Source organism: Antedon bifida, chromosome 7 (genome assembly GCF_963402885.1).
Source record: "Antedon bifida chromosome 7, ecAntBifi1.1, whole genome shotgun sequence".
Lineage (NCBI taxonomy): Eukaryota > Metazoa > Echinodermata > Crinoidea > Comatulida > Antedonidae > Antedon > Antedon bifida.
In genome coordinates, this window is record NC_136232.1 from 9,081,435 (window position 1) to 9,225,613 (window position 144,179).

The 144,179-nt window shown below is 33.7% G+C and overlaps 7 protein-coding genes and 2 non-coding genes across 11 annotated transcripts; 6 read left to right on the top strand and 3 right to left on the bottom strand.

Annotated features, from left to right (window-relative positions):
- Positions 1-1,786: 1,786 nt before the first annotated feature.
- LOC144848888 (midasin-like) lies at positions 1,787-56,939 on the top strand. The gene is made up of 94 exons (XM_078705840.1): positions 1,787-2,041; positions 3,819-4,042; positions 4,156-4,228; positions 7,833-7,969; positions 8,743-8,850; positions 9,410-9,593; positions 9,882-10,091; positions 10,182-10,253; positions 10,407-10,570; positions 10,902-11,016; positions 11,235-11,468; positions 11,594-11,802; positions 11,952-12,164; positions 12,271-12,616; positions 12,886-13,022; positions 13,242-13,346; positions 14,760-14,873; positions 15,498-15,569; positions 15,936-16,011; positions 16,792-17,057; positions 17,683-17,861; positions 17,955-18,046; positions 18,181-18,297; positions 18,510-18,656; positions 18,773-18,917; positions 19,029-19,308; positions 19,514-19,652; positions 19,763-20,032; positions 20,276-20,472; positions 20,565-20,707; positions 20,918-21,124; positions 21,500-21,708; positions 22,338-22,460; positions 22,707-22,901; positions 23,170-23,277; positions 23,477-23,656; positions 23,794-23,901; positions 24,018-24,161; positions 24,424-24,552; positions 24,909-25,071; positions 25,324-25,428; positions 25,512-25,683; positions 25,954-26,070; positions 26,432-26,516; positions 26,807-26,930; positions 27,024-27,172; positions 27,335-27,797; positions 27,906-28,047; positions 28,152-28,273; positions 28,494-28,627; positions 28,883-29,046; positions 36,161-36,492; positions 36,648-36,894; positions 37,902-38,157; positions 38,653-38,864; positions 39,987-40,449; positions 40,573-40,764; positions 41,143-41,463; positions 41,720-41,907; positions 42,169-42,427; positions 43,002-43,281; positions 43,375-43,613; positions 43,974-44,069; positions 44,341-44,435; positions 44,562-44,842; positions 45,005-45,114; positions 45,257-45,361; positions 45,483-45,596; positions 45,755-45,967; positions 46,159-46,255; positions 46,523-46,625; positions 46,774-46,879; positions 47,029-47,144; positions 47,344-47,632; positions 47,849-47,940; positions 48,076-48,269; positions 49,131-49,289; positions 49,567-49,745; positions 49,898-50,059; positions 50,235-50,508; positions 50,793-51,017; positions 51,115-51,224; positions 51,359-51,509; positions 51,634-51,830; positions 51,952-52,143; positions 52,338-52,562; positions 52,960-53,151; positions 53,741-53,864; positions 54,239-54,402; positions 54,622-54,912; positions 55,026-55,099; positions 55,334-55,448; positions 55,608-55,814; positions 55,903-56,939. The coding sequence occupies exons 1-94, from the start codon at positions 1,937-1,939 to the stop codon at positions 56,083-56,085; spliced, it is 16,440 nt and encodes a 5,479-aa protein (XP_078561966.1). The 5' UTR covers positions 1,787-1,936; the 3' UTR covers positions 56,086-56,939.
- Positions 14,249-14,319, top strand: LOC144849270 (small nucleolar RNA SNORD83). The gene has a single exon (XR_013613967.1). It is a non-coding gene; the product is annotated as a small nucleolar RNA SNORD83 (small nucleolar RNA).
- LOC144849269 (small nucleolar RNA SNORD83) lies at positions 17,089-17,161 on the top strand. Its single transcript, XR_013613966.1, has one exon. It is a non-coding gene; the product is annotated as a small nucleolar RNA SNORD83 (small nucleolar RNA).
- A 21,185-nt stretch (positions 56,940-78,124) lies between the features above and the next one.
- LOC144848220 (midasin-like) lies at positions 78,125-79,538 on the top strand. Its single transcript, XM_078704933.1, has 2 exons — positions 78,125-78,307; positions 78,430-79,538. The coding sequence occupies exons 1-2, from the start codon at positions 78,125-78,127 to the stop codon at positions 78,610-78,612; spliced, it is 366 nt and encodes a 121-aa protein (XP_078561059.1). The 3' UTR covers positions 78,613-79,538.
- A 4,739-nt stretch (positions 79,539-84,277) lies between these two features.
- LOC144848889 (uncharacterized) lies at positions 84,278-86,208 on the bottom strand. The gene has a single exon (XM_078705841.1). The coding sequence runs from the start codon at positions 86,126-86,128 to the stop codon at positions 84,278-84,280; it is 1,851 nt and encodes a 616-aa protein (XP_078561967.1). The 5' UTR covers positions 86,129-86,208.
- Positions 86,209-107,049: 20,841 nt separating this feature from the next.
- LOC144848890 (tripartite motif-containing protein 59-like) lies at positions 107,050-108,771 on the bottom strand. Its single transcript, XM_078705842.1, has 2 exons — positions 108,136-108,771; positions 107,050-108,030 (listed from the first exon to the last, which is right to left on the bottom strand). The coding sequence occupies exons 1-2, from the start codon at positions 108,769-108,771 to the stop codon at positions 107,050-107,052; spliced, it is 1,617 nt and encodes a 538-aa protein (XP_078561968.1).
- A 3,106-nt stretch (positions 108,772-111,877) lies between these two features.
- Positions 111,878-117,551, top strand: LOC144849264 (transmembrane emp24 domain-containing protein 5-like). The gene is made up of 5 exons (XM_078706342.1): positions 111,878-112,105; positions 112,761-112,858; positions 113,507-113,576; positions 114,794-114,910; positions 116,082-117,551. Exons 1-5 carry the CDS (start codon positions 111,947-111,949, stop codon positions 116,304-116,306), a joined length of 669 nt encoding a protein of 222 aa, XP_078562468.1. The 5' UTR covers positions 111,878-111,946; the 3' UTR covers positions 116,307-117,551.
- Positions 117,453-130,599, bottom strand: LOC144849263 (L-gulonolactone oxidase-like). Its single transcript, XM_078706341.1, has 11 exons — positions 130,545-130,599; positions 130,331-130,429; positions 126,152-126,277; positions 125,440-125,537; positions 125,186-125,276; positions 120,912-121,097; positions 120,137-120,321; positions 119,415-119,561; positions 119,083-119,247; positions 118,536-118,626; positions 117,453-118,354 (listed from the first exon to the last, which is right to left on the bottom strand). Exons 1-11 carry the CDS (start codon positions 130,575-130,577, stop codon positions 118,208-118,210), a joined length of 1,368 nt encoding a protein of 455 aa, XP_078562467.1. The 5' UTR covers positions 130,578-130,599; the 3' UTR covers positions 117,453-118,207.
- Positions 130,600-131,964: 1,365 nt separating this feature from the next.
- On the top strand, positions 131,965-139,582 carry LOC144847709 (cytochrome b5 reductase 4-like). Of its 3 annotated transcripts, none has more exons than XM_078704204.1 (16): positions 131,965-132,049; positions 132,687-132,943; positions 133,240-133,340; positions 133,482-133,566; positions 133,899-133,943; positions 134,096-134,144; positions 134,591-134,648; positions 135,252-135,345; positions 135,611-135,643; positions 135,771-135,899; positions 136,055-136,195; positions 136,423-136,560; positions 136,820-136,967; positions 137,424-137,510; positions 137,610-137,777; positions 139,101-139,582. In XM_078704204.1, the coding sequence occupies exons 2-16, from the start codon at positions 132,688-132,690 to the stop codon at positions 139,153-139,155; spliced, it is 1,587 nt and encodes a 528-aa protein (XP_078560330.1). In that variant the 5' UTR covers positions 131,965-132,049; position 132,687; the 3' UTR covers positions 139,156-139,582. The 3 variants fall into 3 exon arrangements, with proteins under 3 accessions (XP_078560330.1, XP_078560332.1, XP_078560329.1); XM_078704206.1 differs by lacking the exon at positions 131,965-132,049 and adding an exon at positions 132,350-132,358; XM_078704203.1 differs by lacking the exon at positions 131,965-132,049 and adding an exon at positions 132,410-132,489.
- The last annotated feature ends 4,597 nt before the right edge of the window (positions 139,583-144,179 follow it).

Consider the following 144,179-nt stretch of genomic DNA (forward strand, 5'->3'; position numbering starts at 1 on the left):
GCTTTGTGTAGGTTTACAATAAAAAGCAGTTTACAGTTAGGCCTAGCGATCGAAATCTTCGATTTGTACTTCTCTAACACAAAAAGCCCCAGTCGGATGTATAGAAACATAACTGGGCTGGTTTTACCGATAGTATTTTCTGTAATGTGTAAGATGTGGATTTGACTGACGTTTACTACTAGGCGCATGTCTACAATTTGTGGCGGTGATAAGATGTCTACTATAAAGCATTGTTCCAAAAATATGTAAATACCTAAAGGCTTTAAAACCACGTGATGGATACAAAACATCCTAATGATTGCCAATAACCCATTGTTGGTACATACCCCTTTGGAAACCAATCAAATATTAAACTATCCCGATAGGCACACTGAAATTCCAAACCCAGAATCAACAAACAGTAATCAATATATTTAGGCCTAAAAGTATTATTTCAATTTCGATTGTTAAAAATTGCACAAGAGTTGTTTCTTATGATATAAATTCACAACATAACATCCGCCACCCGTTCAGTCTGTGACGTAATAGCATCAATCCAACGTGCCCTCCATACAAGTGCCCTCAATACATGACTCTGTCCGTATGGATAACGCATAGGCCTCTTTACTCATCATTATCAATTCCTCAAAACGTATCAAACAGCCTAAATTCTACTTTGTAGTTGTTCGTCTAAAACGAATTATTGCGCAGCTGGTGCAAGATACTCGTAGAGAATTTCAAATTAAATCATCATTAATCATGAACAGCTTTCAAGGATATCTGTCTTCACTTTAATTCCTTGTTAATTTTTGTTATAAATATCATGATATATACACTTTGTTTAGGTTTCCCCAGGAAATTTAGTACTTAACTAGGTTTCCGTTCTTTTATAAACAAGACTGATTTGAAATGCAGGCCGTGCGCGTGTAGAGACGTGTTTGTTGGTTCGGGGTTCGTAGAATACCTCCATCCCTTCCGATGGTGAACTAAGCCGGACAACTTTTATATAAAGGAACATCTTTGATTCTTTTCCCATGATGAAAGAAGATCACTGAAATTGTACCAAAATTGTACTTAGACGTATGCCCTATCTAAAACAATATTATCCCAAATAATCTTAATAATTTTCTTCGAAATGTATACGATATTATATGCTAAACTAAATGCTGCATATCCAAAACTTCTCCAATAATGTAGATTTTGCGTTTTTCATAAAGAAAAAATATTAAATAGTTATAAAACAGTTTATTTTACCAACCCATTGTGCAAAAAAAAAACATAGGACGTGTGTCGATATAGAGGGCGGTATAACTCTTTTTCTTGTTTACTACACAGTATTTTCTTTATAAGGATAACATTTTTCTTCTCGGTACTGAAAAAATATTGAGGTAGTACTAGTAGATAGATCGAATAATAAAAAAAATAAAAATAAAAAATAATAAAATAAAAATGTATTTATTTGGAAGCTACGCTTTTGAATATTGGCGCAAATGTAGTGGTAGGTAGTGTTGCGGTTTTAATTGGCAATTTGAATGATTTAAAAAAAATTGACATTTCAAGTTGCGCAAGAAAATGTGTTGCACAATTTGATACCTTTAAAAATACTTATATTTACAACAAAACTTTTAAACTAAAGTATGTACAAAATATTAACAAGTACAGTGCAGCAGTCAGTAATAAACTTATTTCTCCACCACAAAGTACTGCGCAAGATGTCAACGTTGAGGGCTCTAAACTTCCGCCACTCCACTCTCTCTCCGCGACCCACGTGCCCTCGACTAGAATTACAAGATTTTTGAGTTGGGTGGTGTTTGAGCTACACATATATTTCACACATTTTTATAGTTTATAGCGATGCTTTTGTTGCTTGCGTAGGTGTAAGTGACGTTTAAGTGTTCATAGGAATGCATCGTAGTAAATTATAGTGTTATTTGTTGTTGTAAATAAAAAACTAGAGATGGAAAATCTTCTGGTCGATGTCAGTGTGGCAGTGGACCGCGTGGTGTGCAAGCATGCTAGTGAATTCGACTCTCGGCCGATGAAACAAATCCTCGCGAAACAGGTATTTGAGCCTAAAGGGTTTCTCTTTATTTCTTACATATTCTAAAGATAAATTTTTATTTTTTAAACATCTTCGTATGTATATAAGTATGTTATAAAATTAGTGACTAGGCTAGTTACTAACGAAATAATATTTAATTATTTAAACTTTAGAAGAACTTGTTGAACATGTGCTTTTTTGGGAGTGTTGAATTCGCCGTTCGGGGATTTCGCAATGCGCCCTCATTATTCGGTGACGTTGACTTAGAATGTTGTATTCTGGGAAATTTAAAACCACTAAAATTGTGACACTTATAATTTAGAAAAAGACTTATTGTTGTAGTAACGCAGATTTAACATTATCATGTGACAAAAAAAAAGTTGACGCAAACAAAAAGGCAAAGCGAAGGATTTTAATTTGAAATATTTTTACTTTAAACTATGTGCGTAGATAGTATTCCTGCCAACTTTCGCGCATAATATGTGAGTCTTGCGCATGAGGAATGATTTTTATGCTTCGCACATACATGGCTATTTCTCTTGCATCAATAAAAATATTCAGAGAAAACATTATTTTGAAATTAAATTGTCTAATTTTGGAGGAAAAATAGGACTACACATTGTTTAATTTCAGCAAAGTAGCCAGGAAAGCCAAACTCAATTCAGCCAAAAAATTTAACATAGACGGCATATTGTGCGATTATTTGTGGTTATAACATAGAGGCCGCTATATACAAATTAAATTGAATGTCTCGTGCATTCACTGAAAAAGTTGGCAGGTATAAGATAGCAATAGGATTTTTCTACCAAAATAAATCTAGTTAAATTTAAAAAAAAAACCGAATTTAAAATAAATGCATTAAAAAGATTTATATACAATCATGATAAAGCTGGAGAGGTTATCGTTAAAATGGCACTACAAAACTATGACTAGCTAATAGAATTACAAAACACTGGGAGTTGTTAGTAAAAATGTTTAAAATACCATTTGTGTAATATAAACAGACATTGATGGATGAGATATTAAAAAGGAAATTAGTGCCTCAAGTATTAGCAATGTTTCTAAAGTAGATTAGGTGCCAGCCTAAATTTTAAAGTTTATTTTAGGCTTTTAGCTTAGTTTTAATCAAGCATCCACTCAAGAAGCCTCTTCAGGGTGGAACTTGGCAACTTGCCAGGAAAAGGTTAGAGAATAGCTATACACAAGGTCACTGGGTGATAGTGTACACAGATTATGGTGTTGTATAGTTTCTTCATATATAGATTAAAGTGTAACTTTGCCTTACAAGTGCTTAATATAATATGCGCCTAACATAATAGGGGCCTAACATAGGGTATATTCTTTAGTAAGGTGCTTCCGTTTTTATCCTCTTTTGTACACTTTTTATCCTCTTTTATGCCTAAGTTGTTACTTATATTTATGCTTGCCTAAGTTATAAAATATGTTTTATTGTTTGTATTTTTTAATCAACTTTCTATAGCTGAATGTCTATGTTTCTGTCTTCCTTTGTTTACTGTTGGGCTAGTAAAAAAACTGTTGTCTGGTGCTTGGTGAGCTAGTGAAATTGAGTATCAAGTTCCCACCATAATTTATCACAAATAGTACACCTAAACTATAATTGATAGTGCTTGGTGCGCTAGTGAAATTGAGTATCAAGTTCCCACCATAATTTATCACAAATAGTACACCTAAACTATAATTGATATAGTTCCAGGTAGCAACATAGGCAATGAAATTGAGCAATATAAAATAAAATGTAAACATAAATATAATATGAATTTAAATTATTTAAATACAGGTGTGGAGTAGTAATGACCGATATAAAGTTTTATTAACACTTTCCAATCTAATCGTAAATCCCAAATGCTGCCTAACAATTGCTGAACACTGCCGACCAATCATGCTCGACCTTCTACATAGAGCAGCAGATAAAGTCATAAAACAAGAGTTTTCATTGGTCGATCATGAGTACCTGTGCATCAGTATTGGTCAACTTTTACCTATTCATCCAGATACCTTTCAGTAAGTCTTGAATTTGTTTTTGAAAATATTGAGATAAAAAATTGTTGAAATAAGTTAATTTCTGTCGTTTTTATTTTCAATTTGTTTTTTACTTGTTTGTTTTTTATTAATAGATTTGCCTGCAAGTATTTTGATGTGGCGCCCTCGCCATTTGAAAGACTACTTTTTCCAGATAAACTTCAAACAGTAAGTGATTTATTTATCCACCATTTTGTCTTCTAATTGTCATATTATATATAAAAAGACCTGTTGGAAGACCGAAGAAAATATGGACAAAAATGATACAAGATGATTTGAAAACGGTACTAAATAACACTGGGCCACACACACTCGGCTTAGATAGGAATAAATGGCACAAAATAGTAGAAAAATATAATATAGAGAGTATATGTAGAGTAAATAATATAAAATAATTAAGCTAATTTTAACATTGCTTGCTAATTTTATTTTTGTATGAAATATTTTTTAATTTTTTTAAATGGAATTTTGCATTATCAATGAAAAAAAAACTTTATTACTTATTAGAATACTAACCAAGTTGAAATATACATGAATACTTGTTTGGCCACTTTCACTCTTCCATGTACTCGGCCATAAAGTCGTTTGATACCTGAAATTGTTTGTTTTCAATTAGTAACTTAAGATTTATCAATGAAACTTTAAACAGCATAGCAACGGCTTTCTGTCTACAGTGAGAGTATCATAATACGTTTGATGTCATTGCATTTCCTTGTTATAAATGCTTAAACATTACCTACGAGACGTAATATAATTTAGGGCCTGTTTCTGCTGAGCAGAAATAATCGATTATTAACCGTTTATTTTTTTAATCGATTATTTTTGGGCAGCAGAAACGGCGCAAAATAAAATAACCGATTAAAAATAACCGATTAAAAACACTCAATCCATTGCGTGTTTTAATCGATTATTTCTTGTTTTAACCGATTATTGCGGAGCAGTTTTGAGCTGCAACACAAATAGCGATTATTGACCCCACTTTGACCTCTAGAGTATGGCAAACTCATTCACGTCACAAAGCATGCTGTTTATTTGCGCGATATCAACGACGACGATCAGCAAAACAACGATCGCGATGTAGACCGAATAACAATCAAATGTTAAACATTTGATTTTTATTATTTTGTGGGGGAGAATTATACCGAGAGATTCCAGGATTCTGTGTTACAAGTACAACCTTACATCCCACCAGTCCAGGCTAACGATGTTTTACATGTCCTTTTGTAGGCCTGTTGTCTGTTTCGGTAGAAATATATAGCCTATAGTAGGCCTAGCAGGCCGAAGGTAGAACCAACGAACGGCGAAACGAACTTTTCTCACCGACGTGTCTTTATTAATATAACATCATTATTCTGTTGTATGTGGTACGGTAGTAGGCCTAGATGTTTTACAAATAATATAGCTTTACGTAAGAGTAATTTTTAATCCTACATGTGAGAGTTTAACGCAGCGATAGGATGTAAACAAACCAACTCTCATCGGCCTTTCATAACTTGAATGCGCTGTGGGGGGAATGATGACGTGATTTTAAAAACCGATTACCTGAATAACCGATTAAAGTCGTAGCAATTTTCAATTGCAACGCGATTATTTTTGTGGTTTGCGGTGACTGGAAAAAATCGATTATTTTGATTTTTTCAGCAGAAACAGACCCTTTGTTACATTTGTGATGCATCACCAAGAAAATGTGATTTCCTCCGACACTTGTGAAGTCGTCTTGGGTTAGAAATTAAGTTGCCTATTTTTCTCAGTGTTGTAGAATGTTGATTCCTTGTTCCAAATACTTAAACATTACCTACGAGACGTAATGCAGTTTAGTTACATTTGTGATGCATCACCAACAAAATGTGATTTCCTCCGACACTTGTGAAGTCGTCTTGGGTTAGAAATTAAGTTGCCTATTTTTCTAAGGGTTGTGGAATGTTGATTCCTTGTTCTAAATGCTTATAGTTTAGTTACATTTGTGATGCATCACCAACAAAATGTGATTTCCTCCGACACTTGTGAAGTCGTCTTGGGTTAGAAATTAAGTTGCCTATTTTTCTAAGGGTTGTGGAATGTTGATTCCTTGTTCTAAATGCTTAAACATTACCTATGAGACGTAATATAGTTTAGTTACATTTGTGATGCATCACCAACAAAATGTGATTTTCTCCCGACACTTGTGAAGTTGTCTTGGGTTAGAAATTAAGTTGCTTATTTTTCTAAGGGTTGTGGAATGTTGACCGGCCAAGACCTGGCATCTATTAGCATACCGCTGCTTGGGTTGCTTGGATATGGCCGTTCCATCATCATTCCATGCTGAGTCCTAATAAAATCAAAATTGTTTATTCCTAAGAATTATTTAATTATTGTATGCACAATCGGTATTGCTAAACTGCGTACGTTGGTATAAAACCCATCGAAAACATAATTAATAATAATACGACTGCTTAATAATTCAGTAAATGGTTTTCGAATTCATTGCAGATGTTTTAGTTGTAAAAATTAACAACTCACTTGATAAGCCAGTCATGTGGTTCTCATTAAATTTAAATGGGAGGTGATATCCACTTGTATTAAATTGGAATGTTTTCAAAAATATGATATGCAGAATATTTTCTAGTAACTAGAAACTATGGCTTACAGGTTTTATTGTTCCTAGGGGTGTCTGGTTTAGATAATTTAAAATCTGATCATAGTTAATGTGAAAATTGTCAGGAAATTCATTTTATTGGCAAAGAGACATTGATGTCTTTTCCAATTGATTCCGAACAGATTTTTTTTTTTTACTCTATAGTTTTTTTTCCTCTATAGTTTTTTTTCCAATTAGAAAGGATTATAGATATAGATATTAATATTTAATTAGGTCGACTAGCTATTCTTGTTGAGTCTTGTTTTAAATAAAAAAATATTGAGCCAAAAGCAAATTACTGAAAAATGACAATGCTGTGGGTATCAGTGGCTGGATCTCAATGGAGATACAAAAAAAATAAGCACTGAAAAAAATGACAATGCTGTGGGTATCAGTGGCTGGAGATACAAAAAAAATAAGCACTGAAAAAAATGACAATGCTGTGGGTATCAGTGGCTGGATCTCAATGGAGATACAAATAAAATAAGCAATGAAAAAATTACAATGCTGTGGGTATCAGTGGCTAGATCTCAATGGAGATACAAAAAAAATAAGCACTGAAAAAATGACAATGCTGTGGGTATCAGTGGCTAGATCTTAATAGAGATACAAATAAAATAAGCACTGAAAAAATGACAATGCTGTGGGTATCAGTGGCTGGATCTCAATGGAGATACAAATAAAATAAGCAATGAAAAAATGACAATGCTGTGGGTATTAGTGGCTGGATCTCAATGGAGATACAAAATAAAATAAGCAAAAAGCTAAATTAAAATAGCCAGAAAAGTTAGCAGAGCTTTCGGGCAACACTAGCCCTTCATCAGTGCAAGTGAGAGTACTTGGACTAAGTAGATATACCGTAAAGCAGACAAGCATTGTCTGAGTGGAATAAAAGGAGACACAAGCTGGTGAATAGAGGGTGGAGAGAGTAAGAGTACAAAACAAAGAAGATAGCTTCAAAAACAAATGGTGGTTAATATCGTAACTTAAATTTAGGTAGTGAAATAAAAAAAATATTGTATACAATATAAAATATGGTATAACTCTATTATAAAGAGTAAACTCACTAATAAAAGGAAGATTTTGCTGTGGGTGTCTAGACTAAACATAACATTGTGTGTTGTATTGTTTGTAATAAATCACCATCTTTTTTAACAGGATAGTGGTGCAAGCCTATTAGATGTAGTGAAGACTTCCTGGCTGGTATTAAATCATATGAGCAACATGGTTGAGGATAAGTGGGATTGGAGTGTATTCATTCACCTTATAAAACATGATAATTTAGATATTAGATGGTGAGTTAGTTATATAAATTGCTATTTAAGTTAGGTTTCCACTTGCGACGCAACATAACACAACCTACGCAACATAAGAAAATGCCCTTCCAATAATTGTGTTTGCCCCCGCCTGTGTGAAATCAACCCTGCGATGTTTGCAGCACTGTTGTGTTGTCAGTTCCCACTTGTGATTACGTAATACAGCACTTCACATCAATACGTCGCTGTGTTATATTGCTAGTGAGAACCATGCTTTAGTAACTTGTTTAGTACCTTAATTCATATACATGTACTATTTTAAATTGTTCAAAATGATTTATCATATAAAGATTGTATTTTTTGGAAACTAGACAGATTTATGTTGAAATCAAATCCATTTAAACTCAATAAATCTTATACTTTGTAACACTGTAAATGGGCCATATCAGATTACTATGTTCTTTGTATTTCATATACTTATACATGATATAATGCATCATTGGGTTACTACAGTACTAAGGTGTATGTGCACACAGAGATACATTCGTACATAATAATATTGAAACATTGTATCCAAATAATGTTGTGTGTATATCATTGCTTATGAGTATCCATTAATCTTTTGTATTTGATTAATGACCCTTTTCGATTTACATCCCAACCTGACCTACATTCTACTAGTTCATTTTACGACCAGCTTGTTGTTTTTACTTTGTATAAAGAAACCTCTGTATAACCCCTATTACTGTTGAAAGGTCTTGCTCTCTACTTATAAACTTACTTTATGAAAGTGTTTCTTGTTTCATTTTAAGGCATGCTGCTCATATTGTCACAACGGTTCTACTTATGGTGGAAAATGTGAAGATTATATTCTTTGAAAATGTGTTCACTCCTGAACAAATGCGTGATTTAACTTTAAGGTTAGTACTTGTAAATTAGAATCATGGTCTTATGCTCTGTCTACAGTATCAAACTAGTGTGATGTGCCCCAATATGGTAGTGATATGCTTAAATATGGTAGTGATATGACATCATCGTGTCCATGTATGTGCATGTGTATCACATTTTTTGTCACATAAAGTTTGATAGTGCTGACAGAGCTTTAGGATAGTATAGATAGAGCTTGTATGAATTGCAGGTAACTGCTACTTCCTGTGGAACGTTTAGGAAAATTTTTCTTACTTAAATTCCCATTTAAAAAATTGCTATATGATGTTAACAAGATTGATGACTTACTTTGATTACTACTTATCTTATCACCTCTTGACTGATAGCAATCATTTCTATCAAGCCACACCTACTTATGTGAAGCCACACCCACTTGTGTGAAGCTACACCCATTTTTTTGACTGGCCAAGTATACTTTTGCAAAATATAGCTAAACATTTTGTACCTGTGTCGATCATTTAATAGACTAAGAACAACGCACCCATTTTACAAAATTTGCATATTTGACACAATTATTTATTACATTTTCAGATATGGTATGAATGAATCTGTTAAGACACTGTCTGTACACACAGATCATCATGCTAGTAAACCTGTGGAGGGTACAGGTCAACAAATGTATACTCGAGGTCAAGTTACCAATACAGATATTGTCCAATCAGTGGTGTCCGTCTGTGATATCCTGTTGGATGTAGTTGAGCAACCAAATTTACAGGTAACTGCTGGTAATTTCTATGGAACCATTAATATACTTAAATTCCCATATTTATTTATGATAATAAATTGCCATATGATGTTAATAAGATTGATGACTTAACTTGATTACTACTTATCTTATCACCTCTTGACTGATGGCAAACAATCTATCAAGCCACGCCTATTTATGTGAAGCCACACCCATTTTTGACTGGCAATGTTTACTTTTACTATCCACATTCATTTCTGTTAAGTTACGATTGCTTTAACTCTACTACATTCATTACTATAATCATGTCAAATTTAGACCAGAAAGAAACCACTAATTGCAGTCGCTTCCACAATGAAGAACTTGCGCAGCCTCGTCTTAGCCGTGTCTTCTTCAAGCCCAGTCCTGCTTGAAGGCCCTGTAGGCTGTGGTAAAACATCATTGGTAGAGTACCTGGCTGAGATGACAGGAAGATGCACTGGTAACAACCTTCTTAGAGTGCAGCTAGGAGATCAGACAGATAGTAAGGTATGAAATATCTATTTTATTGGAAAGTTTACGCATTAAAAATATTATTGTTGTTGGTATGTTATTAACCACCTAATTTATTTTCTGCAGGCACTTTTAGGAACATATTGCTGTACAGACATTCCCGGAGAGTTTAAATGGATCGCAGGACCACTAACGCAGGTAAGCTAAATTTGTTGTGGTTAGGGAAGACGATACCACATTACAATAAATGTGCACAAATGACCTCCGTACAAAGTTATGAATGACCTCTGTAATTCACAAGTGCCAATTATCCAATGATTTAAGATTAATAGTCCTGGTGCTGTTTTTCAGGCTGCTACCTTAGGACATTGGATTCTCTTGGAGGATATTGACTATGCTCCCATGGATGTTATATCAACCCTGTTACCGCTGTTGGAGAGTAGATCACTAAGCCTATCAGGCCACGGTACCACCTTGAAAGCTGCTCCGGGTTTCCAACTTTTTGCCACTCAGAGGTAACAACATTGTATATTAAAATTATTATATTATAAAAATACAGTAATATTAATTCTTATTGCTTTTTGTTTTAGTAGTGTGAAAGAAGTCATTACCTCCCCTCCCCCATAAAGCTATCAATCAATCTGTGTTTTACCAAACAGTTATTAAGGAAGAAATGTTGCATCTGGACAGCATATGTATAATCACTAACAGTGTTAATAGCAAAAGTTGATTGCTTTTAAATTAATCAAATGTGTTACACATCCATTAAAGAAACGGCTTGTTAATTGGCTGATATTTATTTATTCTAAACAAACGAGTTAAGAAGCACTTTGAATTTCTACACAGGCTGGTGAACAGTGGCAGTGGTTTTGTACGACAGCAGCATAGCGATTCATCCATGCTGGATAGAATGTGGACTAGAATACAGGTAGCGCCACTATCAACCCAAGAACTACATCAGGTGGGCTTTTAAAAAACATTTATGGGAAATATTACATATTTTATTGTGTGCGAAAGCAAGGAAAAATATTAGTAAAGTTAAGGGTAAAGTAAGGTTGAGAATGTTGTTCATATAAAGTTTGCGGTATACCACGTATATATAGTTCTGAAAAGAAATTTTAAGAATGTTATGCTACAACCGCCATCTTTAGTAAAAAAAATTGGTTTTAATATTTTTAGGTCGTAATAGCATTGTATCCAAAACTGAACAATGTGACGGACAAGCTCCTAGAAATCTATGGCTTAATATCATCAGGGGGACATCACGGTGAAGGGGACGCATCTGACGAAATGGAACGTCTTAACTTAAGCGGCCGTTTGTTGTCGACGAGAGATTTGATTAAGTGGTGCGACCGAATCGTAAAAGACTATGAACACGGTCAATCTAAGACTGCAAATATGATATTTCTGGAGGTAAAGTTTTAAATATTATATTTACTTTAAAAATGAAAACGCACGCTGTCGCATACAATAATTACAGTTATATAGTCAGAATTTGTTTTTTTTTGGTTGGTTTTTCATTGGTCTTTTTTTTCCAGGCTTTGGATTGTTTTTGTGCTTCGTTATCTAAACCGTCAAAAAGAGGAAAGTTGGCCGAAATCATTGGAGCGAAGTTGAATATTTCAAAAGAAAAATCCAGTTTCTTTATGACTAATTACAAACCGTCATTTACAGTGGAGGAGAATTTGTGCATTGTGGGAAGGACAAAACTTGCCCGAATTCAGCACGATAGGATACAGTATCAACGGTAAGCTGTCGGAGGATTTGAACACAGGAGCTAAAAAGCACAACCGTTGTGCCACCATTCTAGACAAGTTATGGTCAATATTATACATTTTTGTTAAAACTTGTATTAAATTGTATTGAGTGTTAAAACCGATTTTGTTATCCTTGCAGAGCTGCAACTGCCAATTTCGCATTCACACGCCACACGAGCGTTCTGCTTGAACGGGTCGCAGTTTGTATCAACAACAACGAACCGGTATTGCTGGTTGGGGAAACTGGTACAGGGAAGACATCGTCTGTACAGTACCTAGCTGACCTCACAAACCACAGGTTAAAGGTCATCAATATGAACCAACAGAGTGACAGTGCTGATTTACTTGGAGGGTAAATAGATTTTTATAAATATTATATTGAAGACTCTGAGTAATAAAACAAGTATTTAAAAAAGGTGAAAACTGTACTTACAATTTTAAGAAATGTTATTTTGCAGGTATAAACCCATAGATATAAAACAACTTATCACGCCAATCCGCCAGCAGTTTGAGGAGAACTTTGTGAAGATGTTCTCCCGCACTCACAATGAGAAGTTCCTTGGGCACATACAAACGTGTTACACCACCGGTCGCTGGTCAACTTTGCTCAAGTTGATGCTTCACAGTCAGCAGGCTTCCGTGAAGAGGTTTGAGACCAGTAAAGCCGAGAAATCTGCAGATATAGGAAAGACAGAGGACTCGCAAACTACGGAGCAGTTTTGGAGAGATTTGGGAGAGCGTATACAGCAACTGCTGATACAGATTAAACATTCAGAAAATATGCTTGCTTTTTCCTTTGTAGAAGTAAGTATTTTGACCAACTGTGTATGATGATGTTTTACACAAGGATATTTCACAGCACATTTACTCTTTTTGTAAAGCACTGTCTACACTATCAAACTATGTGACAAAAAAATGTGATGTGCCCATAATGGACATGATGATGTCGTAGCACTACCATATTTAAGTATATCACCACCAAATTTGGGCAAATCACACTTTTTTTATCCAACTAGTTTGATATGTAGACGGAGCTTTATTCACCAAGCTACTTTTTTTTTCTTCTTGCTTAGGGAACATTGGTAAAAGCGCTGACCAACGGAGATTGGGTCCTGCTTGATGAGATCAACTTGGCAACTGCAGAGACGCTGGAGTGTTTGAGTGGGTTGCTGGAGAGTACATCTGGATCTGTGGTCTTGATGGAAAGAGGGTAAGAGTAACCTAAGTTCTGACCTATTTTTGTTGTTGAGAATTACAATTATGTGTTGATTAAAATTGTGTATAGGATGAACATTTTTTTGACTGAAAACAAATTGTTGAGCAGTAAACGTTCTGATACCACATTTATTATTTGTTAATTTGTATATTTTGGAATAAAATTGTTGTACTTATAAAATAATATAAATAATGTGTGTTTTTTTTTATTTAGCGATTCAACTCCAGTTGTTCGTCACAAGGATTTTCGTCTCTTTTCTTGCATGAACCCAGCAACAGATGTTGGCAAGAAAGAACTACCAATTGGAATACGAAACAGGTAGATATTAATATATATTTTTTTTTCTCTTTCGTGGGGTCACCCACATTTATTCATTCCTTTTACAAATATATATTATATAACATACATACATTTTTATAAAAATATAAAACAATAAAATTCAATATAGTAGCTAAAAAGGCACTATATCTATACATGTACATAAAATTGATGGAGTAAAAGTATGCTTTAAAAACGTACATTTTATGTTTATTGCAAGTTATAGTAAAAGTACGACTATTTATCATTTAAATTTACTTTATATTAAGAAATGTATTAAAAAGTAGCTGTTTCTTTTATTATATCTTAAATCAGTACTCACAATTTGTATGTTTCTTTATTTCTTTTGACCTTATATTACATCCATTACAAATATATACACCCATACAAACATTAATAGACCTATTTACCATAGTTTAACATAGTTATTATAAACACATTATATGCTCCTTTTTATGTTTTGGCCTTGTATAACATTTGTTTCATTCCACTATTTCTAAACCTTAGTTCTGTTCCTACTATGTTGGCCATTTACATTGTTTGTTTACTTATATGTTTGACCGTGTGTTTCAGTCTATGTTTTACCCTAATACATTTATTTCTATCATGTATTAGTTTTAGTATAGGCCTAGGTGTTTGTTAGTTTTATAATGTATTGCTTTATTAATATATTTTAAAAGTTTAAAGCTCTGTCTACAATAACAAAAAAAACTAGTTCGACAAAGAAAGTGTGATGTGCCCAAATATGGTAGTGATATGACATCATCATGTCCATATATATTTTTTTGTCAAAAAGTTTGATAGTGTAGACAGAGATCAAAACAACAATAATACTGATGATTGAAATATAATCTGTTTTTATAAAAAGTTGTGGAATTTATTTTTTTTAAATGTAGCAGCCTACCACATGATGTTTTATAGATAGATGAAATTAATTTGATTACTTGTTATCTATCACCCTTGACTGATGGTATAGTAAAAAAGGTAAAGTCAAAACCTAAGCTAATGCTAACGGCTGTGGTGCCCATCTCCATTTCCTTAGCGTTTGGGCCAGACTCCACTAAGTGTGTATGTTTGTGGGGGGTACGCCACTCCTCCCGCACAAACAAGTCTGATTTACCTTCCCAGTACTTTTTACATACCGTTACCCATTTCTATCACCTGGGTGGGGAGGAACAATGTGGATAAAGAATCTTGCTCAAGGACTCAACACTGCAGTGATCGGGCCGGGCATGAACCGGCAACCTCTTGATTGCAAGTCCAGTGCTCTAACCACTGCGCCATAGTGCTGATGGTATAAATAGATTAGAACAACTTTATTTAGCCTCATCAGAAACTATTCAAACAATAAAAATAACTGGATCTAACTGATATTTGTCATTTACTTAATATTCTTGTAACTTTTGTTTGTAGGTTCTCAGAGTTTTTTGTTGATGAGCTAGAAAATGATTCGGACCTGAGAATTCTTGTGAATAGCTACTTAAGTGGACTGAATGCATCGGCCAAACAGCTTGATGGTATTGTGAGGTAAGCTATTAGGGAGGTTTCACAATCTTACGAATACGATAACGAAAACGGATAAGTCACGCACACGTATTCGTTTTTCGTAAGCCAGTAAAAATCTGTTTCGCATGGCAACGAAATATTGAGGGCGCCGTCCAAAATATGACTGCGGTAAATTTGAGCGAAGCGCAGGTACGTGTTACTTGGTGCTTGGCTGCCTAGGCCTAGCGTAACATCAAAGCGAGCGAGGACTTTAAAAACTGCTATTTATCAAAATTGACCTGGAATTTTAGTAAATTACTTTAGTAAATTACTTTCAATAAAAGTATAATTATATTATAATCATTAATCATTCCTGAATCAAATGCAAAATGTGCAAAATAGATCAAAAACTATACTCGTTTTGTAGTTACAAATATGACTGGTGATATTCGTCAACACGAATACGCTTTACGAATATGAAATGGGGATCAGCTCAAAGGTTTCACAAATGTGTGACGTATCCGTTTTCGTTATTGTATTCGTAAGGTTGCGAAACCTCCCTAATAATGAAATCTTGGTTATAGTAATTTAAAGGCTGCAGGGTTCAAAAAGTGCTTTGTGAATTGTTGTGCAAGTTTCACTAATTTTGCTTTTATTTCTGTTTAGATTTTACCAAGTCATTCGTTTAGAAGCTGAACAAAAGCTTACAGATGGCACAGGTCATCGTCCTCATTACAGGTAATATTCAGGTCTTAACTTGCTACAAAAAGGACACTGAGCTCTCCCTGCCAAGATAGGAACTCGTAACAGTCCTTTGATCTTATGTCTGGCTGCGACAAATACCAACATTACTGTACTATGTACATATTCTACGCGCCACTTGGTGTCTGTTAAGGGACATGTCGCAGCCACAGATAAACCCTTTGATCTCTGGAGCTCAGCATCCTGTTAGATTGTCTTGCTATATTCTTGAAATAGTTCACTTGCTATGTTGGGGGTTCATGCAGGAGCCAAGTGGTGCTTACTACGTAAAGGCACTTGTACCAATATTGTATCTTACTTAATCTTAACTAATTTAGTATTTTGTTTATACTTGTTCTACAGTTTAAGAACCTTGTGTCGGGCGTTAAGGTTAGCTGCCAGTAATCCTTACGGAAATCTTCTACGTTCCTTATACGAGGTAAGATTCCATATATATATATTTTAAAAAAAAATTGCATTTTGAATAGTTTAATAATTTTATGATAAAAGCTTTTAATATGTATATCATTAATTCTAAACCGCCCGGTGATATACTGAAATTTAATTAATTAATTTGAAACGATAAAGATGAGGAAATCTGAGAGAATGAGAAAAAGTCGCCCCAACCGAGACTCGAACTTGGACCGTCTGCTTGATATGCAGTTGTCCTAACCATTAGACCACTGGGGCTTTCATGGTATTGTTCAAACTCGATTGGATAGCGACTCTTTAATATTCTCGGCGCGGTACGGCAGAACAGCACTAGTCCTCAGTTGTACGCACGCGCACCAGTATTTTTGTGTATTTTGTTGTAATCTTCTGAATTTGTATAGTATATCTATTTTTTATATTTCATGCCAGTTTCAAATGTATTTCCATTAAATAATATCAGTTTATCAGTATAATTGATTGGATACCACTAATGGTATTCAATTCAAAATATAATTTATTTTCTTCCTATAAGATTTAAACAACAATAGAATGATCGAATTACATTTTTTTTTATATTAAAATTTGTTTGGTGTGCTTGAAAATGATGACAAACATTCGCGCTTCGTATGAAATGTTATGATTATAACAACAATATTTCTTCACTAATCTTCTGATTCAAGCATACAAAATAACATTTAAAAAAGATCCTTGACAAACACAAGAGGTTAACCAATTATGGAAAAGGAATTGAACCTTTTAAATATGTAACTTATCTCTCTTACTCTAGAGTTTCTGTCTCAGTTTCCTGACTCAACTAGACAGGGGGTCACACCCTAACGTGGAACAGCTGATTATTAAACATGTGATTGGTAAAGGAAATGTGCGTGGTATGTTAAAACAACCGATCCCACCCCCTGTATCTGGTCAGTGCAATAAGATAGAAGGCTATTGGATAAGGCTGGGCGACGTAGAACCTCTGGTGTCTGAAGACTATGTTTTGACGGCGTCTGTGAGGGCGAATCTGCACGATATATCTAGGATCGTATCGGCAGGGTAAGAAATAAAGGTTGTTTTAGAAACATTTACCACATGATGTTTTATAGATAGATGAAAATCTTTTATGATTACTCTTTATCTATCACCCATGACTGATGGTAAATTGTATGTCTTCTAGTATTGCTATTTTCATGCTTGTATTGCCTACTATTTGTATGCTATGTTGGACACTTGTCAATAAAGAATAATAATAAGGCTGGATGCGATATAATGCTTAGAAAAAGCTAGGAAGGGCCTTCGAATGTAACAAAAAATGCAATTACGCCATAGCCTTCAAACAAAGTCACAACATTGCTTAAGTCTACTACATACTCTAAGATTAAGCAATACATTGCTTAAGTCTACTACATACTCTAAGACTAAGCAATACATTGCTTAAGTCTACTACATACTCTTAAGATTAAGCAATACATTGCTTAAGTCTACTACATACTCTAAGACTAAGCAATACATTGCTTAAGTCTACTACATACTCTAAGATTAAGCAATACATTGCTTAAGTCTACTACATACTCTAAGACTAAGCAATACATTGCTTAAGTCTACTACATACTCTTAAGACTAAGCAATACATGCATAATGCTACTACATTTTAATGGTAGTTTTCTCATTTTTTCCTTAGGAGTTTTCCAGTTTTAATTCAAGGAGAGACGTCTGTAGGTAAAACCAGTTTGATCCAATGGTTAGCAAAAGCTACCGGTAACAGATGTGTACGAGTAAATAATCACGAACACACAGATCTCCAAGAGTATGTTGGTTTCTATGCCGCAGACGAAACGGGCAAACTGATTTTTAAAGAAGGTATGTTTGTATACAATTGTTAAGTATAGTTTAATCCATATGTCATGGTAATTTGATTTAACATTTTATTTCACTTTTTGTACTTTATTTCAGGTGTTCTAGTTGAATGTATGAGAAAGGGGTATTGGATTATTCTGGACGAGCTTAATCTAGCGCCCTCTGATGTTCTAGAGGCATTGAATCGTGTAAGCAATCAAATTATCAGATACTAAGACAACAGTCATAGATAGTGCAAAAGGTCACACAAGAGCATTGACACCACTGATAATATAGCATTTTTCCCATAGAATTTTTACCTTGTTTTTTTGTTTTGAATTAGTTGTTGGATGACAATCGAGAACTGTACATACCAGAAACACAAGACACTGTTCAAGCGCACCCACAATTCATGTTGTTTGCTACCCAGAATCCCGCTGGCCAATATGGTGGTCGCAAGGTACAGTCAAATTATACTTTACCATTTTGTTATTTTAACTTGGATATGATGACAACCATTCGCGCTTCGAATGATATTTAATGATTATAACGTCAATATTTTCTTCACTAATCTACTGATCCAAGACATTTTACAATAAAATACAGTTTTATATATATAAAAGTATATTATTTTATTACAAAAATTCACAAATATTTGGTGGTCAATTATAGGTGTTGTCGAGAGCGTTTCGCAACCGTTTTGTTGAGCTTCATTTTGATGAAATTCCCAGTCGTGAGTTGCAGCAAATTCTTCATGATCGATGTGCGTTACCAAAGTCATACTGTATGAGGCTTGTAGCTGTTATGTTAGAATTACAGGTACATGCATTATTACTGCTAAACTTCGTACATACAGGCTGCCTTCACATTAGATGCTTTATAACTTTGTGTTGCTTGCTATTTAGTTCTCTAACTATTGCCTTATTTGTTTTTAGACACGCCGTAAGAGCTCAGGAGTGTTCGCTGGTAAACATGGATACATCACGTTAAGAGATTTGTTCCGGTGGGCTGAGCGATATAGGAAAGCAAGCGCGGATGATTCAGGCTTCCGTGATTGGGATCAACATCTTGCAGACAATGGTAAGTAACCCATATGTGTATTAAAAAACTTATGCAGCTTACTCAATGTGGTTTAGACCTAATTTAACACCAAAAGAAAAGTATTGAATGTTTGCATCTTTTATGTTTTAGGGTACATGTTGCTGGCTGGTAGAGTACGTCGTCCAGAAGAAAGGCTAGTTATCCAAGAAGTTATCGAAAAGCACATGAAACGTAAAGTCGTGCCAGCTAACCTGTACACGTTGTCCGAGAATACTTCAAGCGTAACGCGGTCTGTGTTGGAACAAGTAACAAAACAAACGCCAGAAGGGTTTTCACACCTTGTGTGGACTTACAGTATGAGACGGCTTGCGGTGTTGGTGGGACAGGCGCTGGAATTTGATGAACCTGTGCTGTTAGTGGGAGAGACTGGGTAAGATATGACAACATTCAGTTTGTAAGAGACAATGTCTTATTGTATGCAATCTTGTAGATAAGAATTTGTGGCATTTCAGAATTACGTTTGAATTCTGGATAACCTCTATGTACAGTTTAAATGCATATATATAATATACAAAATTATTCTGATTAATGATAAATACTGTGTACTTAAAAATGAATTGTTTGCTTCATTTCAGATGCGGAAAGACCACAATTTGCCAGCTGTTTGCTGCCCTCTCACAGCAGTCACTTTATACCGTCAACTGCCACCTGCACACTGAATCATCCGATTTTCTTGGAGGTCTGCGACCTGTTAGGCATCATGACGAAACAGATGTAAGTAGTTGTAATAAGTAGTTTAAACATCACACTTTTATCGTAACTAGATTGTTGATTTAGAATCCAAGTCATTTCTCCCATTATTAAATCATATTTTATCTTTGTAGGAAAGTAAGAAAAAACTATTCGAATGGCGAGATGGGCCTTTAGTACTGGCCATGAGAGAGGGCGCTGCTTTTCTAATTGACGAGATATCATTAGCCGATGATTCGGTTCTAGAACGTTTAAACAGTGTTCTGGAAATTGAAAGGTCTCTGTTGTTGGCTGAGAAAGGCAGTGGTGAAAAGTTTACAGATGAGACAGAGTTGATTAAAGCTGACAAGAGATTCCATGTGTTTGCAACAATGAACCCTGGAGGTGATTTTGGCAAGAAAGAGGTAAAATAATCGTTACATTTAATGTTGAATTAACTTTATTGGTTGCATACATCTTGGAAATGATGATTGGATATTCGCGCTTCGTATGAAATTCAATGATTTTAATATCCTTCATATTTCTTCACTACTTTTTCTGATCCAAGATTGTCCTAAATAAATAAAATATCACAGTAAAATTGGTTGATTCTTCACAATTGCATGATATGTAAACATATTCAAAATGTTTTCTTTTTATACTTGAAGCTTTCACCAGCCTTGAGAAATCGATTTACTGAAATCTGGTGCCCTCAACCAAAGGACCGTAATGATCTTGTCCAAATCATTGAGCACAACATCAGTGATGGAGTTCAGCTTGGCAACCAGGAAGATGGAGCAAGCGGAATTGGGAAAGGGATTATGACGTTCTTGGACTGGTTCACAAACACAGAAGCGGGGAAAAAGTAAGAGAAACTTTGATTTGCAAAATGTATTTTAATTTTCAAATAGTAAATGAACTTATTAACATAATCATGTTGTGTTGTATTGTTTTTAGGTGTACAGTTAGTATACGTGACATCTTATCATGGGTCAATTTTGTCAATGTAAGCTGCAATACAGGGACTGCAAGGCCTTTAGAAGCTCCAGATGCCTTCATTCATGGAGCATGCTTGGTGTTTTTAGACAGCCTAGGATCTGGTAAGTTAACAAGGATTTGCTGATGTTAAGACATCGAGTAAATGTATTTGTAATTCTTTGCCATTCTTTCTAGAATGAATTGCTTTTTCTCGACTGCAGCTATTTGCAACTTTGTGCCAATTGTAAATGTTTTTAATAATGTGATTTAATTTGTGTCAAACAAAATAGTATAATAACTAGTCTAGTATAACTACTTTGCTTAATTTATAGGTACTAGCCTAGGGAGTGCAGTTTCTCTGAATGAATCTTATAATACATCGCTGGTATTTCTTCAAAATGTGGTAGAGAAGCTATCTGGGTACCATGTGGATATTTCGAGCTTGCTGATTGGTCCACAGATGACTGGAGGTCAGCTTAGAAATCCAATTACAGAAACTGTAGATATGTTTGGGATTGAACCATTCTACATTCCCAAAGGTATGTATTTAAACCATGAATTTCTAGAAAATGTATAATATTAATACAATGGTATTTGTGCTGTGTACATTAAAATGTACAGTATATACTCTCACAATACCGGACTCTCTGAAAACTGGAAACTCTCCAAACCAGATTTTTCTTGAGGTCCAAACGATCCCAAATTTATTTTTACCATTAAAAACATGTCAAAATCATGTTACAAGAGTTGTCGAAACAATATAGATTACCTCGAAAGTAGGAAGCCTTTTGCCATTTTTCTCCTGACTGAAAAAACATTTGGAATAACATACTTTCCAGTAAACCAAACATATTTGGCCACCACAAGGCTGTCTGGTATAGGGAGGGTTGACAGTATTTTATTTTAAATTCTAGGTTCTTTGATGATAGACGGAAGCACCAGTAGCTATGCCTTGCATGCACCAACCACATCTCTGAATGCTGAGAGAGTCTTGAGAGCCTTGCAGCTGCCTAAGGCCATTCTTCTGGAAGGGTCTCCAGGTGTTGGCAAGACCAGTTTGGTGTCTGCGTTAGCAAGAGCATCGGGACATCAGTTGGTCCGCATCAATTTATCGGAACAGACAGTAAGTTATATTTCTGTGGCCATATTCACCATTCACACATAGGTAAAGGGAAACACTACACTTAACAAAACTCTCCTATCTAAGTGAATACAATTTAAGAGAAATACTTAAAGATGTATTGTCCCCCAAAAACATGAAAAATGAAGATTAATTAAATACGAATTTGAATAGGTTATTTTGTAGTTTTAATGAAGTTAATCACTTCCGTAGAAAAAAATGAAAACAATCATGTTTTCCCTTATAAAATGACAAAATAAATGGTTAAATTCAACCAAAAATCCATTGGCTGGCAGCCAATTTGACTATTTTTTGCTTTAAATTACAGTTTTTTCAGGTAAATAATTTTTTTTCGATCTAATTTTTGGTAAAAGTGGATAATTATTATGTGTAATTAAAATGGCATATTAAAAAAAACAATTTAATAATTATTTTTTCAGGGGGAACGATACATCTTTAAATATTTATTTATTGAATTTATTTATTGAGTTGAGTGAGATATCTCCCTTAAATATATTGAGTGTGATTGGTGAATATGGCCACTTGTATTTATGTGTGTGGAATGACACTTCTATAGTTCTAATATATATATATATATTTTAAATATTAATTCTGTCATCATTTGTGTTTAGGACGTTACAGATTTATTTGGTGCTGATCTGCCGGTGGAAGGTGGCGAGGGCGGTCAGTTTGCGTGGCGTGATGGTCCCCTACTTAGCGCACTCAAGTCCGGACATTGGATTGTCCTGGATGAAGTAAGTTATCTGATATTAATTAACATTTTGATAAATATTTCTTGGATAGGATGATATAAATAAGCTGAAATTCATTAAGTTTATTCTTGCTGAATTGTGTGGTTTTTGGTTTAGTTTCTGATCCGAGAGAAAAATAATAAAACATTTATGTTTAAATATTGTAGCGTTATCCCTCAAATGATTCTCTATTCACTTTCCTTTAAAATTAATTGTATAATAAATGTTTTGTTAATCTTTTACTTATAGTTGAATTTAGCATCACAGTCAATCCTGGAAGGCTTAAATGCCTGTCTTGATCACAGAGCAGAAGTTGTGGTTCCAGAGCTTGGCATGTCGTTCAGTGTTAGACCAGAGACCAGGCTGTTTGCCTGTCAGAATCCACTCGTGCAGGGTGGTGGACGTAAAGGACTGCCAAGGTCATTTCTTAACAGATTTACCCAGGTAAGAAGAGTTGTGTATTTTAAAATTGTTGAAGGCGTTTGTAAAGTGTTTTTGATAAATTGTAACAACCAAAACATTATAAAACCTCTGTCTACACTATCAAACTAGTGATATGCCCAAATATGGTAGTGATATGACATCATCATGTCCATATATGGGCACATCACATTTTTTCGTCGCATAAAGTTTGATAGTGTAGACAGAGCTTAATACTTTGTGGATATTTTAATTGTTTTGTTTTACTATAATTTTTTTTTTAAATTTTCAGGTGTACATTGAACCTTTGACCTCCATGGATTTGCTCTTCATATCCTCTACCATGTATCCACAAATACCAACAGATTGTTTGGAGAAGATGGTGGAATTCAGTAATTTGGTAAGTTTCATTTCTCTCTGTATTTATAAAAATGATGATAAAGTCAAACTGAAATTCAATTTATTTGATTTGTGTGGTTTGGTTTAGTTTCTGATACAAATAAAGCAAGCATTACTTACAAAATTGTGTTTAATTCTGTTTTATGAGCATTGATAATGATTATTTAATGATTATTTTGATTTTGACCTTTTTTAAACAGATTTACCAGCAGACCATGGTAGATCGTGAGTGGGGTCAACGTGGCGGGCCATGGGAGTTCAATCTTCGTGATCTGTTTCGTTGGTGTGACCTCATGGCTAAAGATCATGTATACAATCCAGGCCAACATATCTCGCTTATTTACTCGGATAGGCTACGAACATCTGACGACAGAATAAAGGTATGATTTTAAAAAATAATTATAAATACAATCAAAAAGAACAGTTTCTCAATTCGTGGCATTAACAGTTTCCATAAAAATTTTGTAAGAGTTTTAAAATGCATGTCTTTTAAAAGTATTTATTATTACGTTATTAGGTTAAAAAGCTTTTTGAGGAAGTGTTTGTGATTGGGTCTGAAAAACATGGCCACACCTACTTTTATGAATATTCAAGAAAGTTTCACATTACACCAAACACTGTACAGGTAAGGTTAGAGACAAATTTGTTATGCATCTGTCATGCTTGAGTAAGTGAAAAATGGAAAATGTATGATCTTTGGTTTATTTTATACTTTTATAACTACAATGTGTTATTTCTTAGGTTGGTAATTCCATTCTACCAAGAGGATCTACTGGACAACAACCAGTTAACTCTTTGACATCTCCAGTATTTCTTCTGCATCATGGTATGGATGCCCTTGAAGGAGTCATGAAATGTGTACAGATGAACTGGATGGCCATTCTGGTAAGAAAAGCTCTTCTGCAACTCTCTTACAATTGTATACTATTGCAATTGCTTAGTAAGCATCAAACTTTATGAGACAAATAAATGCCCATATATAGACATGATGATGTCATATCACTACCATATTTAAGCATATCACTACTATATTTAAGCCTATCACAGCCATATTCCAGCACATCACACTTTTTTGTCACATAAAGTTTAATAATGTAGACAGAGCCTTATAAACTATTAATGTGTGCGATCCCTTATATTCCACCAGGTTGGACCAAAGTCAAGTGGTAAGACATCATTGGTTCAGAGTATAGCAAGACTAACCGGGAACAAGCTGCAATTACTGGCTATGAACAGTGCTATGGACACAACAGAGCTATTAGGAGGATTTGAACAGGTATGTTTATACTATATGTACACCTTAACTAAAGCTTTGTTCACACTGGCTTTATTTAACTAAAGCTTTGTTCGCACTAATTTTATTTAAATAACGCCAGTGCGAACAAGGCTATTTAACTACAGCCTTGGTCGCACTGGCTTTATTTAACTAAAGCCTTGTTTGCACTGGCTTTTCTTTCTTCATTTTTAACAGTATATGGGCCCATTCAGGCTTAGTTATTTACACGAGTAAGTTGGTTTCATAGGACAGTTATTACTAAGTGATGGGTATGAAACCAACCTAACCAGGTAAATAACTAACCTGTACTTTAACCTGATTAACAAATATTACAATTTCTTTCTTGCGTCTTGCAGACTGATTACAATCGTCATTGGGATGAAGTTTACACTAATGTGAAGACGGTTGTACATGCTGCAGTACGATCTTTACTGGTCTTAAAGAAAAATCAACAAGTAGAGAGAATGTCACATCAGTTGTTAAGTACTTGGTATGATATACAATCATCCAACAAAAAAGGCAAGTTTGCTTGAAGGAATGACTATGCAAAGGAATGACTATGCATAAGAATGACTATGCATAAAAGGTTTCAGAATGTAAAGAAATAAATGAAAATGTGTGGGATATTAGGCTTGTTTGGCCCCAGAACTATAAGTTTTTGTTTGTTACTTTAAAGACAATATTGGTTTAATTTGGAATCCATGTATACCCAGTGTAGACCAAGCTTTTGTCACTTGTTTCAATGTATATATATTTTATATTTCTATATAGAGTTGGCAAAAGGTCAGTTGTCGGTAAACCGTCTCTTAGCTTTAGAGAACGTCTTGTTGATGACAAAGAACATGTCGAGCAGTTTAAACATACACTTTACCTCAGGTAAGTCAAACAAACAAATATGACTTTCTTATCATTTCACACATAATTTAGTATGTTAAATTATCAATTATATTTTTAAACAGAGGCGGATTTTTCGGACCTGTTCAGCAATATTAATCATTTGAAGAGTAAATTCCAGCAAGCTGAGGGGTCAATGATGTCTGGTGGTGGAAAATTTGAGTGGATTGATGGAGTTTTGGTGAAATCGCTGATCCTAGGAGATTGGTTGCTTATAGATAATGTCAACTTCTGTAGGTGAGTCCTGTAGGAATGATAGTCTGTAATAGACCTTATGGTATATACGTAATCTACCTGTTTGGTCTCTACACTATCAAACTTGATGTGACAAAAAAATGTGATGTGATATATGGACATGATGATGTCATAGTACTACTATATTTGTGCAAATCACTTCCATATTTAGGCAAATCACATTTTTTGTCCACATAAAGTTCGATATTGTAGATGGAGCTTAAAATGCAACCCAACAATTTTTAATTGGATATATTTTGTTTATTTTATTAGCCCATCTGTTCTTGATCGTCTCAATGGCTTACTGGAACCAAATGGTGTGCTGAGCATCAGTGAAAGAGGAGTAATTGATGGCCAGGTTCCCACCATCAAACCACATCCAAACTTCAGGTATGTACCCCTAAATTTCTTAAACACAACATACGTTATTTAGTCTATAAGCTGCTATTGTGCTGTAAATTTGACCACATGTTCTTGTGTTTATTGTGGCATTCTTTAGATGAGACATTATGTTGTAGGTCATGTGTTTATAAAACCAATCCAATTTCAATCTACACAATTACACATTGTCGTGTACACTGTTTATGGCCAAAGTCTGTCGTGAACAATGTCAATTAGTTTTACATTCATCTGAATGACTGTTAAAGCACCATTGATCAAGAGCTTCTCTTGTCCAGTGCCCAACTTGACCAGAGGAAAGGCATGTACATAATAAACTAATAATACTATTTATTGTTAATCAATTTTTTAGGTTGTTTCTTGCAATGGACCCAAAGCATGGCGAGATATCGAGAGCCATGAGAAATAGAGGCGTTGAGATATACATGTTAGGTGAGGTGAGTGTTATCAATATGGTTCACATTGTATTTTCAATACAGATTAATACCAAGTTGAAGGGAAATAGGGGGCACAAAATATGTACAGTTTTCTAATATATGATACAGTCGACTCTCCCAATACCGGACACCTGTGGGCTGGCCTAATATGTCTGGTACTCGGAATGTGTTTTTAATGGTAAAAATGAATTTGGTCCTCAAGAAATGTTTGGTTTGGGGAGAGTTTCGGGTTTTTAGAGAGGCCGGTATTGGGAGAGTTGACTGTATTTGGAACTTTTCTTTGGTTGCAGAACGAAGGAGGCGAGTATACAAAAGCAGACTTGGTCACCATGCTACACGGAATTGGAATGACAGATGTGAAACTAGTGGAATTTCTGATCTCTACACATTCTGAAATGATTATCAAGGCGTCTGGTAAGTTAGCTGTCAAAATCTTTCCTTGCAAAATACCATGAAACAAAGAAACAGGTTGAAATTTACAAAAATCAATAATATTTTTTCTTGTAGGCTTTGTAGTGTACACAGTACTTGATTTGCTACATGCTGCTGCCCTCATTGTCCAGCAAGTTGACAGAGGATTAGGCTTGAATGCAGCTGTTCGTAATGCTTGTGTCGAGGTGTATGCACAGAGCCAGCTTTTGAATGCTAACAAACAGGTAGATATTATCTAGTTGGACGTTTGTACCCATACTTGAAATGAAGACATGATGATGGAATTTAATATGACAAACCCATACATATTAAATCTCCAAATATATTGATTGTTTGATATAGCAGTAGAATTTATATATTTAAATATTTTTTGTTTTTTCCTACAGAACTCGCTTTTCATTCTTGAAGACTGTTTTGAACAATTGAGTGTGCTCATGGACGACACATCCAGTGCAACCACCATTCAGTCGCTTCTTAGTGTTCAAGAACTTAGCCTGAACTCGAGGCTTGGTATGATTAACATGCAATCTATGGCTCTTAGAACCATAATAAATAAGTTGTCTAACAATGGAGAGAACTCGGAAGAATGGCACCTCTTGCATCCAGCCATTCTAGTATTCTTGGAGCAGATAACTATCAATGATTGGCACCTGCGAAGCGATTGGCTGACATCTTTTTGGAATGCACATAAAGCTTTGTCAGATAGAGCTGTGATGGACTCACCAGAATGCCCAGATGTCGTACGATGTATGCCAGCAATGGCATCAGAATGTCTCCAGAGAATGCTTAGCAGTCCACTTGTGGAGAAGCAAATACAACAGATGATAAAACTACAACAATTCTACACAGGTAACAATTTTTCAAAATATTTATTTTCAAATTTATTTAAAAAAAACAGAAATTAATAGTTTTTCATACATTAAACAAATATTTAATTCAATTTGTTTATATTTTTAGATATGGAAGATTTAGCGCTGGACTTAAACTGGCTTCCACATCAATTACAAATGCTAAAGACAAAGATAAAACAAGATGAGACTGAATCCATGCAGATGACAAGAAGCGATTCTGAAGAGATAGACCTTACAATTTTTAATAGGTAATGCATAGCTTTCTCCTTGTACTAAATCATGTGCTTTTATTAGAGTTTCAAGTTTTTAGAAAGTAATATCAGAAAATAATGTTAAGCTTTTTATTACATAGGTTCAATGTATTGATGTTAAGAAGTCTAAAGCATTATGTCGAAGAAGCCAGCTTTGAGGGTGTCCGCAATCGAACACAAGCACCACATACCCCTCTACAGTTCTCGTATGCTTTACACAAAGGTAGGTTTTTATATTAAAATAAGCAAAGTGACTGGTGTAGCTGAATAGGGGCGGCATAGCTTTTATATTCTTTTATATACAAGCTATGTATTTCTGCATAAAGGAATTTCTGATATTGTAGACATCATGATGGAGCACTCAAATGCACTATGGAATTCATTCTTTTCCATGAACATATGAAGAAAATTAAGAATAACAATGTTTTTTTTTTAAATTTCAGGTTTCCTGTCTGTGGATAACTTGCCACATCCATCGTTTGCACATCTATATCCTTTACTACAGGCCTGGGATGCCTACGTAGAGGCAAGGCTTATGGACACCACACATGCTCTTACAGAAGACCAGTTAGATGAGGTGGGTAGTTTTAGAAAGAGTTGTTAGTATATCCCATCATGCACCACACTTCCAGGCGGGCCAACAACCTGTTTGTGTTTTTTAACCTCTTAATTTAGGCATATTTGTACTACTTTAAAAATGGTTGTGTTTTGAGAAATAGGTTCTCAAGATGACCTGTATAAAAATAGTACATTCTGATAAATTGCGGATAATGGATTTTTAACATCTTGAGGATAAATAAATTTAATAATTAAATTATTTTTCTTTTGTTAGGTTCTTGTTGCTGAGGAATGGAGAAACAGATTTTGGCAATGTAGTAACCAGATTTTAACAACCAATGATTCGAGTTGTTTAGAAAAGTTATCATTGCATTGGAGTTGGATGTTAAGAAAAACATTCAGGACTGTACCATTCATGTTGCAGGGGTCTAATCCAAGGTAGGTTCAATTATATTTTTTAAACGTGTGTGCATTAGTTTATATAGTTATATATTATTTTTTAATTGCCATCTTCTTAGGCTTACAAAATGCTGTGTTGGCTATTGGAATACGGATAACTGATAGTAATGTAAATATGACGCTCTCTGACCGAGAAATAAGCTTTAAACTTCTTGAGATGTGCATAGTCTATTTCGTGAGATCCCTACCTGTATAGCCTCTACATATGCCATTATTTCCAATATGGACACCCCTTGAAAAAAAAATGGAATTGTTGGTTACCAGTGGACAATTGTGATGGACGTAGTAGGGCCAAAATGTTGCCTTTTCACAAGTGGAATGTTTATTTTAAGGCCCTCTTACTTGTTTACTTAAATTATTTTTAGATTCTTCAAGCAAAGCTTATGAGAGCTCTTCATTTATAGGCTCACAAAAATGTTTCCCAAGTTAAAAGCTTATTTCAAGGCCCTCCTTACTTGCTTACCTAAAATATAAAGATTCTTCAAGTCCCCTCATTTATAGGCTTACCAACATTCTTTAAAATGGATTATACAGTTATTTATTTAAGTTTATACTAATAATTGAAATAACATAAATTGGTAGAAAGTTCCAATCATTGAATGTATGACAAATGATTGTCTGAAAAGTTATGTTGTAAAAACTGTAGGGCAGATTTTGATGACCTTGTGATAACAGAATTGATAATACAACGAAAAGTTCTTCTGGGAGATTCTGATGAAGCGACTAAGTACCGGTACTGTTTATTTTACAGTTTTTGCAACCACCCCACATTTATGACTTCAACCAAAGACTACCGCCACCTTGATTTTCTCTAAAGCTCTGTCTCAACTATCAAACTTTATGTGACAAAAAAAATGTGATGTGCCCATATATAGACATGATAATGTCATATCATTACCATATTTAAGCATATCACTACCATATGGGCACATCACACTTTTTTTTGTCGTCACATAAAGTTTGATAGTGTAGACAGAGCTTTATAACTTGAATCAAACATTACAGAATGTTTGATTGTTGCAACTTAACCCTGATGAAAAGCTTTGTAATTAAGGGATGTATTGTGTTGCTATTTGTCTATTGTTCTTTGTTAATAGTGCATGATGTAAGGCAGGACTGATGTAAGGGCATTTTACACTTGTTAATGAATACACATTCTACAGTTTATTCAGGGTCATTTTACTTCCTTTGTTAAGTAATGCAAATATTTATAATCTTTTTTAAACATTGGAAACTTGGAATCCAAATACACCCTTTTATCCAAACAAGAAATAGCAACATGTTGTATGGTGTGTAATAGTATTTTTAACACTTTGTTTCGATTTATATATTTTTCCACAAAAAAATGTGAATATAGGAAGATCTATATCCTATTGAAGATGTATTGTCCCCAAAAACATGAAAATAAAGATTAACTAGAATTTAATTCGTCACTTTGACGAATTATAGGTGATCATTTTTATCATTTTACTGAAATTAATTTTTTTTTAAACATGCACGTACGTTAACATACGATCGGAAAATGTTGATGTATGCCATCCTATTATATGCTTATAGTGCTGAGTTGTGCCTATGCCAAATACAATATGTACAGTATATACTGTATATCTATATACAGTGTAGCATAGGTGAAATTACGGGACACACATGTTCTAATTTTTTGGCATGATGACGTTATCAAACTAAATTTTAAGATGACAATTTCGAAAGATAATTAATTGAGCAAAAAAATATAAGATTTGGAAAAAAATTTGGCACGTAGAAGCGCTGTGCGCGCTCTTTGAATTGTGTATAACTTTGACGAAAAATATGAAAAAACTACTTTTTCACTTCAACTGGCCATATGTTAACGTCACAACATCCGATAGGCTTAATTTTTATATGAATTAATATCTACATTTCATCAGCTTTCATAATAAATTATAATCATCAAGGTAACCTTCAATTCTGAAGAGCTGTAAGATATTCAAATTTACTGCGAAGGTGAAATTACACGGCCTACGTTATTCAAGTTTTTACGCGTGATGACGTCATTAAAATAAAAATAGTGTCAACTCATGATAAAGATAATTAATTAAGCAAGCACATACTGAAATTTGTGCGAAATTCGAGCACACATAACCAAGATGCGCTCTGTTGAATGTAATAATCTACACAAAAAGATAACAAATCCTAATTTTTAAATTCAAGTGGCCATTTGATGACGTCAAAACATTTTGTACGTAAAATGTGTACATGAATTCATATCTACAACTCAATGGCTTCCAGAATAAGTTAAAAAAATCGGGGGTCATCTTGCATTCTGAAGAATTATTTTCATTTTAAAAAAGACCTATTTTTCACCATTTTCAGAACTTTTGTAAAATTAATGTGCGCATTTTGTCATTTTTAACGTGCTCGTATAGCGTTATTTTAAGTCGGAACTGACTCAAATTTGGTGAATGTACTAAGGATGGTGAGTAGAATGAGATTTGTAAAAAAAAATCATATTTTTTTTGCTTTTTAAGTATCGCGCGCGCAAAAACGCATTTTTGCGCAGTAATTTTTTGAAACATGCAAATGGCCTAATTCATGCTCTAAATTGATCAAAACTTAATTTTGAGCGTTTTAAATTTTTAACGCGCGATTTCACGCGCATGACCCTACGTGCGCGTGCGTTTTTATTTGCTAATATTTTTACCCTTGATCTGAAGTTTACGTGTAGTGAATTTCATTAATATGTGATAATGAATTATGGAGATATGATTGATAATGTGATTTCGCAAAATGGCGTTTAAATGTCGTCACGGATGAGTGATGACGCTGGAAAGCTTATTAGGATTAAGTTATATTATTTGAAAGATATTCTGAAATTTTGGTAATCATTGACATTAAACTTTTTGAGATAATTGTTACACAAAATAGTGTACAGAAACAATAAAAAGAAAAAAAATAATAAAGATTTTATACAATAACAATAGGTGATCATTTAGAATTCTAAATGATCACCTAATAAAATCAGACCTTAAATTGGCAATTTGGCAGGTTTTTTTTTATTCACTTCTTCTGTAAAAAAAAAATTATTATTTCACTTATAAAACGACAAAAGAAACTAATTTTAGTCGAAAATTACATTTTTTTTCTGGTAAATAATTTTTTTTCTGATCCAGTTTTTGGTCAAAGAGAAGAACTATTAAATGACACTAAAATGGCATATTCAACAAAAAATGTGAAAAAAAGGGGAACAATTTATCTTTAATATTTCATTTTTGACATCACAAATGATATGAAATAAAAATATAAAATCTTACCATGACACTTTCAATTTGTTCAAACCTGAATTCTTTCAAACCTCACCCAAAATACGTTTAATTTTACCTTGAATTTATCTTTTTTTATGCACCTGATGATTGATGAGATATTTGTTTATCTGACTACAGTTTATGTTATAAAATTATAAATTTCAATTTTTAAGTAGCGTCTTTATTTGAATATTCCTTTTTTATTGCACACTTTTCATAAATGACCTGGTTTAAGAATGTTCCATAATATATTATTAATCCAAAGACAAATTTCTGGGAAAAAATGAGAATGTTGTAGAGATATCAGTGGCTAGATCTCAATGTTGATACAAATAAGAGGAAAAAAACAAGCTATAGTAAACATATTTTGGTGTACTTCCTCTGTAAATTACATTTTGATTTTTTCTAACAATTTTGCTTTTTACATTGTCAATATATTATAGTTTGGCACTGAAAGTATTATTCAAGAAAAAAAAAAAATAGCCAGAAAGTGCCAAGCGATAGTAAAACATTGTGAAAAGGCCTGCATTTTTGTGTAATTTCACTGTAAATTACGTTTTGATTTGTCTCTTAATAATTTATTGAAAATACACTTTTGTAACAGCGTTCGTGAACATGAAAGTGCGTTCTCTTAAACTACAAAGAATATTTACTAAAAACCAATGTCTAATAATTTTGCTTTTTCCACATTCAGAGATAAAAGACAGAATAATTAAATCCCAAAACAGGAAGTGTAAAATGTGTGTAAATAAACAAAAGCTAAAAGCTAAGTTGCTTTCAAATCTGAAACAATTGTTTATTTGTTATGTAAACAATAACTCCCTTTTAAGTTGTTAATTCCATATAAGTTATTATGAACAGTGAATTGTTGCTTTCCTGTTGATTCTATTGGAATCAACTTCAGAATAAGAAATAATAATATTAAAATATTTAGCTTGCTTGCTTGCTATAAATGACTACAGTTAAAACAAAATAATTGGTGTTTCACCATAGTAAGCAGAAAAAATTCAATTTGAAGTAAAACACATTGATTTTGAGATATCAGCGAATTGTCTTTGTGTTAAAGATGAGTGCTAGTCAAATATACAGCTAACTAACCCGATGGGTTTACTAAACAATGAGTACTAGGCTAAAATATATAGGTAACTATCCCAGTGGGCTAGTAAGTAAACATTTAGCACTAGGCCAGGTACTACAATTAATTGTCCACATATAAAACATAGTGGGCTAGTAAAATACATCAAACGGCCTATGACATAAAACATGACAAGAAAACAAAAAGAATTCTCACATTTCAAGAGCTAACAATTTGTTATTTTGAAAAGATATTGACTGAATGGTTATATTCCAAGGATATTGCAGGCCACACCTTGTAATAGTAATAATTTATTGGCAATGCACTCTTTTTTTTATATCAGTGGCACACTTCAAATGTGAAGGTGCGTCCAAAGAAACAACACAAAATACTATTTGGGAACAGTGTCATAAATATTCCATTAATAAAGACATCGCTATCTTTTACTGTATATACATATATCTTGTATCATCACAAAGGTCACAAAAATAAGGCTTGTTTTGTAGATACAGTTTTGGAAATGTGATTTATTTTCCATTACGAAACAATATTAATTTAGAGTCTGAAATAAATAGACAGGTATACAATTTAATAAATGATAAAAGAGTAGTATTTGAGCTTCACTGACAATAGTAAACAGTGTGATTATAAACCTATTTCAGTACCAAAGCAAATACTACGCCATATATAGTATTCATTCAATTGTGGGTGTAATTCATTTTTTTCCTTAAATAGAATTTAGTGTTGATATTTTGTGTTTAATGCAATAATAGGTTGCCATGGGAAATGTAATCAAATTTCATTTAAACACATGCATAAACATTCAATTATCTTTTGGAACATTCATTCTTTCTTTAAAACATTTCATTCATTTTGTCAAAATCTTTAACATTATACAAGAAAAAATACAAGAGAAAATACAAGAGAACAAATTATAAGAGAAAATGAATATAGTGGAATATAACAAGAGATGTTAGTGTGACACCCTATTTTATTTAGTTTGTATATTTATACATATGAGAAAAAAATGTTGGGACACCCCCACCAAAGAGGGAAAAAGAAAATACAAGAACATGATTACAAGCAATACAATAGAAATGGGAGTTTAAATAGTATAAAAACTTAATTTAAGCATAAAAACATTTTAAGATAAAAGATTAAAAAATACATATACATAATATTTGTGCCTAAGAGAATAAATATATTATAAATCTTGGTTCTTGTGTATATAAAAAGCGTTTTCTTTTCTATTGCCAATTATGGGATGAGAAAGGTCAAATACTCTTTGTTAGCTTGCTGATCGTCTTTAAGATATGGTAATAAAATGTTATATACATACTTTATTATTTGCATACTCTTCACATATCAACATTTCAAGCGATTAATAATTTGATTTCAAATGGAGGTAGCTTTTATTTAAAAAAAAAAAAAAGATTACTAACTATTGTAGAATATTGTTCTTATGATAAATTAAAATAAAAGTGCGATAAATTTGGAGATTTTTACCCAAAAAATAACCCAAAATATGTAAGAGCCACATTTTAATAACAGTATGCTTGAAAAGTGGATATGATCTAAAAATAAGATATTAAAAAAAATATTATAATATAAAATATCAACTATTTTATTTATTGTTTATTTCTCATTTTAAAAAGCTATAGGTATATTTTAGAGAGAAGGAAATTTGTTTAGAATTAAATATGTTAAAACATAAGGCTTCATTGTTAATAGAAATTAACTATTTATTCCAGTCCATATGTAAGCTGATCTGAATTTAATTAAGCTAATTGTTAATGCAACCCTATCACATTCCAAGAAGTAGTATGTTCTTTATTAACTATTATGTAACCAAGGCTAGGCTTGCTCATTTGCATATGAATGGTGCAATCTGATTGGCCAGTGTAAGCTTACAATATCAGTCAACTTGAGCACAAGGGAGGCATTCAGTTGGTTGGTTTCATGTGAAGAGGTTCTAGTGTTGCAGATTAGGTATTTGCATTGGAATGTAGGCTAGGCCATGGCTGATAAGATGAAGGCTTAGTAGCACACTACTACAGGGATTGTGATTTCAAAGGGCAACAGGTATTCCTAGGCCTGCAGTTGAATTTAGTTGGGCTTGCTTGCTTCTTTTATTGTACTTGTACACTGTCTGCTAGTGTTAGGCCTTGCTTGTTTAGTATAACTATATCTAACTACTGTACCTTTTCAACTTAATTGAAGGCTTTAGACATTTTGTATTTTAACTTTCTTTAACTTGTTTTTTTGTAGCTTACTAAAGTAGATTGTGTGTGGTATTGTGGTGTATATTTATTTATACCTTATTCCTTTAATTCAATCGCTTATATTTCCAACCTGTTCACTAGTAGTTTCAACTAAGCAACAGGTATTTTTTCAAGCTAGACTGAAATCCTAGGACATTGCTCTTGTTTGCCTCGGGCTGTTATTCTTGGGTCAGGTCACAGCCTTGGTAATTACTGTTGAATGCTTAGCTTTTGAATAGCTAAAGAATGTAGTGATTTATAGCTACTTAAAACTACTTTAATTTCATGCCACTTTACTTTATAATAAGTTTTCCTTGGCTTGTATTTTTTTTTCACCAGGTTCCCATCTTGTTTCCACATTGGAATAAATGATATTTTATAAAATATATATAAAATATAAAAATAAAAAAAAGGCTGAGATCATACTCAAAATAAGAGGCTTTTATTTATTCAACAATTTAATTTTCTTTTAATAGGTTACCCAAGGAATTTGAAGTTATCGCAAGTCGTATCCACCAACAAATCGGTCATGAAGATGAAAGTTCCCGCAACTTCGTCAGCCTATGGCACGCATTCGGACATGTTGTTCCGTATCGTTCTACTCGAGTTGCTGAATCGGCGCAGCGTCTTGGTTTACTCGTCAAGTGTATGGACCTACAGCATTTGTCGAGGAATGTGCACGCCAGTTCGGGGAGAAAGACTTTCGATGCGTGCATGGCGTTTCTCATACAAGATCATGGTAGTACATTCAGCAAAGTGGTTGAATTGTTACATGAAGTTGAGCAGTTGAATCAAAGCCAGATAAATGGTAAATATCAAATAATAACCAATATATCTTTATTACTATCTTTCGTTTAGGAAATCATAAAAATCTATCGTTCTCCTTAAAACACAACACAAAAATGTGGGTAAAGGAATTAACTGGTTTATAAAGTTCATTTAAATTTCAAACTTATTTTACAGATGATATTCTTGATGAACTTGACCAATTAGAAGCGCACCTGGTTAACCTTTCTCTGTATGAAAGACCACCAGAAGCTATGGCAGTAGATATCCCTATGGAAGTGGAAAGACCAGATATTACAGACGTGAATGGCAGAATGGAAGCAATTGTGGAGCTTTTGCCAATTACTCAGCATCTTGCGAATATAGCTGAGCAGTATTTGCTGTGTGGTGTATTTGATGAGGTTATCACAGGTGTACCTGCTAAGTTAGTGTCTTTGATTTATGGCTTTGGCCTTAAGATACCTCTTGGGGGTTCCCTGTTACAGTTTCCTTGCCCTTGTTTTTTCATTTTTGTTTATAACATTTACATACATATGGTATGTGATTTACCTTTTTAAGCTCTCTTTCTACACTATCAAACTTTATGTGAAAAATATGTGATGTGATATCACTACCATATTTGGGCACATACTTTTTTGATAATGTAGACAGAGCTTAGGAATCATTGGTATCGCCCTCAACAGTACTGTTCTCTGAATTATCCTTTCATCTAGCATCAACTATCCTTAAGATCATGCAATTGAAGAATGAAAGCTGTGCTCAACAAGTCTTGTCTATTGAGTTGCAGGTCATGATGGGTGCCAGTACTGAAATGTCTAATAAGTATTGCACTTTTCATGGCCTGTGACTTATAGGCTGCTCTTCTATGGATCAACTAGATCTACTGCTGCTAGTTCTGGAGGTCATGTCTTTTGCCAATACTAATTAGACAAGTATTGCACTGGACCTGGCCTTCAGAATTATGGCTACAATCAACTAATGCTACAGTTATGCTGAGTTGTTTAAAGAATTAGGGCTACAATCAACTAATGCTGCAGTTATGCTGAGTGGTTTAAAGAATTAGGGCTACAATCAACTAATGCTACAGTTGTGCTGAGTGGTCTTCAGAATTGATTGCAGAGGGTGGAATACAGTGAACTGGCTAAGCAGTTCTTTAGGTCTTGAGGGGTGCAAATCTGCTGGTATTATAGCCTAGAATTGCACTTCTCCCGGCCTAGAGAATCCAGTCGTTGCATCAAATTCCACAGTAGCAGATTATTCATATGAAGCGGACGAAGTCATAGAAACAAATGAAGCAAAAATCTATTGATAAAATAAAAACCTTGATCAATTATTAAATCTAAACATGGTCATTGCTTAAATTGCGCAATTCCTAACATTTTTTATAGCCACTTTATACACTCAATATAATTTATTGCACTTTATATTTAGGGATGACGGTGAACTTCAATGTCTACTCAACTACAATACTGAACCCGGCCTAACCACACCAACCCAGCAAATGCTACTACAATACATATGCACAGCAGACCGGGATTACACTCTGCTTGCTCCAAGTATCTCACAAGCCTACATGCAGTCTACCCAGATTGCAATCTGGCAGGCATCTACCACCCAAGTTGATATGTGGTTGTCATGGAGATTAGGGGAAAATGGGGATGAAATGGCAGAGGAATTGTGGTTTAAAGTAAATATATGAATTTTGTTTATAATTAAATCCAATAAATTATAATTTACTTGCATATTTTTTGACTGCAGAAGAGGCAGAATGAGGGTTTTAAAATAATCCCCTTTTTAGTTTTGATTTCATTGACTTGTAATCATTAACTGGTAACTATAATAAATATTGACCAATTTATACAACACTAGAAAAACAAAACAGAGAGCTACTATTTAATACTACCGTAAATCTTCCAATAATAATCCACTACTCTAATGGTAACCCATGTGGGTTACTATTAGAGTCACAATAATGCATGTTGATCTCGGGAGTGGGGAAGATTGAGTGTTTTTGAGTTTATAAAACCAAGTTCAACCAAATTATTTTGCTATGAGTTGCAAGTAACCCCCCTTCTAATAGTAACCCACCCTAAAAAACAATCAATTAATCAGAAATAATTTCACCCAAAATTCACAAAAGTACAGTATTACGATGTAAATTACCCAAATTAATTAATTTTAGGGGAGAAGCCTTTTGCATTCACCAATCCTGTCTAGCTGCTTATTTAAATTACTTGGACCTGAACAGTTTACCAGTGCTGCCAACATGGCTGACAAATCAATTGGGACTGTATCTCTATGGAAGTATCAAGAAAAGACTCAACAACTGATGACCATAAAGAGTCTCTTATGGGAGTGCTCTGGGATGATGTCTTCTGGTGAGAGACAGCAGAGGTAACATACTTATTTGTGGCTTACAAATACTAATAAAGTATTTTTCGTATTGGGTGGTGAGCTCGTTGGTTGTCGAAATCGCGTATCAATGGAATGGTTATTTCTGTAATTTTATATATGACCTTGAAAACTTGCCATGAACTGAATGTTATGTAATAGTTTATTTTTATCAAGAAAACTAATCAAACCAGAAATAATGGTATACTTGTATTTTGTAATTGATATTTTGTTGTTTACTCTTATTTTTCCCTGATAAGGTTGTTAAGAATAGGCTATTTTTAAACAATGGTGATGGTATAACATTTTGAAGCTTCCTTTACATGCCTTGGCCGAATTGATTGTTCTGACCCCTGACATACGACATACTTTATTATCTCCATAAGAAGAAATTACAGTAGATTGCAAAACAACAAGATTATACATATACATACAAAAAAAGATCAGACCACCCCACAAGTTACCTTTTATGATCTTCATTAAAGAAAACAATACCCTTACCTACAAAAGAATCACTGTATCTGTTGCTGATAAAAGCAGGAACTCTCATAGGTCCACTTCTGGGGATATAATGCCTGACAATCACATCATAGAGAGGATGAGTATCATCAGTCATTATATGACAAAACAAATTTGTAATCCTGACTCTAAAAAGAGAGTCAACAGAAGGCGAACAGACACCAGTGATTCTGCTAACTTTTCTAATAAGACGTTCTATTAATTCCACAGATAACTGACGTAATAAAGATGATTATTTTGTTACAAACATTAAAAGCGCTCATTTTTTAAAGACGGTACATACTATATTGTATAAGCATGTAGCATCAATTTTATTTTATTTTTGGGGCCCTTGAAAATACAATACAAACAGTACAAAAATACATAAATATTAAAATATAATACAAGAATGAAGTTTCAACATGCTAATGTATGTACAAGCAAAATTCAAAAAGAGTCACACAAAACTTATTAAATTTAGGACATGGATCTCCATGGTTAAGATATTGTTCAATACGTAGGATTAAAAGGGGTAGATGGCCATTCATTTCATTATATTACCTTCTGTGTTTATTTATTATCTGCCACTTTATCAAAATATGTGTACATATTGCCATTTACTTTCAGTTCTGTTGCTCTACGATCATTCTCTCTCCACCTCTGTCACCTTCTCATTGCTCTGAGGTCATTTGTGAAGGAGGAAGCAGTCGAGAAGTACCACCAACTCTTGGATGACGTCACTGCAATTCCGTCGACACCAGATGTTGAAAGGTCATTCAATGGATCTCTTGAAGATATTTTTAATTCTGCAGAAGGAAGTGCAATGATAAAACTTGACAGAAAAATTGACAGTAAACTGCCGGAAAGGTGTCTTACATTGATGTCAAAATGTTTGGACATTTTGTTGGAAATGTCTTCTGGAGTGGAGACTCCGACAAAAGAGGGTGTAGCTGAATATTTGGTGCAGGCATGGAAACGTGGTTCTGGTTTTCTGCATCTCGGAACATTGCAAACCATTCTTCTGTCGCCTTGTGGGCCAGTTGACCCCGCTGAGAAGCACACTGTGAAGCTAAATCATTTAAAAAAAGAGGTACTGTAAATGAGTCATGTCAATTTTGAAAATACAAATTAACATTGGTAGCATTTAAAACAACTGAACAGTTGAAATTAGGAGTACCCAAAACAATTGTCATGATTTGTTTTTATTTTCTAGGCCTTGGAAATTGAAAGGGAATTATATGTGAGAGGGCTGCAGGAGCAGTTAGCCACTGGTAGAACCCTAGATGAGAGTGATATTGACAGGCAGCATCCTAGGCTACGATTTCTCTACAAACGGTTAAACACTCTGAAACAGTTGATAGAGAAACTAGCTCAAAACACAGCAGCAAGGCCTGAAAGGTCACAGGTTAGGTCACATACCACTTTGCTTTTTAATTGGCTGAATTAAATCTTAGTTGGATAATTACAATGCTAAATCAAATTATATTTAAATTAAACTGTTATTTCCAAGAGCCTCAAGAAAAAAAACCATAATTATTATTAATATAATAATAGTTTTCCCAGCATACAGAAGATAATCTGGTTATTTTGTGAACTGCACTATTTTTCATTGTAAATGTTGAGTGTAATCACTGACATAAAATGGTCTTTTCTTGTAAAGAAAGTTTTACACAATAGCAGCATGTAATTTATCATCAAAGTGTCTAATTATATCCTGGACCTTAATTTGAGTAAAATATGTAATTTAAATAAAGTATGTTAATTATAATGATCTTTTTTTCAGTATAATGATCTTATACAAGAGATAAACCATTACAAGTCCAGTATTGGTTCAGAGCAGACTATAGAGGGCTTGCATTCTGATCTTCGTACAGCTTTTCATAACACTTCAACCAACATTAATTCTTTGTTAAGACGAGGCAGAGCTTGGCTTCATTCTCAGCACCAGTTTATTGCCAAGTTAGAAGACTCCTACCCCCTTTACAGAGACCTAATTCAACCGTTTTTAGCAGGTGTTGTGCATTTAGTATACGGGATGCAACTGATGGTTGAGACGGTGGAACGGCTGTACAGAAGACTATCACTAACAATGAATAATTATCTGGTAAATGAATTTGACCTCTGTTTGACCTCCTGACGTCATTGTCAAAATCGCAGGCCTAAACTGAGCTTAAAGTTTACATCTCTTCTCTGTCTTGGGAAATAAATTATTTTAGGAGATGCTTGCATTTCTAATCACGTCTATGTAAATCTTGGAATATCACTTTTATGTTTCAAGATCTGCTTCTAGCACTTCATTTGCAATCCGTTCTTTTAGGAAATTGTCACGTGCATTAATAAAATGATATATTATTTGTTAGGATACCAACTGTTTGGAAACCTTACTGCAAAGCCTAGCTTGTTTTCCTATGCCTACCGATCTTCACCTAACCAGATGTAGCAGGGCCGAATTCCTGTGTAAAGAAACAACAATGCAGACTTTACTGAGTCTAGCCAGAGAAAGTAACGCAAAACACCTGATTGATACTAAGAGTGGCTATAAGAACAGGTATATTGTATGAGTCATTACCATTATTTGAAGTGGGTAGAATGTAGTCCAATCCTATGCCTAAATAACACCCAGATTATTTCAACCTAAAAGATAATAAATTAACAAATGTTCAGTTTGCCATTTATTATTCTGTTTAGTTCTTATATTACATTGTTTTTTCATAACCTTTCATTACGTGCACTTAAATCTGTGCAATGGAACGAATGTGAGTTGGCTATATACAATACTGTACAAGTTGAATATTTATTTAATCTACAGGTTATTGAAGATTATTCTGCTGCATCTTAAGAATCATACACTTTCATCTGGTTATTTGTCACCCTCTGTTATGGAGCTTCTTTCAGCCATTCTATCAAGGTTTGTCAATCTCTGGCAAGAGGCTGAGGAAGCTGCCAAGAAAGAAGCAGAAGATGAAGCCAGTTTGTTCCGGTTCAAACCCAGAGTTCATTGTGAAGACATCACAGACGAAGAGCAGGAAGAATTGGAGATAAAACAGACGTTTCCATTGTTTGATCAGGTAAGAATCTTTCTTATTTCGGCACACTTCCAACAGTGAATTTAAACACAAATAACACAAGAAGTAACAAACTTCTGCTTAGATAGTAGCAGTGCTTTTGGCATTAACATTTGGAGAAAGTTAAACATTATGTTAAAAGGCCAATATTGGTGTATTACATGCTTGACAGGATGGGGAAAAAGCACATGCTTGGTCATAGCTACAACCATAATGGTAGTCACAACTAGAACTATACTGTAATGGTACAGTAGCCTGAGGTAGAACCATTATGGTACCCTGAGGTAGAACCATTATGGTACCCTAAAGTAGAACCATAATGGTAGCTTGAAGTAGAACCATAATGGTAGCCTGAGGTAGAACCATAATGGTACCTTGAGGTAGAACCATAATGGTAGCCTGAGGTAGAACCATAATAATACCTTGAGGTAGAGCCATTATGGTACACTGAGGTAGAACCATTATGGTACCTTGAGGTAGAACCATTATGGTAGCTTGAGGTAGAACCATAATGGTAGCCTGATGTAGATCCATAATGGTATGCAATGGTAGTCTTTATTTGTTTTTCCATTCACAGGATTTCGCAGATCTTACAGAACAACCAACACTAGAATCTAAACCAAAGACCACAGACGTTAAAGACCCAAAATCAGCAAATGACAACAACAGCAGCAACCTGACACAATCTGAGATGTATCAATTAACACAGATCCATCAAAGTTTGTTCTGCAAATCAACTGACACTCATTGGCTAAAGGCATCGTGTGGCGTAATCAACGGGTCAGATTATTTGGAAGTGTTTCGTCATAGTTACCAACTCTCTACTTGTCTGTTTGACGGCCAGATTGATTTACTAGGTAGGCTAAGTTTAGCGATCATTTTAAAGGTTTGTGCTTGTAGCTATCTTGATTGATGCCATTTCATTTAGTTATTACATATATTTGTTGTAGATCCAACTATAGATGCAAAACTCTTTGGGTCTCACCTATTTCAAAATGGACTAGTCCTAGCAGAAATCAACTCAGAAGCACCAGTTGAGAAGATGACAAAGACTGGTACAAAACCATTTGATATATACCATGATGCTTATGTGTCCGAAGTCGTCCAGTGTAGACCAATCCTGGACAAGTTAACAGTGCGTATCAAAGAGCTGTTGGATGAATGGCCGGATCATCCCATTCTTAAACAGGTATTTTCTAAGAGCTAGTATCAACTAAATGTGTTACTTATTATGATACCAAAATCCATTATAAGTATGTTTTTACAAATATATACTACATTTACTTGCATATCACTTACATAAATATTCCCAATGTTATAATAATAATAATATCGTGGATTTATATAGTGCCTAATGTTGTGAAACATCTAAGCGCTGAACATTATTACCCCAGTCATTTTTTGGGATCAAACACGTATGGAAACATACTCCCATAATGCAGCTAGTAATCAGCGCAAAGTTTTGTCTTGATCAAACCGGGTTCCCATTTATACACCTGAAATTTAGTTCAATGAAGATACTTTAATCAAAATTAATTATTTCTTGTAGTTGATATTGGTTATAAGACGAATTCTGTCATTTCCTGTAACGTCACCGTTAATGAAATTTGCATCTGGACTGGAACTTTTATTAGAAAAAGCTCAGGTAAGAATGGAAAGATTGTACCAGGAACTTTGTGTTTGACTTGTATATAAATAATATTAACTATAAAAAAAATACAGTCAACTCTCCCAATACCACTCCCAATAGACTCTCTACACACTGAAATCTCTCCCAATACAAGACTTTACTTGAGTCCAAAAGGTCCCAAATTCTTTTGTTTCCATTAAAAGTAAATTCTGGTACCAGCCTTTCCAGAAAACTAGGTAAGGAACCATATAAAAATTGTTTTGAAGATTTTTAATTTTCATTTCAGGAATGGGAAAGAAATGCAAGTAAATCTGTATCATTACAAGATCACCTGGAGAGCATCACACACATGATCATACAATGGCGAAAACTAGAATTAAAGTATGGGCACAAATGATAGTATTATATTAAACGTTTTGGGGTAGAAACAGTGTTTGCTTACTTACTTTATATAACTTTTCTCTCAATGTTTTTTTATTTGAATTATTTTACCGTTCTTAAATATAGATCGTGGGAGTCCTGTCTAGAAACTGTAACTTACAACGCATCAGAGATGTCTTCCAAATGGTGGTTTCATCTTTACCAACTCATTCAGTCATTCTTGTCCCCTGGCTTGGATGACCTTTCAACTGATCAGGAAGTTCCAAAGCCTTCTGGGATACAAGATGTTGTAAGAACTCTTCAGCAGTTCATGGAAGCAGCAACTATTGGAGATTTTGAGTCTAGGTTGAACATGTTGCTGGCGTTCCATTGTCAAGTTGTTCATCATTCCAATTCGGATAGAAGAGGTTAGTGATTACATGGCATATTCCAATGTTTACCCAAATAGTCACTAATATCATTGACAAGAAACAAATTTAAGTTTACTATATTGTACTTTTGTCATGATCCGATGAGGAATTAATATGAATTGGGCGCACTTTTCTTTATTTGATTTGTTTATATTTAAGTTGAAGTAATGAATGCCCTTTGGAATGTCTACAAGTTCTATCAGCAATTCTCAGTAGCTGTACAAACTGAAGTAGAGAAACAAAAGAAATCAATTGAGAAAGAATTAAAGGTAAAGTGTATGAATTTGGAAAGTAAAATTAATTGTACATATTTGACTTGGATAAATATATTTATACTATTCATAAATTAAACTGTAAACGAACCCCCTTTTTACATCTGAGTGAGCAAAATGTGTGTTACTTTTTTCACAGGATTTTGTCAAGATTGCAAAATGGAATGACATCAACTTCTGGGCAATGAAGGAGGCTGTAGCTAAAACACACAAAACATTGCACAAATTTAGCAAAAAATTCCAGGTGAATATGCAAATGAATTAATCCTTTTTTGAGACACATTTTTTTGGGCATTATTTTAAATTAAATATAGTTCAGCTTTCTCTTACATTTACTGATTAAACTTGTTGACTTTGTTTTACAGATGTCCCTAAACAGTCTTGCTAGATCAGCATTTTCTGATGAAAATATTCCAAAAGAAGTGGAGACAACAACTATGACGACCAAAGCAAATTACATCTCACCCGAAAATCTGAAGGTAATTTGAATTAAAGAATATTGACCAATAGCAGGGCATGATTTGGGTTATTTTCTAGCTATTAACCAATTAGTGTGAATGAATTAACTGTACTATAATATGCTAAAATCAAACTATATTTTCTTCTGAACACAATAATTTTGATTCTCTATCACCAGGTATACTTCAATCTGCCGTATCAAGATCATTTACATACAGGTGACCAGCCTAGTTTACAGAGTAGGCTCCCGTTCCTATTTACACGCATGAGTAAGCTTTGTAAACGCATCTTCTGTGAGTCTCCATACAAACAACTGACTGCATCATTAGAAGAGTTCACCACTTCTGTTGTAACCACAGTACATGATCTCCAGGCCCTAGATGTTACCAAGGTTAGTTTTTAGCCCTTACAGTTTTAAGGATGAGAGGTCTGACATCAACATCCTTCTTATTGAGAACGCTGTCAACAAAATATGAATTCTATAATTGGATTGGATTCAAGATGAACCTTCTATGTGGACGTGATCTCGCATATATTTTATTTTGGTCCGGTATATTATTATTACTCACTTCTTATTTTTAGCATGAAGACAAAGAAAAACAAAAGTCTGAAGCTAAGCACATCAACTTAAGAAAGAGGAAGGCTTTAGCTACACTTTTTAAGGAGTTTACCAGAGCAGGTAATTATTTATTTATTTATTGTCTGCTATTTTCAAGATTTCGGTTTCTTTTCTAGATTGTAAGAAACCGTTTTCATGGCAAAATGAATGTTAGAGCTATTAGATAAATTTCCAGACTTTAGTAATATACCTGAAGATGTTCTTATTGGCATTTCTTATACTGTTATTAAGGTTTTGTGCAAAGGAGTTTGATTATGCTTCCTTTCTAAATGTATATACCAAGACTTCTAAAACAACTAACTTTATTACATTTCTGTTTTTTAAAAGGCCTGTCATACCGTAAAGGTCTGACCCTCTGTGAGAAGCTCAAGACTGATGCTACCATGGAAACCTCTGCAATTGACTTGGCTGTTGCCCTCAAAGAAGACAAGTAAGAATTTTAAAATAAATTATATTGTTTATTCCCAAATGTTTTGTTACAATGTTTGTTAATTTAATAATTTGTGTGCTCCACTCTTTGTGCCATCTATTATGAGTGAGTTACTCTGTCTGTACTTGAATATGTTTTCATTTTGTAGTGAATCAGATTGCACTGTTAGTCTGTGGCAAGGATGCGACTATTACTTCTACAGATGCATCGCAAGAAAGGCAACTTTATTCACTGCGATGGACACGCCGTCAAAAGTAAGACAAACATCACTCTACGTTTAATTTTAATAAGTTTAACTCTCTACATAAATAGAGCACAATAGGTAGTTCACAGTTACAGTAGTATTATTTCTTGCACATTGTTTTGACTCTTGTATAAAATAAAACTAAATTTAATTTTACAGGAGCTTGGCATAGGTAACATTGATAGGTGTCGTGGTTTCTCGGAGCACATATTCTCAATTGTCACAAAACAACGTCAACAGATAGCGGAAGTGACTGCAGACTTTGATCACATTAGGCAAGTTATGCTCCGACTCACTCGGTTATTACTTGTGTAGTTAATATATTTTTTTTTTTCCTAGAGCTTGGAACTTCATTCTGTCTGTCTTTATCATATTGATTTATCTTTATCTCCATTGAAGTCCAGCCACTGATACCCACAGCATACCCATAATAATTATATATAATAATTTGCCTTTGGATTCATTTATAATCAGGTATTTATGTCAGCAACTTCAAAGGATAGGTACTCCAACCGATGCTGGTTTTAACCCAAGTCTACCAGACCAGACTGTTGCATCACATCACATATTTTCCCTCCAAAATCTACTCTGCCAAGCTGATGAAACATTCATCCAGATTGAAATGTTACTTGACTTCTGCCCTCTTATGAATGCTGTTGATGTAGAATTTGTCCGTATTCCATTCCCACGTGAGAAACTGTCCGCAATGAGTAGAGCAAGGAAAGGTGATTACACCTGGGCAAGGATTATGAGTTCTATAAAGGTAAATATGAAGAGAAAATAACAAGTCAAACAAACAAACAAAAACAAAAAAAAGTCTTGGCAAACCTTTACTTTTAATACTGTCAGATAAAAACTATTTAAAATTTAAGGAAGGAAGAAAGAGTTGTTAGGTTTTCATAAGTATTAACAAAAAAACCAACATCATCATTCTGTTTCTCTGGACTCTTTTGACCTTTGACTAATAAATTGTTTTCAGGAATTGAGGGAACGAGTTAATTCAATGAAGAAGGTGATCAATCCAATTTCTAAGATGCTGCACCAAGAAGACGGACACTATATTATAACGTGGTAAGTATGTTATCTGTATAATCCAAACAACTTTTCTAGTGCATATTATCTTCATTAAATATATAATATAGTAATAATAATTAAACTGTTTGTCAGTGACTTCTCAATGACTGTCGATTCTTTTTTGATACTTAGGCATGATGTCCAGATATTTCAAAGCATAGTCACTACGCTGAAGGCCCTATCACCTGAGCTGTCTGATGTACTAGCTGCTTTCACCCTTCCTGACACCCAAGAAGAGTCCCCTCTGATGTCTTCCTTATCCTGCCTAAAGAATGCTATTGATAACATTGAGGAAGTATTGGAAACAGAGGACATGAACAAATCAAGTGAATATTACATATTATATTATTGATTATTGATTATTATTGATCTTATTAATATACTGTGGTTTATTGATATGTGGTTTCTTGACAACTGAAGAAGTCAAGCTGACAGCTAGACAAAACTGTCTTGCAAACCTAAGTTTACACGTGACTATGTGGCGTAGGTTTTTTTTATATATCTATATATATATATAAATCCAAAGGCAAATTACTGAAAAAAATGACAATGCTGTGGGTATCAGTGGCTGGATCTCAATGGAGATACAAAAAAAAAAAGCGAAATGCTAAATCAAAACGATAAAGTAAAAAGCCAGAAAAGTTAGCAGAGCTTTCGGGCAACACTAGCCCTTCATCAGTGCAAGTGAGGGAATATATATATATTTGTTATATTTATAATAATGTACACTAATTTGTTACTGAGCTATGGAGAATTTTTTTTTTCCGAAATAAAAGATGAATGAATAAATGAATGAATTACTGGTTTACTATCAAGGAACTACATATCAATATACTATCGAAACCAGAAGAAATGTTTTCACTATTGTGGTTTTGTAATATCTTTTGGTAGTCTAATCGATTGTATTTAAAGGGAAATCAGAGTTTAAAGTTAATATTAAGAAAGGTTGAGCATCCAGTAAGCAGACATCCTTGAAACAGGCGTTTGGATGAATCTCTGTTATGAGATGTTTCCACAAATTGAAGTTTAACTGTAATACAATTATTTGTATCCAAATGAATTATAACACCACTTGTTTTTTGGTAGTGGTGAAAGTGGCATTGTAAAATAAGCTATTATTCTTCAGAACATTTGTGATTGTATGGTAATTCTTTTGGTCACGAATGCGATTACACTTTGTACTATAGGTCATAATAATGAAGAGAGTGAGAATATGAATGATGCATTTCAACACTCAGCAGAAGGTCTTCTCAGTCAAGTCCTGTTGACTGTCCAAAATCTCCAGAAGATGTCTACTGCAAATATAAATGCTGAACAAAAACAGGATGATGAAGAATCAAAAGAAGGTACAATACACAATTTTCCAATATGTATTTTTAGGCCTGTATTAATGAAATTATTGCCCATATTTGTAAAATTTAGTTAAGTATAATTTATGTTAAAAGGGGCTGGACTTGATTAGTGTTCACACTATTTTCTAGTTCATTCCTTATGTTTTAAAATGTAATATTATATATCATTGTAAAACAAAATATTATTTGGAAAATAAGTTAAAGTTGAACTAGTTATTACTGTGGTTCAAAATTAAATTTCTTTTCTGAAATATATAATTTGATTTATCAGATTTAAATGAAGAGAATGCACCTGAGCTGGTTGAAAATCATGTTAAACTATTGACCAATGGGCTTGCAGATAGCAAACAGTGTATGGAAAGTGAAAACATTAAAAAGGCTTTGAAAACAGTCGTAACAGATTTGGTTCATATGCATACAAACAACATTGACAGTGAAGTAAATAGATTGGTAAGTATTCAATTCAATATTTATATTGGAAAAAGTCCATTTTCACAATAAAATTAATAATACAAATAACTATAGTTGACTCGATTACTATATTTGTAGTTTAGATAAATTTTGATATTACAGTTTACGAAATGTTATTGCTCATTTTACAGGATACCAGCAACTGTGTAGCTGTTTTACTAAGACTGGTACCCATAATGCATCAGTATTTGCAACTCGTTAAGTACTACCTGCACCAAATGGTGTCTGCACACCGTACCACCAGTAAGCTGCTCTCCATACTGCTTGGTGTATTTACAGAGTTGGCAACTAAGGTTGGTATTCTTACAGAACATATTTCCCATTGAAAATAAGTTGCCAACTTATTGGGTTATCCTGATATTCGTTTAAACTATTTGTTTTTTACTTGTAGTGGAAATAAAATCAATCAATCTATGGCATTTAACTCTTGAAGAGATTTAGAAAAACAAAATAAATTTATCTTTGCAGGGATTTTGCATACCACCTGAGTTTAGTGATGAAATCGGTGAGGGTGGAGCTACAGAGTTTGATGACATAGAAGGAGGGGGCATCGGAGCTGGTGAAGGTGTAAAAGATGTCAGTGACCAAATTGAAAATGAGGACCAAGTCCAAGACACGAAAAAAGCAGGTGATAAGGATGAAGAAGATGATATTCAAAACCAACCAGACTTGGAAGATGAAGAGCATGGCATCGAGATGTCAGAGGATTTTGAAGGAAAATTACATGATGTAGATAAACAAGGTATACATTTTTTTTTTTTCTATGAAAAAAAAATTCTACTCTTACGTAGGAAGATGGTTTGAACAAGTACGTACGTCTTCAGATCACTTGTTAATACCACTGTGTAACTGTCGTTCATACCTCTAGACCACAAGCAAGTACTGCAATGATGTCTTATTGTAATAACTGATATTTAACCGATACATCTGTCTCAAGTTAATTTGTCAACCTTTTTCTAATTGTTAATGGATAAGAGTTGAATTGTATTTATTTTTACTGTAATATTATTTAATTATTTTTTACAGAAGTTGACGAGTCTGGTAACGAAAGTGAAGGTGACGACGAGAATAAACTTGACAAGCAGATGGGAGATCTTGGCAATGAAGAGACTGATAAGCTTGATGAACGTATATGGGGTGATGACGAGGATGAGGAAGATGAAGAGAAGGATAAAGAAAAGAAGGATGAGTATGGAGATGGTGCTGGAGAAGAACAGCAATCGGAACTGGTGGCTAAAGATGATAATCAAGGTACTTTATAAAGCCCATGTAAAACTTGACAAGATTTCTCTTTGCTTTTTCAAAAGATAATATTTGTACTAGTTACTTTACTGTGATTTATTTCTAGGTGATGATTCAGAAGATAAACAACAAAATAAGGAAACTAAGGAAGAAACTAAGGATGGAGAAGATGAAAAAGAAAACCCAAATCCTAACAATCTAGAACCAATGGATGAGGTAAGCCAAAAAAAAATTAATTGTTAATATATTATGCTACAGTTTAACCTCTAATTAACCCATAATTTGACACACCTTGAGTGTGGACTTTATCCTTTATTTTTATTGATTATTTGTTTTTGACTTTATTTTAGGAAGAATACAATGATGATGTAGATCCAAAGCAAGCCAATGACCCTCCACCAGAGGTCACACCAGATGATCTTGACCTTCCAGATGATCTGGATCTTGACCAAATGAAAGATGGAGATGGGAGTGATGAAGAGAAGGAAGGTGAAGACAACGGTAAGTGGATTTCCAGTCAAGTATCTCCTGCCTTTAGTCATTTTAAATTACAGTTCTTATAAAAGAAAATGAATGTTTAATAATAATTTTAATAAATAATTGTTTTGTGTTTAAAATGTTTCAGAGGCAAATCCATTAGATATTGAACCAGAAATTCCTGATAATAAAAACAACAATCTGGAAGATGGTGATGAAGAGAATATGGATGAAGGTGAAAACAATGGAGATGACAACAATGATCAAAAAGATGATGAAGAGATGAAAGACCTTGAAGATCAAGAGGAAGGACCAAACGATGGCGGAAAAGGTGTAGAGGATCAGGTGAAATATTTTTTATTGGAATTGTAATTCAGTTTCTTCCAAAGTTTGTATCGGCTTATTGGGATTCAAAATAAACACAGTGATTGATTGTTTAGTGTATTGATTATTTTTTATTTATCAGGAAAATGAAGAAGAATCATCTGCTGAAGATGACCCAACATCAGAGTCTGTTCCAGATCAGTCCCACAATACTGAGCAAATGCCAGAAGCTGCCGAACAACTTGGAAAATCACATGAGGAAACGGATCAAGTGAACAAGGATACTGGTGGAGAAGATGAGGCGGGTAAATCAGAGGAGAAAGAAAAAGAAGAGGTAAGGTTGGATTGACGAATATGTGATTTAATCTGTCCAGGCCAAAACAATATGAATTTTCTAATACACTGTATTTATATACGCAAATGGCTATATACACTAATGGTTGTTATATAAACTAATGGTTTGTTATAATACACTAATGGCTATATAAACTAAAGGCTATATACACTAATAGCTATTTACACAAACAGGAGCATGGAACTGGATCATCACAAGCTGAACAATCTGAAGGGCACGAAGGGGATAAATTATCGCAGGTTACAAAGCAAGATAAACAAGAAAAGAAGGACCGCCATCGGAAGCGACCCAGTCAATCAGATTCAGATCGTACGTTGGGTTCAACAGAAGAGAAAACACACAAACGTCTAAAAACAATTGATGAGACAAAAGATGACAAGAATAGAACTGATGAAAAGGTATTTTTAATTCTCAAGTCTTTACACAAAGGTCGTACATAGCCCTGAGAAGAGACGCAAGCTACAAGCTTTGTACTTCATGTTTGGTTACACAATGGCTCATGAATTATTAGGAGATAGGATGCAGTTGCAACTTCAGCCTGAGCCACAAAATCCACTGTTCCTTCCTCTCCATTATAGGGCCACTAAAGGCCGTGTTTTCGCAGCCGAAACAAAATTATTGGTTAATTTGTTAACCAATCAGAAACTTAATTAAGGTGCGCATGATCAGTCATTACCAAACAACCAGGTGCCCAATCATGACTTAACAATTTGTCCTTCAGGTCAAAGGTTAACAATTATCGCATTTAAACAACAAATATGAGAAAATAATACAACAATGTTTTAAAATCCATAGCAATCTGAAGAAGCAGATATCTTTGAACATGTGAAAGAAGCAACCAATCAGGATGTCCAAACCTTGGATGCTGCAACCAATGAACAGCAAGCTGAACAGCCCTCCCTTAATGCAGATAATGAGGATAGTGATATTGACGACATGGAGACTGATGATAATGTGTTACCACATCAGGACGAAGAAGATGACAAGGTAATGATAATCTAAATCAAAATATTGATCCATCTAAGCGTGGTTCCCACTAGCGATGCAATGCAACACAAACTATGCAACAAAAGAAAATTCCCTCCAAAAATTGTGTTGCCCCATCTGCACGTGAAATAAACCTGCTTAGTTGCCGTAGTCTTTGACCTGTTTCATCCCGGCTACTTGACTTCGCGCTATAATATGTTTCTCCCGTGTTCTTGCATTGTTTTGTCTAAAATCAAGCTGATTTGATTTCTCAATGTTTGCAGAACTGTTGCATTGTCGGTTCCCACTAGTGATTATACAATTGTAATAGTAATCATTGTTGCGTTGTGTTCTAATGGGAACCATGCTTAACTAATGTGAAAACTAAAGTGTCATAATGTAGTGGTGCTTTAATTATAAGGCAAATCTCAATAGAGTCGAGAATTGATCCACAATTCTGGAATTGCTAAGCTGACTACTAAGCAGCAGTTTCAAGTAGTTTATATTTTTTGTATTGTTTTAGAAATTTGAAAAAGACAAAGTACTATTAAATTTTATAACACAGGTGCAAAATAATTTTAATATTTTAGTTTTTTTTTTGTTGTGATAGGAAATAGAAAAGATGGATACAGTTCCACCATCAAAGCTAAAGAATCAACAGAACAATAAAGAAGTAGCAGAATTAGATGATGTATTACCCAATGATGAAGAAGTAAAAGAAAATTTAAAAGAAGGTAAAGATAATTTTGAGAACATTTAGAGGAAAAATGTAATGAGGTTTTCAATTTTTTAAGAAGAGGTCAAATGTCAGTATGTGAATTGAAAGTTGTTGAGTAGCCTCTGTTCCACCATATAGTTGTCACTTGATTGATGTTGGTTGTATATTAGACTTGCTCCAAGTCTGTAGTTATTGTCTTTTTTATGTTAGTCCACCCGTCGGCTTTTTAATTTTTGTCTTTTTTTTTAGATTATAAGTATGAAACACCATATGTGCCAAAATATTCATATTTTTACTAATATTATTTTGAAACTTCATCTAGAACCTAGACTAGTTGTATGTTTGTGTGAGCGTGATAAAGAGGACTTTATTTTGTTTTGAATTCTTTAGAAATCAGTGAAAATAATGCACTGACTCAGTCAACATTTCATACGACCTTTGACCTACTGGATTCCATGCACATACAACCTTTGAACCCAGAAGATGTTGAGAGGCTTCGAAAAGAGTTGGAGGAACAACTGGTGGTGATGCAGCACAAAGGAACTATGGAAGAGGTTTGTATGGATTTTTTTTTATCTACAATTTTTAGCTATTTTTAACGTACAGGTTTTTATACTTAACTTTTGAGTATTTGATATTTTATATGTGGGTATTTGTATGTTTTATCAAGGGCCCTTAATGACCAATTCCTTTACATGAACTGGATAGGCCACCCTCATTAAAGATGGTTGTAAATAAATAAATAAAACATTGCATAAATTTATATTTTCTAGGAGAGACAGGCCCAAGAAGCATGGCATAAGTATGTGTCCCTCACGTCCAGCCTAGCCCGCGACTTATGTGAACAACTTAGACTTGTGCTTGAACCAACCCAAGCTTCCAAACTCAGAGGAGATTTCCGAAGCGGCAAGCGTTTAAACATGCGTAAAGTGATACCGTATATTGCTAGCCATTTCCGTAAGGATAAAATCTGGTTACGACGGAGCAAGCCCAGTAAACGTCAGTATCAGATCATGTTGGCTGTGGATGACTCATCAAGTATGGATGATAACCACTCCAAACAGGTGCAGTATTATGTTTAAATACATTTAAATACCCAAAAAGCAGACTTTTATTGATTGATAACAATGAAACAATGAAGCTATGCTTCAATGACTTTAATTTGTTCCTTTTTTAGCTTGCTTTTGAGTCTTTAGCTGTCATCAGTAACGCCCTCACATGGTTAGAAGTTGGAGAATTCTCAGTTTGCAGGTGAGTAAGCAGAAATAGAGGAAGACAAAGAGTTAGATGGCGAGATGAAATAGACAAGTATTGGGGTACAGTGCAATGGCAGGGAGCAGCTAGAGATCGTTTACTATGGCAGAAACATGCTGAGGCTAATGATGATGATGATGAAGCAAGCAAATTCAACTTTACCATATATTTAAAACAAGTGTATATATATAGGTGGTGCTATTACTCTAGTTTTAATGGGTTTTTTTTCAGTTTTGGTGAAAGTGTTCAGTTGCTCCATCCATTTCATGAACAGTTCACCGACCAATCAGGCGCTAGGATTCTACAACGGTTTACATTCTCGCAGAAGAAGACTAAGATTGGGCAGGTATGTCACACACCAAAAATAGGAATACATAATACATAATTTAAAGACTGTATTAATACTACTAACTTAATGATTACATCCCCAAGTTGCTAGCAGAAATGTTGGCATTTATTTCCTGTTTACAACCCCTGACATCATAATTGTAACTTATTTTCCCAGCTACTAGCGTATATATCATCATTAATGACGTCCGCCCAATACAGATTGCGAGGATCATCATCCGGCACGTCGCAGCTCCTATTGGTCGTCAGTGACGGCCGTGGGCTTTTCTTAGAAGGGATGGAAGCGGTCAGATCTGCAGTTCGTCAAGCAAGAGATTGGAACATTTTTCTTGTCTTTGTAATCTTAGACAATCCAAAGAATAAAGTGAGTTTTTTTTTCTAATTTACATACTTTTTAACAGCATTTTATTATATTTTGTGTAAAAAATAATAATTTTGTTTCTTTTTTGTAGGATTCCATCTTAGACATCCGTGTGCCATTATTCAAAGGTCCAGGAGAAATGCCAGAGATTCGTTCGTACATGGAACACTTTCCTTTTCCTTTTTATATTGTATTGCGCGACATTAGTGCACTTCCAGAAACGCTAAGCGATGCTCTGCGGCAATGGTTTGAACTTGTTACTGCTGGGGAATAACAAATGAATGATACTGCAGTACACCACTCATTACTGCAGTATGTCTTATTAGAAACTTTGAGTGACGCTCTGCGGCAATGGTTTGAACTTGTTACTGCTGGCGAATAACAAATCTACTACTGCAGTACACCACTCATTACTGCAGTATGTCTTATTAGAAACGTTAAGTGACGCTCTGCAGCAATGGTTTGAACTGTTACTGCTGGTGATTAACAAATATGCTACTGCAGTACACCACTCATTACTGCAGTATGTCTTATTAGAAACGTTAAGTGACACTCATCGGCAATGGTTTGAACTTGTTACTTCTGGGGAATAACAACATACTACTGCAGTACACCACTCATTACTGCAGTATGTCTTATTAGAAACGTTAAGTGACGCTCATCGACAATGGTTTGAACTTGTTACTGCTGGCGAATAACAAATGGATAGTGCTGCAGTACACCACTCATTACTGCAATATGGATTTTAAGTAAATTTAAGAAGGATTTTACATTCCAGATTGATGAAACAAAGAGAAGATTACAAGTGGAAATATTTATTGTCCAAGTTGGTAGTAATTTTAAAAGGCAAAATGTCAAATTGTTTGACTATATGGTTTTGTAATGACTGACTGAACTAACTGAATTAATATTTGATTAACTTTTGAAGAGAATATTTAAAATAATGATGAACTGGAAGAAAAAACTGTCCTGCAGTACAATTGCATTTGTCAACTTGCACAACAGCTTCATCTTGTATTTTTACTTCAACATACTTAAACATGACAACAAAAAATATATCTACAAATGATAATTTATTATATTATAAATTGTGATGTTGGTGCTAATAAAAACTAAGTTGTAAATTGAGTTTTTAGCCTTTATTTTAATTTATTACACTGAAACCAAAGCATTATTTGCACGCTCCAGGAATATACAAATAAGATGGATGCAATCATCGTAATTTTAACCACTTTTTTTTCTCTATTTTCAGTACTGTAACATTATTTGATCCTATAGATGACACTTAAGTTTTCTCTTTCTGGGTAAAATGTGGCATTTTTTTTCATTTGCACTTGACTTGAGATTGGTATTATACAGTTTATATATATATATATCTGACATTTTTCTTTTTACATTTTACAGTATACAGTAGGTAACAAAGGCCTGCATCATGTTTTCTCATAAGATATTCTCATTTGTCACCTAGCAACAGATTAGAGACGTTACTGTTCACATTAGGTAAGGTGTTTTATAGAAAATACTAGAATTTATTTTTAAATTATTGCTAAATTAAACTACTATGTACACATTGTCTCAGTTGTATTTGTGATTCATTAGGAATTACATGCAATATACAAAATATATATAATGATAATTAAAGGATAAATACATTTTAATAATTTATGCTTAAACAAATGTTAATGGAAATGTTATATACATGTAATTTATATACATGGGAAGAGTCGTTTGTTCAATTATAATAATTAAACATTTGTTGGTGTTGTCACCGTAATTTGCTATAGCAACTATACATGGGTTATATGAAAAATATGTAATGTAATAAATATACACATTGAATGATAAGATAAAGAATTAAAATACTAAAGATATTAATTATGAATTAGGCAAAAATGGATCACATTTAGATATGTACAAAATTTATAATTTGATTTAATAACTTGAATATTTCAGTTTATATAGGAGATACTTTATATAATTAATTTATATACATAGGGAAGAGTAGACTTGCTTTTAATAATTAAACATATTGATTGTGTTGCCACCATAATTTGCTACAGCAACCATACATGGGTTATGAGAGATGATACATAACTGCTGTGGTGACATAATTCCATCTTCTTGTTTATCAATTCTTTTGATAAAATGTCCATCACTCCTGAATAGTTGTAGTTTGTGGGGACTTCCTATGATGATGTTATCATCTTCATCAACTACAACTCCACATGGCAACATCACCTTACCATCTTCATCTCCTTTATTGATGAGTACTTTCGGTGACTTGTCCTTGTCATCATACAATAATACTTGACTGAGTCCTACATCTGCTACAAGTAATTTACCAGTTTTTGTAAGTGTAACATCAGAGTAACCATGAAAAAATCCTGTCTTTTGTGTTTCTATCTTCTTCAACAGCTGACCATTAATTATGTTAAACACGTACACACATGTAATCATCAAATCTGCTACATATATAACATTAGTTGCCTCATCTATGTGAATACCCCATGGATTCTTCAATACACCCTTACCAAATGATTTGATCACATGACCATTCATATCGCATACTTGAATGCATATATTACCTTGATCACTGATTGCTATGTTGCCACTCTTCATTCTGTACATTCTGTTAACTCTCACACCTTCTGGTAGTGTAATCTTGCTTTCACATTCTCCTGATTGGTTGTACTTGTGAATTTCATTTGTGAAAAATGAAACCAGCAAATTATCATCATACTTTGCTAATCCATAAGGCACATCCTTGACTTTGATAAGAAGTGGTTTGAATACAACATTTCTAGGCAAATCTTCAATAGGAAGTGGTTTGAATACAACATTCCCAATGTCATTTTCTTTCAATAAATCAATTGGATGTTTGTTTCTGATAAAGTTGATTTGTCTTGTAGTACTGACTTGCTTGATTTCTTCAGACTTAGTAATTTCATCCATCATTTTATTTAATACAATCTCACTTGATTTCATAGCAGTTGCTGTCTCACTATTTAGTAACTGATTAAGGGAACTCATATGTGTGTTTAATTCAGCGTTTATTTCTGTTAATTTTGTAATTTGTACGTCATTAACTTTCTTTTCATTTTCATAATTTGCTTCAACTTTTTTCTTCATTTCATCTGCTTTTTTCTGGATTATTAAAAACATTTCTTGAACTTGGTTATCAATATCTGTGAGACTTGCCTCTTTACTTTCTTCTAGTTCTTTAGAATTCTTTGTGACTATTTTGAGTACATTTTCTATTTTTTGTATCGATTCATTGGCAGCTTTCTTTAAGTCTTCTGATGTTTTCTTAAACGTATTAAATGCTGTAACAATGTTGATTAGTTCATGTTTTCCATCTCCTGCGGCATGTTCCATTTCAGTGCATTCTATGCATATTGGTACTTTACATTTTGTACAATACATTTTCAATGGTTGAGCATGAGAGGCACACAGAGAGGCACTGCCTTTAGCCTCATCTTTCTCTTCATGTTGTTTGACAGTTTCCAAGAGGTTGTTAAGAAATGGATTTGGTGCAAGGTTTTTAAGTCCTCCTACGGGAATAGGATACTCTTTGCGACAAATAGGGCATGTTAGCTTGCCATGATTGGTTTGAACCCAATTCTCCAAACACTTCAGACAGAAACTATGATGGCAGCTAAGTGATTTTGGATTTTCTATTCTTTCATTACAGATAGAACATTCTAGTTCTTTCTCATCTATAGACACATTTACATTCTTGCTGGCCATCCTGCAAGAGCAATTGTCAAAAAGTGATTTTGTTTATTCAGCTATTATACTGTATATTGTTCAAAGCATTACATTTTGAAATTATACTTTTATATTTTATTAAAACAAATTACTTATGACTATTCTACTTGAAAGTAAAAATCTTACTACAATTTACGCTACTACTGTGTATAGCTAGACATTGCAAAGTGCAAGTAAGTGCTGTGAGCAGATCTATGACCTATAATGCCTAGCATAATGTAGTTTAGATGATGCAGGATCCCTCCTAAAGACACAAACAGATCTATGACCTATAATGCCTAGCATAATGTAGTTTTGATAATGCAGGATCCCTCCTAAAGACACAAACAGATCTATGACCTATAATGCCTAGCATAATGTAGTTTTGATAATGCAGGATCCCTCCTAAAGACACAAACAGATCTATGACCTATAATGCATAGCATAATGTAGTTTTGATGATGCAGGATCCCTCCTAAAGACACAAACAGATCTATGACCTATAATGCATAGCATAATGTAGTTTTGATGATGCAGGATCCCTCCTAAAGACACAAACAGATCTATGACCTATAATGTCTAGCATAATGTAGTTTTGATGATGCAGGATCCCTCCTAAAGACACAAACAGATCTATGACCTATAATGCCTAGCATAATGTAGTTTTGATGATGCAGGCCCCCCTACTAAAGACACAAACCGAATGTCTATATTAGAATGCTGCTCATTGGACAGCACATTTTTTTCTTAATATTAGTAAAACGATAAATAATTTTCACATATGGCGTTTTATACGTGTACTTCTTGAGCTTGTAAACTCTGTCTGGAGAAACACGTACAAGTCATGTGGTTTGAGATCAAGAATTCTTGGTGCATATGATTATCTGGTTGACTAATTTCAGCCGCATGTGATTGGCTACTCACTATAAAATATATTAAAGACCCCTTTCCTACGTTTTTTTAGATCTAATTTAAGATCACAAACTATATTTAATGTAAAAATAATACTATATGGTCCTATTGCGATAACTTTTTTCGTCTTTAAATGGTTACAAATGTGAAAAATAAGTTGATTCTAGTAATTATAGCGGCCCGCTATAAATCCCAAAAAGCATTGCGCGCGGATTGATATTTTTGTTTTTCATCTTCTGTAATTCACCCACTTTTCGATTGATCATGAGGCCAAAACAAATGGAAGACTCCTAACTTTTCAGCGAAAATACCGGGTTTTCCCCAATTTGCATCAACGGAGTCTGGCAAAAATAGAAAGACAATTAATGCAGCAACTATACAACGTCAGGCTAGGTATATAGCTATAAGCGTACGATGTTCGTACGTTACGTTAGGGCGCGTTTATACAACACGCTATTACACGCATATTCAACACGCCTACGAGAAGTGTGTTGTATAACACCGAAGAGATTCCGTGTAATGAGATTTTAATTGCAAAAAAGGCTACTTGGCTGAATCCTAAAATGTTGTGGATTCCCGGTTGCTGTTGGCGTGTTGGAAGTGTCCTCAGGGTATTGTATTGACCTCTCGTTAAATATAAGTATGTGCTGTGAAAATGTTGACCAAATCTAGTAGATAATTGTGCTTTTTTTGCATATTTTAACTGATTTAGCACTTAACATTAACGCTAATTAATGTTGGCATAATTTGGCAAAATGTAGTTTTATCCTAATTCTAAAACATTTTTTTTTTAATTTCAAAAGCAGATTTAAAAAATCAATAACTGAATAAACTAAATTTTAACGAAATCATCCGTTTTATTAAAATCCTTAATAAACTAATATTAATTGATAATGCATGCGAGTATATATACAACTTAGGATTATGAACTACGGTATAACACGGTATTACGATTTAATGTATAACTGCAAGGTTTTTGTGGGGTTGACCTCGGCCCGTGCAACACGCTAAAAATTAAAGACATGTTCAAATTTAGGGTGTTGTATAAACACAGCCTTAGACCTAAAACACTTAGCCTAGCTAGGCTAGGCCTAAAGACTGTCCACTAGAGGTCATTCGCCGCGAGCTACTTAGGTAGTGCATTGTTTCTCACTTTTTATCATAATTTACCATAAAACGTACATTTAAGACAAGGATTGACCTGGTTTAATGTTTTTAAAGTAATATATATGTATTATTTTTACAAAACGTCACAAATTGTAGGAAAGGGGTCTTTAATATATATTCAGCAACTAAGATAATGTGCATGCATTATGTTACGTTTAGATGATGTAGAGACACACATGTTTACTTTTGGTACTCGAACTCGAAGCGAAGTGATGATGTGATGATGAAAGTTTCTGAAGGCTAGAAATTATTTTACATGCCTAGTAGTCTGGTAAACATTTGATGGGATTTTTCCCAGAAACATGAAAACTCGTCTTGATATAATAGGCTAGCTTCTCCGCAAATCAAACATTGAATGGATTATTATTATGCGGAGATAATTTGATTCATTCCCACCCAACCAGACCCTGCCCTGTGTGGTAGCTATGTGCCGGTGGTATGTACCTATTTATTGGTGTTTATTTGGCAGGTCATATGAGTATGAGGCCTAGGCTTAGATTTGATAATGTAATTAACAAAAAAACTTGCACTCACACACTCCCACAAGCAAAACACACAGGCCTATAATAATACCTGTCACAATATATTTCAACAGTTGTTATTTCAGTCTCAATCATACTTAAATACTCTTTTTTAAAACCAAATGACATCCATTTGATCATTGGTTGATTCAAAATCCACATTTACATACCACCCGCCCCATTTAGCGACATATGGATGGTATGATAACCTACGTCATTCTTATCTGATGTTTGCGGTCTGCAAAGCGATTTGTATACGTGTATCAGAAGTCTTTTTAGATCTTTTTAGGCCAATCCTTGTAGACAAACAATGAACTTTTGGATCTGATAGACAATGAATTTTGACAGGGAGTCCAGAATATAAATGCTGTTTATGTAGCAATTAGTAGCTTTATTTTTTTTTATTTTCACCTTTTGTATCCGCCAGCATTTACCCTAGAAAAAATATCATAAGCAGCATATAATGTAATCCTACAATCAATAGAATCAAAACACTGGAAATTTGGTCCAAGCGTAGGGCAATCAATATCACCTTAATGGATAGCTTTTACAGAAGGCAAGTTAAGCACCTGGCTGTCTAATCAAATTCTAAGTTTATCCTAGTGTGTATTCAATTAAATTTAATCATTTTAATCGTAATCATAATTAATACTTTGAACATCTTAAGTAGTCCAAGTTCAACATAGACCTGGCTAACATAGGCTGAGTATGAGAATACTGCTAGAAAAATAATTCACTATTTTTTGTTGTATTTGAAAATACCAAGTGTTACAATTTATGCTACATACCTACTTCCTTTACTCTTTGCCATTGCGTTTATCTACAATATTTAATGAATAGCATTATTGGAAAAATAAGCAGTGCTCATTCTTTGACATACAGTACACTCTTTAAACTAAATTAAGTAATTAAAGCATTTTAGTAAATTATTAATGTTAAATACCTTGTATTTTCAGCTAAATGTTTGAGGAAGTATAAACCAAAAGTTTCCAGCAATTGAATAAAGTTAGTTAGTCTACACTCTGTATGGTGAATTTTATTTAAAAATCAATGATGCAGAACAGGCATTGAAAGTATATAAAGCCATTTATTCCGACTGATTTATTTATTTGTACTCAGTATAGGGACGTTGTCCTATAGACCTCACATAAATAGTAGCAGGGTTTTTCCAAACATTAATTTTTGGTTTATGCCATTATTATTTGTATGTAATGTTGTTGTATGACATTTATTAGAAGGGGTTTATATGAGGAAGGTATACTGTAATATACATAAAAGAAGATTACATTTATAGAAAAATCAAACCAAAATACTAATCTAATAATGATACTACAGAAAACATGAAATTACAATAAATGTGTTTACAAACCATTAGAAAACAACAAATCTCAGTATTATTAATTTCAATATTTTGTGACAGTTTTTTTTCATAGTTCAAACAAATTGTGATTTTTGTACCATTGTTGCCTTGGTCTACACTATCAAACTGTATGTGACAAAAAAAATGTGCCCATATATTGACATGATGATGTTATATCACTACCATATTAGGCATATCACTACCATATATTTTAATAGTGTAGACAGAATTTTAAATCAGATTTATAAAATAATAGATTGATAATAATATTCTGAAATTATGAATTGCATACAAATAGATTCTACTTGATTTAATTAATAACTTAATTGATTGAAAGACAATTTGTGTCTTTAATAAATGTCAATACATTAATTGTATATACTGTGGAAGAGTTTTGCTTGTGTAATTTTAATAATATATTATTTTGATTGTGCTGTCACCATAACATGATACAGCAATCATACGTGGGTTATGAGAGATAATACATAACTGGTCTGCCACAGTAATTCCATCTTCTTGTTGATCAATTCTTTTAATAAAATGTCCATCGCTCCTGAATAGTTGTATTTTGTCTCTAGTTGCTATGATGATGTTGTCATCCTCATCAACTACAATTCCACCTGGCATTATCACCATATTATAATCCCTCTCATTGATAAATATTTTCAGTGACTTGTCTTTATCATATAGTAGTACTTGACGCCTTCCTGCATCTGCTACAAGTACTTTCTTAGTTTTTGTAAGTGTAACATCCGAGTATTCAGTATATGATTTGTCTTTTGGTTCTATCTCCTCCAACTTCTTACCACTATTGATGTCAAACATGAACACACATCCAATGTCCGGATCTGCTACATATATAACATTAGTTGCTTCATCTATGTGAATACCACATGGAGTTATAAATACACCCTTACCAATGGATTTGAGCACAAGACGATTCGTATCACATATTTGAATGCATTTATTACCTTGATCACTGAATGCTATGTTGCCATTCTTCATTCTGTACATACATTTAACCATCACACTTTTTGGTAGTGTAATCTTGCTTGTACATTCTCCTGATTGGTTGTACTTGTAAATTTCATTTGTCCAACAGGAAACCAGCAAGCAATCATCATCGCACTTTGCTACTCCTGTAGGCTTACCCTGTACTTTGATAGTAAATGGTTTGATTGTGACTTTTCCAAAGTCATTTTTTTTCAGTGAATCAATTGAATGTTTGTTTCTGATGAAGTTAATTTGTCTACAGCCATTCTGTTTGATCTCTTCAGAATTATTAATTGTATCCATCATTTTATTTAATACAATCTCACTTGATTTCATAGCAGTTGCTGGCTCACTCATTAATAACTTCTTTAGGAAACTCAAGTTTGTATTTAATTCAAAATTTATTGTTCCTAAATTTTTTATTTGTACGTCATTAACTTTCTTTGCATTCTTATAAATCATTTCAACTTTTTTCTTCATTCCATCCGCTTTTTTCTGGATTATTTTTACCATTTCTTTAACTTGGTTATCAATATCTGTGAGACTTGCCTCTTTACTTTCTTCTAGTTTGTTAGCATTTTTTCAACTACTTTGAGTAAATTTTCTGTTTTTTTAATAGATTCACTGGCAGCTTTCTTCAATTCTTCTGCGATTTCCTTAAATGTATTAAATGCTGTTCCAATGTCAATCAGTTCATGTTTTCCATCAGCTGTGTGTTGCATTACAGCACATTGTATGCATATTGGTACTTTACATTTTGTACAATACATCTCTAATGGTTTAGCATGAGAGGGGCACAGCGGTGGATTTAACAATGAAAACTGTTGTTGTGTCATAGATTGAACTTCCTCTGCAGCAAGTAATGTATGAGTAGCTGTTATTGGCAACATTTTGTGATGATTACTACATGTCAAACACATGTAATGTCTGCACTCTTTACAGTAATTTGTTACCTGTTCTTTTGATTCACAAATGCATTGAACCTCATCTTTCTTTTTTTCAAGTTTTATGGTTTCCAAGAGGTTGTTAAGAAATGTATTTGGTGCAAGTTTTTGAAGCCCTCCTTCTGGAATGGGATACTCTTTGCGACAAATAGGGCATGTTAGCTTGCCACGATTGGTACAAACGCAATTCTCTAAACATTTGAGGCAGAAACTATGAAGGCAGCTAAGTGATTTTGCGTCTTCTAGTCTTCCATTACAAATAGAACATTCTAGTACTTTGTCATATATATCTCCAAGTAAACTTAAATCCTTGCTAGCCATCCTGCAATAGTAATTTTGATGAAAGTACTAGAATAACCTTATCCTTTGCAGCACTTAAAATGTTGTCCAGGTTTTAGGTAATAATGATACTTTTTACCAATAAATATGGGTGTGATCTTCAACTGTATAGACAGACAATTTCAAAATAAGTATTAAATCAACTAAATGTAAGCACTAAAGTACAGTTGGTTTTTCCACTTGTATCATGTGACCATAACTAGACTAGTTGGGATGTGTTCAAAATCAGTGATGCACACTATACTGAACACAATCATATATCCATGTAATTCTCACATTTTAAGAGATTGTCTTATGTATGTATTTTTAATTCACTACACAACAATAGTGCATTGCAACAGTCAGCTGTCACATGTATTATCTTATATACTATAAAAAACTTGTACAGATGCTAATTCAACACAAAGTGTACTTTTTGAAGGCACCACAGCTCTTGCTGTTTGGGAAACACATTTTGGGATCCATCATGTGTTGTACTACGTTATCAAAGGCATTTGATATAAAATGTACTGTACAACTATTCGCGCATTAGCCTAGGATTGTAAGATTTTTTTTATCTTTAAACTTCCAACTTGACATTCATTTATTTTGTAAAGTGTATGGGTGATATAGATAATTCATACTCATTTTGTTGTCTTTCTTAACAATGATAATCTCAAAAAGATGTCAGACTTGTCCATAATCATTCCAGTGATCTGATTGATTAATAGTCATTTCTGTCATCGAATTAATAATGATGCTTTAATCATAATACGTGTAACATTTCTGTTGTCAAATCAGGAACTATCACAACTATAAGATAACAAACTGAATGGGTTTCTTTTACAAATCATTTTATTTATTAAGCTCAGATGTTTACAAACAAATCACTTTTTATAAGAAAATAAATCTACATAAAAACCCCTCTAATTAGATACCACTATTTAATGTTTAAATTTATTTATTCAGGTATAATAACACAATTTACAAAAAAACAGACAAAGTCTGAAAATATTGTAGTACAAAGATTGAAACATTAAAAATGATGGATCAAAAATAGACAAATTCACAGTAGAACTACACATACAATTCAAACATACAAAAACGGCATATAAAAAAACCCATTAAAATATAACATTACAAGATTATTTGGATTAGTTTTATAAAATGACCCAATCATGTACAGAGCGCCCTCTATTTAAATACCGTGGCAATTATTATTATTATAAAATAAACACAGATTATTCAAGACCAGGTCATTACAATATGTTATGCTTTACCTTTTCTCCTAATGTAACATTTTATCAAATCACATGTATATAAAATAAAAAACAGATTATTGTGTATTTGTAATTATTTAAAACATTCATTACTTATGAACACAAATTATTCAAAACTACACTAGGCTACTTACCAACTTACAGATTATTTTTAAATTGTAAATTTTTATACGAACCTAATGGTTTTGTGTGTAATTTTATGAAATAAACTGTAAATTAAATACTAAATAGCCCAAATGTTGTGTTTGATCAAAATACACATTGAATGATTAGATTATTCATTAAAAATACTAAAGATATTAATTATACTTTTTCAGTAATTATGAATTATAGGCAAAAATGGATCACATTTAGATATGTACAAAATTTATAATTTTATTTAATAATTTGAATATTTCAATTTATATAGGAAATACTTTATATAATTAATTTATATACATGGGGAAGAGTAGCGCCAACTTGGTAATAATATAGACAATACTCACACAGATAATACAACTGAATAACCGATACTTGAGGTATAACAATAATGTAACTTTATTAACAAAGCAAACAGTAAACATTCGTATGTAAAACAACAACAACGAGATGGCTCATATGGAGCGCCGTACGTGACATAACAGCCAAACTGGCGTGACTACCTTTTTTCCTTTTCTCAAAAAAAAACCAAAGTCAACAACAAAAACGGCAAATCGGGACAAACTGTGAATCATATATAAAAAATTGAAAAACGAGCTTTCATCGGGTAGACTGCCCTCCAGCTTGGGGATTATTCTGCCCCACAATACTTATCAGAAGTCACTTGTCAAGTACAAAATCGTTAAGATGAGTGGGTAAGCGATGACTGCGAGTAGATCGTCTGGGTTCTATCACTGGTGGTGGAATAACGACTTTATGAAGGTCAGTGAGAGGGCGGACATCATCAGAAGCAGCAGGAGTTAAGAACTCTGAGTCGGTACCGGTAGGCAATGGATCAACCTGGTAAGCGTGATCGGCTGGGGTTGACAGCTCAATAGGTATGTTTGTACGCGGTGGCTCAGGAATTTGATAATCGTCATCGCTGTTCGAGTCCTCTTGGTAATAATGTTGCGATCGAGGAGATGGTGACGAGGGAACCTTGTAGCATTCAGTACGCTTGACTTTGTACGCCGTACTACGTAACTGAGAACCGATAAATTTGCGGATATTGCACCAAGTGTTATCAACCGACGTTACGAGATAACGATGACGGGCCTTTGACTTGTTGCGATCGGCTAAGACATACACAAGATCACCAACATCAATATCGGAGCTTGCTGGAAAACGGCCCGTTGGAGCCTTTGATCTTTCACTATGTGCATGATTGGCTAAACGACGTTTGTGCTGTGAGATAATTAATAGACTGTCAGACAGAGGAATTTGGTCGTTAGTAAATTGGTCGCGTTGTGTCCACATCTCCCTAGAAGAGAGACCACATGAGCGTAGTCGAGAGTTTAAGCAAGCCATAGTAATTTTGAGCATAGTTGGGGTGACTAATCCACCAGTGGGTTCTTGTGTAAGAAGTTCGTCTTCCACTTCACGTACGGCCTTTTCGGCGATTGGGTTCTTATTTGGGTTTTTGGTTCTTCCTAGCTCAATCATTATTCTGTGGTGCGCTAACAACTTATCGCTGACCAACGAAGCAAATCCAGGAGCAGGGTCGGTGCGAATTACAGCGTGTGGGCCGTCAAGAGGCCTGAGCTCAATACAAAGGCGGATTAAACCGTCTCGTAGACTGTCGTGACGTTCGCTGTCGATAATGCACGCGACTGTAAATGATGTTACACACTCTCGCATCACTAGAATAAGTTGTCGTTCACGCTTAATTACATCAGCAGCGAAGGTGGTACCAACTGCATCGGGTGGGTCTCCGGTGGACTGCGGGATAACGGTATGTGGAATAGAGCGAAGGGCAGCGCAGTGGTGACATCTTGCTGAGATACGCTCCACAGAGGCATCCATGTCGAGAGCGAAGAAATATCTGCGAACGATCGTTTTAAGCTGATGGCACGAAGGGTGGTCAAAACGCAGATGAAGTGCTGTGAGAAGGCCCTCGAGGACATCACGAGGAACAACAATACATTCGCGTACGGGTGCGAGTGGCTCATCCCTACGAACGACCAAAAGACCATCCTTGGCTATGGTAGAAAACCGTAGAAGGCGCTTGACATCTTTAATGTTTGTGATTTTTTTGTGGGGGCGAGTACCCTGAGAAAGGTGAGCGTGAGTGCGTCGTAGGACCGAACATTCAGACTGGATGGCCAGCCAAGCAGGACGACTAGTGAAAGGTAGCTTTGTGGAGCCAGATATAACGTCTTTAATGTTCACTTGGAAAACAACAGAGTCTTCGGTTTGTTGGACAAAAGAGCAGATTTGGCAAGAAGGAGCGTCACAAGGTTGTGCGTTCCTGCTCCCGAAGTCAGACGGCATATTTGCGGAACCTGCGAGGTGGTGAACAGATGCGTGATAGCGGCTAACAGTGGATAAGAAGGTTGAAACCCGAGGACTCACAGAGAATTCACCTCTGCACAACTTTTCGTAGGCTTGGACACACGGCTTACTGTCTGTCAAAATGTGTGCCTGATGTGCGGATTGTATGATAAATGGACTAAAGTGTTTTGTGGATGCGGCAATTGAAAGAGCTTCGACTTCACATGGTAACCAGGTCATTTGTCGTCCGCGTAGTTTAGCGCTATAAAAACCAGCGAGTAATGGTTTGCTGTCACGGGAGACATACAAGGTGGAAGCTATGCCATATTTCTTGACGGCACCATCAGTAACAATCCACAATTGGTCACTTGCTCGTGGGATGGCAATCGTGTGCGGTGAGTTAAGGATAGATTGCGCACTTGCGAAACTAGCGAGCAATTCGTCAGACCAGTCTATCTTCTCTTGGGATTGTCGTCCAGCGACAGCAGCTTCAAGAGGTGACAAAATAGGTGCACATCGCGGGAGAACGCGAGATAGCATCTTAAATGCGCCAATGAACGATCGTAATCCGGTCACGGTGACTGGTCTCGGGCAGCTAGATAATGTTGAAATGCGATGAGAGCTAGCTCGGAGTGTCCCTTGGCTCCATATCCACCCAAGAATGTTAGTAGTCTTAGGACAGATAACGGTTTTGGTAGCGGATAAATGTAGTCCTGAGTTGGATAGTGCATGAAGGATTCTTCTCCATACGTTCAAGACCTCTTCAACTGTATTACCGCCGCAGTAAAGATCATCAGCGAGTTTTGTAGCTGAACCTTCTTCTAAAAAATCACCCACTACTCTGCTTAGAAGTTCTTCCAATGCGGTCTCTGACCCCGGCATGCCCATTGCGCAACGGGTATATACCCGGACACCGTGAAATGGAGTGACGATTCCGCAATATTTCATGGACGGTTTTGAAAGTGGAATTTGGTAAAAAGCGTTGGTGAGATCCGTTGTTATAATGTATTTCCACTGTCCGATTTTAAGAAGAGTGGAGTCGACGTCAGGCATGAGTGACGGTTGTGGTTTGCTGTACCTGCCGACATCGGCAAAGGATGTCACTAATCTGGAACCGCCGTTGGGTTTCTTCACGAGGAATGACGGATTGAGATATTCTACAGCAACTCCAACATCTTCTGGACGGGCAAAAACTCGAGTTCGTCGAATTTGTGTTGTAGTTCGAGGAGCTTGTCTCTTGCATACTGAGGAAGACGACCTTTGCGTTGTGGGGGTTGGACTGGTCCCATATTTACGGTGGCAAAAAACGGGCCTACAGCACCATTATAACCTTTAAAGGAAGGGTTGAAAATGTCATCATACTCCTTGTGGAGGCTAGTAAATTGTTCGAGTATGTTGCGAGGTAGAATGCTATCCGGATCCAGCTTAATGCTATCAGAGAAGCAAGTGTGAACTGTTGTAGTGTTAAGCTTTGGTGGTTTAATCGGGGATGATGAAGTGTCAGGAAGGTTAGGTGTAAACACAGGGCTAGCTTGGCAAAACTGTTCATGGCGTGAAAGCACTTTGGGTTCGTCTGACAGGTTAGGAATGCGAATTCGTCCGGCAACGCACGATATGATACGTGGTTCAGGCCAAACATGAGATGGCAAAGATGTTTTCGAGATTGGTGCATCAATGCGAGGTTCAATAGCAACAGTGTCTATGTCGGTGAGGTCATTTGGGAGTGAAAGTTCAATGTAACTACCTGGCCATATCACAGTGCGTGTTGAAGGAGCACGGAGAACATGAGCGCGTCGGATCGAGTGGCGTTCGGACGAAGTGGTAGGCAAGGAGCCATAGATGTATGTTGTGCCATCGGCCATAACTACTTGACGCTTAGCGGGGCGGATAGAAATATCATTCTGTTCCATGAACGGTGTACCAGCGAGTAGCTCAACGTCGAGGTCCTTAACGACGAGGCCATTGAAAGTCAAGGGGTTGTAGTTGTTTGTAACTTGCTATGATGATGTTATCATCTTCATCAACTACAATTCCACATGGGTACATCACCTTACAATCTTCATCTCCTTTATTGATGAGTACTTTCAGTGACTTGTCCTTGTCATCATACAATAATACTTGATTCTGTCCAAAATCTGCTACAAGTACTTTACCAGTTTTTGTAAGTGTAACATCAGCGTAACCAGTGTGAAATCCTTCCTTTTGTGTTCCTATCTTCTTCAACAGCTGACCATTAATTATGTTAAACACGTACACACATGTAATGTGCCAATCTGCTACATATATAACATTAGTTGCCTCATCTATGTGAATACCACATGGATTCATCAATATACCCTTACCAATGGATTTGATCACATGACCATTCATATCACATACTTGAATGCATTTATTACCAACATCACTGAATGCTATGTTGCCATTCTTCATTCTGTACATTCTGTTAACTCTCACACCTTTTGGTAGTGTAATCTTGCTTGTACATTTTCCTGATTGGTAGAACTTGTGAATTTCATTTGTGTTAATTGAAACCAGCAAATCATCATCACACTTTGCTACTCCTGTAGGCTTACCCTTTACTTTAATAGGAAGTGGTTTGATTGTGACTTATGTCATTTTTTTTCAGTGAATCAATTGAATGTTTGTGTCTGATGAAGTTAATTTGTCTACAGCCATTCTGTTTGATCTCTTCATAATTATTAATTGTATCCATCATTTTATTTAATACAATCTCACTTGATTTCATAGCAGTTGCTGGCTCACTCGTTAATAACTTCTTTAGGAAACTCAAGTTTGTATTTAATTCAGAATTTATTGTTTCTAAATTTTTCATTTGTACGTCATTAACTTTCTTTGCATTCTTATAAATCATTTCAAATTTTTCTTCATTTCATCTGCTTTTTTCTGGATTATTTTCAAACACATGTAATGTCTGCACTCTTTACAGTAATTTGTTACCTGTTCTGTTGATTTACAAATGCATTGAACCTCATCTTTCTTTTTTTCAAGTTTTATGGTTTCCAAGAGGTTGTTAAGAAATGTATTTGGTGCAAGTTTTTGAAGCCCTCCTTCTGGAATGGGATGTCACGTGGTTTGCGACAAGGGCATGTTAGCTTGCCACGATTGGTACAAACCCAATTCTCCAAACACTTGAGGCAGAAACTATGAAGGCAGCCAAGTGATTTTGGGTCTTCTAGTCTTCCATTACAGATAGAGCATTCTAGTACTTTCTCATCTATATATGAAGGTATTTGTTAAGATAATAACGAAATCATAAAGTTACTGCGAACATGATTTTAAGCAAAAAATGTAAAAACAATGCATTAACTAAAGAGAATCGCTGTACAAACTAAACGGGCATGCGTAGAGCGTGGATGGAGCGCACAGCCAGAACTATTCCGAAATTGCTGTTTTTGTTGTTTAAAATCATGTTCGCAGTAACTTTATAATTTTATTATTATTTTAACAAAAACCTTCAAACAAATTGATTGTATTGATATTAAATTCACTAGTTAAAGCCTTTTGAACGTTATACATTTTTAAAACAAAAGACTCAACTCCATACTCCACATAAGAATAGTTGGACACAAACATGGCTTCTAATCCATTCAAAGTCTCAACTCTTTATATATATGGCTCTGGACCCAATCAAGTCAGAGCGCCCTCTGTTACTTGTTCTATTTATAAAATGATTGCAGCTTATTCAAGACTACACTAGGCCATTACAATCTGCTTTACATTTTCTCTTAACATAATATTTTATCAAAATCATGTGTATATAAAATAAAAAAACAGATTATTGATTATTTGTATTATTTAACACATTCATTTACTTACGAACTTACATATTAGTTTTTAATTGTAAGCTTTGTATAAGAACCTAATGGTTTTGTTTGTTATTTAAAACATTAAATAAACTAAATATCCCAAATGTTGTGTTTGATAAAAATACACATTGAATGATTAGATTAAGCATTAAAAATACTAAAGATATTAATTATACCTTTTCAGTAATTATGAATTATAGGCAAAAATGGATCACATTTAGATATGTACAAAATTTATAATTTTATTTAATAATTTGCGGAATATTTCAATTTATATAGGAAATACTTTATATAATTAATTTAAATACATGGGGAAGAGTAGACTTGCTTTTAATAATTAAACATTTTGATTGTTTTGTCACCCCGATTTGCTACAGCAACCATACGTGGGTTATGAGAAATGATACATAACTGCTGTGGTGAACAAATTCTATCTTCTTGTTGATCAATTCTTTTGATAAATTGTCCATCACTAGTGAATAGTTGTATTTTGTTGTAACTTGCTATGATAATGTTATCATCCTCATCAACTACAACTCCAAGTGGCATCCACACCTTACCATCTTCATCTCCTTCATTGATGAGTACTTTCATTGACTTGTCCTTGTCATCATACAATAATACTTGATGCTGTCCGTCATCTGCTACAAGTACTTTACCAGTTTTTGTAAGTGCAACATCATAGTATCTATGTTCTTCATGTTGTGTTTCTGTCTTCTTTAACTGCTTACCACTATTAATGTTAAACATGAACACACATCTATTTCCTGTATCTGCTACATATACAACATTAGTTGCCTCATCTATGTGAATACCACATGGATTTTTCAATACACCCTTACCAATGGATTTGCTCACACGACCATTCATATCACATACTTTAATGCATTTATTACCAACATCAATGAATGCTATCTTACCATTCTTCATTTTGTACATTCTGTTAACTTCCACACCTTTTGGTAGTGTAATCTTGCTTGTACATTCTCCTGATTGGTTGTACTTGTGAATTTCATTTTTGTTAATTGAAACCAGCAAGCAATCATCACACTTTGCTACTCCTGTAGGCTTACCCTTTACTTTGATAGGAAGTGGTTTGATTGTGACTTTTCCAAAGTCATTTTTTTTCAGTGAATCAATTGAATGTTTGTTTCTGATAAAGTTAATTTTTTGTCTAGTTGTACTGACTTGCTTGATTTCATCAGATTTATTAATTTCATCCATCATTTTATTTAATACAATCTCACTTGATTTCAGAGCAGCTGCTGTCTCACTCTTTAGTAACTGATTTAAGGAACTCATATTTGTGTTTAATTCAGCGTTGATTTTTGTTAATTTTGTAATTTGTAAGTCATTAACTTTCTTTTCATTTTCATAATTTGCTTGAACTTTTTTCTTCATTTCATCTGCTTTTTTCTGGATTGTTAAAAACATTTCTTGAACTTGGGTATCAATATCTGTGAGGCTTGCCTCTTTACTTTCTTTTAGTTCTTTAGCATTCTTTGTGACTATTTTGAGTAAATTTTCTATTTTTTGTATCGATTCATTGGCAGCTTTCTTTAAGTCTTCTGATGTTTCCTTAAACGTATTAAATGCTGTTACAATGTTAATTAGTTCATGTTTTCCATCCCCTGCAATGTGCTCCAATTTAGTGCATTCTACGCATATTGGTACTTTACATTTGGTACAATACATTTTCAATGGTTGAGCATGAGAGGGGCACAGAGAGGCAGTGCCTTTAACCTTCCTTTTCTGTTCGTGTTGTTTCACAGTTTCCAAGAGGTTGTTAAGAATTGGATTTGGGGCAAGTTTTTGAAGCCCTCCTACTGGAATGGGATACTCTTTGCGACAAATAGGGCATGTTAGCTTGCCATGATTGGTTTGAACCCAATTCTCCAAACACTTCAGGCAGAAACTATGATGGCAGCTAAGTGATTTTGGGTCGTCTAGCCTTCCATTACAGATAGAACATTCTAGTACTTTATCATCTATATCTCCAAGTAAACTAATGTCGTTGCTAGCCATCCTGCAATATTAATTTGTAATCAACATAAATTATTCAATCTAACATAGTAATAAGGATAGTAATGGTTTTAGCTATACAAACAAACAATATTTGGTAGGAATAACAGTCTATTCTTTATTGTTGATATTCATTTATTTAGGTCAAATTTCCAATATCAAATTCATCTACATTCTTATGAATTTTTTCTTTTAATGGAATTAGATTTGATTTTAACCCTTTGAAATAGTCCAACACAAAGTTGCCTAACATATAAATTATAATTTGAAACTGCCAAAGACCTATATTATTGTAAATAATAAATATTAAAAAGTCACCTTTTGATAAATGGTTGTACTTAAAGACCCCTTCCCTGCAATTTTGGACGTTTTTTGGAAAATAATACATATATATATCACTTTAAAAACATTAAACCATGTCATTCCTTGTCTTAAATGTACGTTTTATGGTAAATTATGATAAAAAGTGAGAAACAATGCACTACCTAAGTAGCTGGCGGCGATCGACCTCTCGTGGACGGTCTTAGGCCTAGCCTAGCTAGGCTTAGTTTTGTAGGCCTAGCTAGTAAACATCAGTAACGTACGAACATCGTACGCTAGCTATATACCTAGCCTGACGTTGTATAGTTGCTGCATTAATTGTCTTTCTATTTTTGCCAGACTCCGTTGATACAAATTGGGGAAAACCCAGTATTTTCGCTGAAAAGTTAGGAGTCTTCCATTTGTTTTGGCCTCACGATCGATCGAAAAGTGGGCGAATTACAGGTGAAAAACAAAAATATCAATCCGCGCGCAATGCATTTTGGGATTTATAGCGGGCCGCTATAATTATTAGAATCGACTTATTTTTCACATTTTTAACCGTTTAAAGACGAAAAAAGTTATCGCAATAGGACCATATAGTATTATTTTTACATTAAATATAGTTTGTGATCTTAAATTAGATCTAAAAAACGTAGGGAAGGGGGCTTTAAGCTTCTTATTACGTGCTGACGTGGTTATTGAAAAGTAAGAAATATTAAAAAAATTACCTTGATGAAGCTTTCCTAATGTTTGCAGACGTGGTTGTTGAAAAATGAAAAGTAAGAAAGATTCCCAAAAGGTGCTGACGTGGTCGTTCCAAAATGACTAGTAAGGGAGTTTTACCTTTATGAGACCTCTGTTATTTAGTAATTTATCTGTAAAAGTTAAAATTTAACAATCTCTACAAATATTACACATTGAAATTGTATTTGCTATCAAACAATATAATCACCGATTTATCTATTCAATGTTTACCACTGTACAGACCTACTGTATACTCACCAAAAAGGCAGCAGGGTTTTTCCAACCATTTATTCTGATTTTGGTTACGTACCTTGTCAATTATCATGTGTCATCGCTTATAAATATTTTGACATTTATAGATTAATAATGCATGTGTATATGTTTATCACAATGTTCAGCATTTTACATGAAATGATAACCTTTAATATTTACAGTATTTTTACACTTGTTTTGCATCATTTTCGTTAATAAGTTTAAAATTAATAATTATTGTGTCACAGTTCAAATGTTGTGTGATCTTTGTATCTTTGCCACTCTCCTCACAATGTAAATGTTCTGGAGAACAGATAAGCATTTACATCTGACTATAAAATAATTCATAACTAATAATGATGGGGAGGACAACGGTAATCATCAACGGATCATTGAAAAAACAACCTGAAACTCAAAACAAACAAAATCATCAACATATTTTTTTATCCCTTTTTAATGTAAAATTATGGCCAATGGATTTTTCAAAAAACAATAGAAAGAAAATTAAAGTTTGCGATAATATTTCTAACTAGAGGGTACTCCGAGAGTACAAACCTTTTTATTAGTTCTAAGTGTAAATATGTTAACTGCACACTACAAAGTTGTGGATGACAGTGTGGTGTAATGGTTATGTATCCAGCCTCTCACAGTTGAGATCGCTGGTTCAAGTCCCACTGAGGTTTTTTTTTTTAATTATTTTTTTATTTCTTTTTTTTTAGTTTTTTGTGGACCTTGATCTTTGACCCTGACCCTTCAAAATTTAACCACAATTATATGATGTGTCATTGATCATTGTGGCTAAGATTGGTGAGAATCGGATAAAAACTGTGGTCTCTAGGCAGTAAAATAGTTTTTTGTTAGTTGTAACCTTGACCTATGACCTTTTCCCCTCAAATTCGAACTCGTCCGAGCTTTTGGGGCATAGATCATTGTTGCCAAATTTGGTGAGAATCGGATAAAAACTGTGGCCTCCAGGCTGTTCACAGACACACACACAAACGCACACACACACACAAACACACACACAAACATACAGGGGTGAAAACATAACCTCCTTGGCTGAGGTAATAATATAGACATGTACACATTTGCCTTTTGTCTGTTATGATGAGGACCAGGTTTGACCGTTATAAATATAGCCTCATAGATTAAAACAAATAAACAAAATATGGACATGTTTATGCGCTAATATTGAACATTCATTCATGAACAGTTCACCGACCAATCAGGCGCTAGGATTCTCCAACGGTTTACATTCTCACAGAAGAAGACTAAGATTGGGCAGGAATGTCACAAACCAAAAATGGGAATACATAATACAAATTTTAAAGACTGTATTAATATTACTAATTTAATGATTACATCCCCAAGTTGCTAGCAGAAATGTTGGCATTTTATTTCATGCTTACAACCCCTGACCTTATCAGCATAATTGTAACTTATTTTCCCAGCTACTAGTGTATATATCATCATTAATGACGTCTGCACAATACAGATTACGAGGATCATCAGCCGGCACGTCGCAGCTCCTATTGGTCGTTAGTGACGGCCGTGGACTTTTCTTAGAAGGGATGGAAGCGGTCAGATCTGCAGTCCGTCAAGCACGAGATGCGAACATTTTTCTTGTCTTTGTTATCTTAGACAATCCAAAGGATAAAGTGAGTTTTTTTTTTTCATAATACGCGTTGAAACAGAAAATGTTTTTTCTAATTTACATACTTTTTAACAACATTTTATTATATTTTGTGTAAAAAATAATAATTTTGTTTCTTTTTTGTAGGATTCCATCTTAGACATCCGTGTGCCATTATTCAAAGGTCCAGGAGAAATGCCAGAGATTCGTTCGTACATGGAACATTTTCCTTTTCCGTTTTATATTGTATTACGTGACATTAGTGCACTTCCAGAAACACTAAGCGATGCTCTGCGGCAATGGTTTGAATTTGTTACTGCTGGGGAATAACAAATATACTACTGCAGTACACCACTCATTACTGCAGTAAGTCTTATTAAAAACGCTAAGCGATGCTCTGCGGCAATGGTTTGAACTTGTTGCTGCTGGAGAATAACAAATGATACTACTGCTGTACACCACTCATTACTGCAGTATATCTTATCAGAAACGTTAAGTGACGCTCTGCGGCAATGGTTTGAACTTGTTACTGCTGGGGAATAACAAATGATACTACTGCTGTACACCACTCATTACTGCAGTATATCTTATCAGAAACGTTAAGTGACGCTCTGCGGCAATGGTTTGAACTTGTTACTGCTGGCGAATAACAAATATACTACTGCAGTACACCACTCGTTACTGCAGTATGTCTTATTAGAAAGGTTGAGTGACGCTCTGCAGCAATGGTTTGAACTTGTTACTGCTGGGGAATAACAATTGATACTACTGAAGTACACCACTCATTACTGCAGTATGTATTATTAAAAACGCTAAGCGATGCTCTTCGGCAATTATTTGAACTCGTTACTGCTGGGGAATAAAAAATATACTACTGCAGTACGGTTTATCAGATTTTAAGTAAATTTAAGGATTTTACATTCCAGAAAGATAAACAAAGAGAAGATTACATGTGGAAATATTTATTGGCCAAGTTGGTAGTAATTGTGAAAAGCAAGATGTTAAATTGTTTTTTGATACAACAATTGCTTCATGGTATAACTGAATTAATATTTGATTAACTTTTGAAGAGAATATTTGAAATAATGATGAACTGGAAGAAAACACTGTCAAGCAGTACAATTGCATTTTTCAACCTGCACAACAACTTCATTTTGTATTTTTACTTTTAATATGCCAACAAAAAATATATTTACAAATGATAATTTATTATATTATAAATTGTTGGTGCTAATAAAAACTAAGTTGTAAATTGAGTTTTTAGCCTTTATATTAATTTATTACACCAAAGCATTATTTGCACGCTCCATGAATATACAAATAAGATGAATGTAATCATCATAATTTTGACTACTTTTTTTTCCCTATTTTCAGTACTGTAACATTATTTGATGTTTTAGATGTATGTATAAATTTCTGATTCTGAGTAAAATGTGGCATTTTTTTTTCATTTGCACTTAACTCGAGATTGTTATTATACAGTATAAATATATATATATATTTTTGACATTTTTTTTTTCATTTTACAGTATACAGTAGGTAACAAAGGCCTGCATTGTGTTTTCTCATAAGATATTCTCACTTGTCACCTAGCAACAGATGAAAGACGTTACTGTTCACATTAGGTAAGGTGTTTTCTAGAAAATACCAGAATTTATTTTTAAATTATTGCTAAATTAAACTACTATGTACATACTGTCTTAGTATTATTCATTAATTAGGAATTACATGCAATATAGAAAAAAATATATATAATGATAATTAAAGGATAAATACATTTTAATAATTTTAATTTATGCTTACACAAATTTAATGGAAATATTATAGTATACATATATATATGTAATTTATATAGATGGGAAGAGTCGTTTGTTCAATTTTATTAATTAAACATATTGATTGTGCTGTCACCTTAATTTGCTACAGCAACCATACATGGGTTATATGAAAAAATATGTAATGTAATAATATAAAAATACACATTAAATGATTAGATTAAGCATTAAAAATACTAAAGATATTAATTATATTTTTTCAGTAATTAGAAATTATAGGCAAAAATGGATCACATTTAGATATGTACAAAATTTATAATTTTATTTAATAATTTAAATATTTCAATTTATATAGGAAATACTTTATATAATTAATTTATATACATAGGGAAGAGTAGTCTTGCTTTTAATAATAAAACAATTTGATTGTGCTGTCATCCCGATTTGCTACAGCAACCATACATGGGTTATGAGAAATGATACATAACTTTGGTGAGCTAATTCCATCTTCTTGTTTATCAATTCTTTTGATGAAATGTCCATCACTAGTGAATATATTGTATTTTGTTGTAACTTGCTATGATAATGTTATCATCCTCATCAACTACAACTCCACTTGGAAACATCACCTTACCATCTTCATCTCCTTCATTGATGAGTACTTTCAGTGACTGGTCCTTGTCATCATACAATAATACTTGACTGAGTCCTACATCTGCTACAAGTAATTTACCAGTTTTTGTAAGTGTAACATCAGAGTATCCCCTATAACGTCTTTCCTTTTGTGTTCCTATCTTCTTCAACAGCTTACCATTAATTATGTCAAACACGTACACACAGGTAATGTGCCAATCTGCTACATATATAACATTAGTTGCCTCATCTATGTGAATACCCCATGGATTCATCAATACACCCTTACCAATGGATTTGATCACATGACCATTCATATCGCATACTTGAATGCATTCATTACCTGGATCACTGAATGCTATGTTGCCATTCTTCATTCTGTACATTCTGTTAACCATCACAACTTTTGGTAGTGTAATCTTGCTTTCACATTCTCCTGATTGGTTGTACTTGTGAATTTCATTTGTGAGAAATGAAACCAGGAAGCAATCATCACACTTTACTACTCCATAAGGCTCACCTTCTACTTTGATAGTAAGTGGTTTGAATACAACATTTCTAGGCAAATCTTCAATAGGAAGTGATTTGAATACAACATTCCCAATGTCATTTTCTTTCAATAAATCAATTGAATGTTTGTTTCTGATAAAGATAGTCTGTCTAGTAGTACTGTCTTGCTTGATTTCTTCAGATTTATTAATTTCATCCATCAATTTATTTAATACAATCTCACTTGATTTCATAGCTATTGCTGTCTCACTCATTAGTAACTGATTTAGGGAACTCATATGTGTGTTTAATTCAGCGTTTATTTCTGTTAATTTTGTAATTTGTACGTCATTAACTTTCTTTTCATTTTCATAATTTGCTTGAACTTTTTTCTTCATTTCATCTGCTTTTTTCTGGATTATTAAAAACATTTCTTGAACTTGGTTATCAATATCTGTGAGACTTGCATCTTTACTTTCTTCTAGTTCTTTAGCATTCTTTGTGACTATTTTGAGTACATTTTCTATTTTTTGTATTGATTTATTGGCAGCTTTCTTTAAGTCTTCTGAGGTTTCCTTAAACGTATTAAATGCTGTTACAATGTTAATTAGTTCATGTTTTCCATCTCCTGCAGCATGTTCCATTGCAGTGCATTCTATGCATATTGGTACTTTACATTTTGTGCAATACATTTCTAATGGTTTAGCATGAGAGGCGCACAGAGAGGCAGTGCCTTTATCCTTCCTTTTCTGTTCCTGTTGTTTGACAGTTTCCAAGAGGTTGTTAAGAAATGGATTTGGTGCAAGATTTTTAAGTCCTCCTACTGGAATAGGATACTCTTTGCGACAAATAGGGCATGTTAGCTTGCCATGATTGGTTTGAACCCAATTCTCCAAACATTTCAGACAGAAACTATGAATGCAGCTAAGTGATTTTGGATTTTCTATTCTTTCATTACAAATAGAACATTCTAGTTCTTTCTCATCTATAAACACATTTACATTCTTGCTGGCCATCCTGCAAGAGCAATTGTCAAAAAGTGATTTTGTTTATTCAGCTATTATACTGTATATTGTTCAAAGCAATACATTTTGAAATTATAATTTTATATTTTATTAAAACAAATTACTTATGACTTGAAAGTAAAATCTTACTACAATTACACTACTACTGTGTATAGCTAGAAATTGCAAAGTTCAAACAAGTGGTGCAAGCAGATCTATGACCTATAATGCCTAGCATAATGTAGTTTTGATGATACAGGACCCTCTCCTAAAGACACAAACCCAATGTCTATATTAGGACCCTGCTCATTGGATAGCACATAGTCTGCGTTCCATACAGATTTTTTACTTAATATTAGTAAAAACGATAAATAATTTTCACATATGGCGTTTCATACGTGTACTACTTTAGCTTGTAAACGCTGTCTGGGAAAACACGTACAAGTCATGTGCATACGATTGTCCAGTTGACATGTGATTGGCTACTCACTATAAAATATATTAATATATATTCAAAACTAAGATAATGTGCATGCACTATTTTACGTTTAGATGATGTAGAGACACACGTGTGTACTTTTGGTACTCGAACTCGAAGCGAAGTGATGATGTTATGATGAAAGTTTGTTTTGTAGACAAACAATGAACTTTCGGATCTGACAGAAAATGAATTTTGACAGGCGGTCCAGATTATAAATGCTGTTTATGCAGCAATTAGTAGCTTTATTTTTTTTTCTTTTCACTTTTTGTATCCGCCAGCATTTACTCTAGAAAAAATATCATAAGCAGCATATAATGTAGTCCTACAATCAATAGAATCAAAACACTGGAAATTTGGTCCAAGCGTAGGGCAATCAATATCACCTTAATGGGTAGCTTTTCCAGAAGGCAAGTTAAGCACCTGGCTGTCTAATCAAATTCTAAGTTTATTCTAGTGTGTATTCAATTAAATTTAATCATTTTAATCGTAATCATAATTAATACTTTAAACATCTTAAGTAGTCCAAGTTCAACATAGACCTGGCTAACATAGGCTGAGTATGAGAATACTGCAAGAAAAATAATTAACTATTTTTTGTTGTATTTGAAAATACCAAGTGTTACAATTTATGCTACATACCTACTTCCTTTACTCTTTGCCATTGTGTTTATCTACAATATTTAATGAATAGCATTATTGGAAAAATAAGCAGTGCTCATTCTTTGACATACAGTACACTCTTTAAACTAAATTAAGTAATTAAAGCATTTTAGTAAATTATTAATGTTAAATACCTTGTATTTTCAGCTAACTGTTTGAGGAAGTATAAACCAAAAGTTTCCAGCAATTGAATAAAGTTAGTTAGTCTACACTCTGTATGGTGAATTTTATTTAAAAATCAATGATGCAGAACAGGCATTGAAAGTATATAAAGCCATTTATTCCGACTGATTTATTTATTTGTACTCAGTATAGGGACGTTGTCCTATAGACCTCACATAAATAGTAGCAGGGTTTTTCCAAACATTAATTTTTGGTTTATGCCATTATTATTTGTATGTAATGTTGTATGACATTTATTAGAAGGGGTTTATATGAGGAAGGTATACTGTAATATACATAAAAGAAGATTACATTTATAGAAAAATCAAACCAAAATACTAATCTAATAATGATACTACAGAAAACATGAAATTACAATAAATGTGTTTACAAACCATTAGAAAACAACAAATCTCAGTATTATTAATTTCAATATTTTGTGATAGTTTTTTTTCATAGTTCAAACAAATTGTGATTTTTGTACCATTGTTGCCTTGGTCTACACTATCAAACTTTATGTGACAAAAAAAATGTGCCCATATATTGACATGATGATGTTATATCACTACCATATTAGGCATATCACTACCATATATTTTAATAGTGTAGACAGAATTTTAAATCAAATTTATAAAATAATAGATTGATAATAATATTCTGAAATTATGAATTGCATACAAATAGATTCTACTTGATTTAATTAATAACTTAATTGATTGAAAGACAATTTGTGTCTTTAATAAATGTCAATACAATTGTATATACTGTGGAAGAGTTTTGCTTGTGTAATTTTAATAATATATTATTTTGATTGTGCTGTCACCATAACATGATACAGCAATCATACGTGGGTTATGAGAGATAATACATAACTGGTCTGCCACAGTAATTCCATCTTCTTGTTGATCAATTCTTTTGATAAAATGTCCATCGCTCCTGAATAGTTGTATTTTGTCTCTAGTTGCTATGATGATGTTGTCATCCTCATCAACTACAATTCCACCTGGCATTATCACCATATTATAATCCCTCTCATTGATAAATATTTTCAGTGACTTGTCTTTATCATATAGTAGTACTTGACGCCTTCCTGCATCTGCTACAAGTACTTTCTTAGTTTTTGTAAGTGTAACATCCGAGTATTCAGTATATGATTTGTCTTTTGGTTCTATCTCCTCCAACTTCTTACCACTATTGATGTCAAACATGAACACACATCCAATGTCCGGATCTGCTACATATATAACATTAGTTGCTTCATCTATGTGAATACCACATGGAGTTATAAATACACCCTTACCAATGGATTTGAGCACAAGACGATTCGTATCACATATTTGAATGCATTTATTACCTTGATCACTGAATGCTATGTTGCCATTCTTCATTCTGTACATACATTTAACCATCACACCTTTTGGTAGTGTAATCTTGCTTATACATTCTCCTGCTTGGTTGTACTTGTAAATTTCATTTGTCCAACAGGAAACCAGCAAGCAATCATCATCACACTTTGCTACTCCTGTAGGCTTACCCTGTACTTTGATAGTAAGTGGTTTGATCGTGACTTTTCCAAATTCATTTTTTTTCAGTGAATCAATTGAATGTTTGTTTCTGATGAAGTTAATTTGTCTACAGCCATTCTTCTTGATCTCTTCAGAATTATTAATTGTATCCATCATTTTATTTAATACAATCTCACTTGATTTCATAGCAGTTGCTGGCTCACTCTTTAGTAACTGATTTAGGAAACTCAAGTTTGTATTTAATTCAGAATTTATTGTTCCTAAATTTTTCATTTGTACGTCATTACCTTTCTTTGCATTCTTATAAATCATTTCAACCTTTTTCTTCATTCCATCTGCTTTTTTCTGGATTATTTTTACCATTTCTTTAACTTGGTTATCAATATCTCTAAGGCTTCCATCTTTACTTTCTTCTAGTTTGTTAGCATTTTTTTCAACTACTTTGAGTAAATTTTCTGTTTTTTTAATAGATTCACTGGCAGCTTTCTTCAATTCTTCTGCGATTTCCTTAAACGTATTAAATGCTGTTCCAATGTCAATCAGTTCATGTTTTCCATCAGCTGTGTGTTGCATTACAGCACATTGTATGCATATTGGTACTTTACATTTTGTACAATACATCTCTAATGGTTTAGCATGAAAGGGGCACAGCGGTGGATTTAACAATGAAAACTGTTGTTGTGTCATAGATTGAACTTCCTCTGCAGCAAGTAATGTATGAGTAGCTGTTATTGGCAACATTTTGTGATGATTACTACATGTCAAACACATGTAATGTCTGCACTCTTTACAGTAATTTGTTACCTGTTCTGTTGATTCACAAATGCATTGAACCTCATCTTTCTTTTTTTCAAGTTTTATGGTTTCCAAGAGGTTGTTAAGAAATGTATTTGGTGCAAGTTGTTGAAGCCCTCCTTCTGGAATGAGATGTGGTTTGCGACAAATAGGGCATGTTAGCTTTCCACGATTAGTACAAACCCAATTCTCCAAACACTTGAGGCAGAAACTATGAAGGCAGCCAAGTGATTTTGGGTCTTCTAGCCTTCCATTACAGATAGAACATTCTAGTACTTTCTCATCTATATATCCAAGTGAACTTAAATCATTGCTAGCCATCTTGCAATAGTAATTTGATCAATAACCTTATCCTTTGCAGCAGTTAAAATTTTGTCCAGGTTTCAGATAATAATGATACTTTTTACCAATAAATATGGGTGTGATCTTCAACTGTATAGACGGACAATTTCAAAATAGGTATTAAATAACTAAATGTAAGGACTAAAGTACAGTTGGTTTTTCCACTTGTATCATGTGACCATAACTAGACTAGTTGGGATGTGTTCAAAATCAGTGATGCACACTACACTGAACAAAAGCATATCCATGTAATTCTCACATTTTAAGAGATTGTATTTTGTATGTATTGTCAAATATTAATAGGAAGATTAAACGAGACTTACCTGTAAGTTGAAGTTTGATCACTATTTTATGAATATGTGAGTGAGGTGTAAACTGAGATCCCGACGCGCACGCGCACCCTCATACTTTAAATCAAACATGTCCAGAGTAATAATTTGCAGCGATAAGTATATATATGATAACCTGCATTGTTCTATAATAATAATTGTTTTACTTGGGGTGGGTTGAGGCGGGCAGTTTACACCTCACTCACATATTCATAAAATAGTGATCAAACTTCAACTTACAGGTAAGTCTCGTTTAATCTTCCTATTTTATTTCATATACGTTCGCTGTAAACTGAGATGTTTAAAGCCAACTCTGGAAACATGTTTGAACTGTAAACCAAATAATTGACGGAAATGTTAGTTTCAATAAAACAACTTTATTTCCAAAAGTCTACATTCATTCATAAGGATGTTTGCCTAACGGGCAACTTAAATATGACAACTATCGTGTTGTATTAATAATAAAGCATTTATTTTGCTTATAATCAATAGTCCAACGTTTTAGGATTCTCACCCTAAAAACATCAATTAGAAAACTAAACAACAATATTAAACTGGTTCAAAATGCAAACAGGGGCTATTTGTAGTAGCCAACGACAAACACAACCAATATTAATGAGTTGATGAATCAACTTTTCTCAACAGTGCCTGTTGAAATGACGGATTTTCTACAAATTTTATAGGCTTATTATAATATCTGTTTAGTGTATGTTCGTTTCTCCACCCAGCTGTTTTCATTATTAAGTCAACCGGGACATTCCTTAATTTTGCTGATGAAGATGCAGCCGCTCGGACCGAATGGGCTTTAAATTTTGTTGTATCTACTCCTGCTTCTGATAAACCTGTCCTTATCCATCGAGCAATTGTGTCTTTTGATGCCTCGGCATACGGTTTCTTATGACATATAAAAAATCTGTCCTTATTTTCCCTTAAATTACTAGTTTTTTCCCTGTACTTTAGAATTGTTCTGACCGGACATAGGGCAGGGTCTTCACTTTTGTGGAAAACCACCAGTTGACCTGTATTGTTTGGTCTGCTAGTTTTTAGTAATGTACAAATGTAAAAGGTGATTGCTTCATTCTCGATATTCATATTTGAAAATTTGAAATTATATAAGGTTTGAAGCCTACTTGAGGACAATAATGCTAATAACAATGCTACTTTTATGGTAAATTCTTTAAGCGATAATGTATCGTCGTTAATTGTTCGCCTCAGATAGTCTGTAACTAAGCGAACATCCCAAATTTGTGCATATTTTGGAGTCGGTGGGTTAAAATTGAATAACCCTTTCATAAATCTTTTCAGTTCAATAGACTCCTTCATGTTTATATCTACGATTTCGAGAAAGTTTACAATTGCGCTTTTCGCCATACTGATAGTACTATAGCCTAAGCCCTCGTCCTTCAGCTTTATCAAGAAATCGAGGACGTGACCGGTGTTTAGCTGTTGCCATGTGATTCCTCTGATTTCACAAAAGTCTATAAATTTTGTTAGCTGTGAGTTATATTGCTTCCACGTTGACCGTCTCCAGGATTGCAGAATGACGTCTGCTGCAGTATTGCTTATTCCTTTGTTGTAGAGTTCCGCCCTGATAGCCTGCAGGCAAAAAGGTTAAGTCTGTTATAAAGGGGATGACAATCATCTGAACCATGTAATGTTAAGGCATGTTTGGTATTCTTAAACCTCAGTGGTTCCCCAACCATCATTGATAGTAATTTAGGATACCAATACTGTGTTGGCCAGTTTGGGACCACCATGATAACTATGGCATTATCTGTCAATATTTTTTGCAAACATCTACCTATAAGGCAGAACGGCGGGAAAGCATAGAGCTTGGCAGAGGACCAATTTTGTAGAAATGCATCAATACCAATTGAATCTGGGTCCGGTTTCCATGATATATATTTCGGAAGCTGTGCATTGTGCCTAGAAGCGAATAGGTCTATATCCAGTTCGCCGAATGTTTTAGTGATTTTTATAAACAATTCTTTGTTAAGCATCCATTCTGTCTCATCTTTAAACTGACGAGACTTTGCATCAGCTATTATATTATCTCTACCTGGGATGTATTCTGCACTTATCCAAAAATTGTTCTCAATGCACCAAGACCAGATGGCTTTTGAAATTTTATTGCACGCAATTGATTTTGCGCCGCCCATGTTGTTTATGTAAGCTACTGCCGTGGTATTATCAACCTTCAACCTTATGTGCTTAGCTTTTCTCTCACGGGACAATGCTTTAAGGCCGAAAAAAGCAGCCAGCAATTCTAAGTAATTAATATTTAGTGCCCCTGTAGCATATGCAATGTCTAGGTCTTTGTTTATCCACCTTCCCCCTGTGTGGGTATGTCCATCAGTGGCACCCCAGCCTAGACCACTAGCGTCTGTCTCAATTGTTAGGTCGGGGTACCCATGATATATCAATTTATATGCGTCTTTGACATTATTTTGCCACCAAAGAATATCGTCCCGTCCATTGACGGAAATACTAATAGGCCTATCGTAATGGCCTTTATTTATTTTTAGAGCTAGTATTTTCTCCTTCTCTAGTGCCCTATAATGAAGCTTTCCATACTCTACAGCAGGTAGTGTTGCTATAATTTTGCCTAAAAATTGCGCAACTTCCCTAATGGTAGTATGACTTGTGAATGTAAGTATGTGTTTACTTTGAACTCTAATTTCCTCCTTCTTGTGATATGGAAGGGAAACCGTCATACTTATAGAATTTATTTCAAATCCCAAGAAGGTTATGATCTGCGTAGGATTCATTACTGATTTTTCTCTATTAATGATAAAACCCAATGAGGCTAGAAGTTCACTAGTTTCCCTGGCGGTACCGCCGGCCAAGTCTTCTGACTGGTTTATACACAAAATGTCATCAATGTAAACCAACAGAATATGCCCTCTGCTGCGCAAAAACGCAATTGGGGGCTTCAATAATTTCGTTAAAAGTCTAGGCCCTGAGCTAAGCCCATTAGGCAATACGACAAACTTATACAGGTTGTCTTTCCAAACAAATTTTAAATATTTAGTGTCCGACTCTGCTATGGGTACAGTAAAATATGCATCTTTGAGGTCGACTGACGTCATATATATACACCTGGTGAAATTAGTGTCAATGCATTTCCAAACATTTCCATTTTGAAATGTTTGTATGTCACATATTCATTTAATTTAGAGAGGTCTAATATCATTCTGAACCCTCCATCTTTCTTTGGCCTTGTAAAAATATTTGATACAAACTGGTCATGTTCATACATGGCTGGTTTGACCACCCCTTTTGATATCAATTTAACTATTTGATCATCAATAGCCTCCATATCCATGTTGCTGAGTTTGTATGGATGAGGTATTTTTCCTTTTAGGTGGTAGGGTATGGCTTTATCAAACTCTATTTTATATCCTGAAACCGCATTTAGGATGTATGGATCCGAAGTATATTTTTTCCACCTATGTATATATGACCTGAGTCGACCTCCTACTATGTCAAGGTTATTATGTTTGTTAACCTTATTGTTAGGAGAAATACTTATATTATCAATCGACTCATACCTCTTCGGCTGTTGTTTTAGGTCCTTTTTCCCCTGATAAAATTTGGTCTGGTTGTAGTTGTTTGTTGACCATTTGTGTCGCCGGGTTTGACCTAAAAAAGGTTTGCCATTTCTATTGTATGGCTGGTATCTGTAGTTGTTGGACCTGGTCTTTGGTTGGTACGACTTAAAATTAAATAAGCCTGCCGTAGCCTTCCTTTCCTCATCCAGTTTTTTAACTGTAGTACTCAGGTCACAAAATAAATACTCTGTAGGCTTAATGCTGGGTTTACATAAATGAGTATATTTGGCATTTATTTCCGGTTTCAACATCTCCTTATGAAGTGCAAGTAACTCGAAGTTCGCATTGGCAAGTAGGCCGATTGTGTCCTGTGCTATCTCCGATGACTCATTTCCATCAACTAATTTAGCAAGGGCGGTAATTCCCTTTATCAAAGGTTTTTGTACCTTTTGAAATTTTAGATCGTTAGACCGTGCCCTTGGTGTAATGGAATCCCAAATAGTTGGATTGACCTTTGGCACCATTAGGGCCTCTAGATTTTCCGGTATAGGATAGCTTTTGATCAGCTCGGTCATTACACTCTCACATATGCGAGTGCAATAAGTATGTTAGCGTGTCAGCATACTCTTGGCTGACTGCTGGTGCCAATTCGTTAGAAACAGCAAATCTTGCTGCAAAACCCGGAGGAAGGGGGCCTTTGACCTTACTATTACTATTAGTGGCTGGCCGCTCAGGATTTTCATCCTTCTTGGATAGTTGTGTACCTGTTACTTCCCCCTCCTCCAGGTCAGACACATCACGTTCGTACTGATGATGCCTATCGTAAATGTTACTCGTGAGGCTAACCACCGAGCTACTGTCATCATATATTCATTGTTGTGACATTGTGATGACATTTGTGTCATCAACTGAGATAAAAGGTCGTGCGTTGACTCATTTATTTGTTGAGCAGCCTTCGTCTCTTTAACCTGCTGCTCAACCAACCGCTCAAGGTTTTCAACCCTAGCCTCATAGTTCAGGCCTACTCCGACCTGTTGATTTAGGCTGCAGCACGTTAGTGCATGATGGCCCGGCGATAGCAACGGCATCGCTGTTGCTATGCGTATTACCTTCTTTAGGAGGCCTAGTAATAGTACAGCTAGACCCCGCCTTCCTGGCCTTTTTGGTGGGCTTAGCCACCGTATGCTGTACAAGTGGAGTTGTAGCTGCAAATGTTACATTTCCAGCAGAAATCTCCAGCACATCTTCTTGTATTGCAAGTGATTTTTGTTCCATGATCGTTCGGGTGCACGCCGTCTCCAAACGATGGCGCCGATATGAGGGTGCGCGTGCGCGTCGGGATCTCAGTTTACAGCGAACGTATATGAAATAAAATAACAGTTGGTGGATGTTATGGTAATTCACTACACAACAAAAGTACATTTCAACAGAGTCAGCTGTCGCATGTATTATCTATACTATAAAAAACTTGTACTGATGCTAATTCAACACAATAGTGTACTTCTTGAAGGCGCGACATCTATTTCTGTTTTGGATAGACATTTGAGATCCATCATGTGTTGTACGTGTAACCCTATGATTTTTATGAATATATTTTACCATTTATTTCTTTCTTATATCTTTCTGTTTGATTTTATTCATTTGAATGTATCTGTTTTTACAATGTATATAAATATAGTTTATAGGTCAGTAGAAAAGAATGCAGCTTAATTGCAACAAAGGTTACCCCAAGTGGGTCAAAGTGACCACTGTTTGGGAAGTAAGGAATGTGTTTTGCCAAGTTGCTAGGCAACTAAGGTGATTATACCTCATTTCTGATGATTATACCTCACTTCCACTTGTGCCTGCTCACAAGAAACATCTATACATTTTTAACAACTTTAAAGGAAGTCACTTTTTCATATTTTGGCTCTTTTCTTAGGTAAGAACTATCAATTATATTATTTTATGTTTAACAAATGTGTTAATATAACTTAATTTGAGATTTAAGCTTATGAAGATTAGGTTTATGCATTATGTTTGCATTGGCTCAATGCTTTAGATTAGTTATGTGATACTTAACTTTGATTATATTTTATAACTTTTGTGATACCATTTGCAATTGCGCTTGGTAATTTATGTTACTGTAAAGTAAGGTTCTGCAATCACACATTGTTCTCTCCCGTTTTAAGTTAAAGGGTCTTGAAGTGATTTACTTGCTTTTGCTAATACTTTTAATTTTATGAGTGTATCAGGACGATTCTGGTAAATGTGGGTCATTTACTAGATGGCAGTACACTCTTGGTATTGATTGACCTAGAGACAATTGGAGTGTGATTGTAGAATTGATACTATTGTATTATACACTTATTTTTGATTTCCGCTTTATATGCGACATTTATTTTTATACATTTAATTACCTTTTAGTTTATAATTTAGTTTATTGAATGGATGCATTAACCATCCTGAGTTTATAATAGTCAGGTTAATATGTTGATAGACACACGTTTGAATAGCTATTGCTATTATCCATTGCGTTGCAATGTAGTTATATTGGTATCAAGTATTAGCATACTTACCAAACGAAGTACCTCTAACTATATAATGTAACTATTGTTTTAATGAATAGTGTGAATAATCATATACCAATCAGTGTTAATCGAACCTGATGGTATTGACAGATTATATTTTATTTTGTTTAATTGTCTATCATAGCCTAGGTTATTTTGCAAACATTGTGGTATTGTAATTATGTACCAAATGATATTTGATTTAAATTGTTTTATAGTTATATAGTATATGTATATATTTTCTCTTTTCTTAGATGAGAAAACACTACTTTTGAAATTTACGAATCATTATTGCAATTATTACACCATTGGTCGGAACATTTCGTTGATAACATTTACTCTACTGTGGAACCTTTCAAGTCGGAATTGTTTCAACTGAAGACTCAATTTTAATATAAACTTTTAGTTTTGTGGACACTTTAATGTTTTATCTTGAGAACAAATAATATTGGTTTTATGTAAATTCCGACAAGCTGATGTCAAAGGAATAAATCTACATTTTTAATTTATAAGGCGTTTTCCTTGATTTGATTATTTAATACTTCTTGGAAATTTTAGTTTCTTGCTAGAAACTCGGGTTACATACGTTATCAAAGGCATATGATATAAAATGTACTGTACAACTATTTTAGCATTAGTCAGTCTATAGCCTATGATTGTAAGACTTTTAAATATGAACTGACTTTTAGTCTTTAACTTTAAACTTTCAACTCAACATTCATTTATTTTGTATTAGATAATTCATACTCATTTTGTTGTCTTTCATAACAATGAAAATCTCAAAAAGATGTCAGACTTGTCCATAATTATTACAGTGATCTGAGTGGTTAACAGTCATTTCTGTCGTCAAATCAAAATTGTTTTAATGATAATAGTCGCATGTAACATTTATGTTGTCAAATCAGGAACTATTACAACTGTAAGATAACAAACTGAATGGATTTCTTTTACAAATCATTTTATTTATTAAGCTCAGATGTGTACAAACAAATCACTTTTCATAAAAGATAAATGAATTCAAAATCCCTCCAATTAGATACCAATAGGTTCATTTTCTTCGGCATCCGTTTCTCTATGGAACGCGTTGCCTATTGAAATCCGTCAGGCTACTTCCACCAGTGTCTTCAAATCTCTCCTCAAAACCCACCTTTTTAATTTGTAATTTTTCTAAATTTTCTGTCTTTGTAAAGCGCATTGAGGCTTTCAGCATAATGCGCTATATCAAGTAGGCCTACCAGTTATTATTATTATTATTAGATGACCAAATACAGAGCCATATATATAAAGAGTTACGACATTGAAAATTAGAAGCCATTTTTGTGTCAAAGAATTCACACGCTGAGGGCGCGCGCGCCTCTTTTGTAAAGCGTTTTCCTATAGTTCATGCATTATTTTTAGATTTTTTTGTCTATGAAATAACGTTTATATTCCGTTTTTATTTTAGTAATTAATTTTATTAATGGTATTAATTTGGTAACATATATATATTGTGTCTATAATAACAAAAGAATAAATGCTAGGGCCTACATGCAAGTCAGGATACATCAAAGCATGAACCAATACAAAAAACACACAAATTCACCCCTCTTTTTATACAGTATATGGCTCTCTGTGTGTTTTTGACACAAACTTTCAGAGACTCGTTCATCATTTCATTTGTAATAATTTGCCTTTATTATTTTAATATTGTTCATACCCTATTCAATATATTAACAAATATATCCACGACACTATATTATTTTATTTAGTCATCAAAGCATGCATTATGAATTGAAAATATTACATAATTGTTATTAATAGGACGTAGTTATGGGATGTTTCGTTCCAAAATCAATCAATCGAACTTTGTAATGTACTAGCGCACGCGCGCGCAATATTCTTTGCCGCAAGTACTTCTGTACGCTGTGCACATCGATATTTCACCGTAAAATATAAGAAAAAGTTTAAAGTATTTTCTTGCTCCTATACTTTACATGCATTAACGGAGACAAGTTTGACACAAATTGATCTGCATATCACGTGACTATAATCCAATGTCGTAACTCTTTATATATATGGCTCTGACCAAATAAAGTACAGAGCGCCCTCTATTTAAATACTATGCCAATTACTCAAGACTAGGCCATTACAACATGTGCTTTACATTTTATCAAATCACCTGTATATAAAATAAAAAACAGATTATTGATTTGTATTATTTAACACAGTCATTACTTATGAACTTAGAGATTATTTTTTAATTGTAAGCTTTGTATAAGAACCTAATGGTTTTGTGTGTAATTTTATGAAAAACATTAAAGATGTATTGTCCCCCAAAAACATGAAAAATGAAAATCAGACTTTGAATAGGTTATTTTTGTAGTTTTAATAAAGTTAATCACTTCCGAAGAAAAAAATAATGTTTTCACTTATAAAGTAACATAATAAATGGTTAAATTCAACCAAAAATCCATTGGCTGGCAGCCAATTTGACCATTTTTTGCTTTAAATTCCAATTTTTTCAGGTAAATAATTTTTTTTCGATCCAATTTTTGGTCGAAGTAAATAACTATTATGTGACATTAAAATGGCATATTCAACAAAATAAAAAAATAATTTTTCAGGGGGACAATACATCTTTAAATAAAACTAAATAACTCAAATGTTTTGTTTCATAAAAATACACATTGAATGATTAGATTAAGCATTAAAGATACTTAAGATATTATTTATAATTTTTATAGTAATTATGAATTCGTTAAAAATGGATTCCATTCAGGCGTGTACAAAATTTGATTTAATATTTGAATATTTCAATTTATATACGAAATACTTTATATATTTAATTTGTATATATTTTTTGTATACACAGAAGAGTCTTGCTTTTAATAATTAAACATTTTGATTGTTCTGCCATCCCAATTTGCTACAGCAACCATATGAGGGTTATATGAAAAGATACATAACTGATGTGGATCACTAATTCCATCTTCTTGTTGATCAATTCTTTTGATAAAATGTCCATCACTACTGAATAGTTGTAGTTTGTCTTGACTTGCTATGATGATGTTATCATCATCATCAACTACAATACTAAGTGGCCATATCATCTTACCATCTTCATCTCCTTCATGGATGAGTATTTTCAGTGACTTGACCTTGTCATCATACAATAATACTTGGTTGTCTTCTGCATCTGTTACAAGTACTTTACCAGTTTTTGTAAGTGTAACATCAGAGTGATAAAAATCTGTTATTATCTTCTTCAACAGCTTACCATTAATTATGTCAAACATAAACACACATTTCATGTCCCAATCTGCTACATATATAACATTAGTTGATTCATCTATGTGAAAACCCCATGGATCCTTTATTGTTCGCCTAAATACACCCTTACCAATGGATCTGATCACATGACCATTCATATCACATTCTTTAATGCATTTATTACCGTCATCACTGAATGCTATGTTGCCATTCTTCATTTTGCACATGTTGTAAACTTTCACGCCTTCTGGTAGTGTAATCTTACTTATACATTCTCCTGATTGTTTGTACTTGTAAATTTCATTTGAGAGAAATGAAACCAGCAAGCAATCATCATCACACTTTGCTATTCCTGTAGGTGTACCCTCTACGTTGATAGTAAGTGGTGTGAATACAACATTACCAATGTCATTTTCTTTCAATAAATCAATTGAATGTTTGTTTCTGATAAAGTTAATCTGTCTAGTAGTATTGACTTGCTTGATTTCATCAGATTTATTAATTTCATCCATTAGTGTATTTAATACAATCTCACTTGATTGCATAGCAGTTGCTGGCTCACTCACTAGTAACTGATTTAGGGAACTTACAATTGTGTTTAATTCAGCATTGATTTTTGTTAAATTTGTAATTTGTACGTCACTAACATTCTTTTCATTTTTATAATTTGCTTCAACTTTTTTCTTCATTTCATCTGCTTTTTTCTGGATTTCTGTGAGAGTAGCCTCTTTACTTTCTTCTAGTTCTTTAGCATTCTTTGTGACTACTTTAAGTACATTTTCTGTTTTTGTTATGGATTCATTGGCAGCTTTCTTCAAGTCTTCTGAGGTTTCCTTGAACGTATTAAATGCTGTTACAATGTTAATTAGTTCATGTTTTCCATCTCCTGCAATATGCTCCATTTCAGTGCATTCTATGCATATTGGTACTTTACATTTTGTACAATACATTTTCAATGGTTGATCATGAGAGGTGCACAGTGAGGCAGTGCTTTTATCCTTCCTTCTCTGTTTGTGGTGTTTGACAGTTTCCAAGAGGTTGTTAAGAAATGGATTTGGTGCAAGATTTTTAAGCCCTCCTTCTGGTATGGGATACTCTTTGCGACAAATAGGGCATGTTAGCTTGCCCTGATTGGTTTGAACCCATTCTTCCAAACATTTCAGACAGAAACTATGAATGCAGCTAAGTGATTTTGGATTTTCTATTCTTTCATTACAGATAGAACATTCTAGTTCTTTCTCATCTATAGACACATTTACGTTGTTGCTAGCCATCCTGTAAGAATAATGTGTGTTTTGTTTATGTAGAACACAATAGTATAGCAATAGTTTTTTGTTACTAAAATATACAGGAAAACACCCAAGTTTAGACCCCCTCCAAGAGGCCAAAAAAAGAAAAAGAAAACAATGTATTATCTAAGCCTATGAGGTTCTTCAATATATGTGTGCATATCACAACCAATGCATGCTTATTTATACGATTGAGGAATTAGTTTTTATACCATAGTTTTAACTAAACTAATTTCTAATATGCAGTCGTATATTGCACTGAAGCCCTTATTTGACAGAAATTTGTATTTGTGTACAAATTCTGGTACATTAGTCTTAATTTTCCCCAAAATGTCCTACTTTGTTGTCAATTGTTTACTTCAAAACAAGTTAGCTAAGGAAGTGAATAATGTTATTGAAATTGCAACTTCAAAGTCTGATTTTATTAATCTTCTTTTTTGATGTTTTAACGATTTTATAAAATTTTGTTCAGCTGCAATTGTAAATAATATATAATTTAAAAATTACCTTGATGAAGCTTTCCTAATGTTTACTGACGTGGTTGTTGAAAAATGTGAAGTGAGAAAGATTCCCAATAGCTGCTGACGTGGTCGTTCCAAAATGACTAGTAAGGGAGTTTTACCATCATGAGACCTATGTTATTTAGTAAGTGCTATCGGTAAAAGTTAAAATTTAACAATCTCTACAAATATTACACATTGAAATTGTATTTGCTAACAAACAACATAATCACTGATTTATCTATTCAATGTTTACCACTGTACAGACCTAGTATACACTCACCAAAAAGGCAGCAGGGTTTTTTCAACCATTTATTCTGATTTTGGTTATACGTACCTTGTCAATTATCATGTGTGGGATCGCTTATAAATATTTTGAAATTTATAGATTAATAACACATGTGTATATGTTTATCACAATGTACAGCATTTTACGTGAAATGATAACCTTTAATTTTCGTTAATATATTTAAAATTAATAATTATTGTGTCACAGTTCAAGTTGTGTGATCGTTGTATTTTTGCTGCTCTCCTTTACAATCACAATGTAAATTTCAGAAGAAATTACAGATAACCATTGACACATGACTATAAAATAATTCATCTCTATTATTTATGTGTGAGCAACTTCAAAGAATCTACAAAACATTTTTTTGACCAAACACATCAGATTGAAATGTTTCTTGACTGCTGCCCTCTTATGAATGCTGTTGATGTAGAATCTGTCCGTATTCCATTCCCACGTGAGAAACTGTCCGCAATGAGTAGAGCAAAGAAAGGCGATTACACATGGGCAAGGATTATGAGTTCTATAAAGGTAAATAATTTAAAGATGTATTGTCACCCAAAATCATGAACAATAAAAATGTTTAAAATCAGACTTTGAATAGGCCATTTTACAGTTATAATGAAGTTATTCACTTCAATAGGAAAAAAAATAATGATTTAACTTATAAAATGACAAAATAAACAGTAAAAAAAACCTCATTTTTGCTTTAAATTACAGTTTTTTCAGGTAAATATCCAATTTTTGGTCAAAGTAGATAACAATCATGTGACATTAAAATGGCATATTCAACAAACAAATTATTTTTTTCAGGGGGACAATATATTTTTAAATGAAATTTGTGCACTTCAATTTAAGTATAGTCACCAAAATAAATAACATACAAACTTTATTTATAGAGTTGAGATCATTTCACTAATGATCGTAAAATTAAAACAGTGGAGTTAAAGGGTAAGGGGTTCACAATTGAGAAATTTCAAGCCAACAGCAACCTTGAACCTCGACATGTATGCTACAGGTTGGTTTTTGAACGTGGATCAGTTGACATTGCGTTTCATTTCAAGCCAACAGCAACCTGGAACCTTGACATGTATGCTACAGGTTGATTTTAGAACGTGGATCAGTTGACATTGCATTGCATTTCAAGCCAACAGCAACCTGGAACCTTGACATGTATGCTACAGGTTGGTTTTGGAACGTGGATCAGTTGACATTGCGTTGCATTTCAAGCCAATAGCAACCTTGAACCTTGACATGTATGCTACAGGTTGATTTTAGAACGTGGATCAGTTGACATTGCGTTGCATTTTTGCGATCTGGTTCAACAAGCTGAAGGACTAATGATAGGGGGAATTTTTGCAGGTTACAAAGCAATAAAAACAAAGATAAAAAGGATTGACATCTAAAGCAACCCAGCTAATCAGAAAACACACAAGCAAATATCTTTGAGCATGTGAGAGAAGCAACCAATCAGGATGATCAAACTCTGTATGCTGCAACCAATGAGCAGCAAGCTGAACAGCCCGTCCTCAATGTGGAGTGATAGTAAATCAAATATCTTTTTGTTTATTCCGATACGAATACATAGAAAATCTTCTTCCCTGGACAGAAAATATCAAATTGTATACAATTTTTTTTCTCTATTTTCAGTACTGTAACATTATTTGATGCTCACACCAGATGACATTTTTAAATTTTCTGTTTCTGGGTAAAATGTGACAATTTTCTTCTTCTCTTGTGCACTGACTTGAAATTGAGATATACATTATTATATTATACAATATATATTTTTTTTACATTTTATAGTATACAGTAGGTAACAAAGGCCCGGATTGTGTTTTCTCATAAAATATTCTCACTTGTCACCTAGCAGCATTAACAGATAGAAGAAGTTACTGTTCACATTAGGTAAGATATGTTCTGGCTAATAGATACTAGTTTTAAAGAAATGTTATTGTCCATGTAGTTAAAATATTTTATTTTAAATTTTAGATGTGCTTCAACAGACAATGGTTTTTGACCGCAGCCTACCAGATCATGACAAGAATTCTAAAGGTAACTTTGATGTACAGGGGTGGATCCAGGATTTTTATATATTGATATAAAAAAGTAAATTTTCAAAATAAGATTTCATTTTAGATGTCAAATGGGGTAGCATTTGTGCTCCCCATTTGATAGTTAAAATGAAATTTTACTTGTCAAATGGGGCAGTACTCGCCCAAAGCGTAACCCGTGGATCTGCCGCTGATATAAATGGCAATTTATGTGTTTTTCAATTCATATGCGTACTTCTTGAAGGCTCGACGGCTCTTGCTGTTTTGGGTAGACATTTGGGATCCATCATGTGTTGTACTACGTTATCAAATGTTTACGATATAAAATGTACTGTACAACTATTCTCGCATTAGCCTATGATTGAAAGATTTTTTTTAGTCTTTGACTTTAAACTTCCAACTCGACATTCATTTATTTTGTAAAGTGTATGGGTGATATAGATAATTCATACTCATTTTGTTGTCTTACAATGTCTGTCAATGATAATCTCAAAAAGATGTCAGTCCATAATCATTCCAGTGATCTGATTGGTTAACGTTCATTTCTGACGTCAAATTAAAATTGCTTTAATGATAGTCACATGTAACATTTCTGTTGTCAATTCAGGAACTATCACAACTGTAAGATAACAAACTGAATGGGTTTCTTTTACAAATCATTTTATTTATTAAGCTCAGATGTGTACAAACAAATCACTCTAATTAGATATGACTATTGTTTACATTTATTTATTCAGATAATATTCAGATAATATAACAAAATTTACAAAAAGCATAAAAGTCTGAAAATATTGTAGTACAAAGATTGAATCATTAAAAATGACAAATTCACAGCAGAACTACACATAAAATTTAAACATACAAAGGTTATTTTGATTAGTTTATAAAATGACCCAATCAGAGCCATATATATAAAGAGTTACAGCATTGCGTTCACAGATTTTAGAAAGTCATGTGGGGTGCACGCCGGCCATCTTTGTGTCCAACTATGCCTATGTAGACTATGGAGTCGAGTCATTTGCTTAAAAAATGTATAACATTCACAAGCCTTTAAATATCGAATTTAACATCAAAACAATCAATTTGTTTAAAGGTTTTTGTTAAGATAATAACGAAATCATAAAGTTACTGCGAACATGATTTTAAACAACAAAATGTAAAAACAATACATTAACTATAGAGAATCGCTGTACAAACTAAATGCGCATGCGTAGAGCGTGCATGGAGGGCACAGCAAGAACTGTTCCGAAATTGCTGTTTTTGTTGTTGAATACACAGTAATTTCAGTGTAAAAAAACTGGCGATTTCAAATGTACGTACCGCAGGACTATAATACATTGTCAACCAAAATTAGCACCATGGGAATTACTTCCGAAAGAGAAACTTACCACAAAATAAGTCAAAATTTTTTTTTTTGGACTCATTTAAAGAAACCCAATTTGTGTTTTGTATGTAACATTAGGGTTGAGGGATGGGAAAGAGGATAGGTACAAGGAAGAACAATTTTTAAATATATTCTTTATCCACTCAGTAACGAAATATTGTTTTCATGTTTTATAGGCCTATAAATAATATACCTCTAAATACAGTAAAACATTTGCGATTTAGTACTTTGTTAAAACTGTCACTGTCATTGTCGATTGAAATATTAAAGTACATAACGATACACTACTACGACGTTTATCTTTTTTGTAATTATTAATTAATAAAAATGTTGAGAAGCAACTGTCAGTAATAAAGTTTATTTGTATATTATGTGTTTATATATCTAACAGTAGAGCCTATCCACAATCACAGTAATAAAGTTTATTTGTATATATTTTTTTACATCTAACAGTACGCACATTCACAGTAAGAAATGTTCGATTCAAATGTCGACCAATAGGTATTTGCAGTATTGTCAATTGTAATTTAAAACATTAAATAAACTAAATAGCCCAAATGTTGTGTTTGATAAAAATACAAATTGAATGATTAGATTAAGCATTAAAAATACTAAAGATATTAATTATACTTTTTCAGTAATTATGAATTATAGGCAAAAATGGATCACAGATATGTACAAAATTTATAATTTTATTTAATAATTTGAATATTTCAATTTATATAGGAAATACTTTATATAATTAATTTACATACATGGGGAAGAGTAGATCACTAATTTCATCTTCTTGTTTATCAATTCTTTTGATAAAATGTCCATTACTACTGAATAGTTGTAGTTGTTTGTAACTTGCTATGATGATGTTATCATCCTCATCAACTACAACTTCATGTGGCATCCACACCTTACCATCTTTATTATCGATGACGAGTACTTTCATTGACTTGTCCTTGTCATCATACAATAATATTTGATTCTGTCCAACATCTGCTACAAGTACTTTTTTTTAAAGTGTAACATCAACGTATGTACTTCCTTCCTTTTGTGTTTCTATCTTCTTCAACTGCTTACCACTATTAATGTCAAACAGCACACATCTATTTCCTCCATCTGCTACATATATAACATTAGTTGCCTTATCTATGTGAATACCACATGGATATTTCAATACACCCTTACCAATGGATTTGATCACATGACCATTCATATCACATACTTGAATGCATTTATTACCAATATCACTGAATGCTATGTTGCCATTCTTCATTCTGTACATTCTGTTAATCATCACATCTTTTGGTAGTGTAATCTTGCTTATACATTCTCCTGATTGGTTGTACTTGTAAATTTCATTTGTCACAAATGAAACCTCTACTTTGATAGGAAGTGGTTTGAATACAACATTCCCAATGTCATTTTCTTTCAATAAATCAATTGGATGTTTGTTTCTGATAAAGTTGATTTGTCTTGTAGTACTGACTTGCTTGATTTCTTCAGACTTAGTAATTTCATCCATCATTTTATTTAATACAATCTCACTTGATTTCATAGCAGTTGCTGTCTCACTCTTTAGAAACTGATTTAGGGAACTCATATTTGTGTTTAATTCAGCGTTGATTTTTGTTAATTTTGTAATTTGTACGTCATTAACTTTCTTTTCATTTTCATAATTTGCTTCAACTTTTTTCTTCATTTCATCTGCTTTTTTCTGGATTATTAAAAACATTTCTTGAACTTGGTTATCAATATCTGTGAGACTTGCATCTTTACTTTCTTCTAGTTCTTTAGCATTCTTTGTGACTATTTTGAGTACATTTTCTATTTTTTGTATCGATTCATTGGCAGCTTTCTTTAAGTCTTCTGATGTTTCCTTAAACGTATTAAATGCTGTAACAATGTTAATTAGTTCATGTTTTCCATCTCCTGCGGCATGTTCCATTTCAGTGCATTCTACACATATTGGTACTTTACATTTTGTGCAATACATCTCTAATGGTTTAGCATGAGAGGCACACAGAGAGGCAGTGCCTTTAGCCCCATCTTTCTCTTCATGTTGTTTGATGGTTTCCAAGAGGTTGTTAAGAATTGTATTTGGGGCAAGTTTTTCAAGCCCTCCTACTGGAATAGGATACTCTTTGCGACAAATAGGGCATGTTAGCTTGCCATGATTGGTTTGAACCCAATTCTCCAAACACTTCAGACGGAAACTATGAAGGCAGCTAAGTGATTTTGGGTCTTCTAGTCTTCCATTACAGATAGAACATTCTAGTACTTTATCATCTATATCTCCAAGTAAACTAATGTCGTTGCTAGCCATCCTGCAATATTAATTTGTAATCAATATAAATTATTCAATCTAACAATTCTTTATTGTTGATATTCATTTATTTAGGTCAAATTTCCAATATCAAATTCATCTACATTCTTGTAAATGATTTCTTTTAATGGAGTTAGATTGGATTTGAACCCTTTGAAATAGTCCAATACTAAGGTTGCTTAGCATATAAATTATAATTTGAAACTGCCAAAGACAATATTAAAAATTCACCTTTTGATAAATGGTTGTACTTAAGCTTCTTATGACGTGCTGATGTGGTTATTAAAAAGTAAGAAAGATTCCAATAGTTGCTGACGTAGTTAATCATAGGACCTGTTATTTAGTATTCGGTAAAAAAAAAAGTTAAAATTTAACAATCTCTACATTGAAATTGTATTTTCTATAAGACAATTTGTCTTAAAATCACTGATTTATCTATTCAATGTTTACCAGAGACCTAGTATAGACTCACCAAAAAGGCAGCAGGTGTTTTTCAACCATTTATTCTTTTTTGACCCTTTACGATGTCCCTCCTAGCCACACCCATCACATTAACGCGCTAGACTATCATTTCCATACATTAATATGTTCGTAGATAATTGCCACAGGCATAAAATTGGTTAACTTTCCAGCTAGGCTGACCCCTCTGGGCTCCTGACAATGAAATTGATCGCACGACAGTCCAATTGATACACATTAATATGGGTCACAGTGCATTTCGGCCGCCAATCATTTCGGCCGCCGGTTATGGAACGACCAAATTGAAATAGCCAGAAATAACTACAGTATTACAGTGAAAAAAATAACTTTACCAAGTCTATGGAACGCCACAGAGAACTATGGTCATTTAAACCAGAGATCAGTTGTGCTATGGGCTAAATACATTTTGATTTTGCCGTAGATTTAAAGTTATATTACGGTATTTTACCGTCTGAATATTTTGGTCAAAATGAATATTGATTTTTTATTTTCTCTCGGAAGATGCGTGTGCTTTGTAAAAATGTGTTTCTTTATGAATATAATAAATGTAAAACATACGAATAAAAGTGTTTTTGACTGGCACATAAAAATACTTCAGCATCACCTGTTATTATTAAAAAAATATTATTAATATTCACTGTAGTGATGGCAATGTGCACGCCATAAATATCGCTGCTGTTTCTGGAATTGAAGACCGCCGATTCGGCTTAATAATACAGTATTTAGTAAAATATTAACATTTTAACACACATGGCGGCCGAAATGAACAATACATATTTTGTCCTTTTTGGCGTTTCATGAATTTGGCAATTCCATAACCAGCGGCCGAAATGTCTGGCGGCCGAAATGATCAGACACCTTAATAAAAGATCATTATTCAACTACCATCTTCATCTTCCAATCTATAATATGCCGAACATCATTTGAATATAGACCTAGGCCTAGTCACATACACTAATATATAATGAAACATCGTATACTCTATCCGTATACCCTCTAACCAATATTTCAATCTTTCTATCGACTAAACCCGAAGTACAGTATAAGCCTAGTCGTATCTCGGGACCATTCTATAGTCGCCAAAATGTAGGCTTACTTCATCAAGGCTTCCATGAATGGATGAATATAGTTGTTGCTGGGAGCAGGAACGCTAGGTAGACCAAACCATGAATATGGATTAACCAAACTCAGTACGATCATTCTGGAAATTCCCTCACAATATATTCAAACGCTGAGAGCGCTCTACTCCATGGAGAGATCATTTTTTTTTGCATGTCCGTATTTTGATTTCACACTTGTTTTTTAAAGATGTAATACGGTGTGAATACAACTTACAGAGATCTTCTTTTTTTTGCATTTAAATATGTTGCTGTATGTTTATTATCTATAATGTTTGCCTATTGTTTATTATCTAAATGTATCAATAAATTACAAAAGATATTTATTTTCTTACATTTTCCCCATTGTGTACTATTGCTGTTTTACTTATTCGCCAGTTTCTAAATGTTTTTCTAATGTATTTATAATGGACAAATAATATATCAGTATCAGTATATTTAGTGTGGTTGGTGAAGCGACAGTACTATGTAAAGAAAAATGTAATAAGTAAAATAAATATTTCTAACCAAATGAACCACTAAACAAAAAAATGCTGTCGCAACGTATCATACAACCGGTAACCTGTTTCTTCCGAAGCTGTCCGTTCTTCAATGATTAAAGTTTTTTATTTTCTTTTGTTAATGGAGACTCATGGCAGGGATAATGCAAACATTTAGAATCGAGATGTCGACAATCTGTTGAAAATCGTCATCTACAGGCCTGTGCGAAAGAAGGTTGGTGGTTGGTGGTTAAGCCCGATAAAAATTCACCATCATCAATAAAGGTTTATAGAGAATATCACTTTTTGTATTCATCACGGGTGCTTGAAAACAAAAGTCAGTTTCTTTTTTTTACTTTGATGATGATGAAGACAATTTAGTGGTTGCCGGAACTGGAACTTATGTCTTTTGACAATGTCGGTAATACCGATATGAATAAATGTGAATACTATCGTTACTAATCACATTGCAACCGTAAACAAATCGGCAAATTGTAATTTTTGCGCAAATTATGTTTTATTTCAATCTTGAATAGCTTTGTCTTGTGAACGTTGACATAATGGCTCGAAAAAAATTTAAGATTATTCGGAATTAACAATACACGCAGTTATCATTAAATGAAACAGATTTCATCCATCATTTTATTTAATACACTCTCACTTGATTTCATAGCAGTTGCTGGCTCATTCATTAATAACTTCTTTAGGAAACTCAAGTTTGTATTTAATTCAGAATTTATTGTTCCTAAATTTTTCATTTGTACGTCATTAACTTTCTTTGCATTCTTATAAATCATTTCAACTTTTGTCTTCATTTCATCTGCTTTTTTCTGGATTATTTTTACCATTTCTTTAACTTGGTTATCAATATCTCTAAGGCTTGCATCTTTACTTTCTTCTAATTTTATTGCATTTTTTTCAACTACTTTGAATAAATGTTCTGTTTTTCTAATGGATTCACTGGCAGCTTTATTTATTACTTACAAACTTATACAGATTATTTTTAAATTGTAAGCTTTTTATACAAACCTAATGGTTTTGTGTGTAATTTTATGAAATACACTCTAAATTAAAAAAACTAAATAGCCCAAATGTTGTGTTTGATAAAAATACACATTTAATGATTAGATTAAGCATTAAAAACACAAAAGATATTAATTATATTTTTTTCATTTATTATGAATTAGGAAAAAATGGATCATATTCAGATATGTACAAAATTTATAATTTGATTTAATAAATTAAATATTTCAATTTATATAGGAAATACTTTATATAATTAATTTATATACATGGGGGAAGAGTAGTCTTGCTTTTAATAATTAAACATATTGATTGTGTTGTTACTGTAATGTGCTACAGCAACCATACATGGGTTATGAGAAATGATACATAACTGCTGTGGTGAACTAATTCCATCTTCTTGTTTATCAATTCTTTTGATAAAATGTCCATCACTACTGAATAGTTGTAGTTTGTTGTTACTTGCTACGATGATGTTATCATTCTCATCAACTACTACATCCCATGGCATCATCACCTCACCATCTTCATCTCCTTCATTGATGAGTACTTTCAGTGACTTGTCTTTGTCATCATACGATAATACTTGGTTGTCTACTGCATCTGCAACAAGTAGTTGACCAGTTTTTGTAAGTGCAACATCAGAGTAGTATCCTCCTAAGAATCCCCTTTGTTTTTCTTTTATCTTGCCACTATTAAGATCAAACAGCACACATCCTTTGTTCCAATCTGCTACATATATATGATTAGTTGCCTCATCTAGGTGAATACCACGTGGATCCATCAATACACCCTTACCAATGGATTTGATCACATGACCATTCATATCACATACTTGAATGCATTTATTACCAAGATCACTGAATGCTATGTTGCCATTCTTCATTTTGTACATTCTGTTAACCATCACACCTTCTGATAGTGTAATCTTGCTTATACATTCTCCTGCTTGGTTGTACTTGTGAATTTCATTTCTGATAAATGAAACCAGGAAGCAATCATCAAACTTTGCTAATCCATAAGGCTCACCCTCTACTTTGATAAGAAGTGGTTTGAATACAATATTTCTAGGCATATCTTCAAGTGATTTGAGTACAACATTCCCAATGTCATTTTCTTTCAATAAATCAATTGGATGTTTGTTTCTGATAAAGTTAATTTGTCTTGTAGTACTGATTTGCTTGATTTGTTCTGATTTATTAATTTCATCCATCAATTTATTTAATACAATCTCATATGATTTCATAGCTATTGCTGTCTCACTCTTTAGTAACTGATTTAGGGAACTCATATTTGTGTTTAATTCAGCATTGATTTTTGTTAAATTTGTAATTTGTAAGTCATTAACTTTCTTTTCATTTTCATAATTTTCTTGAACTTTTTTCTTCATTTCATCTGCTTTTTTCTGGATTATTAAAAACATTTCTTGAACTTGGTTATCAATATCTGTGAGACTTGCATCTTTACTTTCTTCTAGTTCTTTAGCATTCTTTGTGACTATTTTGAGTACATTTTCTATTTTTTCTATCGATTCATTGGCAGCTTTCTTTAAGTCTTCTGATGTTTCCTTAAACGTATTAAATGCTGTAACAATGTTAATTAGTTCATGTTTTCCATCCCCAGCAATGTGCTCAAATTCAGTGCATTCTATGCATATTGGTACTTTACATTTTGTACAATACATTTTCAATGGTTGATCATGAGAGGCACACAGAGAGGCAGTGCCTTTAGCCTTATTTTTCTCTTCATGTTGTTTGATGGTTTCCAAGAGGTTGTTAAGAATTGTATTTGGGGCAAGTTTTTCAAGACCTCCTACTGGAATAGGATACTCTTTGCGACAAATAGGGCATGTTAGCTTGCCATGATTGGTTTGAACCCAATTCTCCAAACATTTCAGACAGAAACTATGATGACAGCTAAGTGATTTTGGGTCTTCTAGTCTTTCATTACAAATAGAACATTCTAGTACTTTATCATCTATATCCCCAATTATACTTGTATTCTTACTAGCCATCCTGCAATAGCATAAATTATTCAAATTAATAGAGAGAGAGATAGTAATGGTTTTTGTTTTAACAGTCTATTCTTTATTGTTGATATTCATTTATTTGGGTAAAATTAAAATTCATCTACATTCTTATAAATTATTTCTTTTAATGGAGTTAGATTGGATTTAAACCCTTTGAAATAGTCCAACACAAAGTTGCTTAACATATAAATTATAATTTGAAACTGCTAAAGACCTATATTATTGTAAATAATAAATATTAAAAAGTCACCTTTTGATAAATGGTTGTACTTAAGATTCTTATTATGTGCTGACGTGGTCAATGAAAAGTAAGAAAGATTCCCACAAGGTGCTGACGTGGTTATTGAAATGGAAGAAAGATTCCAATAGGTGAGACGTCATTAATCATGGGACCTGTTTTAGTGTTCGGTAAAAAAAAAGTTAAAATTTAACAATCTCTACATTTAAATTGTATTTGCTATAAGACAATTTGTCTTAAAATAACTGATTTATCTATTCAATGTTTACCAGACCTAGGCCTAACACCAAAAAGGCAGCAGGGTTTTTCCAACCAATTTATTCTTTTTTTACCCTTTACGATGTCCCTCCTATTATAGGCTAGGCAATCTATCTAAAAAAAAGTGAAGCAAATTGCAAACAGAGACATATTTTTCCTTTTTAAATGGTCACATATGATGAGGAGATCAAAATTTGAGCATCACACCTCTGTCATTCATCCCGATGATATGCAAATTAGCTTAAATATGCAAATTAGGATGAAATTACAGGGTTGACATATCTCAAAAACTACTACGGTAGTCCGAAAGAGTTGGTTTTTTCACTAATTTATTCAAAATGTATATATTTATATTTGCTCTAATAAAACATTTTACGAAAAAATGACTGGAAGTACAACATTTGACCCTCGACCCCATTTCTCAATGTTTGCATACACAATGTGACTAAAATGTCTGTAGAGACTTCGTTCTGCCCTCAAATGACTCGGATACAGGTTTCTAATAGCCAACATAGGACTGTTTAGTAAATCTCAAAATCACACCTGTATCACTCACCTCCGAAGTATGAAAATTATTAGTACAAGTTACATGAAATATGCAAATTAGGGGGTGAAATTACAGATTCCTGTATATCAAAAACCACTAAGGCTAGAGAGTTGATTATTTCAAAAACTTGTTCAGAATGTACATATTTATATTTGCTCTAATGAAACATTTTACGAAAAAATGACCAGAAATACAAAAATTGACCCTCGACCCCATTTATCAATGTTTGCATACACAATGTGACTAAAATGTCTGTAGAGACTTTGTTTTGGACTCAAATGACTCAGATACAGGTTTCCTATCGTCGGCATAGGACCGCTTTGTAATTCCCAAAATCACGCCTTTGTCACGCATTTTGAAATTATGCTAATTAGTAGTACAAAATTACATGAAATATGCAAATGGGGGTGAAATTACAGTCTTCCCATATCTCTCAAACTATTAATGCTAGAGAGTTGATATTTTCAAAGGCTTATTCAGAATGTACATATTTATATTCGCTCTAATAAAACATTTTACGAGAAAATTATCGAAAGTATGACATTTGACCCTCGACCCTATTTCTCAATATTTGCATATAATGCAACTAAAATGTATGTACAGACCTTGTTTTGGCCTCAATTGACTTGGATACAGGTTTTTATATAGCCAGTATAGGACCGTTTAGTAATTCCAAAAGTCAAGCACCTCGAAAGTATGCAAATTCGTAGTACAAGTTATATGAAATATTCAAATTACAGTGAATTACCATATCTCGAAAAACCCTAATGACCGATAGTTGTACTTGGAGGTTAGTGATACAGGTGTGATTTTGAGATTTACTTAACAATCCTATGTTGACTATTAAAAACTTGTATCTGAGCCATTTGAGGGCAGAACAAAGTATCTACAGACATTTTAATTTTATTATAATATGCAATATTGAGAATGGGGTCGAGGGTCAAATGTCATACTTCCGGTCATTTTTTTTGTAAAATGTTTCATTGGAGCAAATAGAAATATGTACATTCTGAATACGGCTGTGAAAAATCTGTAATTTTTCACCCTTTATTTGCATATTTTATTCAACTTGTACTACCAATTTGCATACTTTTGAGGTGTGTGATTTTGGGAATTACAAAGTGGTCCTATGCTGGCTATTAGGAACCTATATCGGGGTCATTTGATGGCAAAATAAAGTATCTACAGACATTTTAGCCACATTGTGTATGCAAACATTGATAAATGGGGTCGAGGGTCAAATATTGTACTTCCGGTAATTTTTTCGTAAAATGTTTCATTAGAGCAAATATAAATATATACATTTTGAAAAAATCAGTGAAAAAATCAACTCTCTCGAACTAGTAGTTTTTGAGATTGTATAACCCTGTAATTTCACCCTAATTTGCATATTTAAGCTAATTTACAGGTGTGTGTGTACAGAGGTGTGATGCTCAAATTTTGATCTCCTCATCATATGTGACCATTTAAAAAAGAAAAATCTCTGTTTGCAATTTGTTTTACTCAAAATGATAGATTGCCTAGCCTACTAATAGCCACACCCATCAAATTAACGCACCACATCATTTCCATACATTAATATGTTCGTAGATAATTGCCACAGGCATAAAATTGGTTAACTTTCCAGCTAGGCTGACCCTTCTGGGCTCCTGACAATGAAATTTATCACATGACAGTCCAATTGATACACATTAATAAAAGATCAATATCCAACTACCATCTTCATCTTCATCTTCCTATCTATAATAATATGCGGAACATCATTTGAATATAGACCTATAGTAGGCCCCAGTCACATATCTACTTTAATAATAATATACATCGTCTATCCGTATACTCTCTAACTAATATTTCAACTAAACGACTAAAGCCGAAGTACAGTATAGTATACATTCTATAGTCACCACCAGGTAGGCTTACTTCATCACTTCTGGATGACTAGTTGGGAGCTAGCAGGAACGCTCGGTAGACCAAACCATGGATTAATATGGATTAACCAAACGCAGTACGACGGGTAGTTTCTTGTGTGAACGCATGGTGAAAATCGTCGCTCGAGTTTCGACAATGTTTGTTGACCGAGTGTGAATGCCACGTATCGTTGTCGGTGTGTTCTCAAGATGAATGAAAAATTACCATTATTTGGCCTAGTTGTTAGCTTTTTATTTCAAATATGTTTAAGTGTTGAAATTGACATGACTGTTTTGGTACCTGCTGGTAGACGAGAGTGTTTTTATCAGCCCATAAAAGCGAAACAAACTTTAGATTTCGAGTTCCAGGTAGGTACGGTATGTTTAGGCCATGTACCCCATGCTGAATTTGAAGTGCCGGTGAGTCAGCAGAAGGCATTTTTCTGGCTCAGTGCTGAATCGCAAATAGGCCTAGCTTCGTTGGGGAGTGACACTGAGAACATGATCCAGGAAGTAATTTAGTGTAATAAAGCGTGTGTAATAAGTAGCTATTCTAGAATTAAACTGAATTAAGGATTATTTTACAAGCTAATATAATTAATAAATAGGCTAGGCCTAGGCCTCTCTCTAGCCTAGCCCTACTAACTAACTAGGCCTAGGCCGCCGTAGGCCTAGCCTATCTAAAGTATATGGCTTAGGCTAGGCTATATAGGCCCAGCCCTTACAAAAAAGTTCTATAGAACATTTTATAGAGCTCTATGGTATTCTATAGAGGTACACAATTTTGGCCTAGGCTAGGCCTAGTGTCTGTTTTCTATAGGTTTATAGAATTTATATAGGCCCCTAGAATTTATTTTATTTATGAATTTATATATGTGAATAATACATTGTCTCACCATTATTGAAGGATCATAGAATAAATTTGATTGATAATTACGTTTTTATTTTGCCAATAACAATAATACCATTTACATTTTTTTTTTTCATCGCTTAAAAAAATTTAAATATTTTTCATTTTTCATAGGTCATCGAAGGTGGTGATTTAGACATCAACTTTATTTTAAGGTCACCAAGTAACAAAGCGGTTGCCACGGAGGCAAGGAAAGCAGAGGGCATTTACACGTAAGTTAAAAATAAATGTAAAAAACGAATATTCATATGGTATAATAATTCTACAATAAACTATAAAAATAACAAAATTTAGGAATTGAGCATAGCCATTTATGGGGAGGCAGACATTTCACTCAATACAATATACACAGCTGCACACAGAGCCACCAACATTTCTGACAATTTCATTGTACATGCGCTGTGTTTGGTTATAGAATTAATATAACTGGCACTACTTAATAGAGACCTTCAAGATTCTTAAAGGTGTCAGGGATATAAACCCAGAAGACTTCTTCACCATCTCTTGTAACAACAGAACTCTTGGTCACAGTGTGAAGCTTTCTCGTCCTAAACTTAAAGCAAATCTCTTGTGCAGAAATAACTTTTTTTTAATCAGCATAATTACTTAATTGGAATGCCCTGCCCGAGTCAGTTATTCAATCCCCCTCGGTCAACACATTTAAGTCGAGACTTGACATTTTTAAAACTAGACATGGAAGCAAATAGGCACTAGCCTGAACTATTCCATCAAACATTAAGTGTAAACGTACCAGATGAATATTATTATACACTACAAATAAAAAATGTTTTCTTCGCCAAAATTATTTTGCTATTTTAAATTTATTTTTTGTTGATTTTAAATTGTTTTGATGATTGCAGGAGGACAACGCAAGAAACTGGCGATTACTTATTTTGTTTTGATAATACTTTTAGCAGAATATCTTCCAAGGTAAGTAAGTGTACAAGGTCATTCACACATTTGGCCTCACCAAATTCTGTCAAACCAACAAATTGGGACCATCAAGCCTAAATGCTTTTAATTCAGTCAAAAAATGTATTGAAAACAGTTCCCTCTGGTTCTGATTAGTATTGAGATAAAGTTTAGTAATAGTAAACCAGTAAAATAAGATAGCTGTCGGGACAGTTTTGTCAAGCTGTCAGCTAGACTTCGTCAGTCGCATCGTAACACACAACAACCAAAGTGTAGCTGTAATGAACTTTATTTAAAAAAAATGTATTGGCTTTTTTTTTTACCTTAAGGATGTATTGTCCCTTGAAACACAAAAAAATGAAGGTCAAAATATTCTAAATTTAAATTGGCCACATCAAAGTAATATTAAAGTTATTCACTTTAAGTCGAAAATTCGAGCTAAAAGCAACAAGTTTACGTAATTAACAGGTAAATTAGTTTAACTACATTTCGTCTGGAAAATCGTCGCGATCGAAAGTAAACAAGGATTTAAAACCACGAGTTCGCATTATGCATATGCTAATTAGGATTGTTTACAACTCGTCACGGTTGAGAAGGTATTTTCACACAGATCGTGAGGAAGTTTTATGATTATGCATACAGAGTAGCCAAACAAGCGCGTTTCATTATGGGGTATGTTTTGATCGAAAACTTTGACTGGAAGTCAGAGTTATTTTTTTAACAAAAAAACGTCTGTATTTCACTTAAATGATTTTTTTTTCGACAAATTTTTGGTGATAGTTAATAACTATTATGATACTTCAAAATGACCCACCTTTTTTCGAAATCTGTTATTTTTTATTTTTTTGGAATTAGTCAAAGGGACAATACATCTTTAAAGAAACAGACTTGACTAAAATTGCAAAAGCCTTCTAATAACAGTTTTTAAATAAATTAGAAAATTTTTAAAATGAACTTTCCCAATTTTAGAAGATAATTTTTGTTGAGACACTTTAGGTAACAAAAAATGTGATGTGTCTATATATATGATTTAGGCAGAGCTTAAAGATTACAACTCTCGGTTCCCACTAGGTCACAATGCAGACAAATATAAGCTTAGAAGCGCAAGCAATTTGGCCAATCATGACACAGTAGATTACCAGAAAGTAATTTCGAGCCAGCCTGGTGCCAGCCAGTTTTGGCAATTTCTGTCATGCTCTTTGTTACTACAAATCATAATTATATTATTTTTGTAGACTGTTTTCTTTGATCTTGCGTTGGATTATGATAGTGAAGATGAACTAGTACATCCAAAGGCTCAATGGTTTGATGCGGGCACTGAGGTACTTGACGTCCGTATAGAAGACATGCAGGTGAGTACATAATAGCCTCATCCAAAGGCTCAATGGTTTGATGCGAGCACTGAGGTACTTGACGTCCGTATAGAAGACATGCAGGTGAGTACATAATAGCCTCATCCAAAGGCTCAATGGTTTGATGCGGGCACTGAGGTACTAGACGTCCGTATAGAAGACATGCAGGTGAGTAAATATTAGCCTCATCCAAAGGCTCAATGGTTTGATGCGAGCACTGAGGTGCTTGACGTCCGTATAGAAGACATGCAGGTGAGTACATAATAGCCTCATCCAAAGGCTCAATGGTTTGATGTGGGCACTGAGGTACTAGACGTCCGTATAGAAGACATGCAGGTGAGTACATAATAGCCTCATCCAAAGGCTCAATGGTTTGATGCGGGCACTGAGGTACTTGACGTCCGTATAGAAGACATGCAGGTGAGTACATAATAGCCTCATCCAAAGGCTCAATGGTTTGATGTGGGCACTGAGGTACTTGACGTCCGTATAGAAGACATGCAGGTGAGTACATAATAGCCTCATCCAAAGGCTCAATGGTTTGATGTGGGCACTGAGGTACTAGACGTCCGTATAGAAGACATGCAGGTGAGTACATAATAGCCTCATCCAAAGGCTCAATGGTTTGATGCAGGCACTGAGGTACTTGACGTCCGTATAGAAGACATGCAGGTGAGTACATAATAGCCTCATACAAAGGCTCAATGGTTTGATGTGGGCACTGAGGTACTTGACGTCCGTATAGAAGACATGCAGGTGAGTACATAATAGCCTCATCCAAAGGCTCAATGGTTTGATGCAGGCACTGAGGTACTTGACGTCCGTATAGAAGACATGCAGGTGAGTACATAATAGCCTCATACAAAGGCTCAATGGTTTGATGATGCGGGCACTGAGTGAGCCTCAAACCCTTACTGATGTTATGGCTATGTAATTACGGTTCCTCTGTCTTAACCGCTCGGCCACTCACTCGTTTTTTCCGCGTTGCCACTCACTCAATTATATTCCCAGTTTCTCACTCCTTAGGACGATCAAAGTATATTGAACGAAATGTTGATTATATACAAAATGCAAACTTTATATTAACATTGATTTCTGGTGCTATAAATTGTAACCTCTAATAACGTAATAAATAATATAATATTTGTTAAATTGTATTTGTTTTTTGTAGACGTCTTTAGACATCGTACAAGATAACGTAAAAAAAGCCCAACAGCACCAACGAGTATGGCGCAACGTTGAGTTCCGTGATAGGTATATTGCTGAGAGAAACTATGAACGTGTATCGTTTTGGTCTTTAGTATCCACCATTGTGATGATGTCCACGTTCATTGTCCAGGTTGTAATGATTCGATACTTATTTAGCGATACTAGATCAACTACGTCCAAAACATGAGTATCATTCTTATAAGTAGTTCACACAATTTGACACCAAAAAGCTCGAGTAACTTACTTAGTGATAGCCGTCCACTAAATTTCTTCCCTGAAAACTATTTTGATTTCATTTTTAACAAAGGCTGAAAAAGCAATAAGTGGTGTATATCGCAAATATCTATGGAACCTCCTTCTCTTGTTTTGTAGCCGTTAGGTCCGTTTCCCACAGTGCCTTATTGGACAGGTGACCCCATTGGACAAACATTAGGTAAACATCTGTAATGTTAAAATTATGGACAATTTGGACATTTATAATTATACACTTTTTACCTTTTTTGTAATTTAGAAAAAAAAAATAGTATTTCACCATTTCCTTTACATCTTCATCACTTGGACACTAAACATTTATCTTTTATATTGCATATTAAATTGATTATAAACAACAAGATAATTTAACTTATATTTTTACACTTATCTTTAAAATATAATTTATTAGTTTTCAATGTGGACACTGACAATCTTATAATTGATAATTGAATTGATTGATCTTTTCACTAATTAAATACAGTTTAAGTTACAAAACAGGGTGTGTATAAGGGTTGCTTCAATACAGATGAGGAAACCACGCCCATCATTTTGGGGTTACATTTTATAAATGAACCACGGAGATGGAATAAATTTTGCAAAAGTAGGAAAGGAATCAAAGGATTGACAATTAATTATAGAGAAGTACCCCTGTTAAGGTATGTTTACACTATCAAACGTTATGTCACAAAAAATGTGATGTGCCCATATATGGACATGATGATGTCATATCACTACCATATTTGAACATATCAACACCATATTTGAGCATATCACACTTTTTTTGTCAAACTAGTTTGATAGTGTTTAGTATATCAATTTTGTTGTTTGTTTACAAAATTCATATTAGCAATATGTTAGTTGCCATAAGGTTTTAAAAACCATGACAACCAGCTATAGATTTATGATTGATTTATAATCTTTGAAATAATATTTCCTATTGATAATTGAGGGCGCTACACAAATTCCTGCCAAAGCAGGCAGGTGTTATTAAATCCTATTTATTTTTCTTTTGAAAAAAGTTTTATTTTCTAGAATTAAAAAAAAAATGCTCTTGTAACTTCTTTTTGGTAAACTAGAACAATTTTTGAAATATTTTAAATAGATTTGCACATTTATCAATAGACTTAGTTAATTGTTAATGTACATTATTTTGTTTCAAAGTGGTGATATGGTTTTTTTTTTCAACATTTGATAACAAAATAAAATATTGACACAATATAAATTGGTTTGTATATTATTTATTCTAAGATAAAATGAGAGACAAAAGATATTCGAATCAAATACACTGTTACATGGTTTGAGATTGTAGGCGTTCAAGTTAAAATATAAGACAGATAAAATACAGAAAATTACAAGAAAAAACTAATGCAAGGTTAAAAGTTAGTTTTAAATGATTAAAAATTGGTGAAAATTGTAAAAATGATGTGTAAAATAGTTAAACCAAACAAATTGTTTACAGTGCTGCTAAGATTGGTTCCCATTAGAGATGCAACGTAAGTGATTTGACCAATCACAAGAGATGGATTATTCGAACAATCGCTTGTGATTGGTCAACTTGCTTGCGTTGCGTCTACGTTGTTGTGTTGCGTCTCTAGTGGGAACCACGCTTTTATTGAAATTCCTAATATAATCCCTGTTAGTTTTCCATTGTGGATAAGCTAACCTACCGGATTTTGTTGACAACTATGAGTGTAGTAAGGGGATTGTGATCATCTAGCATAATTGCAGTGCAATGACATAACTCGTATATTTCAAGCAAGTACTAACAAATTCTCATTTTATTCAATTTTTTTTATCTATATTAATCCAACAGATAATTGTGAATTGATTAAAACATCAATCATTTTTACTCTTTGGAATGAAGACCTTTTGAATATAGTCATTTACAAACCGTCCATCAGGGTCCAAATTCTCACGAATCTCGCAAAATCTTTCGAACTTCGGAAACATGTTCTGCAATTCTTTGAATGTTAATTTGTGTTCCTAAAAGAAGACAATTAAATTTAAAGCATCAATAAAATTAAAAGCAATCCTACAATATATCGCTCAAAAAATTAGTAAGAGGGAAAGTTTCTAGGAGAGATCCCTACAACTGTTACCCACCGCATAATAACTTGTTTTTAAATTCATTAATTATAGTATGATGATATATTTACATAATCACCTTAGCCCAGTGTGGTCTACCATTGTATTTTAGCATAATATTCTCGTATGCTGTCCAGTAACCATCTTTCTCAACATATTTCCCATATGGTCTGGAATACAAACACATTTCCAAATATGTAAATTTCCCACAAACAACCAGTAACATTACATACAACGAGTTTTAGTGACAAGACGTAAACATGATTAAGTTAGTCTTTCAAATTAGTCACTTGGCTGTTGGTCCGAAGGTACGTACCCGAATGAAAAAATAAAGTAGAGGTCTGCTTTAACCGGGATTAGTCGGGAAAGATTTGATAAAGTTTGGAAATGGTGGTTAGGTGAGGCCTGGTTTGGGAGTTGGGCCTGGGTGGGAATACAGCCTGGGTGAGGTGGAGCCTAGTTGGACTGGGGTCTGGTTGGGGTTAAGGCGTGGTTGGGGTATGTCCTGGGTGAGGTTGGGAGTGGGGCCTGGGTGAGAATGTAGCCTGCGTGAGAGTGGTTGGGTGTGGAAGCTGACTAGCGTACAGTCATAAACCATAGGCATAAACAGACCATTTCATACCAACCTAAACATAACAATATTTATGTAACAGGAATCTCTTCCATAACATGGACTTAAATACAGGTCATCTTGTTTGGCGAATCGAACCTCAACTGGAAAATGTGCACGTACTTCGGGGTGTGCGTCTAACCACGATTTCAGGTCTTCTAATGCTTCTGAAGTCTTTTCTCTTAAACACAATTTAATATCAATTTATTTAAAAAAAGTACACAAACAAATCATCAGACTAAAAAGCAAAATGTTGGTTTTTTAACTTCTTTTTTAAAGCCGTTTTCTAAGAATTAATGTATTTTCTTTTTTTTTGTAAGAATAAAGGATTTCCCCTTTTGTACTTACCTTGGTATTGCCCAATCTGTTACATACTGCGCAAAAAGGCATTCAAATCCAAATATGTTGTAATAATCATCTATATCCACTCGTAGGCCAGAATGCAGTTTAAAATACACATAGTTTATGACTGGAACAAGCCACTTACAAAATGTACTAAAGTGAGAAAAGTAATATCTTTAGTGTTTAATTAAAAATGTAAAATAATTACACACATACCATACGACAACTTTATGTGTTAGAATGATTTTACTGTATTTTCTATGTGTCAATAAAACCAAACAAAAGTATTTATATTATTTAATTTCAAGATAATACTTGAAAACAATACACGATCAATGTGAAAAATACAGATAAATGAACACAGTAAGAAAAAAATATTAGCAATGTATTTGAGGTAGGCCTTCACTCAAGAAGAAAATTCTTGCTTGTCACATGTCGCTGTTGTGGCTTGGTGGTTATGATGCTTGGCTACAAGTCCTGTCACATGTCAGGATTTTTTCTAAGGACAAAATTACAACGCCACTCCAAAAGACTTGTAATAAGACTTTGTTTATGTAGAGCATCTTGTGTACGTTTGTCTTGTCCGAGGGTCCCTAATGATCAGCAATTGCTGGATGGATCACCCTCATTAAATATGGTAAAACAAAATAAGTTCCCCTTTGGCATCACAACCACGCAACTATACCACCTCCCCCAATCCCTAAAAAAAACCCATCATAAAAAGTTACCTGGTCCAATATAAAAATTGTAAAAGATAAAAGCCAATAGCATAATCCCAAAACCAATTACTGCTGCTTGTTTTTGGTCTGGTAGTTTTATCAACCTCCCTGTAGACCACACCCTCTGTGTGAGGATACCAAACAAAGCGGAAGTATTCGCTGTTACTGATGTGTTCATCTAAATTTGTCACCATCTATCAAACACAACGAGAAGATATGAAACTGGGAATATTGCAATGTGTATTTCCATAGAGGAACAGATAAACTTTGCTCTGGGTTCATGAAAAAAAGAAAATACAACTAGTAGGGCACTCATATAGTGCAAGCCTCCGCCTAGGTATGACAATTAAATCACGTGTTTCCATACATCTATGAAACCATCCTTTAAAATCTTATAAAAATCGGATAATAACTTTTTGAGTAATCCTGCTAACAAATATAGAAAGAAACAAATACACCTGCAGTAGGCCTACACACCCGATTGATGTCATAACTTCTCGCCATTCTGGCGGAGTAATTACGAAAACGAATTGACTTAGTGTAGGCTACACTGAACATGTACATTTCTTTGCTTCTATTTTTAATGTAGTCGGCTCAATCAATTCTGTGAAATATTGTGAGTGTGTAATTGTTTTACTATTAAGGTCAATCATCGATTTTTGGTAGTTTTAAACGACATAACATTATTGCAAAATACTTCAATAAGCGCTTTAACCATGCTGGGGCAATACATCAATACAATCTTTTAGGCCTAACTTATCATTAATTTTCGACAGTGTTTTACCTCTTTGAAAGAACATGACATCTGTCTCTGCTGCAGTTTAAAGTGTGGTTCACACTGAAGCGTAACCGACGTGATGATTCCTAAACAACCTAGACTACATGACGCCGCCAAAAATATTTCTTTATTCTCTTCTCTAGAACACTTGACTAATTTGCAATCAGCGGTTACCAACTCAATTTCTGTTACCTGTAAAGGATTCAGAAAAAACATTAAAAAAGTATTTTTTTAAATGATTGGGTTTAGCAAGATATAAAGCCTGTTTTCAAGTCGACGTTAAATTGCGTTGAATCAGAGACGTATATAGCATATATGCCAACATATATCTCTGGTGAAATTGACCGGAGTCAACGATTTTACAAGAAAAGGAGGTCAAAATAAATTTTAAAATCGTTAGAATCTGCAATCGTTAATTTGAACGATTTGAAAATTCAACATAACTCAACGTCGACTGGAAAACATGCATAATTAGCCAGTCACGATGACTTTTTAATTTATGAAACTAACCACAATAGATTGTTAAGAGATAACTGGCTAAATCTCTCAAGCATCTGGATTGTTATTTCATGAAGAAATAAGTTTTTCTGAATTAGTTACACAATGTATTATCAATCCTGCTAACTCAGAATAACCATGTTGTCTAAACCTGGCCAATACTTGAAATTTGAAATCTATTTGGACTATCAGTGATTAAATTCACTATATAGTGTAGGCTGGTATGTCGTTTATATGAATGTCGTGTATATTTTTTGTTAAAAGCAAACTTTGACTTTATTTCATATCCTGATAATATAAGGAATGAAAAAAAATATGTTGCCATTTTTTCAAAAGACATTTAAAGGACCAAATTCAAGATGGCCGCCAACATTCAAATAACCCTATTAAAAATCAGAATATCACCAAAAATACAAATTATGAATGTGGAACAAGTCCGTTTTTATGGTATTACCGTACCCATTATACAATCTTAACTATGTAAAGCGATAATCTGTCGGCCATCTTGGATTTCAAAATGGCCACCACTAAAAATTAAATTCTTTAAATAATTTTTTTTAAATATGTGTGCATATTGTTGTTTTCTAAATTTCTAAATTTGTCACTTCTCACAGGATTTTCTAAATATAAGGCTGTCTAAAGTTGTCAATGTTCTCTATATAACAGATATATAATACCCAACTATGACTCTTAAATTAAATAATCGTTCAAAGTTGGAGTTGCAAAAGTATGGAACAACTTACCAATTTATATCAAATATTCAACAACAATTGCGTCTAACTAGAGGGTGAGCTCGCTCCCCTCTAGGAAGTGTAAACGATGGTTCTCGGAATGATAATGACTCGGGTAAAAAGGTTTTAGAAGGACGTTCTCCTTGTACGTTTTCTGTCGGTTACCATTATTGAAAATGCTTGACATTCGAAAAACTAAACCTACTCTGTTTCACAGTGTCTTAGATGATTAATAACATTTTAAAGTATAGTGTTTATTGTTTGGTAGGGCCCTTATATGGCGGAGGTGGGGAGGCAGAGTTCATTTGAGGAAGATGCTTATTCGAGGGATTTTTTAGTTTTAATAATATCGTAACATTTATAATCAAATAAAATCCTCTAATAGATATGAAAAGTGGTAAAAAATAATAACAAATGCTTGGTAAATTGTAGTTATTATAAATATAATACAATATTGTGTGTATAAATGTGGATGGGCGTTTATTAGATAGTTGGGTGTAGGCGATTACTATTCAAAGTGATGTTTTATTGGGGAGGCGTTTATTCATCAAATAAATACCATCTCGTAATACATTATTTAATTTAAACATCTTTTGAAACTAACTTCCACGACAGTGTAGGCCGTTTCGGCCCAAGAAGAAAGATGTTTTAGATGGCTTGCAATATGGGACACAGATAGCCTGCCAGCTTACTCAATAAAACTCGGCTATCGGGATTTTATTTACTACTACTACTACTGTACCTTCACACGCGCGGTCCGATCCGAAAATTAAAAAAAAACTAAAATGTCTATAGCCACTAACGACCAACTTAACTGAAACCAGGTAGTTGCAAGGTGAACCTGTGAACTCATCGTGAACCTGGAAATTACTTTGACCGCGTACAATTGAAATTGAGTTGAAAATCTACCGATGAAATCAGAAATTTTGTTTTAAAACTCTTTATAATATATTCCTAAGATAGAAATATGGAACAATATCGTAATAGTGAAAACTGTTTTACATTTCGCGGTACATCTGAGATAGGCCTAGTTCAGGTAGGTATCCAAGGTAGAGATTTGTTCCAAAGTTTTTTTGCCTATGTCAGAATTAACCATAATTTATATATAGATTCTAAATTACAGATTTCATTTCTTTTCATGAAACTGAAACTTGACAGGAGACAGGATCACAATATAAGTGCATTTATACCTTATTGTGAAATCCTGTATAAATATGATGTTAAATAATAAATGTGTTATTGCTATGTAATTCAATGTCTGAACCTTCAGGGCCATAGACACCAGTATGGTTGGTAAGTTTTCAACCTGTCAACTTTTGGCAGAAGCTTGAAGGCAATACAGATACAGCTCATTCACAAGATTATTAGGCAGCATTAACTCCTACTTCTCATCTTCTACAATCTCAACCGATTTCATTAGATATGTACCCACTACAGATAGACCACCATTATACACTGGTTTGATGAGTGCACATGGTTGTGGTATAAAAACTCATGTACTAGGGAAAGACAAGAATGCCTGGTGATGACTCTTGCCCGAGATCAGTGGAGGTGGACAGAGATGACATCAAGAAGCAATTATTATGTCAACCCGGTGAACTATATGGCTTTTGGACATGTAGCATTGTGAAAATAGTGTTGAGGCCAGTGCTTTTGTTGAAACTGAACTTGTATTACCTATACAACCAGTGACACAAATATCTTAAATGGAAAACATCTCTAAAGGACAGAAGCACACTAATTCTGCTTTCTCTCTACAACTTGCTTCTACAAATGCAGAGAGAGAGAGAGATTCTAAGTGAAGTCATTTTGTTTGAAAGAGGCTGATCATAAAGATATTAACTTGAATACAGAAAGTCGACGAAATCTAAATGATGTGGTTAAACTATATCCCTATATATGTTCGAGACACAAGAAAACGATATCTGCACACATGCTTTTATCAAATATTTCTTCGCTCATGACCACCTGAACAACGACCGGTTACTTCCGCTGTATCAATTTTAACAGATTACTGAAACAAATTACAGATATTGGAGTTTATGAGAGGACATGTATGTGTGGGACTTGCTGGATTTACATCAATTGATCAGGGTCATTGAGCATTATTGGAATTACACAAATTAATGATTTCATCAGAGCTGGCAAATCTAGTTGATGAGTTTGAAAGCCAACATTTAAAGAGAGATGATATCCCGATTAATGAAGAATGCTGCAATTCGCACAAAGGTGTTTGTTGGCCATGGCATGATGAAATTGGACAGAAAATGTTTGAGGCATTGGTAAAAGTCTTGTAGAAGGCAAACTGTCTATATACAGTAGTAGAAAACGAAGGAAGGTCAACTTACTGTATCGCATTCAAGATTAGAATATTTCATTGAAGGACTTTAGCAGAGTTAGTTGTCATTTAACTGAAGAAGTGTATGAGATGTTTTAATATGAAGAAGTGTACTGTCAGTACTATAGACCTCCGACCTGATGGTCAACATTTTGTGTTAATCACCATGTTGTTGTCATAAGCATATCATTTTGTGTATTTCAATCTAATTTTATTTAACTTACACACGTTTTAATAAGAAATTTAACCCATTTTTTAAAAATTTGTTGTGTTAATCACCAATGTTGTTGTCGTAGGCCTATCATTTTATGTGATTTCAATCAACGTCATAACTTGCACATGTTTTAATAAGAAATTTAATCCATTTTTTTAAAAATGGCGGCCATTTTGAAATTCAAAATGTCAGAATACTAATAAATATAGGTTTATAATAATTCTTATATAGCAGAGAACCCATATGAACTTAAAATATTATTCATAATGGGTGTTAATTTGTCCAATATGGTACATTTATTGGATATTTTACGTATTGGCGGCCATCTTGGATTTGACACCCTTAAGCTTTTTTAAAAAAATGGCAACATATTTTTTTCATTACTTTACATCCTAAAGACACTAAATCAGCTGGAATTTTGCTTTTAACAAAAAAATGACACGAAATTACATAGTGGCCTACATTAATAAGCAATCTCAAATTATATATAACATCTCACATATGTAGAAATAATGCCAATATGTTTTCCGGTTCCGTGGGTACCTGTGGATATACTACCAGCCACTGTTATATCGGACACAGAGCCTTGTCTGTGGAGAAAACAAATAATTATAAAATGCTAGTGATAGAGATAATTTCTTAGGAAAAACGTTGTATGCCTTACAAATCTGAGTTATTTTTATGATTATGACTTAGGCCTAATGAAAATAATTTTGTTGAAAATCATTTTTTGTGATAATGATTTTGACTTACGTTGACAAAGCCATGTTGTACTTGGGTAAAACATCTTCATTCAATGTCTTAATCGTGATTCCAGCTTCAACTTTGATTTGACAATTCTCTTCATCAACCTAAATATTGAAAACCTCGCAAAGTTTTGATCTAAATTTAAGGCACTTTTAATAAGGGGAGCTCCGAGGTTAAAATCATATTTATATTCATACCGTAACAGAGGGCCTATGAAGAAGTCTTGTAGACAACAAAAAGAGGGGGATTATTTCATGTTGCTCATTCTGCTTTTCCGCTTAATATAATTAATATCAATATTGCTGCAAAAGCTTATATTTTACAATAAAAAATATATGTTAAAACCCGGATTTACACTTTAAAATAAGTAAGTGGGTTTTATTCCATGTCACAATTTTATTACATACATTTTTTATGTTGATATAAAGTTTGCGGTACACCACGTGTATTAGTTCTGAAAAGAACTGTTGAGTTTCTCACTCTTGAGGACGATCAAAGCATATTGATCGAAACGTCGAGAAAATCCGACAGTTCTTTTCAGAACTAATAGCCTACATGTGGTGTACCGCAAACTTTATATTAACATTTTATTTCGTCATGCAAACCTTCAAACAATATAATACATTTTTTACATATTATATTTAATAATTGTTTAGTAGTTTACAAATTGTATTTATATTATTTCTATTAAGTTATAAATTGGTAAAAACAGACTTACTTTAAGTATGTTAGTAAACTTGTCAAGGTTGACTAGGTACTCGTTGGTGCATGCAATGTCAGATGGCGAATGACCTTTGCCACATACTCTGACCTTTTTGCCATTTTTCTTTGCTTGTTCCAATATCTTATAGATAAGTTACGGTACTTATTTAGATTATAAAATACTTTTATTTATTGAGTATAGAACTTAGTGGTTTAAAAATCATTAGGCGCAGGAGCCCCGGATAGCGTTACGTTTGAAAACCCCAAAAAGTGAGGTTTTCAACCATTAGCGGCATGACTGATGTGAGTGATTAATGTGTTTTACGGACGGTTTCAAGGACTATCCTACCAGTGGGCTGTTCACTGGTCAAATGATTGACACTTTGTATCACCGTTTGTAACTGGAGCTGTGACGACCTTTGTAACTGGAGCTGTGACGACCTTGCAAGAATACTAGGCCAGAATTTTTTATTGAAAAGTGCCTTATTATTAACATGGAGATGGAAACAAATTTGTCTATCTTTCTTTCTAAAATAAATGGTCACTACAGTTTCAAACTAGGCTTAGTCCACCAATTAATTAAGAATTGAAACCTAAATTAAAATTGTTGGTATTCTTTGGCCTTTGTTTGATTAATTACATCTTCATGCCATGTTTTTTTTTCTAATGATTTGGCGATACGCTCCTATTAGGCCTACTAGCAGAGGGTTCGATGAGTTTTGAAAAGTTATGGAAATGTGGTCTAACATATAGCAATTCAGTTTTTAAGGCCCTTCTTCCATGTCCGAGCCTTTGGAAATATTAAAAAGTTATATTAATATAATATTCTGTGTTTTCATGTTTTAAGAAATTGTATATCATTTCAGATGTTTCGCGCTGCGTTTTTATTTGTTTCGCGCTTCGTCTTGTTGGCAAAAGTAACTCTTGACTTCCGCTCGAGCTTTCTCCGTACATACCGATACTTATTATGATTATTCATTTCATTTTTTGTACATTATTAAAAAATAGCATACAGAACCCCATACGGAACATACCCTGCTCTGAGAAAACACTTGTGGGCGATTCTCCGAATACGGCATGATGGAATAGCTTTTGGAGTAAATCGAAACGTCGAGCAACTCAACAGTTCTTTTCAGAACTAATAGGCCTATACGTGGTGTACCGCAAACTTATATCAACAAATATGTAACTTGTTTAGCACGTTTAAAATGGATAGCAAAACATATTCAAAATAAAAAACCTGAATTATTTCAAACAGACAGCACATTAGTTCAAACGGATAGCACATAGATAGCACAATCAAATGGATATAACTGTACTGTACATTCTATGCGGATTATCGGGTAGCACATTCTTTCAAATGGATAGCACATTCTTTCAAATGGACAGCACATTCTTTCAAATGGATAGCACATTATTTCAAATGGATAGCACATTGGGTAGCACAATCAAATGGATATAGTACTGTACATTATTCTATAAGGATTATCGGGTAGCACATTCTTTCAAATGGATAGCACATTATTTCAAATGGATAGCACATTGGGTAGCACAATCAAATGGATATAGTACTGTACATTATTCTATAAGGATTATCGGGTAGCACATTCTTTCAAATGGATAGCACATTATTTCAAATGGATAGCACATTAGGTAGCACAATCAAATGGATATAATTGTACTGTACATTATTCTTTACGGATTATCGGGTAGCACATTCTTTCAAATGGATAGCACATTATTTCAAATGGATAGCATGGATTGGGTAGCACAATCAAATTGAGCACATTGGGTAACACATTGCATCAAATGGGAGCCTACTGTACAGTTATTCTATTGAATTGAATTGAATTGAAATATATATTTATACTGGGTAACCTCTTCAGTCAAAGACTGGTCTCCCAGAGGGCCCAGTTATGATCAGTGGCTGTGATGTACTAATACACCGGGGTAACCCCCTACTCGTCTCGAAAGATGTACTAGGTTCTTTAAAGTGCACACAAGCTAGATGTGTATTCTATTATCGGGTGTAGTACATTAAAATTGAGAGGACATAAGATGGACACCATAATTTATTATTAAGGAGCGAAACAGCCAATCCTTACTGAAGGGACACTCCTATAAAGGGGACATTAAGGGGACGGGGAACATTTAAGCTCAGTGCCAATGTTCACTCAATATTTTTTCCATCACAAAATAACAAAAAACACGAAATAATTATATCCATTTATCGTTATTAAATAAAAATGGATATCATAATAATTAAGATACTTTGTCTGTCTTGAAAGTTTTCATTGGTGAAACGTTGCCTGCTACATTTTAAATTTCCGAGTCCAGATCAGTATTGGTATTGGTTTTTTTCTGCGAAACCTCTATGAAGAGGACAAGTTTTTTTAGGAAGTGTTCCAGGGGCAGTAGAACCCCTATTAAGGGGACACTTTCAGAAAAAAGGTTCTACTGTATTTTTAACGGAGGATATCACAAATCAAGTACGTGTTTCCAAGTACAGTACAGTGTTTAAAAAGAATTATTTCATTTCAATCTTTTTTAAAACAGAAATAGGTCTGTTTTGAATGGTTTTTGTTTTTTATTTGTTCTTTTCCCGTGTGTTACTTGGCAATACAGAGATATATTAGAAAGACAATTTTGGCGGGATTTGCATTGTCGCCCCTGAAACTTGTGACCTGAACTGAAGAATATGGTATGTTGTTAGTGCTGAATTCTGTAAATTTTGTGTCATATCAACTGAGAATTTGTATCATTTCTGTAGGCCCAACAGTAAACATCATCGTTTAGGGCCGCCAATATAATTGGCTATTTTTTCAATCACATTGTCAGAAAATGAAATTCTTAATGAAATATTACGTGTAAAACCAAATATAAATATATGTGATGTGAATATAACAATGGAGAAACTTTCATGGAGAAATAACTTACTTATTTATAACTAACAATGTTTAGAAAATGATATCATCTAAGTGATGTTTTACATATAACGTTTAACTTTTTTTTTTATTCTCCATACATTCAATTCTTTTAATATAGTTCTTGTATAACACCATATCAAGTAGTACAGTAGTAGAAATTATTGTAGGGTTTTCTTATTATTCAGTCAATTCAGTGTTTCTATACAGAAAAGAGTAGTCAGTGGCCTTAACATCAATTAATTGTATAATTTGCACCCAAGGTCGAATAGCAAGAAACTAAGGTCCAGTTACATTGTTGTTCATTGGTCAATAGGAAATGAACAGCACACTTATGGGTGGTGACAAAGTTTAGTTATTGATAAATTGTCCTTGGGAAAAACACATTAGTTGGGCTGACCATGGGCTGACAGAGTTAACGACTTCGTAACGCTATCCGGGGCTCCTGCGCCTAATGATGTAGATCAAACAAACATTGTTATTTGGTTGTAGGAGGAAAGGGAAGTTTTTAGCGAGACGCTTTTTAGTTTTTGCTTAATATGTTATTATGGTAATTCACATTTTAAAGATAGACTTTTACTTAATAAAATAGTTAAACAAGGCAGTAGAATAGTAGGCTCTGAACAAATTCAACCTGAAGTTTTATATAAGGAATTAGTAATTAAACAAATGAAAATTATTTTAAAAGATCACGCTCACCCTCTGCACTATAAATTTAACAAGTCAACGTAGTGACCGACTGCTTCAAAGAAAAATTAAAACAAATAGATACGATATGGCAATTCATTCGTCCCTGCTGCAATATCTTTTATCTTTTATTCTTAGAAGTTTTGCACATCATTTTTCTAATTTAAGATTATTTTCCCTATAAAATATCATATTCATTAATATGATTTTTATGTTTTTGATAACATAGAACTTAGTGGTTTAAAAATGTAGGCCTAATCAAACAAACATTGTTATTTTGTAAGAGGAGAGGAAAGATAGATGTACACGATCTTCCCTCAAACTTACGAAAACAAAATTATATTATTATTATTATTTACATTTTTGATTTGTAATGGATCGAACTGAAATTAGCGATAAATTATTATCTTTTTTCCCCAGAAGTTTCGCACATCATTTTTCTAATTTAAGATTATTTTCCCTATAAAATATCATATTCATTAATGCGATTTTTATGTTTTTGATAATAATGTAATACTAAAAACATAAATTTAAGAGCGTGCCTGGCCTATAGTACGATATGTAGGTTAGTTATTTATACATACCAATTTAATATCTTCCACACAACTCGGTTGAAAATATAGTTCAGGCTCGCAAGAGAAAGTGTTGGCCCAATTTCTAAAAATTGTTCCGGATATTCCTTCCTGGAATATAAAACGGACAGAATGAAAACAAAAACTAAACAAAAAACAAACATTCAAAATTATTAATAATAAATAATAATTGTCTATATGATATTAATAATCAAAATCAACTTACTGTCATGACTGTGTGTTTATTAATGATGGTCATTCAAGTTTTTGGACGAAATCACTTTATAATAGGGGAGTTTGATATTTGAGGACAATTTAACAATATACTGTATATACTGCATACCGTATGCTTAATGACCAATGTATGTTATTGTCTCGCTTTATAGTTTGTTATAAATACATAAGTATTATAATAATGCTCCGATTTAGAGTTTCTAACAATACAGATTATAAATAAAAAAACCAATAACAATACATTTAACGTCGCGTTATTGATTAGATTTGGTTAACGTCATTTTTTGCAGCATGTGAGGCGAGATGGACAGTCCATTAAAGTATTTATATATTGTAGCGATTGTTATTGAAATAAAGTGCTTAATTCGTTGAAAACTACCCATTATGCGACAATTAAAATCAGCTTTAAGCCTGGTTTTACCAGTACAAAATAAACTAATAATTGTATCAAATACAAATAAACAATACTTAAATCTAATCTTAACTTAAGATCAGACAAGTAGTAGTAATAATATAAAAAATGTATTTAAAAAAAATTACACAGTTACGCTACAGGACAACACAAACACAACACCATGACAAACGTAAAGGGTATTAAATACATGTACTATCATATTATTTGCAGGAAGTTAGAAAAAAAAGTTAAATGAAAAAGTATAATTAATGCGATCTGTATTGTGATAAAAGGAATTGTTTATAATTGGATTTGAGTGTATTTAAGTTATTAGTATTTAGTAAGGATTGACTTAAATTAATCCATATTAGAGGACCATGGTATCTGATAGAATTCCGGACTGTGTTATGGGTTCAATTTATTGTGGCGTAATTGTTGGCGTTTCTTGTATTGTAGTTGTGAAATTCATTATTTTTGATGAAGAAATGTTTGAAAATATTTGTGAAGTTGATTGTTTGAATATCTGTGCATAAGTATGGCGATTTGTAATTTATTAATATCGAAGATGTTTAGGGTATTAAGTTTAAAGAAAAGAAATATCCGAGACCCAAAAACGAAGTTTCAGTAATTGTATTCAATTTGTTAAACAATGGTTTGAAGGGGAGTATGTTTATTCAAATATGGATCAAATAAGTTCGTTTTAGATTATAAATGAAGAACCTGTTTTTCAGGTCTCTTTTGTGCCATATGTTGCCTTAATCATGTGTTTAATTTAATTACCGTGTTGTTGATAATTCTACGGTATCTGAAATGTCATTGATTATGGAATAAGTTATTGTATTCAGCTGTTATGGCCTATATTGAACACAGTGGTGAGTGTTTAATGATATTGGCGATATGATATAATAACGCTTGGTATTATTTAGATCTGTGTGATCTCTCCCCCTCCTATAATATGATAAAGTTGAATAGAGCTATAGAGGGCGACATATTTATTTTCCTCCTCTGCTGCCGCCAGGCCTCTGCTGCTGTTGTTCTCTCTCTGTTTACATTTCTCGTCCAAATATTCTGACCGAAAACATCAACAAAACACCATCAGCACCGTAAGTATTTCTATATGATATTTAATGGTAAATTAGGTATGAGTACACATACAATATAATAAATAGTGCTTCTACTAGGCCCTAGGCTAGTATGTAGTAGCAGCACTAGCTAGGCCTAGGCTAGGTAGTAGTAGGATAGGACAGGTCTAGCTAGTAGGGCCTAGCCTAGGCCTAGCCGCTATTAACGGCCTTCCTTGCCAGCAGGGAACTCAAAGTATAGGCCTAGCATATATGCTAAGCCCAACTAGCTAAATAGGCTTAGCCTACCTAGGCCTAGTAGTAGGTAGGCATAGGCCTCACCATATCTCGGTTAGCTCTATTATTATTACCAAAAAAAAAAAAACAAAGAACAGAGAACTGGCAGTGGAGGCCTCTCTACTCTCTAGTAGTAGTATGCTAGAGTCTACTCTATATAGGCCTACATATACTAAACAAAGGAGGTATATTTTTAAATACTACAGTTTATAGTCCTTATCCGAGAAGACTCGTTCTACCATGCCAGAACCAAGGAGCGAGTGAGCAATGGCAATCAATAGAAAATTTAAAATACATACAAAGTATGTTAGACATACTGGTTATTAAAATTATAGTGACATTATAGAAAATTATTTTACTGTATAGTAACGTTTCTTCTCAGGATGGCCAGTCTTAACAGTCTCTCAGTGCCACAGTTTCCAGCTCGCGACTCTCCACAAAGACTTGGAGGTAAAGTCGCAGAACCAGGTCGAGCTAAAGTACCATTAAAACCAGGTAGATCTCTTATGGACTGGGTTCGACTGGGACAAAAATCAGGGCCTGCATTAAATGGTTTGAGAGGGAACCAAATGCCAGTTGTTACGACGGAAGAGCTAGCGAAGCATAACAAAAGAGATGATGCTTGGACTGTACTTAGAGGTATGTTAAGTGGTTATTTTTGTCATTTTTTAACTACTTTTTACAAAAGAGTAGCTACATGCCCTGTGTTTGCCATAGCTACAGTAACAACACCAGAAGAAGGTGCCTGGATGTAAAACTTACTATATTAAGTATAAACCCTTGTCTACTCTATTCAAAACCTTGTTTAGATAAGACTGTTTAACTAGTATAGTATTACCATCAGGTAAACATCAAATATGAAAGGTATTTCAATATGTTCTACTGTTTGTGAAAAGAACTTAAGGACTCAAAGTTTAATAATTTATTTATTTTAGGGCATGTTTACAACATTACCCCGTACATGGAGTACCATCCAGGAGGCGCTGATGAGCTACTCAAGGCTGCAGGAATTGATGGAACTGATCTATTTAATAATGTATGTAAATTCTTTCTTTAATGTTTAATTTTGTATGTACAGTATACTCTATGTATTTTATTTATAATATCTATCCCAATCCCTCCAATCAGGTAAATGAAGAATATGACCTAGCACCTAAACATTCTTTTATTTTTTCAGATACATCAATGGGTCAATTTTGAATCCATGTTATCCTGGTGTTACATTGGCAGCCTTAAAAACTCATTCTCTGTTCCTACAAAGGGTAATTGATGATGTGCCCATATGGACATGATGATGTCATATCACTACCATATTTGAGCATATCACTACCATATTTTGGCACACTTTTTTTGTCTTAACTAGTTTGATAGTGTAGACAGAGCTTTAGACCTATTATAAAATAAAAGTGTGTAAAGCCTCAACATGTTTGAAGGGTTAACTGTCTGAGCTTTTGTTTAAGCATTATCTATGCTTTATGATAGTATAAAATACATAGGATAAATGAAACTACAGTATATAGTTTGTATGTTAACTGGTTTCTGTTTAAATTACAAGATATGTCCTAATACTGAACATTCTCTTGTTTCTTACCAGCTCCCCCAAAGTCCAAACCCAAAGTGTTAACATCATCAAGTTCAGGTATGTTTTAGAATTCATTTCCCCATTTCTACTCCTAGTTAATTTTAATGTATAATAATTATGTAAATTTGCAAATTTAATAAACCCACTACTTCCACAAAATGTATTGTTTTTTGGTATGATGAATGTATTTTAATTTGTTTTAATTTTAGAACCGAAACAACAAGAGATTGAGAAGTATGAAGGAAAACCAAGAGCAAGGTATAGTTGTCAATATGTATTTTATTTCTTTTTTATTGAGAAACATCTTTTATTTTAAACAATATGGTACAGAGCAGTGGCCGTATGCACCAATCACACTTAAAACTCTATCTACACTATCAAACTTTATGTGACAAAAAAAGTATTTCCCTTAAATTGTATTCACTTAGATAGGAGATTTTCTTAATTTTAAGGGTGTTTCCCTTAGCCTAAGTGTCAATAGTGAATATGCTCATAGGCATTTCTTTATTAATAATAATTTCCAGTTATATAGTGCCATTCCAACGATCATTGATTATGGCAATGTGGAGTTAGATGTTATACTATTTAACTACATGCTTCTCCCCTAAGAATCATGTCAGTACTGCCAATTCTAGTGCTTTCTCATTATTGTATTAGTTATTTTTTAAATTAATCACTTGGTTTTCTTATGCATTCTTATTCAGGTATGATTGGTACCAAAACGCTAGCAGTGTCATCATTACAGTTTATGCCAAATGTCAGGTAAGACTCACTGGCAACATAACAACAGTTTTACAATATGATTCAATTCAATTTAAAGATGTATTGTCCCCCAAAAACATGAAAAATGAAGATTAATTAAATCAGACTTTGAATAGGTTATTTTGTAGTTTTAATCAAGTGAATCACTTCCGTAAAAAAAAAACCGGAAAAAATAATGTTTTCACTTATAAAATAACATGAAAAATGGTTAAATTCAACCAAAAATCCATTGGCTGGCAGCCAATTTGACCATTTTTTGCTTTAAATTTCAGTTTTTTCAGGTAAATAATTTTTTTTTCGATCCAATTTTTGGTCGAAGTCAATAACTATTATGTGGCATTAAAATGGCATATTCAACAACAAAAATTGAAAAAAAATATTTTTCAGGGCGACAATACATCTTTAACTAAACATTTATTCTTTCAATTGAAAAAGATGATAATACAAAAAATGAAGGTTAGCAATGAACTGATAGAAACTGACTTTTATTTGAAAAGGCAAAAGCCAAAAAATAAACAACAGTTAGAACAGGATGACTTTAATCTTTTTTTGCTAAAATGACAATACTATTTTTCTGAGCATCATTTCGTTTACTACTTGTAGATGTTGACACCAAATTGCATAATAATTGATAAGACTTCTCAAGACTTTAAAGCCAAAGTTTACCTTGACGATCATATATATTCCTTACACCTTGGTGAGTTATGGATTTTCTTTGTAGAAAAAACTTTTAAAATGCATTATATTCAATTGTTAAATAATCAGCATGAGTGGGAAGACACAAGTTCAATACCCGTCAGTCATTGTTTTTGATAACATTTAATAAACATTACCTTATTGATACTTTATGTCAACATTGTTTTAAATGTTGTGCTTTATTTTGCTAGTAAATGATTGATTAAACCTTTTTTTTCCATTATTTGTGTTTTTTGTGTGTAATTATTATCTTTTTTTTTCTATAGAACTTAATCAACCAGTTACATCAGATTACAAAAGTAAGTCAATTTAGATTATATTTTTATATAATTTTAAATTTTGTATTAAAAGATTATATTTCAGAATTTCAAAATTATAATATTTGTCCTTTTCAATTTAGCACTAATATATTACAATTTGTTGTAGTACAAGTAAGGAAAGGCTCAGTGCATAGATTGGAAATAGTATTACAAAAGATGGAATCTGGGAAACATTGGCAAGGTTTGGGAAAACAAATGGAAGGCCACGGATCTATAATGGAAGCAAAGGAAAAAGGTACTGCTAAAAATGTTTTTTTATTAATTTATTCAATGTTATTTTAAAAGGATAACAGCTCACTTGAAGAGGCCATCTAACTTCCTTTGTAGTACAGTTTAGCTTAGAAGAGAGGGTATGTAATATCGAGTTTAATACTTTTACATTTTTTTCAGAACTGACATTTAGAAATTGTAATGTCAAGAAAGTTGAAAAAGTGACCCATGACACAAAGCTACTGACCTTTGAACTTCCAGAAGGGTCGTGGATGAGTCCTCCGATTGGTTACCATGTATATTTAAAAGCCACAGTTAATGGTATGTTGAATGCATTACTTAAAATGAGTTTTTTTTTTTAATAGTTTTTTGTATATGTGTATTTTTGTCAATTTTGTTCAATGTTTTCAATGTTTGTGTAATTGTTATTGTAAAATGTGTACAATGTTTTTTCCAGGCTTCTGTAGATTAAAAAATTAATTAAAGAAACTGCCATGTAAATTTCGTAATTTTTTATACACTAAATTAAAAAATTTATGTTTTATCAGGTACAGAAGTGAATCGTCCATACACTGTTGTTGAACCAACCATTATAGGAAAACCAATGAACAATACACAGCTGCATCTTATGATAAAGATATACAAAGATGGGCTTTTGACACCAACAGTAGACGCTTTAAAAGAAGGTTAGTATAAGACTTATCGAATTATACCTAAAAAAAAGATGATTTTCTCTCATTTGATCTGTTTCTTGATCTGACCAATTTACAAATTGAGCACACAATAGCTAACAAAAAAAACAGATAATAAATCACATTTGGATTTCTGTACGGTTTAAACATTTTAATTTGACTTCTTTCACCAACTAAACCTTTTCTTCTGCCTTCTTTTATAAATTTCATTCTAATCATACTATTGCTAATTTAATCCTGTTTTTCATTGTAGGTGGTGTTATTGAGATAAGTGACTATGAAGGTTCTTTTGTAGAATCCAGACTGGATAGTTGTCAAGATTTAGTTCTACTAGCAGCAGGGAGTGGTTTTACCCCAATGATCAGACTAATACATACAAGTCTTACCTCAAATTCTAATAGGTATTAATACTATTCAAGATGTATTGTCACCCAAAAACATGAAAAATGAAGATTTTTTTATTTTAATCATTTCGGCAATAGACATGATAAACTTGACAAAACATAGAAAAATATAATATAAAGTAAATCAAACTTTAAATAGGTTATTTTGTACTTAGAAAAAAAAAATAACATAATAAATTGTTAAATTTAACCAAGATCCATTGGCTGGCAGCAAATTTGACCCCGTTTTGCTTTAAATTACAGTTTTTCAGGTAAATAAATTTGGATTAGACTATTATGCGACATTAAAATGGCATATTCAACAAAGAAATTTCAAAAATTATTTTTCAGGGGGAACATCTTTAAATGTTATTATCTTTAAAACTAATTAAAGAACATTAATAGGTTTCTTCAGTGTCTTGATATCATGACTTTTGTAAAACTGTAAAGTGTTTTTGTTGGTTTTTTTTTCAGAAAAGTTAAACTGTTGTTCTTCAACAAAACAGAAAAAGATATTTTATGGCAACAAGAACTAGAAATTCTATCAGAAAAAGATAAAAGGTATTTTACAGATTCTGCATGTGTAAACAAAACTTAAATATGTTTTGGTTTTAAGTTATTTATTTTTAATTGATATCAAATCATCTTTTTAATCACTAGGCTTGAAGTAGCTCACATATTATCAAATCCAGATTCCACATGGAAGGGTCTGACAGGGAGAATACGGAATGAAATCCTTAAGGAACACTTAAACAATCAACCTGGCTTTGCTAAAACCCAACTAATTTGCATTTGTGGACCAACTCCTTTTACCAGCACTGCTTTAACGTACGTATATCTTGTTATTTTTGTAAAGCTCTGTCTACATTATCAAACTAGTTTAACCAAAAAAGTGTGATGTGCCTAAATATGGCAGTGATATGCTCAATTATGGTAGTGATATGACATCATCATGTCCATATATGGGCACATCACATTTTTTGTCACATAAAGTTTGATAGTGTTGACAGAGCTTAACGTAAACAAATTATTAGTTGACTTTCCTGTTTTGGTTGAAGCAGGTGCGTTCTATATTAAGACTTTACGCTTATACAAACATGAAAGGCTAGGGAACAATACATACATCTGTACATGCCCACAAACCAATTGGTTATATGGATGAAAATTTGTATAGTATCACAAATTTGATTGTTTTGTAGGCATGTGCAGATGAATGTCACGCTCTGTTGCATATTTGTCTTTAGAGAAGATATTGGCTGTTTTACACTATTTACCAGACAGCGTTCTATTGTCGATGACACTGAGCAATGTTATTTACACCAACTATCAATGTTATTTTGAAATATCATATTTTACATTTTAAGGCAACGAAAAGTTGTTTATAAGTAACAAGTAACATAAAATAACGATTATATTTTGAAAAAATTAACATTTTATTAATATTCTTATTTGGAATTGGTGTCTCAAGAGTGAAAGATTTGAAAGCCATATTATATATTTATTCTGTCCAATCAGCATTCAGAATTCATGATTTGTATTTATTCTATCTAATCAGAAGTCATGACATGTATTTATTCTATCCAATCAGAAGTCATAACATGTATTTATTCTATCCAATCAACAGTCAGAATTCATGATTTGTATTTATTCTGTCCAATCAATAATCAGAATTCATGATTTGTATTCTATCCAATCAGCAGTCAGAATTCATGATTTGTATTTATTCTATCCAATCAGCAATCAATAGCAAAAGTTTTCTGAATCATACTATAATTCACAGTTCTCCAAACATTTGTGCCAAAAAGGTTTTCAATAATTTAAAAAGAATGTTTACATACTCTGTTTTGAACTTGTACACATACTTATTTGATTTCTTACTGTATTCCATATCATACATGCGACATGAAGTATGAAAGTCATTGTAAATTCCCCAAAATAGTTGTTTTAATAGGCTATATTTTCAGTTTCACCGTAGTGCAACACATAATTTGTTACTAAGAAATACAATGTAACCATTAAAAATACACACAAAAAAAACAAGTTTATCAAAACAGCAACATTTTACTTAAACTGAATACATTACCAAATTAATATTTTTCACAAAATGATTTTACTTTAGAATTAAATAAAAATATTTACTTTATGTTACAGGGTTGTTAAGCAGTTTGGGTATAGTATGGAATCTCTTCATCTTTTTACAGCATAGACATACAGTAGCATTGTGTTACATATTAGCACCAAAAACTTGTGGAAACTAAAAATGCATTTTAAAACGTTTTACAACATCACAATATTTATTTGTGAAATTCAATGTATCTCCCTCCACTTTCACAAATTTAATTTAAAAAAAACGTCCAAAATAGTGTGCGCTATTTGACTTTGTGGTATTCACAATAAAGACTCACCGATTACGATAGTTATTAAATATACATATATATAATTAAACAGGCACAGAATAAATTCTAAACCACCCGGTGATATATATATTTAGATTTTATATATTGTTGTTAGACGGTCTTTCAAATTTTATATTTGTTTTGTATTTTGTCCATGTTTGTGTGGTATATATGTGTATTTGTATGCTTTTATATTGTAGTATGAATTATTTTTACGAGACTTTCAATAATAATAATAATATATAGCCTTAGCAATTGCAATCATAAATGACATTTTGTGTATTAGTTTTGTTTGTACATCATTGAGAATGCCAGTGGATTGCACTTTCGCAGAACAGCATTAAGTAGCTTTAGATTTGCTAGGACCTAGTGTAATATTGTGGTCCTGGCCTGGCCCTAGAATCCCCTAAATCTGTTTCAAGGAATTGGGTGGGGAATGTCTAAATTAAATGAATGAATTAACATTGGTCAGATGTTTTGCCCTACTCTGACGTAATTTGTACTTTATATTAAGCACATTGAGAAAACTCGCGAATTCTCAGGTGGGACCCCGTACCCACGACCTCCAGATCACTAGCCTGGCGTTCATACCTCTAGACCACCGAGCTTACGCTGATGGCTAGGGGTTAGATTTGAGCCCAAGTAAGCAGCGGGTACTGCACCAACAGGATTGTAATTGTAAGTACTGTGGAGTAGCAAAACCCGAGAATTACTTGCGAGTATTACGTCAGAGTAGGGCAAATATCTGACTAATTACCCAACACCCTGACGCAAAGCTACTCTACAGTAGTTACAAACAATTACAATCCTAGTTCCTAAGTCGTTGTTCTCTAAAGAGGTGATCCATTTAAGACCCAAATTTAATGTTTCTTTACGTAATCATCAAGTGTAATTGTTTTATGGTACACATTTCAAGTCGTATCCATCTTTTCGCAAGATACCATGCATTCACGGTATTTAACCAGAAGTTGATGTTTCATGTTGTGATGGTACCGTTTCTTCTTTAAACACTTCAACTGGTTTTGTACGCGGTTTACCCCAGGCAACCTTTGCTTGTCGGGAACTCGCCACTTGCCCTGTCTTCGCTGTTGTCATATTCGTTTGAGGATCTCTCTAAAATAAATATCAGAAAAAAAGTAAAATGTAATGCCACATATATGATAGTTGATAAGTGGGTATTCCAGTGTCCGTACTTAAAGGTGATTTCCTGCCCTGGTGCTGTCGGTAATGTAGCTCGTTTAGTATTGAACTTTTTAAAGACTGGTACACAATACAATAACGTTCGATCCAAAAAACTCAACATAACTCCGGTGTGTACCAACCCCCAAAACACAACGAAAATTAAAAACAATTTCACAGACCTTTTGGTTTGATGGATTGCTATCCGTGTGTAAAGCAACGTTTAATTTCTTAGCCGACCATCTTTGTTTTGCCGCACGGACCTTAAAAAAAATAAAAATCAAAGCTCCGATGTTAAATCCACGAACTACCTAAACTTACTGACGTCACCAAATTCGTGCAACTTGTTGTACCTCATTTGCCATGCGTTATCATGGTTATTTCGGGTACCATTGAAAACGAGAGACTGCGTCAACGTCAGATAGTAGTCGTTCAAAGTCGTCCATTCCAACGCGTTTTTATTATCAATCCTGTAACGCGGCATATACCTACTTCGTTATCCATAACACAGTATACAATAAAGATGAAAACGCCTTGTAACGAGTTGGTGACGGCAAATATGTATTCGATGACCATGGAGTCTGTAGCTGAGATGAGGGGGCCAGTTATCCACGCTACCCCCAGCAGAGGTAGTAACATTAGTGTTCCCTTCACTGCCGATCTTGGGAGAAAAAATGCAAAATACTAGGCCTACGTCATTTATGATTGTATCGTTGTCATCAACATTTAATAGTGACAATTTTGTTTGTCACTTTACCAGTATAAAGGCCAGTTAAAGGCAAATTTACACAGACGAGCGGTAACGGTAAGCGGAATACCGCGTAGTTTGTCCCACGTAGAATCTGTATTCATCCCGAGCGGAAACTGCCCGTACGCTCCACGTTGTGTAATGGTCATAAGGAATATTTGTATTACCGCTCGTCTGTGTAAATTGGCCTTTACCATGATAAATTTAATTTTAATTAGACCTACAATATTTGTTCAACGTGATTATCATCATTATCACTACCACCATATTCATCATTTTCAATATATATTACAATCATCATTATTAATACTCTACTTTATCTTCCTACATTAATTAAACTTACTTTGTTTTATTATGCTGTTTTTGCGTATTGTCGGACTTGGTGTGTACTGTCTTTGATCGTTGATAGATTATACGAATTAGAAATCCCAAAGAAATAATGTTGAACTAAACAAAGAAATCATGAATCGATTATCAATTATTGGGCAAAGCGTGTATGACGAGATATATACTTATTTTCTACTTCTCAGCTCAGAAGAAATTAGAAAAGACGCATTTTCGCTTCCTGGCACGCACTATTCACCCACAAAAAGAAACTACTAAAACATTCTTAAGCTCTGTCTACACTACCAAACTAGTTTGACAAAAAAAAGTTTGATGTGCCCAAATATGGTAGTGATATGACCTCATCATGTCCACATTTTTATCAGATACATTTGATAGTGTAGACAGAGCTTTATTAAAAATATTTCTATGCTTACCATTTCGATAGCAATGACTGGTAAAATAACTGCCCAAACGCCGTCCTCGCTCAACCAACACCTTTAAAACAGTAGGCCTATTAGTATTATGTTGTTGATTACGCTTGGTTCCCACTTGGACACAGCGCAACGACGTAAGCGCAATGCAAGGAGGTAAGCGCAACACAAGGACGTAAGCGCAACACAAGGACGTAAGCGTAACGAAAGTAATTTGACCAATCATGACGCGATGGATTGTCATTGATCAACTAGCTTGCGTTGCGCGCACGTCCTTGCGTTGCGTCTAGTGAGAAGTTTATATCATTAAACAGTACTTCAAGAATTCCGAAATCGGAGTTTCAAAGAGATGTGTTGAACAGTTTATCACAACACCGGTTATTTTATAAGCATGCGCCGACATTCGTTACGCATGGTTGCTTCGTAGTTTTCGACGTCACGTATGATCAAATAGTACCTATATACTTTTAACCAATGTTAGAATGTTCCTATTATAGCAAATGTTTGCACCACGTGCACCACATTTTTTTTTTTTTTAAATGTGTGGAAAAACCAATAAAACAAAACAAACAAACAAAAAACAAAAACCACATGTTAAAGCGTGGTTCCCACTAGCGACGCAACGTAACGCAACGCTATTATATTACGTATTGACGCAAAGTGCTTATTGCGTAATCACAAATGGGAACCGACGACGCAACAGTGCTGCAAAAATCGCAGGTCTGATTTCACGCAGGCGGGAGCAAACACAATGATTGGAAGGGCATTTTCTTTCGTTGTGTAGATTGCGTTACGTTTAGCTTGGTTCCCATTATGACGCAACGCAAAGACGTAGACGCAACGCAAGCGAGATGACCAATGGCAAGCGACAGTTCGATGATCCATCGCGTTGTAATTGGAAAACTCGCTTGTGTTGCATCCTAGTGGGAACCACACTTTACCCGTAGGTAAGCTACACTTACACGTCGGATGAATCGGGGGCGTACATTTCGGTTTTGGACACCAACAATATTGCAACCAACACAAGTGGCGTTCCATAACAAACCAGTAGGTAGTTGCGGATTTTGTTGAATTTACTTGGTGTTTTCTTCACTACTTTGAATATCAAATACACCGCTTCCGCCAGCATCCACATCAAGGAATTCAGGAGGAATAGATGTAATAAAACGGCGACAGTTTTACAGGCCGCCTGACGAATAGACAAAAAAAGGAAAGAGAAAATGAAATGCCTTAGGCCTAATATCAATAACAAAAAGATAAACTTTAAGCTACAGTATATGACTTTTTGAACTTATCTTTTTTAATTTCAGTTTATTTCTTAAAACAAACCAATATTATCTATGTTATTCTACTCCTCCTATTCACCTCATTTTATTTTGTAGTCAAATATATTATACCACAATATTACATGGTTAAAGATGTTCTCGTACTCCATTATAATTACATTAACACAATTTAAATAAATTACCGCAGTTGAGCAGTGTACATCAATTCCCTACTCAAATAAATAAGTGAGCTGTAATGTTAACTGCCTTGTTCCAAAATTTCAAAATTAAATATTTCAGAAATACGTAAATAGTTTAATATTTCAAATCAATATCGCACGTTAATGTAGGCCTAATATTTATATATTAAAATTTGTTATGGCGAACATTTAATAATCGAAAAATAAATAATACGTGACTTTGAAATAACTTAAGTATCCTTTCATATACGTTCATATATTGTACACTAATTATTCTTAGTGGTTCTCGACATTATCGTAAATTTATAAAATAATATACGTTTTTACCGTGTCCTTGGCGTATTGAATTCCACCAATGAACAAAATATAAAATATTAACATATTTCCAACCAAGTTTTTATGAATTGCGTTCCTTAATGATTTCCAGAGCTCTCTGTAGAAATAAAATCCACATTATTCATTTTCATTATTTTATTCATTATTTCGTTTTTTTAGAATACCATCGGTCACAAAATTAAGATTTTTATTGGATAAAATCTTCGAAAATCAAAACGTAGGCCTTAACATAAACAGTCAGAAATAAAAATGTAGAGTATAAATGTTAACACTCGTATCACAACTAATGTTACTTTGGAAAAGTGCACTCCTTCATATTCTCAGGGTTCGGGTTCGTGCTTTAGATTT

Bases quoted from the DNA above. Each gene is read 5' to 3' on its own strand.
- LOC144848888 (XM_078705840.1), top strand. From the start codon at position 1,937: ATGGAAAATCTTCTGGTCGATGTCAGTGTGGCAGTGGACCGCGTGGTG. The intron at 21,709-22,337 runs GTAAGTTATATT...ATTTGTGTTTAG, and splicing joins TCAATTTATCGGAACAGACA to GACGTTACAGATTTATTTGG. The intron at 55,815-55,902 runs GTGAGTTTTTTT...TCTTTTTTGTAG, and splicing joins TAGACAATCCAAAGAATAAA to GATTCCATCTTAGACATCCG.
- LOC144848220 (XM_078704933.1), top strand. From the start codon at position 78,125: ATGACGTCTGCACAATACAGATTACGAGGATCATCAGCCGGCACGTCG. The intron at 78,308-78,429 runs GTGAGTTTTTTT...TCTTTTTTGTAG, and splicing joins TAGACAATCCAAAGGATAAA to GATTCCATCTTAGACATCCG.
- LOC144848889 (XM_078705841.1), bottom strand. From the start codon at position 86,128: ATGGCTAGCAATGATTTAAGTTCACTTGGATATATAGATGAGAAAGTA.
- LOC144848890 (XM_078705842.1), bottom strand. From the start codon at position 108,771: ATGGCTAGTAAGAATACAAGTATAATTGGGGATATAGATGATAAAGTA. The intron at 108,031-108,135 runs GTTCAAGAAAAT...TCCCTAAATCAG, and splicing joins CAGATGAAATGAAGAAAAAA to TTACTAAAGAGTGAGACAGC.
- LOC144849264 (XM_078706342.1), top strand. From the start codon at position 111,947: ATGAATGAAAAATTACCATTATTTGGCCTAGTTGTTAGCTTTTTATTT. The intron at 112,859-113,506 runs GTAAGTTAAAAA...TGATGATTGCAG, and splicing joins AAAGCAGAGGGCATTTACAC to GAGGACAACGCAAGAAACTG. The intron at 113,577-114,793 runs GTAAGTAAGTGT...TTATTTTTGTAG, and splicing joins TTAGCAGAATATCTTCCAAG to ACTGTTTTCTTTGATCTTGC.
- LOC144849263 (XM_078706341.1), bottom strand. From the start codon at position 130,577: ATGACCATCATTAATAAACACACAGTCATGACA. The intron at 121,098-125,185 runs GTGAGATGTTAT...AATCCTTTACAG, and splicing joins TTGGCATTATTTCTACATAT to GTAACAGAAATTGAGTTGGT. The intron at 119,248-119,414 runs GTAAGTACAAAA...ATTGTGTTTAAG, and splicing joins ACAGATTGGGCAATACCAAG to AGAAAAGACTTCAGAAGCAT.
- LOC144847709 (XM_078704203.1), top strand. From the start codon at position 132,443: ATGCTAGAGTCTACTCTATATAGGCCTACATATACTAAACAAAGGAG. The intron at 134,145-134,590 runs GTATAGTTGTCA...ATTCTTATTCAG, and splicing joins GAAGGAAAACCAAGAGCAAG to GTATGATTGGTACCAAAACG. The intron at 135,900-136,054 runs GTACTGCTAAAA...CATTTTTTTCAG, and splicing joins AATGGAAGCAAAGGAAAAAG to AACTGACATTTAGAAATTGT.